General features: G+C 37.8%; 1 protein-coding gene across 1 annotated transcript; it reads left to right on the top strand.

Annotated features, from left to right (window-relative positions):
• The first annotated feature begins 56,016 nt into the window (after window positions 1-56,016).
• pcsk2.S (proprotein convertase subtilisin/kexin type 2 S homeolog) lies at window positions 56,017-134,430 on the top strand. The gene is given in 12 exon segments (NM_001092688.1): window positions 56,017-56,338; window positions 86,106-86,210; window positions 93,004-93,117; window positions 96,515-96,623; window positions 98,582-98,619; window positions 114,133-114,209; window positions 123,039-123,127; window positions 125,132-125,307; window positions 127,400-127,615; window positions 128,751-128,851; window positions 130,509-130,736; window positions 132,647-134,430. Coding segments are annotated over 12 exon segments (1,920 nt in total). The 5' UTR covers window positions 56,017-56,158; the 3' UTR covers window positions 133,134-134,430.
• Window positions 134,431-144,179: the final 9,749 nt, after the last annotated feature.

The following is a 144,179-nucleotide window of genomic DNA, read 5'->3' as shown; positions in this document are numbered from 1 at the left end:
TATCTTAAAAATTATCATTTGGTTGAAATGAAAGGATCCCTTCTTTGCAAGGTTCTTATAAAGTAACTGTAGGGACCCTGAGATTTGGGTGTAGTTTACTCAGGCAGTTCCCCCTTGGTAATAGTACACCTAATGGTCCTTTAGTTAACTCAGGCAGCTATGTCCCTTTTCCTGAGTCTATATCAGTTCAAAGGGTTGTCCACTAGGTGGCAGCAGTTTAAAGTATAAAGGGGTTTAGCCCCATGTGCTCAAGGTCTTTCCTAAGACCTTGCCTCATGGGGAGGTATTACAGGTCCAGGTCTGCTGGTGGAAAAGTTAGATAGAGGTATTTATTGATAGTGAGTATGGTAATAGTCACTGTAGGAGTGAGAGTCAGCACAGGGTAGCTAGTGAGCTGATGTGGCTCCAACGAGGAGAAGTATTGGGGTTAGGACCCCGTGGTGTGTAAACCACTATAGTAGGGACTACAGTGGGTGAGTTGAGGACCAGATAGGGTACCAAGACCCAAGACCCCAGACTGAATATAGTGGGTGAGGTGAGGACCAAATAAGGTGGCTGAGAAACCCAAGTCTTAGGGGCACATTTACCTAGGGTCGAATATCGAGGGTTAATTAACCCTCGTTATTCGACCGTCGAAGTAAAATCCTTTAACTTCGAATATCGAAGTCGAAGGATTTTGCGATGTTCCTATGATCGAAACGATTAAATCCTTCGAATCGAACGATTAAATCCTTCGAATCGAATGATTCGAAGGATTTTAATCCATCAATCGAAGGATATTCCTTCGATCAGGAAATTGTTAGGAAGCCTATGGGGACCTTCCCCATAGGCTAACATTGGCCTTGGTAGGTTTTAGGTGGCAAACTAGGGGTCGAAGAGACAGTACTTCGATTATCGAATGGTCGAATAGTCAAACGATTTTTAGTTCAAATCGTTCCATTCGAAGTCGATGGTCGAAGTAGCCCATTTGATGGTCGAAGTAGCCATATTCGACCATTCGTAATTCTAACTAATTTTCCTCTATTCCTTCACTCGAACTAAGTAAATGGGCCCCTTAGTGTTCATCAGAAGGGATATTGCCTAGTGATAGTGGCAATTATCCTTTGAGTCTGTTATGCTGCTGCTCTGACCAAGTTACCTGGCTTGTGTATTAGCTCACCTGGAGCTCCTCCCGTCAAATAAACAAGTTAAAATTTGCTGCAAAAAAACTTGTCTGGCTGTATCTCCTGCTGCACTGAACTACACCAGCTACCGGGAGTTGCCTGCCAACGCTAAAATCGTTTGCAATGCAAATAAAGGTTTGCAAAATGAAACACTTTGCCCCTCACACGACAGTAGGAAAGTGTTTCCACATTTTATAGTTTCCGATAGTTCGCAGTGTATATACTAAAATCAAAAAGTTGTTACGTTTGCTCCAAAAGTTTACACCACCTTCAAGCAGGTGTTGAAGGTTCGCAATGTGCAATTAAGATTCAAAATACAATAAAAAGTCTAATGAAGAATATTACATTGCGACAAGCACATTTTTATTCTTATTTGTGTGCAAATTTGTTCTCTTTGCAAATTTTATTACATTTCCCCCAAAGGCTTGTATGTTCCAGATCTCCATCAAGTCTAGAAGTCAGATTACTGGATCGACACTAAGGGGCCCATTCATTAAGTTCGAGTGAAGGAAAAGAAGAAAATAAACTTCGAATTTCGAAGTGTTTTTTTGGCTACTTCGACCATCAAATGGGCTACTTCTAACTTCGACTTCGAATCGAATGATTCGAACTAAAAATCGTTTGACTATTCGACCATTCAATAGTCGAAGTACTGTCTCTTTAAGAAATAACTTCGACCCCCCTAGTTCGCCACCTAAAAGCTACCGAAGTCAATGTTAGCCTATGGGGAAGGTCCCCATAGGCTTGGCTATCTTTTTTTGGTCGAAGGATAATCCTTCAAACGATGGATTAAAATCCTTCGAATCGTTCGATTCAAAGGATTTAATCGTTCGATCGAACGATTATTCCTTCGATCATTCGATCGAACTATTTGCGCAAAATCCTTCGACTTTGATATTCGAAGTCGAAGGATTTTAATTCCCCAGTCGAATATCGAGGGTTAATTAACCCTCGATATTCGACCCTTGATACATTTGCCCCTAACACTGTTGGACTAATCTCAGTAGTAACCACTATGGATCATAGCATTTTGTTCCATACCGTTTGGATTTAGATCCCAATATTTCTGGTCTTTGGGTCAACAGCCAATTAATGCAAATTGATCCTCTGATGAAAGTCCCTTTCTGAAAAATCCGTGCACTCCGGTAAAGTGGTGATACCAGGGTATAACATACATATCTTGTTGTAACTAGAACTTGGACCTCGAGGACAAGAAGTAGATGAAGCTTCTAGACAATTAGGAGGTAACATTGACAAAAATTAGAGTCATAGGTATTTAAACGTTGAAACCAGCACAGGCAGCAAATAAGTAGGTTTAAAAAAAGAGAGAAGGGAACAGGGACAGCAGCAATCAGGATAAGTTCTAGAAAATGGCAAGAGTCAGAACCAGAATGTTGGGTTCGGCCACCAGTGAGTGACCCATAGGTAGGAGACAGTGGGCTAAGTAACCCTAAGAACACCTGTTAAAGGAGAACTAAATTATAACTAAAGAAGTTGGTAGAAATGTTGTACATGATGTTTTGTGCTTCTGTACCAGCCCAAGGCAACCACAGCCCTTTAGCAGTAAAGATCTGTGTCTCCAAAGATGCCCCAGTAGCTCCCCATCTTCTTTTCTGCTGATTCACTGCACATGCTCTGTGCTGCTGTCACTTACTGAGCTTAGGGAGCCACTCACAATATACAGTACACATAGAATAGAAATGTCACAATATAAGGCTGATTAGTAATTAATACACATAATTACTACATGGCAGCACAGAAACCAGTGCAATTAGCATCAGAATTGAATAATCAGCAAACCTGTAACATCAGCTTATATTACAGCCAGGGAATCTCATTTTCTGATGGATAATTAGTGACGAGCCCTAAGCTTAGCTTCTCAACAGCCAATCAGAGCCCACTGAGCATGTGAGTGTCACAGACACTTTCCAAGTTGGTGACCCCCTGTGACAAGTTTGAAGTCCTGGATCATTGCTGCTATTGACAAGCTCAAACTTTAGCCTCGTGCAAGAACCCAAACCCACTCCCCCAAACAGACTGTGACAGGAGAGAGGTAATTGCAAGATACAACAACGTTTATACAGAAAACAATTTGAAATGCTTCTGGAGAGTGAACGACCTGAATGACAGCTGATTCATGATAAGATGTTACCAAGAGATTGTAAAAAGGTTGGGGAACAAAACAAGCATGACATGAATGCCTGGGGAAGTCAAATAAAGGCTATGATTGGCTATTTGGTTGCCCCTATGTGGACAGACAGGTGCTTGTTTCATTATGAGATAATGCAGCGCAACCTACATCATTACCGCTAGATCAGCACCTGTTGCATATGAAGGCAGAAAGCATAAAAGAGGCTTTAAAGGAGAACTAAACCCCCTATTTAGGCAAAAGTCCCCACTGGCCCTCCTCCCTGCACATTGGTACAACAGATTATGTTTCACCTGTAGGAATACTGACTTGCACCTGCAGAAGAGCGCAACGGAGCTCACGGGCACCATATTTGTCACTTCGATATTTTTCGTGGCTTCTTCCTTCCCCTCAGCAATTTCCATTACTTTCAGCACATGCACAGTTGTAATGAACCAGAAGAATGCTCCAACTGAGTATGTGCCGATACGCCACTCACTTCCCGAAAAATACCGAAGCGTCAAAGATGGCGCCTGTGAGCTTCGATACTCTCTTCTGCAGTTGCAAGTGGGGAGCCAGTGGGGACTTTTGCCTAAAGGGCGGTTTAGTTCCCCTTTCTATCCTATTATACCTAGCTTAATTACCATCAAACACAAAGTTTATTATTATTATTATTATTATTATTAATAATAATAATAATAATAATAATCATATTTAAAAATTTGAATTGTTTGCTCAAAAGAGATTCTGTGGGAGATGACTTTCCAGAGGTTCAAAGCTTTCTAGATAATGGGTTTTTGTATAAGGGATCCCATACCTGTACAAAAAGCCATCACAAAATACAGGAGAGAGAGGGTTTAACATCTGAACCAGGGATGAAAAATTTCTGTTTTTTTAATATTAGTTGCCAAGTTCCTTGTCTGTATTTTTCAAGTGCTATGATAATTTATAACTATAGTAACTGGTAATATCAAAGAACTGGCACAAGAAAGATGGCTCGTCTACAACCCAACTCTAGAATAATTCTCTGTTCTTCTATGGGATTACTGGATAACCACCATTAAAGGAGAAGCAAAGTTTAAAACTAAGTAAGCTTTATCAGAAAAGTCAATATAAATACACTGTTAAACCCTCAAAGTAATTTTGCTCTGAGTCCTCTGTCAAAAGAAACAGCACATTTCTTTCCTTCTATTGTGTACTCATGGGCTTCTGTATCAGACTTCCTGTTTTCATCTTAAACCTCTATTGCTAGGGCTTGAGCATGCTCAGTTTGCTCCTCCTCCCCACCCTGCTGTAATCTGAGCCCAGAGCTATGAAAGAGCAGGGAGAGACTCCGGCAGGAAGTGATGTCACACCAAGCCAATATGGCAGTTGCTATCCTAAACAAATAGGAGCTGTATAGTGTTATCGCTTGCACTATTGTGGCTAATCTATTGGAAATAAACTGAATTATGGGAAGACCATTTCCTATAGACTCCATTCAAGTAATTAAAGTTTTGAATAATGATTTCCTTTTTCTTTGTAATAGTAACAAAACAGTACTTTCTACTAGATAGAGCTAATTAATTCTTATTGGAGGTAAAACAATCCTAATATATTTTTTTTCAATGTTTACATGATTTTTAGCAGACTTAAGGTATGGTGATCCAAATTAGGGAAAGCCCCAGGTCCCGAGCATTCTGTATAACAGGTCCCATACCTGTACACTTATTATCCTAGGAGTTATTCATGGGCAGATCCTGGATTATGTGCAATATGGAGATTACTGTCGGCAAACATGCAAACTCAATGACAATCTCACAAAGACTAAGCCCCGGGGAATATTGTTCAGTAGACTGTAAAATGCTAAAATCGGTTTGATTTTCTATAAATCTTATATTTCTCTGTTTGCGGAATAATTCTTTATGTATTCTGTATTGTTTAGCTTTTATCTTTCTATAAAGAACAGACAAAACAATCCACAGGGGAAAGTTCTTCCTTCTTTTACAGGGAAACATTTTCCGAAGCCGAACTGGGCATTTTAAGCAAAAATTGGAATGCGACTCGAAAGAAAGGGTAAAAATGCAATAAATAACGTCAAATGTTCAAAAAAAAAAAAAAAGAGAGTCCCATCTGTGCTTGACAAATGTAATTGAACTAGTGCAAAGCAGTGTTCCAGCTAATTTAAAAATAGCATCATTTCAAGAAGGCTGTGCGCTTTCTAAAGCAAAATTTTCCGATTTTCAATCCTTTATCCTCAGTTTGACATCAGGGAGCATGACTTTGCCATATTATCTCCATGGCAACATATTAATCTTTATGGTTACTTAAGTGAGTCGAGAGAATGACACTATACCTGTGCATACCAAGCTTTCATTTAAACGCCTGTCCATCAGCTCTTAATGTCTCACCTTCTGCAGCAAAGCATCGCATTAAATTGAAAAATTGCGACCTTCAGACTTAAGAGGAGGACATTTGCAAGTGGTGACTATGATTTTTACTTTTTAGCTCTTGCAATGCTCATTTGGGTGAATTATGGGTTTTTATTTCAGCCAGGAATATAATGTACAGATATCTAGATTATTTAGGGATATGGTTTATAGGGATGCACTATTTTAGATTCAGCCGAACCCCCGAATCCTTTGCGGAAGATCCTGCTGAAAAAGGCCGAATCCCGAACCGAATCCTGGATTCGGTGCATCCCTAATGGCTTACGCTTTATAGCACAGTAATAATAGGTTGTTGTTTGCCTAATTTATTATCTTATCCCCAGATATTCTAACATTTGAATTGTGTTGCCCTTCAGTGTATTATGCAAGTATTATAATATCCACATTTCAGCCATTATTACAGATAACTGGGGCCATGTTGCTGCAGTCAAAGTTGACTTTATGACCAGGAGGCATCGTAACTCTTGGACCTGGGCTGACTGAATAAAAAGTGTGAACATAAAGTATACGTTTTCTCAGCTTACTCCTCTCGACATTCCACTAGAGTCAGTAGATATTATATTGCATCCTACCTCCTCTGCTTACCCACTTACCCTCTGTATAGTTCTGTTCCTTGTGTCAGGCCCCTCTACTAGTGATAGGTGAATCTGACCCATTTCGCTTCACCGAAAATCTGTGAAACGGCAGAAATTGGCCGAATTGCATTAAAGAAGAATTCAACCGTTTTCAAAAATACCCCCTACCCCACTCCCCACTTAGACCCCCCTCCCTCCTCCCCCCCAGCATAGCTGTCCCCGGGGAAATGCCCCTGACTTTATACTTACTCCTCTGTGCAGATTCAGGCATCGAGTTCCATGCAGCCATCTATTGAGTCTTCATGTCTTCTTCTGGCATTTCGGCAATTTCCGTCCATTTTGGCACATGCGCAGTTGTCGCAAAACGGCAAATTGCTCCAACTGTGCATGCGCCGCTTCGACTGTCTCCCACTCAGCTTACCGAAGACCCAGAAGATGCCTGCATGACATTCCAATGCCTGAATCTACGCCGAGGGGTAAGTATAAAGTTAGGGGCATTTCCCCGGGGGCAGCTATGTTGGGGGAGGGGGGTCTACGTGGGGTGGGAGGGAGGGTTTTTTTGAAAATGGGTGAATTCTCCTTTAAAGTCTATGGGCGTCAAAAAGTTTTTGACGCGCAACAGATTTTTTTTGACTCACAATGTTTTTTTTTCTCCCATGGGAGTCTATGGCCCAAATTCACTAAAGTTCGAAGTGACTAGTGCTGGCGTAATTTCGGAGCGTGACGTCATTTCGGAGATTCGCACATTCACTAATGTGCGCAGCAGTACTAATGCTAGCTAAAGAAAGAACGCTAGCGAAGATTCGCACGCTTATGCCAGGCGAAGTTGCGCACTGGCGAATGGGACGTAACTACGCTAATTCACTAACTTGCGCATTTTACTGAACGTTACCTCTTACGCCAGACTTGCCTTCGCCACCTCAGACCAGGCGAAGTGCAATAGAGTAGATAGGGATTGCTTCAAAAAATGTCCCAAAAAACGCTGGCGTTTTTTCATTTTTTATGGGTGATAGGCTGAAAAAGATCGAACATTTTTTTGGGGCTCCCCTCCTTCCCCCCTACATTTCCTAACTCATGACAACTTAACTATACAGTGGGCACATGTGTAGGGCAAAATAAACATTTTATTTGCTGTTTTTAAGGTTTCCCAGGCATTTGTAGTGATTCTACATATACCTCCTTTGTAATTTGAATTTGGCGCCGTATGCAAATTAACCGTCGCTAGCGTAACTTCGCCAATTAACGCTAGCGCAACTTCGCAACCTTTTGCTACCCCTGAGCGCAACTTCCGATTTTAGTGAATTTGCGTAGCGCTGGCGACAATACGCCTGGCGAAGTGCGGCGAAGGCGTCGCTGGCGCATTTTCGCTGCTTAGTGAATCACCCCCTATGGGTGTCATTTTTGCGGCAAAACTTGGCGAAACATTTCACTCATCACCACCATCTACTAGTGATCTACTGGTGATGTGTGGGGAAGTCAAAACCCGTGGAACCAGTGGGTTCATCTGGGGGTTTGGCAGGTTCAGGGCAACATTCGCACAGTGTTTGCAGAACCTTACTCTCCCCGGCTTTTGCCTCCGGCAACCTCTATTTATGGGCTTGTGCCTGCCCTGCACAATGTCAGACATGGGTGGATCAGCCATGAGTCTATAAATAGAGGTGCCTTGCTGGGTTTAGGTTGGGAGTGGGTTGGTTAGGCTTGGGTGACAGTCAACTTTTTGTCGACCTGCACATTACTAACATCTACCTCTATGTGGCTGCAAATATGTGTTAAGTGCTACATTATAGGTTAAAATACCTGGTCACTTGTGCCTGGGGTATAACCCGTGCCATGGGGTATTCCATTGACTGTAGCATTTGGTTCACACCTCTGGGAGACAATGTTGGCTTGGGCAAGGTTACAAATACAAACTGAGCCTGGGACACTGTTATTGAAGCCAGAGAGGAAAAACAGGATGAAAACAGTAATGCTTAACATTTCCATAATACGCATGAAAAAGAAAAATGAAAATGACAGTATGTTGACCCTTTAACTATGGACATAAGGATTTTTTTGCTAACCACTTACACAGTAGAGCAAACAGGAGGCTAAATGAAAAGAATATGATTTGCTCATTTATCAAGTGAGGATATGAGGAGTTTGAATAACATGTTCTTATCACCTATTTGTTTAAATCCTGTGTTTATTTTACTAATGGATGTAGGTGGCAAAATGAGTAGAAACAAAAAAGGCTCTCTCCATCACGAGACAGACGTATGTAGTATGTACACAATGTGCTACTCATGGCTGAGCTCTTTGATAATGAAGTGCATCATGCACAGATTCAAAAGGAATGTAGTCATCAAGTTATCACATTCAATTGTTCAAGGAAAACTTTAGTGCAGTCTTGTTCATCCATACTTATCTCACCCACAGTTAAGGTGGCCATACACAAGCCTGATATGCACATGTAGAGACCTTGAGGTTTAAGTATGTTTTAACTTTAGCAGTTTCCCTGTATTTGGACACCTAAGTGGCCCTTTGATTCACCAAGGCAGCTATGTCCCTCTTCCTGGGTCCATTGTAGTTCAAGGTTTTGCCCAGTAGGTGGCAGTGTGTAAAAGTATAAAAGGGAAAGCACACATGTGCTCAGGGCTATTTTCCTGGATCTCACCTTGCAGGATGTGGCTACAGGAGTGGTCTGAATGTTGTCAGGCTCAAAAGCAGGGACAGTTTTATTTAGTACCAGAAGTTTATTTAAAAGTCACTCTAGGAGCAAGAGATAGTAGCAGGGTAATTTAGGGAGCAGCTTTCTGGCCCCAACAAGGAGAGTAGTTGGGTTACCACCCTTGCTGTGATCAAGCCACTAGACAGGGACACGAGTGGGTGAGCTCAGCAGCAGGGACAGTGAGTAGGAGCAAGTTTCCTCGTGGGATCCCTAGTGCTGGGGAAAATCACCAAGACAGGTTGTATCACCCCTGAGAGGGATCAACTTGCAATATCCTAAAGTGTGAAGGTTTTCCACTGATTGCTGTGAATGTACTAGAAGATACTATTGCCTGAAAGCTATGATCAAGATTACTGCCTGTTCAACAAAGTTCTTGGTTTGAAGCAACCCCGGAGCGCTGTTACTTTCAGCCTGATTGATCTGTGCACCAGGAGACACCTAGGACCAACCTGAGGGTAAGGTGCTTAAAGGGGCCACTACACACTGCTGGGAGTTGCAGGGAGTTGCCTATAGCATCATGGTGCTGGGATACACTGACAGCAAATCACATTATTTAAACACATCTTAGGCCCACCCACATGTGTGCTACACTTAGGGACCGATTCACAAAGGGTCGAATATCGAGGGTTAATTAACCCTCGATATTCGACTGGGAATTAAAATCCTTCGACATCGAATATCGAAGTTGAAGTATTTTAGCTCAAATAGTGCGATCGAACGATCGAAGGATTATTCCTTCGATCGAACGATAAAATCCTTCGAATGATAAAATACTTTGAATCGAACGATTCGAAGGATTTAAATCCAACGATTGAAGGAATATCCTTCGATCAAAAAAACTTAGGCAAGCCTATGGGGACCTTCCTCATAGGCTAACATTGAGTTCGGTAGCTTTTAGATGGCGAACTAGGGGGTCGAAGTTTTTCCTTAAAGAGACAGTACTTCGACTATCGAATGGTCGAATAGTCGAACGATTTTTAGTTCGAATCCTTCGATTCGAAGTCGTAGTCGAAGGTCATAGTAGCCCATTCGATGGTCGAAGTAGCCAAAAAAACACTTCTAAATTCAAAGTTTTTTTACTTTGAATCCTTCACTTGAAGTTAGTGAATCGGCCCCAAACAGATAGATACCTTGCAAGCGGTCTTACATATGTATGGTCTCCATCAGTGATGTATTTAGGTTTGGTGCAGCTCTAAGCATTGTATCTCAGCCCAACCCAAACAGGTACCACCCTCCCACCTCAGCTCAAGTATCCTGTGGCACATTGGGGGAATTTTTATTTTTGTGGTACTATTTACCATGTAGGTTCCCCTCCCCCTAAAGCTGTTGCCCTTGGCATGGGTCCATGGATGCTTTTATAGTAGATTCAACCATGGCCCCCTTTGCATTTTTCCATTTATTTGGGCTGAGCACCTGAACAGCAGGAAGTGGAAGAGGAAACACAGAATTTGACTATTTCTTCTCTCACCAATTCACAGAGATTTTCTGTCAAAGCCAAAACTTCTTGATTGACCAGGCTGCTTGGCCGGGAGGCATGATTGACTTGCATTCCCAGATGTTTGGGCAGTTTGTTCAAAATCAGCCAAATATGATGATCAAATCTGACCATACATGCCCAGATCTGGTGGAGTTCAACCATAATGCCTGACCATTTGGGCATGTATGTTTAGTTGTTGGACTGTTCAGCCTAATAATCCTACGGATAAAGGGTGTTTGATATGTTGAGCCTTTTGCTGTGATTTTCATTTTAAATCCAGGGCTATAGTTATAGAAAAGAGGGTTATTGGCAATGCAGAAAGTCTGGGGCTCTTTTTTAGAAATTAATTATATAATCAGGGATATTGAATCTGCCATCAAAATCCTTTTGAATGATAGTTCCCGGCACATAGACACAGATAAACTGTAGTGAACTGTTGATATAAGCATATCTTGTGGTCTAGTGGGGCGACAGGGACATCCCTGTGGGGTCGCCTGCAGCTGTCATCCTATTCTTTGGTTTGATACATGTGTTCTCTTTATTAGCTGGCAGCGAAACGCGGAAATTTGCCGAAATTCGTGCATGCCGAATTTATTTGCCCATCACTAGTGCCTGTTATATGCAGAAGCGTGAGCTGTGACCAGAACTTTGCCATTTGTTCTGGGTTTTGGGATATCAAACGAGACAGTTAGTTATAGAAGTTGAGTTCAACAACAGCTGGAGGGCTGCAGCCTGGATAGCCATGATGTATTTTGGGGGGCTCTGTGTCAAAATAAAGTCTGGATTCTTTCGGTACAATGTGCTGTGCCTACTGACGCTGGCCACTATGGGAAATCTTTGGGGGTTGGTAGCTCTAGGGTTTGTGTGCGTCAGTAGGCGAATTTATGTGCAATTCAGAACAGGAAGGGGAAGAGATACACCGAAGCTGAACACAACAGAAGTGCAAAGAGTGACTTTGGGTCTTTCATGAATGCCATCAAGTCATACAATTACTGCATCTATTCTAGCACAACTGCAAGTGCAAACATATATGAACCCTATCATATTATGAACAAAAATATATACCTCCCATGCCGATAGATGTAGTCAAACAACAGCTCAGGGGGCTACAGGTTGGATATCCTTATACATGTAGTTTCCTTCCCTGCTCAAACGGGGGCCCCAGGCCTCCTGGTCCATTTCCATTGACTCCCTGGTCTCCACTCCAGGCCAAACCTGATGTTGATACAAAAATGTTGATATTATTGTATCCTACAGTAGCAATACGTTTTAATGTAGATATCACTTATAGTTATATTGGGCAACATTTACTAGATTTCAGTACCCATAGCAACAATCAGCAGTTTTTTTTCTGGCCGACTGCAATTAGAATAATGAAGGCGAACATCTGATCGTATTACTACATAATCGTTTATTAAATTACAGTCTATTTCAGTACAATCCCATAGAATGATTCAGTAACCTCATCACTTTAACAGACAGATACGATCATGTATATTGAGAACAGAATACGGGGCTATCCGGTGTAGTACAATGAATACATAGGGGCACACTGGCGGAACTACCGGGGGAGCAGGGGGTGCGAGCGGGCCAGGGCCCGCACCCCCTCAGGGTCCCCCGGCAGTCCGTTCGCCACTGAAAATGCGGCCAAATGCGGCGGTACGGAGGGGGCGGGGCCCAGCTGCGCGTCATGCACCAGGGCCCGCCCCCCTCAACGAACGCTACTGTAGCTACTGTAGGGGCAGATTCACTTACCGGCGAAAAGTCGCCAGCGACCACTTCGCGCCCATCACTACACTTCGCCAAGTGAAAATTTGCTCAGACAACGCTTATTCACTGAAACGCTGAGTTTTGTTATGGGTGGCGAACGCTGGCGACTTTTCGCTTTCCATTTCTGCCTAGTGCAAATTCAATAGCCGTCAGGTTAGTTACACAAGTCCAGGGAACCTTAATAAAGACAATAGAGTTGTATAATGCCCTACACATGAGCCCACTGTAAAATGAATGTTCCATATGTTAGAAAATGTATGGGGGAAACTGGTTACCCAAAAACATTTTTTAAGGACTTTTGTAGTCTATCGCTCTGAAAAAAGGAAAAGACGTCAGCGTTAGATGCTTTTTCCACGCACAGAATATGATGTAAGTAACAGAGGATTGAGGAAGATCTACGCACTCCAATGCACTTCTCCTGGTCTGAGCTGGCAAAGGCAAGTTTGGCAAAAGAGCTGACGTTCAGTAAAATCCGCATTTTAGTGAATTTGCCAGGGGTTCGGACTAAGGTTAAAAAAAAAACTGATTTAATAAACAGATGCATTTTCGTAAGCCTGTACACTATAGGATTACTCAAATGTATTGCAAAACAGATCCAGCCGGTCTTATGGGAAGGTGTCGTTGGTCAAACCATTTCATTCTCATTTGTAGGGATGTAGCGAACGGCGGAAAAAATGTTCGCGAGCGAACTTGCGTCAAAAATGTGAACGGTTCGCGAACGTCGCGAACCCCATAGTCTTCAATGGGAAGGCGAATTTTAAAAGCTAGAAAAGACATTTCTGGCCAGAAAAATGATTTTAAAGTTGTTTAAAGGGTGCAACGACCTGGACAGTGGCATGCCAGAGGGGGCTCAAGGGCAAAAATGTATCTGAAAAATACATTGTTGACACAGCGCTGCGTTTTGTGCTGTAAAGGGCAGAAATCACACTACGTCACTCAGGTGATGTTTCTGGACACGGAATGTGAAAAAGCTCACACAGCTAGGTGGCACTTGCATACCTCCCAACTGTCCCTCTTTTGACCACTCAACCCCCTGTCCCTCTTTTGTACTGGAAAGTCCCTCTTTTCTCTGCACTGAACAGCCAGAAAAAAAACAGTTTCTAACTTAATTGGCTTTTGGCAGAGAGCTCAGAACAGCTAACAGGTGCAAATAAGATACTTTGTAACAATTTTGACTCTGGTTGGTGCTGGTAGTGGTGAACTACTAGGAGGAGCAGCACACCAGTCCCTCTTTTCTCTGAACTGAACAGCCAGAAAAAAAACAGTTTCTAACTTAATTAGCTTTTGGCAGAGAGCTCAGAACAGCTAACAGGTGCAAATAAGATACTTTGTAACAATTTTGACTCTGGTTGGTGCTGGTGGTGGTGAACTACTAGGAGGAGCAGCACACCAGTCCCACTCCCCAACACAGCTAGATTAATAGCACTGGGCTCTTATAGTAGCAAAGTAAAAAAAACAAAAAAGAAAATAAAAGCAGTCCTTACAAGGACTATTGGGTTACAGGCAGCAGTCAGCAGATGAGATCAGAAGAGATCAGTGCCCACAGCAGCTACATACAGAGCACTGCAGTAGAAGGTAGATTACTAGCCAGCAAAGCTACCTAACCTAAAATGTCCCTCAAATCCCTGCAGACTTCTGTCCCTCCAATACAGAGCAGTATCAAGTAGATTACTAGCCAGCAAACTTACTATCAACTGTCCCTCAAATCACTAACAGCTCTCTCCCTACACTAGCTCTTCCAAGCACACACAGGCAGAATGAAAAAACGCTGCAGGGCTTCAGTTTATATATGGAAGGGGAGTGGTCCAGGGGGTGTGGGGGTGGTCCAGGAGGGAGAGCTTCCTGATTGGCTGCCATGTATCTGCTGGTCTGGGGTGAGAGGTCAAAAATAAGCACCAGCTAAGGCGAACCCAAATTGGCGAACGTCGCGCGACGTTCGCGAACATTCGGCGGACGCGAACAGCCGATGTTCGCGCGAATTAGTTCGCGGGCGAACAGTCCGCGACATCCCTACTCATTTGTTCATTTTTAACGACTAAGGGTAAATTTATCAAAGAGTGAAGTTCCGCCACTAGAGTGAAATTCCGCAGCTCTCAATTCATTTCTATGGGATTTTGAAAGAGTATTTATCAATGGGTGAAAGGGAAAGTTCACCCTTTGATAAATACGCCTTTAAAAATCCCATAGAAATGAATGGGGAGTGGCGGCATTTCACTCTAGTGGCGGAACTTCACTATTAACTTCACTCTTTGATAAATATACCCCATAGATGGACCATCATTCTGCCGGGTACATTCAGTAACACTGGATTTTTATTCTTGTGTATTTGCCCTAAAGCACCTTGCTCGGAGCTAAAAAAAAAAAAGCATGAAATGAATTAACATAGTATATAACCGTATTCATTGCCTGCAACAGACGCTGTTCTAATTTCCAATCCAAATAACAGAATTACATCACTGGTTAATATCATTAAAGTCAGCCAATACACGTCATTATAGCAATTCGCTGTTGGCTCTGTTTACCACCTATAATTCTCTAACGGCATCAAACAAAAGAGTTTTTTGGGTCTCATGGGGGGGGGGATGAAATATAATGATGAGATATAACTGGGTTTTATTATTTGCAGTTTGAATCGGACACGACAAATTGCTTGAAAACCCAACTGTGAATGTCAACTGTAGAGCTATAGAGAAAACCACAGAGCTGTCATCTTTTTTTTCCCCCCCTCTGTTCTGTGTAGGTGTTAAAAAGCAATTGAAAGTGATGTGGGCTGGTTGTTTTGAAACATCTTTCCCGTGTCTTTCTAACAAAAGAATGGGGCTGAGCTTCTGCTATGCTTTGTATTACAGAGCTCGGCGGTATCCTGCCATAGCAACCAATAAGATGTTTGCATTTAAATAGGTGACCAGTAAATGCCTCCTGCTGATTGGTTGCACGTAGTGCATTTTATTACATAACCCCCATTGACTGTAATAAACTGGAGGTCCACACAATCTTTAGATGTACACAGTAACTAGTGCAATTTTTACAGTTTCAACTTTACATCATTTCCACTAATAATAATAATAATATCATTAAAGCTGAAAAAAATTGCTTGGCTGATTGACCCCATCTTCCTGCCTCTTCTCTTCAGTCAGGTGACTCTGTGACTCATAGGTATCTGGCATAGGAGACAACTTGCATTAGGGGTGTCCTTTCTTGGCAACACAAACTATCTAATCCTTGCTCCCTAAACACTAAGCCCCTGACTGTGAGGTACTACCAGGGTGTTGACCCTAACTTACTCCTCATTGGAGCCTCAGCTGTTCAGCTAGCTGGCCTGTTACTATCCCCACCTATAGTGAGCCTACACATCTGTCCTAATACTCTCTAACCTAACTACTTGGCTTGTCTTGGTTCTTTTTTGAGGTGGCCGATCTCATACTCCCTATCGTCAACCAATCTTATCTTCTTCTCAACCAAAGAGGAGGTGGCCCATGGCTTTCTCCTTATACAGTATAAGCTAGCTAGTTGCTTTGCACCAGTGCAGTTCTTGGTGTTTGCTCAAGTCCTGAATGTTTAAAGCTGTATAATGTAAATGTTCTGTATTAAGCCAGTGACAGTGACTCACACAAGATTAAAATGTGAAGTCAAAGGCATGCTTTAGTACTGATGGCAGAAGATCTAGGTTAGTGAATTCACTGTGACCTCTTTACCAACCAATAAGCTCCTACTTATGCTTCTCTTGTGAAGATAAATGTAACCCTAACTGCTAAACATGATCTTTATATAAGGAAAAATAGACATTTTCCTTCTCTCTTCTTCAACAGTTAAAATGTGGGGAGATATACCCCTGGTTTTTCCTTGTTCTCGTTATTGTCGTCGTAAAAGCCATAGAAGGAGCAGGCTGTGAGTTGTATGTGTGTATATAATAAAGATGCCTGAATTTTTCAAAGAATTTGAAGTCATGGGCACAAACCTTTTGTCTTTGAGTGCATTCTTATATGTCCAATCTCAAAAGTGGCATACTAGGCGAGATTTCATCATATGGGTGTTCTAAAGTCTACTGTATACAATGAAAGGGAAAAATTGCAATAGACCTTTACTATGACCATGGATCACAAGTTAAAATTACAGATGTTGCCAATGACATAGAGGGTAGAGGGATTAAATGAGGCCTAACCTCCACAAAATACAGAATAGTGCCAGCCTTGCCGAGAGTCAATAATGATGCATTTATAATTTATTATACAAAACCACATGATGTCTGAGGGGCAGGGGGGAGAGAACAAATGCTGGAGCATTAAAGCATTTAGGATCCCCCTATGTTGATGTAAAAAAGAATGCGGCATCCCTGCAGGGTGATATGGACAAACTAACAATCTGGGCGGCTAAGAAGCAGATGAAATTAGTTGTTCATAAATGTAAAGTTGTGCATTCGGCATGTTTATCTAGAACATGCAGTAAATGTTTGGTCTTCAAACATCCTTAAAAAGGATATTTATGAAACAGGGAATATCCAAAGAAGAACAACAGGCTCCCAGAGTCACGACCGGCACCCAATACCAGAACAAGTGCCAAGTACCCTGGTCTCGGCTTCACAAGGAGTGTGATCAACCTTTGGGCTTCGGGAGGAGCCCTCAGCTTACTTGGGTGCCACCTGGACTTAACGAGGGGTACAAGGCGAAATGTTCTGGCTGGCAAAGGGGCACGGCTGTTAGCAGAGTCTTTTAGGCCGAAGGTCACGGTACAAAAAGGAATAAGCAAGCGGATGGTCAGACAGGCTGGATCGAGGCAGGCGGATATCAGAATCGTCAGGCAGATAAGACTCAAAACCGGGTATCAATCAGACAGATGGGACAGGCAAGAGAGTGGTCAAAGTTCAGGCTGGGTCAATATTCAAAGTTCAGAGTAGTCAGTATACAGGCAGGGTCAAACATGGGTTATCAACAAGAATCAAGGTCAGGATCAGCAAGCACAAGCAAAAGAAGCACCAGGATATCAATCCTATCACGGGCAATGCATAAAGTAAAACTGTACCTTTAAATACATTTGAAATTCGCGCCTTCGCACGCTGACGTCATATGTTTGCGCGCCTGCACCTTTAAGACGCAACGAGACGCGGTGCGTGCGCCCTAGGCGCCGAAGAACCCTGCGGGCATCCCCGCTTGGAGTGCGGCGGGCATCCCCGCCGACCCCCAACACCCCTACCGGGTGCGCAGGAGGGGTAGCGGGGTGGCCAGCCTGGGTTGCCTAGGGTGCCTGGCTGTCTTGGACCGGCCATGCAGGCTCCTCTGTGTTTTTGGGGTGATCAGTGCATGTGCTAAGTGTATGTGAATTCACTTTTAACTAGCATTTTCCTTTACTATATACTGAACTAAACTAATAAAAGACTGTTGGTGAAGAGTCTTATTCTTCCAGGTGACGGTATATCTGTAGAAATGAGTCAAATCAACTGGACCTGCTGTTTTTTTCTTAAAGACAATTGAGAAAGCCAGATGGATCACTGGTGAAACATCTTAAATGAAAAACACAAGTCCAGTTGATTGGACTTATTTCTACAGATATACAAATAAAAGACAGATTTTTATGCATTCGAAGAGAAGTGGTCTCCAAAAAACATTTCTTTTTAATGCATAAAAGTCCGTCTCTTCCCCATGGTGTGTTGGCAATTAGATCCATTATATGGGGTACATCATTTGGTAAGTGTATTTTCTTTTTCCATTTATTATTGAATTGGATAATATTAGAACATAAGTTGATTAACTGTAATTTATAAATGAATTGAAGGAAACAAAATGCAAACCCAGGAACATTCACGCCTTAAAAGAACTTTTTAATGATCGGAAAACTGGCTTGTAGCCTTTCAGTCTTAATTTAGGATTTACCCTGGGACTTCAATACTTAATGAGTTTACAGCTAATCTCCACTTTTTAAACCTAATACCTTAATGGGACTAATCTTTCCAAATATTCATTTCACGCCACTAATATAGTATTCTTACCTTGGATAAAAAACATATTTAATTTCTGTTTTTTTAATATAGAAGAGCAACTAAACCACTGATGGCTTTTCTTAGTGCCACCAGCCATGGTCAGAAATCCTGTGACACACACCAACTTGCTTTAAGGTTTACACTAGTGTGCCCCATCATCTTCAAGCCCCCCAGTATAGTAGATGAGCTTTACACCATATTTGTGTTCAGGGTATATACCATGACCCTTGGGGCATCTTACCAGGCTTAAGTTTTGCCCCAGAAGAACCAGATGCAAAAAGCTTTGCAAATGGGACCTGAAACCTGAGTTAGCTCTATGCTGGGGTCTCTATTATATGTAATAAAGAGCTGCTGATTCACGTGAGTAGCATATGAGCCCTATACATTAGACTACACCCATGGCAAGCATAGTGTTTTCAACGTTTTTTGAAAATACTACTAATGCTAAGGAAATAAAAAACATTATAAAAAATGGAAATTTGAAAAAATAGCCTAAATTGATTCTTACATGAACTCAGCAGCTTTTAGATGGCAAATGTTGACATTCAAGGTTTTTTTCTGCTTAATGAATCTCTTAAATTCGAGTTTCTGAAATGCATTCAAATTTGTGAGGTTTAGCACAAAAAAAATGTAATTGTTGTAAAAATTTGAATGGTGATCTATCTGCCCACTAGCGTGAATCATAATCAAAGTGTGCAATTACAAGTTTATTTCTTGACTTTGAAGTTGACTGTTAACACTAAAGCTGGCCATAGATGTTGAGATTTTTAAAAGATCAGATCCTGATCGTGAGACCACGATCTTCTCAGAACGATTGTACGATCCTACGAATTTACCATCAACTAAAAAGACCAATTTGCCAGGAAAACAAAGGGGAGTTGCCTGCTTGGCCCTGCAAACATAAATACATTGCACTGGGACCCACAAAGATTTTTTAACCTGGCCGATCAATTTCCTGACAGATGTCGGGCGAAAAATCGTAAGATGTACGATCGTTCGAATCCCACTAACCGCACGATAATTTCGAAGGATTGGTCGGACCTCCCTAAAATCGAAAAGTCGTTCGGCAAGAAGAATTGTCGCGTATATGGGGAGCTTTACACCCCCCCAATTAAACTGCACAACTAGGGGCCGATTCACCAAGGGTCAAATATCGAGGGTTAATTAACCCTCGATATTCGACTGGGGAATTAAAATCCTGCGACTTCGAATATCGAAGTCGAAGGATTTTAGAGCAAATAGTTTGATCGAAGGAATAATCCTTCGATCGAACGATTAAATCCTTTGAATGGAACAATTCGAAGGATTTTAATCCAACGATCGAAGGATTATCCTTCGACCAAAAAAACTCCCATTTCGGGAATATATCCCTTAGTCATAGGTTAACCAACACACTTGGGGGCAAATGTATCAAGGGTTTATTAACCCTCGATATTCGACTGGGGAATTAAAATCCTTCGATTTAGAATATCGAAGTCGAAGGATTTTGCGCAAATAGTTTGATCGAACGATCGAAGGAATAATCGTTTGATCGAACGATTAAATCCTTCGAATAGAACGATTCGAAGGATTTTAATCCATCGATCGAAGGATTATCCTTCAACCAAAAAAAAGTTAGCCAAGCCTATGGGGACCTTCCCCATAGGCTAACATTGACTTCTGTAGCTTTTAGGTGGCGAACTAGGGGGTCGAAGTTTTTTCTTAAAGAGACAGTACTTCGAATATCGAATGGTCGAATAGTCGAACAATTTTTAGTTAGAATCCTTCTATTCGAAGTCGTAGTCGAAGGTCGAAGTAGCCCATTCGATGGTCGAAGTAGCCCAAAAAACGCTTCGAAATTCGAAGTTTTTTTTACTTCGAATCCTTCACTCGAAGTTAGTGAATCGGCCCCCTAGAGACCCCAGATTATTAGTGTCTTGTGTCGCCCACTTTATAAAACAGTGATAGTAGGAATGAAAAGATTTTCTTTTTAACTGACTAGACAAGTTTGCTGAAACTTATTCAGTGCTTTGTCTGAGTAGAAACCTAGTTCAGCAGTTTAAAATTGTGCACCAGCGCAGTATAATGTAAGTAATGCCATTAGCTGGGTACCAGGAAAAATTAATGATGCGTCAAATTGTAAAACTTCCATTATTAATCATCATTAGTAGCCCTCAAACTGGGAAACATCTGCTAGTTAGACAACTTGTTGTATGGGGTGAATTCACATTGCTTAGCACAAATAATAATTTATTCCTCTTACCCTGTGCTTTTCCTGGAAATTAAGTAACAATTCTAAATTAAAAATACTCAGAGCTTGACATGCAGACAAGACATCCAGTCAAAAAGCTGCCTAAAGTCTAAATGACTTTAGTCATTTACTGTGCCTTGGTGCTCATTTTTGGATCTGGGTCTATTGTGGCCTGTGCTCACCCTCATTCCCTAACTTGCAAGTTTGAACTACGATCAATTTAGGTGCCAAGTAGGGGAGGTGGAGGGGATGCATATCTGTCCTCCCACCTGTTCCCCAGGAATACAGAGCTGTTGAAGGAAGTTGTTTAAAAAGCTGGGAAATTTGGGAATGTAGAGCTCAATAAAGCTCTTCAGTCTAAAAATTTGCATAGTGGCTATAGAAATGTATTTATTCAGTGATGCTAATTGAGTACTGAGAGATGCTATTCAAAGACCTTTCTTTGCACCATATATCCTACTGTACTTCTTTTAGAAAAGCCGGCTAGAAAAAGACCTTAATAGCTTGGACAGAGAGAGAGAGCTGATGGCAATCCATGCACATATATATGGGTGTAAAGGTAAAAGTAGAAGTAGAAAAGTCTGATGATGACTAATACTTGCACATGTGATGGAGGGGGTCCATATGAACATCTCATTTTGCATGATTCACCCCATGTAAAGCCTGTAATGGTCCTGTTCAGGATTTATTGTAATGTTGGTAAGTATACCAAGGGGCCCATTCATTAAGTTCGAGTGAAGGAATAGAAGAAAAAATACTTCGAATTTCGAAGTGTTTTTTGGCTACTTCGACCATCGAATGGGCTACTTCGACTACGACTTCGACTTCGAATCGAACGATTCGAACTAAAATCGTTCAACTATTCGACCATTCGATAGTCGAAGTACTGTCTCTTTAAGAAAAAACTTTTTTTGGTCGAAGGATAATCCTTCGATCGATGGATTAAAATCCTTCGAATCATTCGATTCAAAGGATTTAATCGTTCGATCAAACGATTATTCCTTCAATCGTTCGATCGAACTATTTGCGCAAAATCCTTCGACTTCGATATTCTAAATTGAAGGATTTTAATTCCCCAGTCGAATATCGAGGGTTAATTAACCCTTGATACATTTGCCCCCAAGTGTGTTGGTTAACCTATGACTAAGGGGCCGATTCACTAAGGGTCGAATATCGAGGGTTAATTAACCCTCGATATTCGACTAGGAATTAAAATCCTTCGAACGATAATTCCTTCGATCGAACGATTAAATCCTTCGAATCGAACGATTAAATCCTTCGAATCGAACGATTCAAAGGATTTAAATCCAACGATAGAAGGACTATCCTTCGATCAAAAAAAGTTAGCCAAGCCTATGGGGACCTTCCCCATAGGCTAACATTGACTTCGGTAGCTTTTAGGTGGCGAACTAGGGGTCAAAGTTTTTTTTAAAGAGACAGTACTTTGACTATCGAATGGTCGAATAGTCGAACGATTTTTACTTCGAATCCTTTGATTCTAAATTGTAGTCGTAGTCGAAGGTCGAAGTAGCCCATTCGATGGTCGAAGTAGCCCAAAAAAAACTTCGAAATTCGAAGTTTTTTAACTTCGAATCCTTCACTCAAAGTTAGTGAATCGGCCCCTAAGGGATATACTCCCGAAACGCGTTAGGTTTCCACAGCAGTAACTCCAATAAACCTTATTCCAGAAGTGCCGTCTGCCTGTTGAGTTTTATATTTTAATAAAGTTGTTAGAGGTTTGGAGAGGGAAGAAAGGAAGAGGAAGTCAAGGGTGGAGTTGAGTAGAGTGTGAGACGGGGAAAGAAGCAGAGTGAGTAGGGTCACCACCTGTCCGGATTTCCGCCATACGGCCCAGTTTTTGGAAAGGCTGTCCAGGTGAAAATTGACTATAAAGGACAGGACATTGAAGTTAATGACATGGCCCTGGCCCCACCTCCTGATATCACCAGTCCACCCCCCCTGATGTCACCAGCCCACTCCAAACTGCCTTCCCGCTGGATAGAATTAATTGTTGGCAGGATGGCGCTCTGAGCGCTTCGTTTTCTGAAGTCGCCCGAAGTTGCCTCACGAAGCGATCCGAGTACCATCGCACCGGCGTTTTAGATTCTAGCCGGTGGGAAGGCTTTTTGGAGAGATGATTTGCCATCGGGCAACTAAATCTCTCCGAATTTTCACATGTGTCTCTAAGAGTGAAATATAGATTTATGACTTGGATTGCCATCAATGATGAAAAATTGGATGGGCGCTGGCACCAGGAACTAGATAGAGCACAGCCTGATTTATTTTAAAGTAATATTAAAGAGTACATTGAAGAATAAAACATATTTTATCCATTCACAGTATATAAATGAATAAGAGGAAATGTTCCTTCCTTTTCAGGCTTGATTATGTAGACCGTTCTGGTAGACTGCGCAGCAACATGTATTTGCTCTACAGTCAGTTTAATCTTTATTACTCTAAAGCTATATTTTTCCTTTGCACTCAGTTGAGCTCAAATCCATTAGGAGGTACAATGACGGGTTTGCTTTTAAAAGCTTCTCAACAAGGGGCAACAATACCTAAATATTTAGCTCCACGGAGCTGATTCATGCTGGAAAGATGTCTTTAATAAACACTTGAATAAATTGCCGTAAAATGCATCAGGAATAATAACAATGTATAAAACATTAGTAACAGAACTCTAGATATCACTTTTAGTATTTATTCTCATTGTGAAGTTTAAAACGACACATTCCCCTCCTTGTCTGTGCAGTTGGATCACCTTTATTGTTGGAATAAAGTATTGTTTTCAAATCAAAACTACGCAGCCCATGGCAATAAATTCAAGGACATAACTGTCTGTAAAAAGCCCCAGAGATGTTTTTTTCTCTCCCTATCTCCTTTGCTTCCTACACACAGTAATTTCAGCATTAAATGAAAAGAAATGAAAAGAAGAAAGGGGAATCAGGTTTCCTTTCATGAACGAGAACGCGAAATAATACAGATGTGCTTCATAAAATAAAGCACCTTTTAACTACGGAGACATTCTGCCTCATTTATGAACCCATTGCACTGTGAAAACGCGCTGTTTTTGGATGGAAAATTCCATGTTTTTCTCTTCACTGCAGGATTCTTGTTATAAGAAGCCATGAAACGATCAAGGACATTGAAGACAGTAAGGGGCTGATTCACTAAATTCGAGTGAAGGATTCCAAGTAAAAAAACTTCGAATTTCGAAGGTTTTTTGGGCTACTTCGACCATCGAATGGGCTACTTCGACCTTCGACTTCGAATCGAAGGATTCGAAGTAAAAATCGTTTGACTCTTCGACCATTCGATAGTCGAAGTACTGTCTCTTTAAAAAAAACTTCGACCCCCTAGTTCGCCATCTAAAAGCTACCGAAGTCAATGTTAGCCTATGGGGAAGGTCCCCATAGGCTTGGCTAAGTTTTTTTGATCGAAGGATATTCCTTCGATCGTTGGATTAAAATCCTTCGAATCGTTCGATTCGAAGGATTTAATCGTTCGATCGAAGGAATAATCCTTCGATCGTTCGATCGAATTTTCTGCGCTAAATCGAATATCGAAGTCGAAGGATTTCAATTCCATAGTGAATCAGCCCCTTAATGAAAACATTATTATTATAAGTCTGCAATTTCTTTGGTTTTTTTTTAAAATTTCTTTTAGGCACTGAGATAATGTCTGTATAAAAAAACACCAATGAGAAATAAGCAATAATTAAATATGTGTACGTATGTGTATGTGTTCTAACCAATGGAATGGAATCAAATATGTTACCTAATCAAAAATGTTGATGGTGTTTTGATTAGGGATGCACCGAATCCACTATTTTGGATTCGGCCGAATCCCCGAATCCATCTTGGAAGATTCGGCCGAATACCGAACCGAATCCGAACCCTACTTTGCATATGCAAATTAGGGGCGGGAAAGGAAAAAGTGGAATTTAATTGGTTTGCTTTCTTGTTTTGTAACACAAAGTCGCATGAAATCCCGCCCACCCCACAATTTGCATATGCAAATTAGGATTCGGATTCGGTTCGGCCAGGCACAAGGATTTGGCTGAATACGAATCCTGCTGAAAAAGGCCGAATCTTGGCCGAATCCCAAACCGAATCCTGGATTCGGTGCATCCCTAGTTTTGATCTTGGTATAAAAATGTATAACACGGTGTAAAGAGCCGAGCCCGGACCTGTAGCTTTTTTGCTAATCTGCAGTTTGATGCACCTTTCAATAAATCTTATCCTCTGAGTTTGATCATTATCCGTGTGTCCAGATGTGATAATTACCCGGGAGTTTAACTGCTAAACTCTTCAGCTTTGTTCCTCCTTCCTCCTGCCCATGACTAAGTGCCTATAGGGCATGAAGCGCGTTGGGCCATTGGAAATGCTTATGTTTTTTTTAAATTTAATTGAAATAAAAAATGTTTTTTACTTCATACTTGTGGCCCTGTGGATCCCCTAGAGTCCCTGGAGACCCCCATTGATTGTATTGCTGATGGTTTTCTGCTCCTTTTGCTGAGAGTCTGGGGCTGGTGCACCTTGACCACTGCTACATTTTAGGGAGTTATATTTAGTAGTTACTTGTGGAAACTTCTCAGTTGTTATTAGGATTGGAATACACCAATACTAACAGCAGGCAGTGCCAAATTCATCAGGGTGACCGGAAACAAAGTGCAAAGACTTGCAACATTTTTCAAAGCAGGAAGGGTCACCTTACTCCTACTAGCCTCCTACTACCTAAATTAGAGGGCTTGTAGAGGGTGCGATAGAGGGCGCTTACACACCTCCTCTGCCTCGTGAATACAGGGCTGCTGTAAAAGGGGATGTAGTTAATAACAGGTACAGAATTAAAATGGTTATATACATATTTTTAGCGATGGGCGAATTTATTCGCCCGGTGCGAATTCGAGGCGAATTTGCGCGATTCGCTGCCAGCGAATAAATTCGCGAAACGCCGGCGAAAATTCGTGGAAAAAATTCACCGGCGTCAAATTTTTTTTTTCGAAAAAACGGACGCTGGCGTCAAAAACGGGCGCCGGCGTCAAAAACGAGACGCCGGCGCCGTTTCGTGAATTTTTTGCAGTTTCGCGAATTTCGCTAATTTTTCGGCGGAGCGAAACAGCGCAAATTCGCCCATCACTACATATTTTTGCATAGTTATGAAGACAGGCAAAAAACACAATGGGGGTCATTGTTATCAAATCTCTTCCTGCAACTCCCTTTACAGAGCACAGATATGAGGGCAGCCTGTACTTTGTACCATTTAGGCACGAAACACATATGACCAAAGATTAGGGGCAAATTTACTTACCTCTGTAGATCCGCCAGCGTTGTCTTCGCCGCACTTCGCCAGGCGTAGATTCGTCAGGACATCGCAAATTCACGAAGACACGAAGTTCCGCACAAGTTACCGATCGTTTCCGAAGGTGCACTAGCGAAGTTATGATGAGCGGTCCGAAGTTGCACTAGCGAAGGGTAATTTGCATAGCCAGCGGTTTTTGGGACTTAGAAAAAATTTCAACTATTTTGGGACTTAGAAAATTTTTCAACTTTTTTTTTTAAAACTCCTATCTACTCTATTGCACTTCGCCTGCTCTAACCTGGCAAAGTAAACTCTGGTGAAGGAGGTCACGTTCAGAAAAAGACCAATGTTAGTAAATTCGTGTATTTTCGCCCCCCTTCGCCAGCGTTAGGGTGCGAAGTTGCGCTAGGCTATCAGCATCGCTGGCGAATTTTCGCCAGGGTGACTGATAGTAAATTTGCGAAGTTGAGAAATGACTTCACGCTGGCGAATTTTCACCAGCGTTAGTCACTTCGCCCTTTAGTAAATTTGCCCCTGTGGGTTTTGCATATTTTAAAATATGTTATAAAACATTTTTGATTCATGTGCTTATTTACTATAGCACATAATATTCCTCATGTATTTGTAGCATTTTGTGGGGACAGCCCTGTCGTTAATATCTCTAAATAATGTGCAAGTTAGGGATGGACCTAATCATGAATACAGCTCTGCCAAACACAGGCACTTTTAGGTGCTTAGTGTGAGGCATATTGCAAAGTACAAAAAAAACATGGTTGGTTTGCTCCTTTGCACCCTGCCCAACACATTGTAAATGACCCTGAATTGCTTGTTAACAAATACTAACATTTGCACCATTGAAATAGTACCTTGGACTCAATCTGCAATTTGCTTTAAAGGGATACTGTCATGGGAAAACATGTTTTTTTTCAAAACACATCAGTTACTAGTGCTGCTCCAGCAGAATTCTGCACTGAAATCCATTTCTCAAAAGAGCAAACAGATGTTTTTTATATTTAATTTTGAAATCTGACACAGGGCTAGATATATTATCAGTTTCCCAGGTGCCCCCAGTCATGTGACATGTGCTCTGATAAATTTCAGTAAATTGGGGTGATGTCAACCCCTCCCTCCCCTCCCAGCAGCCTAACAATAGAACAATGGGAAGGTAACCAGATAACAGCTCCCTAACACAAGATAGCTCTTTGGTACACATGAGAATAGCACTGCAACGCCTTCAGTTACAATGAGTGAAAAATAATAGCCTGTCTGAAAGCAGTTCCATCCTAAAGTGCTGGCTCTTTCTGAAATCACATGACCAGGCAAAATGACCTGAGATGCACCTACACACCAATATTACAACTAAATACACTTGCTGCTTCAGGAATGACATTTTATATTGTACAGTGAATTATTTGCAGTGTAAACAGTGTCATTTAGAAATAAAAACGACACCATAAAAATCATGACAGAATCCATTTAAACCAGTCTTTTTGGATGTGAATTTAAATATTTTTTCCTTCAGTCTGGTAACTCAGAATGACAACAAGCAGGCACAAGCCATTTTGTAGACATTGTTACTAAGGTGAGTTTTGTAACACTCTGAAATCTCTTGTTTGCACAAGAATGGGGAGTAGTGATGGGCGAATTTGCGCTGTTTCGCTTCGCAGAAAAATTCGCGAAACGGCACCGGCGTCTCGTTTTTGACGCCGGCGCCCGTTTTTGACCGCCAAATTTATGCCGCGAATTTTCGCGGGCATTTTGTGAATTTATTCGCTGGCGGCGAATCGCGCAAATTCGCCACGAATTCGCGCCTGGCGAATAAATTCGCCCATCACTAATGGGGAGACCTAGTGCTCAGCCCATGCATAGGCACAACTATAGGCCATGAGTAAGTATGGGTAGGTGAGGAGAGTAATGACATCTAGGAAGTATTGAATGGAAAGTAAAAGTAATTGAGTGAGGCATAGAGGCCGGACAGCCAATATATGATTGACAGCTCAACTTAAAATACATTTATAACAAGTATGGATGTTTTAATAAAAAAAATGAATTTAGTTTTATGTTTCATTTGCAAAGGGCTTTTTATACAGCTATGACAGGTCCCCTTTAAGGCCACCAGCCCAAACAAACAATAACATGTATGGCTGATTGTACAGTATCGGCCATTCAGACGTGCCAGCATGTTGCCCAATGTCCTTAAATATATACAGTGATATATACAGTGTTTGTCAGTTTTTTTCTATTATTCAGTCTAACAAGCAAATATACAGATGAAGCCATCAGCACTTTACATTTTTTTGCACCGTATTTCTTTTTAGTGCTAAGTCATGCCTCAAGATAGTGCTAGAGATCAATGGCCTTAGTCAGAATCAATTCATCACTAAAAGAGTCTACAGATGAAGCCATCAGGACTTCACATTTTGTCGCACCTTGTCCAGACACCATTTATTAGTGCTAAATCCTGCCTCTAGATGGTGCTAGACTGCAGTTTTTTCAGAACATTGCTCCTAATGGAATAAGGCCATTGCACTCTAGCACCATCTAGAGGCAGGATTTAGCACTAAAAAATGGAATCTGGACAAAGTGCAACAAAATGTGAAATTCCGATGTCTTAATGTGTAGCCCCTTTTATAGAGATGACTTAATTCTGTCATAGGAACAATGTGCACCACAATGTGCACCCCAATGTGTACTAGCAATGAATAAACAAAGCCTAGATGTCCGAGCTTCTTGTATACATATTCCCCAGGTATCCAGAATAACATCAAGGCCACATTCTATGTCATCTTTAAAGTTCTGTTTAAATTAACTTGATTTCTATTTGTTTAGAAGATATGATTATGTTTTTTTATTCTTATATATATAAATACAATACACTGAACCTAGCCTAAGGAACTCCTTATGTTGGATCACTATATTTGGAAATGATCAATTAAACCAAGAAAATATTCACATTTAGAAGAATCCAATAAATTTGCTCCAACACCCACAGAAGCTTCTCTTTTTATAACTTGGCTATACCTAGAGCCTTCTTCTCCCATGTGTAGTAAAATCTAAGGTTCTCAGCCAATCTGTTCCTTGTAATTAATGGCTGAGTACTTTTACACAAGAAAACATTTATCACCATTAACTAGATATTACTCAGGGATTATTTTTAACATATTTTTTTTTTTGCTTCCGTTTGTAATGTTCTTTTATGCAGAAAAAAGGGCGATTTTCCTGCCAGTTTTTAAAACTGCAGCCTTAATGATCATTGTTTTTTTTTTGTTAGCAATTCAAAATTTTTATCACCAGCTGGATTTATTGTTGTTTTGTGTAGCTTGCATTAAAGCGTAACTGCTATAGCTCAAGAGATGAAAACCATCAGACTTTAGAGGATCTTAATTACACGTTAATTGCACAAATTGTCTTTTTTGTATCTTTTTTTGTGTTGACGTTTGAAAGAAGTAGACAGACAGAAGTAAAATGAATATTTGCCTCTTTTATTTGCTTTGAATGCAATAAAAAATGTATTTGATTAGAATTCATGAATGAAAAGATAAATGTGATTTGAAGATTATTCTCCCAGCGATGGAAGATATGAGGACAACCTTATTTCAGAAGCCACCAATGCATCGCACACTCATATATTGCTGTAGTTTTCAGCCGTTTTTGATTCAAACTTCTGTTGGAGGTCCAAAATGTGATAACAGCCCCCATAGCTCTTCAAATTCAATTGTTCACCCCAGCTGAGCCCTACACTTTGATTCCCTACAGTGTGATGGGTGTCTTGGGAATTGACCCACCTTGGAAGATCATAAAGTTCACACAGTCTATCCCTCAACACCATCAACGACACCAGTGATGGCCGAATTTGTCCCATTTCGCTTTGCCATGAAATCCGCGAAATGGGTGAAAAATTCACAAAACACTAATTTTTTTTTTTAATAGTAACTTTTTATTGAGTTTTCATTAACAACAAGAAGGAAGGAAGTAAAGAAGGAAGGAAGAAGAAGGTAGACATGATAGGATATAAAGACAGTTCGCAATAGACTTATTTAGTCATTGTTGCAGGAGAATCCAACCAAGGAGACCATATTTTATCAAATTTCTGTGGACAACCCCTGGCAATATATGTTAACTTATAAAGTTCCAGCTGGGAATTAATAAGATTAATCCATTGTTTAATCGTAGGAGGAGTTGGTCCCATCCAGTGTAGGGCTACCGTTTTCCTGGCATAGAACAAAAGCGCTCTCATCAATAATCTTGAGTGTATTCTGGGAACCAGAGCATCCGTTATGCCGAGTAGGCAGGTAGCTGGGTTTAGAACTTGTGGTAGAGTAAATTCTTCGGCTAAAAACTGCATTATTTTTTTCCAAAATTGCTGTAACACTGGACAATACCATATAAGGTGTATGAAATCAGCATCCGGGGAGTTGCAGCGGGGGCATCTGGAATGCTCCAAGCGGCCCATAAGTTGTAGTTTTTTTGGTGTCAAGTATGTTTGATGTATAATTTTAAATTGAATGAGCCTGTCTCTTGTACTGATAAGAGGAAGGTAGAGGCTTTCTTCTAATTCTTCCCAATCATCAGAATCTAAGTGAACACCACTACTTTCCCACTTAAGTTTGACCCTGGGTCTGGGGTCATATTTGTGAGAAGCAATGTGCGTGTACGTTTTGGATACCAGTTTCTGTTTCTCTGGTGACAAAACACTAATTTTGATGCTGGTGTCAATTGCGACGCCGACAACTTTTGATGCTCATTAAAGTCAATGGGCGTCCATTTAATTGTCGCCAGAGTCTAAATTGACGCCAGCATCTGAATTGTCACTGGCGTCAAAAAACTTTGACGCGGGCAAATTTTCGCAGCAATTTCACTAATTTATTCGCCGGCGTCGAAACACGGAAATTCGCAGCGATAAATTCGCCCATCACTACTCAACACCTAAAGCATTCTAATATAGAAGCTCTGCAGAAGAACTTCCAATGTCTGATCATAGTAATACCTCTTCTTGAGTAGTTCCATCTGGGCCTTGTTTGTTTTCTAGGAAACAACCTGGTCAATACGTTTTAGTTTAGAAGCACTTCTAGTTACAATAACTAAAACGAAGGCATCTTAATTTCTGCTGGCTGTTACTGCTGAGGATGCTCCAAATATTAATAAACAAAAATATGTACATATATTGCACATTTGCTGCTCAAATATTCCCGCATCCCATCAAAATTGTAAAACTGTACTCCAATTGCAAAGAAAAAGAGACTGCTTTATCCTCAAAATGTATAGCTAATTGTATGAAGTTAAGGAAGGTCCATTTTTTTGTGTCATTTTATTTATGCTTAATTCCACTCACAGGAGACAGGCCATGTCTCTATATATTACATTTCTTTTCTTGAGTTAAAAAAAAACTGGAGAAGTGGAGAAGTAAAACCTCGGAGCATTTACACACCCTATTTGTGACATGTGAATTATTAGAGTTAAGGATAAGCCTCTTTGGATAATCCATTTTGGCTTTAAAGTTAAATCTGTTTTCATTTAGAGTAATATTAAACCAAAGGATTCAATTAATTAAACCAGAGCTTTTTCTAGGAAGAGTGTCATGATCACTTGGTTTCTGAATTTCAAGAGCAGTGTATATGGAAGTAGATGATATTCTTACAACACTAAAGAACAGGAATACCAACATTGCTGTGAATAAATAGGATAGTTTTTAGGATGATTGTGAATTATACATATTATTTAAGTACAACAGTGGTGGTTTAGGGTTGATTCATTGGATGTCATTCAATGCTGATAATTACCAACTGCTTTAATTTAGAATATGAACAATATTAGGTGTTGCCAAAGGTAAAATTCCCTGGAAACCAGAGTGTTAACACTGGGATGACTGCAAAGAAAATCCAATGTAAAAATCCAATGTAATATTCTAAAAGCTAAAGCTCACCCAGTAGTTTGTACAGCATAACTAGGGCAATATACCAATCTGATCCCAAGTACAGACCCGTTTTATCCTTATTGGGGCTAATAGATGCCCTGGGGTTGAGCTTAAGCTGATGGGGAATTCCATAATAATTGAAATGTTAGGAGCAATTCTACTTCCCACAATTCCTTCTGTTCAGTGTTGGACTGGCCCATAGGGATACCAGGAAAACTCCCGGTGGGCCCAGGTGTCAGTGGGCCCTCCTGCTTCTAAACATTTGGCCTATTTCATGGTTATTAACTATTTCTATGAGAACAAAGAGGCTAAATAGATGCAATGATAGATTATAGTATGTAAAGAAAAGAGACTAGAAGAATAGAGGTTGAGTGAGGGGAGGAAGAAAATAGTACTGAGAGTGGGCCCCTGGTTGAACGTTTTTTGGTGGGCCCCTGGTCTAAGGTTTTTTGGTGCCACACAGAATTAGAGTGCTCACCTGAACGTAATTACCCTCTCGGGTGCCGGGTGCTAGACAGTCCACAGGACCTCCTGCTCAAGGTCCAAACATCTCGAACATCCAAAGAAAACTGTAGCACACCGATCAAACTTGTCTTGTGAAAAAAAGTGTTTTTATTGGCTCACGGCAGACATAAAGTTTGGCAACGTTTCGGGCCACGCAGGGCCCTTTATCAAGCCTAAACTTACATTCAAAGTACTGTGTTAAATACCAAAGAAAAAGAGGGAGGAGTGGTGAAACAATGGTAGTGATCCTTCACGGATTGGTTAAGATTCAATGCTAATATACATAATTAATTGATAAATGTGAATAATAGAGTGACACATGTGAATAATTTAGTGAATCCTCAGAGATAGGTTAAAATTCAAACCCTGCATACATAATTAGTGCAATAATCACAGACCGTTATGTTTGATTGGAAATTTTTTGTGCACCCATGTAATAAAATATCCATAAAAAGTCCATAAATAGCAAACACATAAAAACAGTATGAACATTATGACACAAGTGTAAAATGGTTACATATGAAAATACTGTCACCTTAAGGTGCATATATGTATAAAAATTAATTTGTAATTCCCAATCAGGCCCGAAACGTTGCCAAACTTTATGTCTGCCGTGAGCCAATAAAAACACTTTTTTTCACAAGACAAGTTTGATCGGTGTGCTACAGTTTTCTTTGGATGTTTAAGGTTTTTTGGTGGGCCCCTGGTGTCCCAGTCCGACACTGCTTCTGTTTTACATACAAATGAGGAGAGTCTGTCCTCAAAATGCATTTCTTATGGATCCACTTTCCTGGCTTCACATTTGCTGACCATTGAACCCTAGACTTCACTGAAAAGCTCCAACAAGGGTGAAACTGGTCTGCAGTTGAGATCTGATCCGCGACTGCCCTGGCTGTGCTTTAAAACCCAAATGGTTGAGCTTTAGCCTCTATGGCGGGGGGTCCCTAACCTTTTTGTTAACCGATGAGCCAAATTTCAATGTAAAAAGAGTTGGGGAGTAACAAAAGGGCTGTGATAAGCTGTTTGGCAGCACCACATGGACTGGCAGCTGCAAGAGACTCTGTTTGGTAATGAATGGCTTTTATGCCTCAAAATCATGCCCCCAATCCAGGAATTAAAAATGACCTCCTGCTATGAGGCCTCTGAGAGCAACATCAAATGGATCAGTGAGCAACAAGTTGCTTGCAAGCCACCGGTTTGAAATCCCTATTTAAGGTGTCCCATGAAAATAGACATTTAAGTAGTGATGACATGTTTCCTCGCCAAAATTCTTCCTGTTTAACCAGGAATTCTTAAATCTAAGGCATGATGTAAGAAATCACATTTCTTCTCTACAAAGAAGGTTTGTTTCAGCTCATTTTTTCCCTTCTCGTCTACCCAAAATGGTTTATCTGCTTTTCTGCTTTCCCCATCAGAAACTATCGATGTTCCAGTATCTTCCACAGATGAGATCTAACATGGTTGGATCTGTTGGATGCTTAGTTGGCATGAATCCACGTCGTCACCAGGGCACTTGAGACTTAGAAAAGAATCTTAATTTCAATTTGTTAGACTTTTAGAAAAGTCCTTTTCTCAAAACCTATTTGGCCACATGGGCATTAATGAGTGATTTGCTTGTCTCCATCCATGAATCTTTGAGTCAGAGTCAAAACTTCTCATGTTTGTTTTAAGACAGTTCTGTGTGTGCAGCCCGACATTTATGAATACCTTCTGATTTCTGAAGGCTTTACACGCATGTCTTTCAATATAAAGGGCTCTTTGGCTCCTTATACCCTTGTCACCCTAACCAAAATGGTTTCTCTGCTTAAGAGGATAAGGATCTGATGTGAATAATAAGTAAGCTCTGTGAAGCTCCGCAGAATACGTCATTGCTATACTGTATTAATAAATATGATTGTGTTATAACATTTAACCTGAAACCCAGTTAATCTGTTTTTCATTGTCATAATAAACTCATCCAATACTGGAGCACAACGAAAAAACGAGGCTGCAATTTACAATTGAATTGTCTTTGTGGTTTAAGAATGATTTAGTAACTTGTTCCTGGGTTAGAGAATAGAACTATAAACTGTAATTATATCATTTATTTTACTTATTTATCTGCCTGTGAGAATACTTTACGTTTAACTCTTCTTTTCACCCTAACAATATTCCATATATATTTTATCCTAGTGACCCAAATTGGATAATATATTTTTATGACCATGCCAACATGAAGCAATATTCCACATTGTCACAAACGTGTTCTTTTAAAGGGCATGTAAAGTCTGAAATAGAATAAGGCTAGAAATGCTGTATTTTGTATACTAAACATACACATGAACTTACTGCACCACAAGCCTAATCAAACAAATAATTTCTGTTTTCAAAGTTGGCCACAGGGGGTCACCATCTTGTAACTTTGTTATACATCTTTGCAAGACTAAGACTGTGCACATGCTCAGTGTGGTCTGGGCTGCTTAGGGATCGTCATAAACAAAGCTGCTTGAGTTCTGCATGGCTGGGAAGTAAGGCGGGGGCTCCCCCTGCTGTTCATAAGTATGATTGTTTCCCTGCAGAGCAGTTAGGGATCATCTGACAATTCCTATCCACAGCAGTAAATGAAGGAAGAATTTCACTGCATACAGTCAGGTTTCTTATAAAAAGGGTACACATTTTTTAATTAAAGTATATTGGAGATAGGTTTCTTTTTCATTAAAGAAAGTACAAATGGGATTTTATGTGTTTGCCTTTACATGCCCTTTAAATGCAATTCATTTGCTGATATATTTCATTATGTGTTGAAATACTGCATGGTAGAAAAGTAAATGTAGAAGAGGTAAAAACTTGTAGATATAAACTTCATATTACCTGGGTAAAAAATAAAATAAATATACAGTTCTCTATTTCAACTGATCATGCCATTATTCTTGTGTCATACTCTATTTAGTGTTACCTGTCCGTGGTTTTGATTATTAGGATATTGCTTTTTATTGTTCGTATAACTCAGAAAGACAGTGTTTATTAATATAGTATATATATGTTTTCTCCCTGGAGAGTGGAGGGATAAATAAAATGGCCTATGCCATAGTGTTTATGCCTGTCTGAAAAGCAAAGAAACATTATAAGCCTTCAGTGCTGACGTTTCTTCTCCAGGGAAAGGTTGGAAATGGCTCTGGAATGGCAGGTTATTTTTATGCAGAATTCTCAACTGCATTGTTTTTACAGTGCAGCAAGTAATGCGTCATTCAGGGTAATAAATTATAAATAAGAGCCCAAATGGAATGTGAACAAAGGCAGTAGATTGGGATGGATTATTAGGAACAAAACATGAAAAGTCTGTTAATGCCTTTGATCATGTTGCAATTGGAGGACTATCTTTCATACTTTGTTAACTCAATGCCCCTCCAAGCCGCAATGCTTCTATTTTTGTCCTTTGTTAATACATAATTCTTGCAGTATCTAAGATATGTGCTTCCTATTTGTCCATTAAATGTGGCCATAGATTTGAGTGCTACTGTCCAATCATTTGCAACAGCTTTTGGCAGACACTTCTGTGATCATGTTGGAACAAAGGTTATCTGTCTGGATAGTAATACAGTCTGTAAATGCAATCTATTTACACTGGTTTTGGCTTTATATGACTATACTCAATATACCATCCCATCTTGGCTAGACTAGACCTTGTCTGGCTAAGAATCAGCCTATGAGTAAGTGCCACAACAGGCCGAAACGTGTCAGGCCAAGTCCTAATATGCTTCAATAAATTTTTGTATTATTTTACTCGCTGCTTGAACACTTTTTTGGAGGAACTCACATTTTTGGTATTGGCTAAGAAACAGGCAGAACACCACTTACATTTGACCCTGTCTGCACAAGATCGGCCTTTGCTACTTGAAATGGTGAAGGAAGGGTGTTGTGCAACTACACCTCCCTTGTGCTGCGTGACTAAATAATGGAATTGAACGCCAGAAAGTTCTCGAACAAAACAAACAGCAAAAGGCTTTATTCTCATAAAGCACAAAACAGTGTTTTGATGCTCACAATCCACTAAGGTATTCACATACAGGTCAGGTAACAACATAACATTTCAGAGCCTTGTGACATCCCTGTGGATATATGGTACCACATGGATAGATGCACAGTCAGGTTCTCTGTACAGTGAACTTGATTCCCACACGTTGGATCAGGGAAATCACTAAATCTATATTAGTCTGTGATCTCTACACTACAGGCCAGTCTTAACTGAGAGGAGAGCTACCCCCTTGCTATCCCTCCTAGTTGGAGCACAGGCTGCTCTTGCTCATTAGTTCTACTTGCCTCACTTTCCTAGAAAGTGCTGTTACAGAGAGCTACCCTGTTTTGACTTCTGGGCCCCTGTATCCCTGACTTCACCACAGCCTTCCCTTTAACGGGGACTAATCTCCAGACCCCCAGTGCATCTACTCCCTCCTGGAGTGGCAGGGGAAAGAGAAAACCCCACCCTCTGCCCAGCACTTTACTGAATTGTGACAAGAAGTTGTCATCAGCCTCTGGGCCAATGATATACTGTTCACATTATGCTAATAAGCAAAATTAGATACATGGGATTTTGCCCAGCAACCAAAGAAGTGTAGACATTTAAAACCATAAGGTAGTGCTAACCCTATGGGTCCCTACACATCTAAAAAAAAAACTGTCAGAAAAAAATTATCGTTAACATTGTTTCTAGATAGGACAACCATTAATTTTGTATTTGTATCTCAAACTTGTATGACATAGAGGCCACAAACCCAACTGAATTGCTCTTCATTCAAAGATCAGTTGATTGGAAGGTCTTGATGGAAGGGATTAAAAAACCCTAAAAAGAAATATGGCTAGCATTGATTGAAGTGCAGCACCACAAGTCTTTTCTATAAATAAAAATGCCTTTATTGGAACACTGGCAGGACCTGGAAAAGCGACATTTCAGGCTACACAGAGCCTTTTTTCAAGGCTCTGTGTAGTCTGAAACGTTGCTTATGGTGCTGTACTTCAATCAATACTTGTGAGAGAATTGGAAGGTGACCAGTCAGGGTACGTGCACCAGGACCCACAAATTGAAAAAGTTTGGGAGCTGATTCCAAATAAGCAAATAAATATGGCTAGAAATGCCATATTTTAGATACTGAACTTATTGAACCATCTAAAGGTTCAGCATGTCTATAGAAATAATTATCCAGGCCTTCAAAGTTGTCACAAGGGTGCCTCATCTTGGATGTCAGTGTTAGTGAAACGCACATGCTCAGTGGGCTCTGAGCAGCTATTGAGAAGCTAAACTTCGGGTTGTCACATATAATCAAGCAGAAAATAATATAAGCTGATGCTACAGGTTTGCTGATTATTAAACTCCATGCTAATTGTGATGGTTTTTGAGCTGGCAGGTACCAAAAATCTGAATTATTTACTAATCAGCCTTATATCACTACATTTATATTATGCATATTGTCAGTTCCTAAGCTTAGTAAGTGACAGCAGCACAGAGCATGTGCAGTAATTCAGCAGAAAAGAAGATTGGGAGCTACTGGGGCATCTTTGGAGACACAGATCTTTACTGCTTGATGAAGGGGTATGTTCCCAAAATATTAGATTGTTGCACTAAATAACCATGCAGGGATTTCCCCCCACTAGGAAATGCTTTTTTTTTAGTTTACAAAGTCAACATTGGAGGGTGCTGATCCCTCACTGTATGAGCAATGGGCAGAACCTACAAGGATAGGCAACAAGGAGTTTTTTAGATGATAAACAGAAAATAGGCAACAGGAAGGCATGAGAGAAGGGAAACCTCTGTGCCTTCCCCCTCATGAACATGTCTTTGTACTTTGTTAAAAAATAGGGCCATAACTATAATTCAGAGTGTGTTTTTTAATTTTATTCTCACTCGTATTTCTATGTTTGTATACCATTAATTATTTTTGACTTTTATTACAGTGAACCTACACAATGTGCTCTGTCTTTAAAGGGCATGTAAAGTCAAAACAATAAAATCCCATTTTTGCTTTCTTTAATGAAAAATAAATCAATCATACAATCATACTTATGAACAGCAGGGGGGCCCGCCTTACTTCCCAGCCATGCAGAACTCAAGCAGCTTTGTTTATGACGATTCCTAAGCAGCCCAGACCACACTGAGCATGTGCGCAGTCTTGGTCTTGCAAAGATGTATAACAAAGTTACAAGATGGTGACCCCCTGTAGCCAACTTTGAAAGCATAAATTATTTGTGGTGCAGCAAGTTCATGTTTATGTTTAGTATCCAAAATACAGCATTTCTAGCCTTATTCTATTTTAGACTTGCCCTTTAAGATAAAAAAATGCTACTCAACAAGCCATCCAGGTAGTAATAGTTTAGGGTATTTATAAGAATTCATAATGGCACTGAATTGTTCTTCAGAGGTTATTAATAATTGTTTCCACATAACTACTTTTCCCCAATCAATTAATCCCTGTTTCCTAATGATATTCTGTTCCCTTATATATTTATAGTCTTTACTGAGAATAAATAGTTTCGTATATTAATGATAAGCAGAGAGAAATACAAACACCAAACAAGAACTAATTGCCTACTCAAGCCATATAGTGTGTTGACTTATGATGAACCCAGATAAAGTCTTAAATGTCAAACTGAATTTAGATTTCACTGCACAGAACACGGTGGACACAATTAACTCAAATGTTTATGTATATGCCTGGCAAATGCATACTGGCATCAGTTTATATTATATGATATCTCATTTATATTTTATCATTTGGAGGGTGAATTCTTTAGACTTTCATGTAATTGCATGAATATTTCGAAAAATATAAATTGCTGCAAAAAGCATTTTATATACAAGGAGTATAAGTATAGTGTAAGGACAATAGACAGATTGTTGATATTTGCTGGGGCTACTTCCAACACTTGTGGGTTTTTTTTTGTTTTTTTTTAAAGGTATTCCTTATTGAGTTTTAACTTTGTAAGGGAAGAGAGGAAATAAGAAGAACAAGAGAAGAGGTGATAGAAAAGACATTGATGGGCATTCCCCTTCTACCAGTACTTCTATCATACATAGACAATATACTTTTGTGAGTTATTGTAACCTTTTCATGCTGCCGTGCCCCCCACTAAAATGGATAGTCTTGATGGGATTTTCAGTTTAATGGCAGCTGGAGAGTGCAACACCACTACCAGACGCTGGTAACATATGGGACATACCAGTAGTGATGGGCGAATCGGTGCCATTTCCCTTTGCCGAAAAATTCACAAATTTACCATGAAACAGTGAAAAATTTGTGAAATGCATTGAAGTCAAGGGCATAAAAATAATTTTGACTTGTGCTCCAATTGTGATGAGCGACATTTTTTTTTTGATGCGGTGGATTTTTTGCTGGCGAATTGTCAACATTGTTTCTTAAATTAATTTGCTTTTGGTGAAACATGGAAATTCGCTACAAATTCGTGTCTGGCGAGTTTATTCACCCATCACTACATAGCGGTTTAACCACAACCCGTATCGTATGTTTTCTGCATGTGAACATTTTATAGACAGCATTATCCTATGTTTCCATTCTGTTTCTTGAATGGGGAAAATGATTGTAGCTTTAAATATATATCATAATTAAGCTAATAAGCTGTAATGACCCTCACACGTTTAATATCCCAGAGTTACCGACATGTTGCTTTTGCTGCCATTGTAATGAATGGCCTTAGTGTGAAATAACAACAATAATTGGCTTTTAACTGCAAAACCTCTTATTATAATGTGTCCTAATTGTGCTATCACTGGAATGCCATTCTGTAGTTTTTCTCTATAGTATTAATCCTCATACCCTTATTGTGTGCTGCAAAGATTGAAAACCTATTATCATTGCCAATGTGCAAAACAATGGTGCAAAGCATCATATTTTCAGATTTGCATGTCTGTCTGTATAAAGCACTGTGTACAGAGGGCAGAGGGGCATAAAGATGTCGCTCTCTTGTAACATCACTTAGCTCATTATAGACACATAAGCTCGGTTGTATCTAGGGTAGTTAAGGGGTTGGAGAGCCCTTTATTTATCACCTGCTTATTGTTCCAGCACTTGGACCAAATATTTAGTCCAATGATACCCAATGATGGATCACAATGTATTCTATAGATCTTGAACTGGAGACAAGTAGACCACAATGGTGTGCCCTATGGATTGAGAAAGCAAGTTGTGAATCAGATGCATTGGAATATCAGTAATAAATTGATCTCAATAAATGCGAGACTATAATTTCATACAAGAGCTTGACTGATGCCAACTCTAATGTTGTTGATGAAAATGTTAAAACAATAAAAAAACTTTTGAATTAAAAAAAAAGGTAAAGGTGGAAAAAAAAAACTTTGAACGATACTATAAAGATCTCTTTGTTGTTTTGGAATATAATACAATCAGTTATTTTGGGCAACCAAATAAACAATCAATTATTATTCTATTTATAAAGCATTTTGATGAAATAGGTTAATAGACAGAAGAGCACTTCTCATGCATCAGGAGGAGCATCAGGAGGAGCATCAGGAGGAGCATCAAGAGGAGCATCAAGAGGAGCATCAGGAGGAGCATCAGGAGGAGCATCAAGAGGAGCATCAAGAGGAACATCAGGAGGAGCATCAAGAGGAGCATCAAGAGGAGCATCAAGAGGAGCATCAGGAGGAGCATCGGGAGGAGCATCAGGAGGAGCATCGGGAGGAGCTGAAGAAACAACATTTCCCAGGAGACAAACTTTAAACCAGTGACCCAGTCCTTCTCCTGATTCTTTTATTCAATACTAACTGGATGAAAAGTTGCAGAAAGCTGATTTAGAAGTTTGATTTCTGCAAACTTATTGCCTAATGCATGAATCATGTGGACTTCACTTTAAAGATGAATTGCTTTTCGATTTCCCCCTGGTGATTGCCCATCCCAAAGATAAAGAAAAATAGCTTCTTGCTGTAATGTTTCCCGGGCAGTGTTCCTCTGTGTCGAGTTCTATCACAGCATAGGCTAGAGGGATCCAGGAATTGCACAATTTATAATACTGTTTCTTTTTTTCCCTATCACAGTCTGATAAATTGGTGCGACATAGCAACTGGTTAATGCTGCCTGGGAAACTGATCCAGAAAATAAAAATTACTCTTAGAATAAAACCTATTGAAATAAAAGCTGGGGCTGATTATATACATGGCTGAATCAGGTCTTTCAAATAAAATTGTCTTTGACTTCTCACAGTTTTCTGGGTACAATCTCATTACATAATCATCATTTTCTAGAAGTGGAGCATAGCAACTTGTAACAATAGTTTCTATATTTATTCAAGGGAGCGCAATTCCCATTAATTGCTATTTCTATTATGGCTACAGATTAATGATTAGTGCCTGAAATAGCTGAGACACTACACATATTGGCACATAAAGTTAATATTTATTTTGTCTCTATTTTTAGTTGAGTATTACACTATTTTCTATAAGTTAACATTCTAAAATGAGTATTCATTTCCAGGAGGTGAAGAAAAATAATTTACCAAAAAATTCTCAAACCAATAGATAGAACAGCCGAACATCAGACAAAGGGCCAGCAGTTTGATTTATCTTCCCAAAAAGTCTTCGGTGTTGTTTACAGGGGATAAAGGAGGAGATAAATATTTTATTATTAAACAAAACCTGGTGTAAAGGACTTAAGGAAGGAGTTCTTGGAACATACAGCACAAGACTCTTTCGAGAAGTCTTATGTGACATTTAAGGCTAATGTTGCACAAATCATATCCCATTGGCTGTGAGTATTCACACACATTTCTGCACATTTTTTGTGCAAAGCTGTTCCCACATTTTCTATAATCCTGTTAAAATGCTACAATGTGAACATTATATGCTTTAGTAAAATGTAATTGTTTTAGAAGTAAATTTTTCTGACTTTTGTTTGTAGCCCCTTACTCTATAAAACATTGCAAGACATCTTGGCACTATATAAATAAGAATCACTCGATTTTCTTCTGCCTTTTTTCCCGAAAAGCCAGAATTTTTCGGATCTTTGGGCTAATTCCAGCGCAAAACACAGAAACTTCCAAATAAAATAGAGACCTCTCCCCTTGATTTATATACAGGTAAAACTTCGGCAGGTCTGAGATGGCGGATTTTCAGGTTCAGACTTTTGGCAACATTGAACTTTAAAAAAAAAAAAGCAGAAAAATCTGAGCTTTGCGCCAAATAGCCAACCTTACTTTAGCAAATAACCCCCTAAGTGCCCAGGAGGGGTGTGAAATGCGTCAGGCTTTTTGTAACACACAAATATATATTTTCACTAATAAAACGTTATCATTTTTGACTGAGGTCCGGTTTGTTTGTTCTACATGGTTGTGTGCTTGCTCTCCTTAAGCTGAAGTCTGGGGAATGTACAACTTTTCTGACTTAACTAGAATCCAAAATTTGACCTTATTTATTATTAAAAAATCACGAATTAATTGGATCGGGGGAAACCTCGATAAATTTGAGTGATAACCCAAATTGTATGATTTTTTGGAGGTTTTTCCAGAATCCCTTGATTTTTCGGACTTTTTCCCAAAAAGACAGAATTTTTCATATTTTAGCCTGAAAAGCCATAGTTTTCATGCTAATTCCAGTGCAGATCACAGAAACTTTCAAATTGAATAGGCACCTCTGCCATTGACTTATATACAACCTCGGCAGGTCTGAGATGCCAGATTTTCATGTTCAGACTTTTTACAGCATTGACTTTTCAAAAGACACTAAAAATTTGAGTTTTGCACCAAAAAGCCCACCTGACTTTAGTAAATAACCCCTAAGTGCCCAGGAGGGGTGTGAAATGTGTCAGGCTTTTTGTAACACAAAAAGATGTATTTTACGTTATAAGCGTCATTTTTGACAGTGGTCCGGTTTGTGCCAGCCCTTGTGTTACATAGTTGTGTAATTAGGTCTGGGGAATGTGCCCCTTGGCCCCCCTATTTTTCATGGTGTGAAATTCTACAGATAGGGGTGTTTTGGTTTTTCATGTTAAATCCTAATCATATATTTATTTGCAGCAAATTCGCTATGTTTATATCAGGTTGTGCAGAGTGGAACAGTGAAAGTGCTATTTTTCTAAACCCTATGTTTATTTCATAAGGAGAAAAAAAAGAGAAAGGCCTAGCACATAATTAAAGTGCTTTTCTAAATTGGCAGATTTTAGATTGATATTGAAACGCCACAATCCATCTATGGTTGTCTTGTATTGCCTTGTTATTTATATCCTACAGAATTATAATTTCCTGTTTTTGCCACTATCATTTTTTTTTCACGTCAAAGCTTTGACTGCAAAATGAAAGCAATTTCTAATTGATTAGAGTTGCTTCACTTTGCAATTTCCTGCTAATCTCTTTCATTGTGCTTTCCATAAAGTAAAAAGGCATGGATACAATCCCATTCAAATCAATGTGCAGAAGTGCTAATCTTTCAGTTTTACTAAAATATAAACACGCCGAGGGTTATGTGATGTCCATAGTCTTCCTATAAACCACCTTCAACTGGAAAAAGGTCATTACGTCCTCTCTCTATTGTGTGCTGGGATTCAAGTGTTCATTTCTTAATCACCATGAATCGACAAACCTGTAATTATAAGTCCTAAATGTCACAGCGCTGCTTTGTCCGGGGAGATTGATGTACAAAAGTGATGGGCGAATTTCTCCGACAAATTTGCGAATTTCCCTCAAGATTCGCAAAACGGCAAACATTTGTGAAAAATCGTGAAATCGGAAAGTTCACAGAAAAATCGTGAAATTCTAACGTTTTCACAAAAAATCGCAAAATTCTAACGTTTTCACGAAAAAATCTTGAAATTCTAAAATTTTTGCGAAAAAAATAGTGAAATTTGAACCGTTTCACAAAAAATAGTGGAATTCGAAAGTTTTCACTAAAAAATTGTGAAATTCGAACATCTTCACAAAAAAAATCATGAAATCCAAATTTTGCCGGAGATTCGCAAATTTATTTGCCGGCATTTAAACGCGGAAATTTGCAGCGAATTCGTGCCAGGAGAATATTTTCGTCCATCACTAACAAAGACTCACTTAATAAACACAGTCACTAATACTTGTGTGCTCTGTACAATAACAAGGCCCCATCATAGTTTATACACTAAAAATCCATTAAGTTTTTGATTATTTTGCATTATATTTGCGAATAAATTGGGCAGCAAATGTCCATGTTTCACCGCTGGTAAATAAATTTGCCAAAATGTGGGGAAAATTTGCCGACATCAAAAAAATTTTGGACACTCGCCGGAAAAGCTTCCGTCAAAGCCATTTCGCGTCAACACTGTTCGGATGCCTATTGACTTTAATGCTGGCGTCAGAAAATAAGAACATCTGTGGATTTCAAGTCAGAGAATTAAAAAACACCAAATTGGCAAAGACAGAGTATTTTATGTACTTTATATGTCATTAATAATGTTCAGATTCTAAAGCAACAAATTCCAACACATTTCCATATTTGCCTCATTTACAGTATATTTTAAAATACATACAGTTATTGGTTCCGTTATCCGGAAACCCATTATCCAGAAAGCTCCAAATTACAGAAAGGCTGTTTCACACCCCATTTTATTGAAATAATTCACATTTTCAAAAATTGTTTCCTTTTTTCTGTGTAATAATAAAACAGTCACTTGTACTTGATCCCAACTAAGATATAATTAATCCTTATTGGAAGCAGAACCAGCCTATTGGGTTTATTTAATATTTACATGATTTTCTAGTAGACTTAAGGCATGAAGATCCAAATTATGGAAAAAACCCTTATCCGGAAAACCCCAGGTCCCAAGCATTCTGTATAACAGGTTCCAATACCTGTCTAGGATACCAGTAACCTTTATATTTTTACTTTGAAAAAATGGCAGAAGGGGATTTACAGCTGAATAAATGTGTCTCTATACTGATCCATACTTAGTAGGGGTTTACTAATGAGTGACTAGTTGGAACCAAGATTCCCCAGATAGTGAATCATCAATATAATATATAACATATAGGTTAACAGCAGTGCTAGCTTGGAAACTGCAGGTTTTGTGTTGGATCGTTAGTCATAAATGCCTGATAGTCACAGTTTTAATCAGCAGATAGGAAGTGGTAACTGATTATGTACTAAAAGGGAGCAGCTGCTAATGGACAATAGTTATTGGTAAGTTTAGCTAATTACAATCTTTGGACATTACCTGGTAAGGGCTCCAGTAAACTGAGCAATTTAATTGTCACAGGGCCTTCACCTGCCATTGCTTCCCATTCATAAGTAACTCATAGAAACCATTAATATGTTTCCAAAAAGAAAATGGACAGCACTTGCCTTCCTGGATGGTCTGAGACAAATATGTCCAATAAGGACAGTTTTACATTTTAGGAAAAAGGACCAGGTTATCCCTATTTATTACAAAAGAACTCAATTTTCGGATGATACGGAGGTGTAATTACTAAGAGTTTGATTCCAAAGAAAAAAGCAGTAAACTCCCACACTACCGACGATCAACTAATTATAGGTTAATCAACTAATAAAGCGCACAAACTCTTAAAAAAAAGATAAGGAAACCAATCAATTCTGTTCCGACCATTAATGATTTCAGTGAGTTATTAAAAAATTGCTTCAACTTACTTCTTGATTAAATATTCCGATAAAGTTTTTTTAACACCAATTACTAGGTCAATTAAAGATTACCAAGATTACATCAAATTATATCCCAATTAATTATTCAGATAAAAGGATTTTTTAATATAAAGTGCTAGTGCTGTAATTGATTGTGTCCACCCACTACTTAAACAACTTAGATTAATTAGTAGCCAAAGATTCCTAGTGAAAGTGCTAATGTGCAATAAATAGTGAATAAAGTACCCCCTATTGTAAAATATAAGGATAAAATAAACATTTAACATTATATTTTATAATTCAAATCCAATTTTGGCCTATTCGATAGTCGACGTATTATTATTTTATTAACATGTATTTATATAGCGCCAACATATTGCGTAGCACTGTACACAAAAGTACACAAAAATAGCTCAAAATTAGATTTTTTTTTACTTCAAATTTTTACTTCGATCCTTGATAAATCTGCCCCTAATGTTCTCTAACCTATTTCTTTTAATTGCCACAAATCTCTGACGTTTGACATTAAAATTACACCAAGGAGTCAAGAATTTCAAGAAATAAATTATATTTTATAATAACCTAGATTTCGGAAAGGCCACTGCCCATTTTAAACATAAGACTATAACTATAAAACATTTACAGAGTTCTGGATGACATTAATAGCCTAATTAAACTTTCTAATGTTAAACGAGGACAAGTATTTTTATTTTCATTGTAGATCATTGTCTCTAATACCGAGAATGCTGGGTAACATTACTTTTGGTCAATTTAGTAGCACTATGATTTTTATTTATTCAACATAGGGCCAATGATGTTTATCATTAAATAGACTTGATCATGGTATAAACCCAGGCCAACGTATATTAAAGGTTATTTGTTTTAATTGAATAATGTGGCAATTTGTATGAGGTTATTGAGTGAAGAGGTTAAATGCAGTCAGTTCCGTGTTTGAGTTCTCTGTTTCTTTCAAGAGGATTCCAGAATCAATTTATATAAATATATCTTTATTTAACTGTGAGCTCAACTCAAATGAAAGTTAAGTAACACTGTTGTTAAAGGAATAATAGTGATGGGGAATATGTCCCATTTTGCTACGAATTTCGTGAATTTCGCCAATTTTGCTGCCAGTCACAATTCGCCGTCTTCAAAATGGGCGGCACCGTCAACGTTGATGCCAGCACCCATTAAAGTCAATGGGCGTCCATTAATCATCTGTGGAGTCTAAATTGTCGAAAAAACTTTGACTCAGACGAATTTTCACAGCGAATTTTTCTGGGAAATTCTCAAATTTATTCTCCGGTGGTGAAACACGCAGCAAATTTATGCCTTCCGTATAAATTCGCCCATCACTAAGGAAGAACTATTGGTCATTTGTGCGGTTTTCACAGGTACAGAACAGTCATTAGTCCATAAATTTCCCCCCGTAATTATTGTCTGATGGGAACTGGCACAAGTGCTTGTCAAACAATTGTAATGTAAGCCTATGAGGGGCTGTTTTAGGGGCTTTTTTTTAAAAAAAAGTTTTTCTTTAATTTTTTGCCTTCTGACTCTTTCCAGCTTTCAAATGGCCCCATTTAAAAAAACTTATGCTCATAAAGACTACAAATTTATAGTTGTTGCTGCAGACCCTCCCCTGTGCATATCCCAGGCTCTTATTCAAATCAATGCATGGTTGCTAGAGTAATTTGGACCTTAGCAACCAGATAACAAGCCAAAATATCAAACTGAGGAGCTGCTGAATAAAAATATAAATAATAAAAAAATATTTTATTATAATATCACTCTCTACATCATACTAAAAGTTAACTTAAAGTTGAACAACCCCTTTAAAAACACAGTACTCAAAACATCCAAAACAATCCTGTATACTATTACATTGGGGAGTACTGTAATCCTCTAGTTTTGCACCAGTTGTAGTTACTCCTACTCAGCAGGTACCATTCACAAGTAACCTGAAAGAGACAAACATCTGGTTGTTCTAGGCTTACCTCGTTAAATTCGCGAAAATGCGAAGTTCTCTTGGGCATATCACCTCCTCACATTGCTTTCCTCATAGTTGCCCCTTTTCTGTATTTCCCAACAAACCATCACTTATCTGGATTCTGCTCTAGAGCAATGAGTAGTCAGATGATTCAGTGATGGTACATCTATAAGCAGGCTGATGGGACAGTCAGGTCGGCAAAACAGTCAGGTTTAGGAACTTCAACTAACAAGTATATACAAAAAAAAACCTCTCAGCAATCTTTCTTCAGAATCCACAAAGTAAAAAGTCAAACCAACAGAAATTGTTATTGGGGTCTATTAGTCTGGATCTGGAAGTAAACAAGGGGTATTATGAAACAAGGGTGTGATGATAGGAACTCACCCTGGTGGTCTAGGGGTGCGGCGGGGACGCCTGCCGAGCCATCAGCGGGGACGCCCACCGCGCCACTCTTCTACCTGCACCGTTGATGCTCCTTAGGCCACGTGCACCCTTATAGATGCGAACGCACTGGCGTGATGACGTCAGCACACAGAGGTGTGCAATGGCGCGCAATTCAAATGGTACAAAAGAGATTTTAGCTTGCAGATCATTGCCCGTTATAGGAGTTTGCTCCTGGTGCTTTCTGAGCTTTTGCTAAACCTGTTTTGAACCTGTTTGATTCCTTTTGTGACCCCTGCCTGGCTTTTGACTATTCTGACCTCTGTATCCTGACCCTTGCCTGAATACCGACTACCTCTTCTGATTAACCCTTCTGATTGACTTCCTGGTTTGACCCTTGCCTGCCTGACTACGTTTATTCTCTGCCTGCCTTGACCCAGCCTGATCTGACTACTCTATTGCCTAACGTCTTGTACCACGACCTTTGGCCTAAAAGACTCTCGCTAACAGTCGTGCCCCTCTGCCTATCCAGAACCTCTAGCCTTGCACCTCTCGTTTAAGTCCAGGTGGCATCCAAGTAAGCCGAGGGCTCCTCCCGAGGCCAAAGTCGGTCACACTACAGGTGAAGCACGAGCCGAGACCAGGGTGCCTGGTGTTTGTTCTGGTGTTGGGTGCCGACCGTGACAAAGGGGAGTAACTTAACTTTGGATTGAAAGGTCCATCTTAAAATCTATTACAACTATGAATACAATTTTTTGACAAATGAGTAGACTGCACTCCTACCAATAATCACATGTTTAAACACCACTCCAAGTATACTCACTGGTGCACTTGGGTAATAATTATTGCTTAAGAGAGGAAAAGAGCCAACAAAGACCCATATAGAGGCACACTTTTTTATTTTATTTTTTTAAATATATGAGGGCCTTCTTTATCAAAATCAGTTTTTTTCTGAGTATTTAAATTAAAAAAGTAGAATCCACAATTTTTTTGTCCCTGTTTACATTTTTCAAATGTTGGGAGGTATTTAATCCCAATAGGATTATTTTAAATATTTGAAATGTTTTCTCCTTTGGGACTGCTCTTCATATGTGTGAAGTGGTTGAACTAAAAGTCCCTTACATTGTAAAGCTTTGGCCCCTACAGAAATGACACTTGGTCCTTAGCAATAAATGATGTTCTCATGTCTTTTAATTGAGTGGATTAAAGTGTGCAATATTTGTATTTATAATAAAATCACCTTAGAAAAGGTCTTTTAATGTTCTAAGAGACAAATGATTTGCAAATATAAATATTTGGAGTGTCTCTATATGGGTCTCTGTTGGCACTTTTCTTCTTGTAAGATATGAAATACTGTATACCTATCATCTAATCATGGTAACGCAATCTTTTAAAATGGCTGGAGGAAGGGCTTCCTACACTGATTTTACACACATTTAGGGGATTATTCATTATTTATGTTTTTTGTACTAAAAAATATGAGTTTGAATAATGGTTTTGAAGACACAAATTTTTGTTCGCCATTACGCGGAAATAATGCAAAAAAACTTGAGTGTGAGTTAATTCGAAGTAAAAAATAAAAGCTCTAAAATTACACAAATCTAAAATTGGGCCAAAAACTTTAAACACAGTTTGTATACTATGGGATACAGTTCTAAAAATTCTAGATTTTTTCATAATTCGAGAAAATTATTAAAAAAAAACTTGCATACAATGTATATTCAAGTTTTAAAATTTACAAGATTTACCAAATGAAAAATTTGTGAAAATATTAATCTAAAACTGTCAAGTTGATGCTTTAGTTTTTTTTTTTTGGGGGCGGGAGGGTTTGAGTTTTTCACAGCCTCCTTGAAATTAATGGAAAAATGGAATTTGTTTTTGCAATTGCATTGAAATGTTTTCGGCGAAAAGGGACAAATTCGCCCATCACTACCCATAAAGATATTTTGCCAGTATGCCTTCTTTGAAGTTGATTGAACCAATTTTTTTGGCCAAATGATTGAATGACAATGATGGAAAAGCAAGTTGTTGGAGAATGGACCACAGCAGTGATCCTCGTCCCATTAGGGTTTTTAAACCTGGCTAATCAATAAATACCCAATTTTCTGCAAAATATCAATGTGGAAGGACTGAATCGGCAGATTTATTAGCCCACCTTTAGGGGATAGATGAGGTGGAAGAGGTGGTATGCCTAGTGCCTCACACTGCCCAACCTTTATGAATACAGCTCATATATTCTCATATATTCTCATATACGTATACTCATATATTATAGTGATTATTTTTTTTTATGATTGCTTTGCTCTGCAGTTAAGCGTTTGGCCAACTTGACCTACCATATCAGCTTCCTCATTCACAGAAGAACTACTTTGTTCCCTGCTTTCATATGAGCTTTAAAAAGCCTCAAGCTATAGTAATGTTTGATTATTGCATTGTGTTCAAAAATGAGTAAGTGCAAATTCAGATGGAAACACGTTCGTATCTAATAGCATTTATGCACTTCACTGTGACTCTCTCAGAGCATGATTGTTTTCAAATACGGGTGCAACTGTAATAAAGACAAGCTCCCTGATGCTTTTATTGTGCTATAAACTCTATTGTCTACATACCATTAAATATTAGCAAGGCTTTTCACACATGTAGCCTTTAATGTTTCAGACTAGGAGACATTCCCTGGGGCAGTGTTTTCATGACAAAGATAAAAAAGCTGAATAGATAAACCAGTTTTCATCTTCATAAAACCCTACCTGTATAGGAGATAGAAAAGAATATACTTTAAAGGAGAAGGAAAGCTACGGAGGCATTTTATTGCCAATAGATTAGCTGCAATAGTGCAAGCTAGAATGCTATATTTATTCTGTAGAATGTTTTACCATACCTGAGTAAAAAGCTCTAGAAACTCTCTGTTTGTTTAGTATAGGAGCTGCAGTATTAACATGGTGTGACATCACTTCCTGCCTGAGTCTCTCCCTGCTCTGGGCTCAGATTACAGTAGAGAAGGGAGGGGGGGGAAGAGGAGCAAACTGAGCATGCTCTTGCCCAGGGCAATGAGGTTTAAGCTGAAGGCAGGAAGTCTGATACAGAAGCCCATGAGTACACAATAGAAGGAAAGAAATGTGTTTTTTCTTTTGACAGGGGACTCAGAGCAGCACTACTTTTGGGGTTTACTGGTGTATTTAGATGGACCTTTCTGATAAAGCTTACTTAGTTTTAACCTTTTCTCCTTTAATTCACTACAGTGGGTGTCAACTGCACTTTAAACGTCATACACAAAATATAAAGCTGACAAAGGATATAAGGAGTATATTGTATGTCAAGCTTTATCTTGTTCTGGCTTCTTTAATATTCAGTGCAGATGTACATGTGAAAGAAACATCCACATTTTGCTGGAAATACAGGACCTATTAATATCAATGTGTTAAATGCCTTTGGTATGTTAATGAAATTCCGTGATGACTTATAGATGATAAGAGACTTCTTCAAAACAGAGAAAACAAAAGCTGTTCTAATCGATGTCACTCGGAATGATCCTATTGATGACCGATATCCTTCAGCTTCCTTTAACAATATTTTCCATTTAGAATTAAAGAACTATCACGAAAAATGAACATTTAATATAAGCTTCCTCATACGGAAATAAGGAACTTTCTAAATACAATTAATTTAAAAATTGGCATTGTTATGAAATAATCAAAAGTGATGGGCGAATTTCTCCTGTTTTGCTTTGCCGAAAACTCAAATTTTGATGTCCACGTCAATTAGCTTATATTTTGGCTCCAGCGTTAAAGTCAACAGGTGTCCAAATAGTGTTGACTCGCGATGGTTTTGACGCAATCGACTTTTCCAACACACATTTATATTTTTTTTATGCCGGCGAATTGCCGCGGGAGTTTTGAAAATGTATTATGAATTAGAGCTCACTCAAATAACTGTTTCCAGTACAAACAAAATAACTGCCTTTTGCACAAATCCTGCATGTAGAGAGACATGATGTCTGGTGAGTTTAATAGAGTGACCTCTAATACATCTTCTAGGCAAAAGGAGCCCCCCTTTAAGATATATTGGATCTAACTGTCAGTGAATATCTGACACCCAACTGCTGCATGAAGACAGAATGAAGAGAAACAGATGCTGAGAGAGGGATAGTGAAGATAAACTTGAATATTTCAGAAATGATGAGAATATATAATTGATTGTATTTAGAACATTTCTTATTTCAGTACAATGAAGCTTATATTACATTTTCTTTTTCATGATAGTTCCCCTTTAAAGTTAAACCAAGGTTATTGCTGAGATAGACAGCAGCAAATCAAATATGTTGTTAATTGGGAAGAAACAGCACTACTAACCCCTCCACTGCCCCCCCCCCCCGGGAGGTTACAGGCAGCCATGCTGAAATCTGCTCATCTCAACTAATTGATTCTTTTAACAAATGTATCACTGCTCTATTCCTTGGAGATGTCTGAGAGATTCATGGAATTGTTTCTCAGCCACTTGACCATATCCATTTCTCTTCTCAGGAGCCTGTTATGGGTCAGGTACCCCGTCTAAATTCAAGCAATTATATCAGGCCACTAAAAGCATTTTAGTATCTGCCCCTTACAATATTTTACTGAAATCAATTTCAAAGTTCAATAAAAGGAAAACCACTGGCAATGTAGGTTTCTAGTAGTGATGGGCGAATTTCTCCTGTTTCACTTTGAAGAAAAATGTGTGAATTTCCCGCGTAATATGCAAAACGGTGAAAAATTTGCGAAATGGCGACAATTTAGCAAAACTGTAAAAAATTTGCGAAACTGCAAAAACTGAGTGAAACGCGAATTTTGACGCCGACTTCAAAAATTTTTCGACACCGTCGACAATTCCGACACCGGCAAATTTTCACGCTAATTTCAGTAATTTATTTACCGAAACGTGGAAATTTGCTTCGAATTCGCACCTGGCGAATAAATTCACCCATCACAATTGTAACTTCCTTTCTTTATCTGTACACATACATTCACAATACCTGCAATTGTTATAGACATCTCTATATATAGCATGTAATTCATGTCATTTACTGTATATGAAACATGTCTTTGTTATGGAAATCTAAAGAGAGGGTTTTTTTCACATATACAGATAATACCAGACAAATGAAGGCTGAACACTGAGTGGAATAATAGCAGTGATTAAATTGCAATATGTACTGTAAATACAGAGCTTATATTAATAGACACATTGGGACAGATTTTCTAAAGGGACAGCGACCGATTCGCACACTTCGCCGGGTGCAAATTCGTTACCACTACACTTATTCACTAAAATTCGAAGCTGCGCCCTGGGCGTCGAACGCCTGCGACTTTTTGCTAACGATACTTCTTCAATGCAAGCATTTCATAGTGAATATTCGCTAGCGTTCATTTATGCCTAGTAAAAAGGTGATCTTACGCGCACCACTTCGCCAGGCGCTAATTCATTACCAATAATTCACTAAAATGCAAAGTTGCGTCCTGGGCACAAAATGCTGGCGACTTTTCACTAGCGATACTTCTTTAGTGTGAGCATTTCATTGCAAAGGTTCGCTAGCGTTCCTTTATGCCTACGCTTAGGTCAATTTAAATAGGGCGGGTACATTACAGTTGTATGGACTTTATTAGAGATATTGGTGCAAATGCTTGAAGTGGCCACTTTTTATTACAAATGTCTAAGGAACCTTAAAGGGATACTGTCATGGAAAAAAAACATTTTTTCAAAATGAATCAGTTAATAGTGCTGCTCCAGTAGAATTCTGCACTGAAATCCATTTCTCAAAAGAGCAAACAGTTTTTTTTATATTCAATTTTGAAATCTGACATGGGGCTAGACATATTGTCAATTTCCCAGCTGCCCCAAGTCATGTGACTTGTGCTCTTATAAAATGCAATCACTCTTTACTGCTGTACTGCAAGTTGGAGTGATATCACCCCCTCCCTTTTCCCCACCAGCAGCCAAATAAAAGAACAATGGGAAGGTAACCAGATAACAGCTCCCTAACACAAGATAACAGCTGCCTGGTAGATCTAAGAACAGGGATCCCCAACCTTTTTAATCCATGAGCAACATTCAGATTTAAAAATAGTAAGAACAACACTCAATAGTAAAAACCCATGTCTCACTGAGATACATTCAGTTACATTGAGAAGGAAAAACAGCAGCCTGCCAGAAAGCATTTCTCTCCTAAAGTGCAGGCACAAGTCACATGACTGGGGGCAGCTGGGAAATTGACAATATGTCTAGCCCCATGTCAGATTTCAAAAGTGAATATAAAAAAATCTGTTTGCTCTTTTGAGAAATGGATTTCAGTGCAGAATTCTGCTGGAGTAGCACTATTAACTGATGTGTTTTAAAAAAAAATATGTTTTCCGATGACAGGATCCCTTTAATAAAGACAAGAGAGTTAATATAATTCCCTAGACATGAGCCCACTGTTAAATGAATGTTCCATGGCCCTCAAATGTCTGGGGGAAAATGTTAGCCCCAAAAAGTTCAAGCAAGGACTTTTGCAGGCAATCCCTCTTACCAAAAGGAAAAGTCTCCAGCGTTTTTTCAACTGTAATGCATTTCCGGCAGACATAATATGATGTAAGTGACAAACGATTGAGGAAGATCTAGCTTCATTTTAGCAGTTCGCCTGGCGAACTCTGGCGAAAGAGGTAACGTTCAGTAAAATCCGCTGAATTTGTGGACAACGACCATTTGTCTGATCGAAAAGTCACCTGGCGATAGAGTGCGAACGAACGCTAGCGACGGTCTCTTTCGCTACAGAATTGTCGTCTGCACCTGTTATTGAATTGCCGATGTCCCTGCAGATGTGATTTCTGGCAAAAAGTCCCTAGCGTTAGCCACTTAGGGGCAGATGTATTAAGGGTCGAATATCGAGGGTTAATTAACCCTCGATATTCGACTGGCGAATTAAAATCCTTCGACTTCGAATATCTAAGTTGAAGGATTTTGCGCAATTCGTTCGATCGAAGGAATAATCGTTCGATCAAACGATTAAATCCTTCGAATCGAACGATTCGAAGGATTTTAATCCATCGATCGAAGGATTATCCTTCGATCAGAAAAAACTTGGAAAGCCTATGGGGACCTTCCTCATAGGCTAACATTGACTTCGGTAGCTTTTAGGTGGCGAACTAGGGGGTCGAAGGTTTTTCCTTAAAGAGACAGTACTTCGACTATCGAATGGTCGAATAGTCGAACGATTTTTAGTTCGAATCATTCGAGTCAAAGTCGAAGGTCGAAGTAGCCCATTCGATGGTCGAAGTCGCCAAAAAAAACCTCGAAATTCGAAGTATTTTTTATTCTATTCCTTCACTCGAACTTAGTGAATGGGCCCCTTAGTATATAGCCATTGCTTTCAGCTTAGCATAATATGTAACGTACGTTATCCTTTTGCATTTAGATTATTGCTTGCCCTTAGCTTGGCAGCATTTGTCCCCTATTAAAAACCCTATCTTTGTGCAACGTTTGACTTACTAGGTGTATAAAATGACATCAGGTTTTGATAACATTTTTTTTTGTCCCCGGTGGGTTTCCCCCGGCTGAACAGCTCAGTTTGACAGTTCTGGAGCGCTGAAGAAATGGAGGAATTCTCCAGGGTGCTGAATCAGGAAGCCAGCAGCGAGACACTAATGAGCAGCACACGGTCAGCCCCCCTCTTATCTTGCAGCAAGACATTGGATGGGAGTCTCTCTACACGTGATCTTGTTTAGTTCTGGCTTTGAGCCTCAAATGAATTATAGATGAGGAGGAGCTGAGTGCAGATTTGGCATCAGAAGTAGGCTCACATACACATTCACAGCAGAACAAACCTCAGGAGCAGGAGTTGAAACTGCTTGGCTTGCTGAAGGGAGAGATGCAGTAGAATAAAATCATCTTGGCTTTCCCTTTTTTTAAAAAAAAATTCATCTCAGCCTTTCTGCACTTCTGCATTTAATGTGTTTGCTTTACACCTTAGAACAGCTCATATCTACCTTCAGCACGAAAATTGCTGAAAGATGAGGGAAGGTGTTGTGACCGTGTGGATTCTCGCTGCTCTTGTTCTGCATCTTGCCAGTCTCTTAGTCTCCGCTGGAAGACCTGTCCTCACCCATCATTTCTTGGTTGACTTACGTGAAGGAGGAGAAGCTGAAGCCAAGCAACTTGCAGCCGAATATGGCTTCAGTGGGACACGAAAGGTACGCTCATGTCATGGATTCCATAGTTTTGTCTTCCATTCTCTGAAAAAAAAAAAATACGATTTTACCATTTTCCTGCCGTAAAGTTACATCCACCAATTTTTATATTTGTAATCCGGGATAGTGAGTTTTTAAACCCATTTGAATTTTTATATATATTTTGTAATCCGGGATAGTGAGTTTTCAAACCCATTTGAATTTTTATATATATTTTGTATTCCGGGATACTGAGTTTTTAAACCCATTTGAATTTTTATACATATTTTGTAATCCGGGATAGTGAGTTTTCAAACCCATTTGAATTTTTATATATATTTTGTAATCCGGGATAGTGAGTTTTCAAACCCATTTGAATTTTTTTTATATATTTTGTAATCCGGGATAGTGAGTTTTCAAACCCATTTGAATTTTTATATATATTTTGTATTCCGGGATAGTGAGTTTTTAAACCCATTTGAATTTTTATATATATTTTGTAATCCGGGATAGTGAGTTTTCAAACCCATTTGAATTTTTATATATATTTTGTAATCCGGGATAGTGAGTTTTCAAACCCATTTAAATTTTTATATATATTCTGTAATCCGGGATAGTGAGTTTTCAAACCCATTTGAATTTTTATATATATTTTGTAATCCGGGATAGTGAGTTTTCAAACCCATTTGAATTTTTTTTATATATTTTGTAATCCGGGATAGTGAGTTTTCAAACCCATTTGAATTTTTATATATATTTTGTAATCCGGGATAGTGAGTTTTCAAACCCATTTGAATTTTTATATATATTTTGTGTTCCGGGATAGTGAGTTTTCAAACCCATTTGAATTTTTATATATATTTTGTAATCCGGGATAGTGAGTTTTTAAACCCATTTGAATTTTTTTTATATATTTTGTTATCCGGGATAGTGAGTTTTTAAACCCATTTAAATTTTTTTATATATTCTGTAATCCGGGATAGTGAGTTTTTAAACCCATTTGAATTTTTATATATATTCTGTAATCCGGGATAGTGAGTTTTTAAAACCATTTGAATTTTTATATTTTGTAATCCGGAATAGTGAGTTTTTAAACCTATTTGAATTTGGGATCCCTGGATCTGCTTACACCCTCCTCATATATTTAACATTATAAAAGATTAAATGTGGAACGTATGATGTATAACAGCTGGGACGGGGTATAATGCTGCTCTAAGCAATAAATTGTTTATTTTTTCTGGATGATGTTAGCAGGTCAACACAAAACTGTACGTGTGTTATACACCGACACACAATTTTAAAATCATCTCCAACCCTTAACTGTTTACATTCTTGGATATTTCTATACTTACATAATAATACACGGGAGGGGGGGGGGGCAGGTCTTGTGATAGCAGAGAAGCAAAGATACGGCTTTAACTGCTTCGTCGCCTGCAAGAACCAATTAAATTGACTTCCCCCAACGCATTATAATTGCAGGCTGTTCATTTAGAAAGGTAGTGTTAGCAGGTCACGCACTTTGCAGTTTCCCATGAATGGAAATAACTGTTACAGCGATGTAGAAAAGATCTGATTATTATTGTATTGCTTTTGACTCCATCTCAATGAGGTGCGTGGGAATCTATTTTCTGGGCAATAAATTCAGTAGACTGTAAATGAAACAGAAACCAGACCTAATTAAAGGCATACTTTACTCATTAGACAGCATTGATGAGTAAAAAGAAATATCAGCTGCAACTAATAAGACTGATCAAGTATGGCAAATATTGCCATAAATATTATTGTCGAGCCTGAGAATGAAACACTTGGGTGCAATGACCTTTAGATCGCACTCATCCGTCGTCCCCTACCAACTTATTATGATCTATTCACTACAATTCCCTGGTGCCTAGTGACTCCTTACAGCTATCAATCTCCTTTCTCTAATTATTGACAGTGAAGTCTATTATGGGTTTTAAAACGCCCCTTTTCAAAGGCAGGATTCAATTTAATTCCAAGCGAGAGAAAGATGTACCTTTGTGTATGTTTTTGTGTTAAATACATCTCCACTTGGCTGAATAAGCCAGGGCCACTGCGAGTAGAGACTAATATAAAACTGCTGCTGCACTGTATTCAGGAACACAACTTTCCAGCAAATAAGTTACAGGTATGGGATCTGTTATCTGGAAACCCGATATCCAATTTAGGAACATCATCTTCCATAGATTCCATTAAAAATGTTTAAAAAGTGTTACCCTTCCTCTTATATAATTAAGCAGTCGCTTGTACTTGATAAGCTGCGTGAATCCATATTGTTCAATTCAGTGGGTTCATCTGTAGCTCACCATTTAGAATAATTGTTGTTCATCCCATGGGGTATCCTGTGCCGATATCCCAAATGATTAGTCAAAGAAAATAGTAGATGTAGGATGACTCCAAGCAGCCATTTAAAGCTGCAAAATTCCTTTATTAAGGAAGTGTATCAGACTTGCTCAACAAAAGTCATCCTACATCTACTATTTTCTTTGATGAATCCATATTGGTAGAAAATCAATCCTTTTGAGTTTTTTTTAATGTTTAAGGGGCCGATTCACTAACTTCGAGTGAAGGATTCGAAGTTAAAAAACTTCGAATTTCGAAGTTTTTTTTGGGCTACTTCGACCATCGAATGGGCTACTTCGACCTTCGACTACGACTTTGAATCGAAGGATTCGAAGTAAAAATCGTTCGACTATTCGACCATTCGATAGTCGAAGTACTGTCTCTTTAAAAAATACTTCGACCCCCTAGTTCGGCATCTAAAAGCTACCGAAGTCAATGTTAGGCTATGGGGAAGGTCCCCATACGCTTGGCTATTCCTTCGATCGTTGGATTTAAATCCTTCAAATCGTTCGATTCAAAGGATTTAATCGTTCGATCGAAGGAATTATCCTTCGATCGTTCAATCGAACTATCTGCGCTAAATCCTTCGACTTCGAAGTCGAAGGATTTTAATTCCTAGTCGAATATCGAGGGTTAATTAACCCTCGATATTCGACCCTTAGTGAATCGGCCCCTAAATGTTTTTTTATTAGACTTAGGATATGTTGAGCCAAACCCCTTCTCCAGAAAACTCCAGGACCCAACTATTTTGGATAAAAGATACCATACCTGCATTATAAATGTATAAATGTGATAATAATATTGACATAATAGTAAACTCCCCCACGTAGAAGAATAAACAAAAAGAAATTTTGTACAGGTATAGGACCCGTTATTCAGAATGCTCAGGACCAGTGGTTTTCTGGATACCAGATCTTTCCTTAATTTGGATCTTCATACCTTTTTAAAAAAAAGGTATACTACAAAAATAATGTAAACTTTAAATAAAACCAAAAGTCAATTTCTGCTTCCAGTAAGGATTAATTATACAGTATCTGAGTTGGGAACAAGGACAGGTATGGGATCTGTTATCTGCAAACCTGTTATCCAGAAAGCTCTGAATTACAGAATGGCCATCTCCTATAGACTCCATTTTATCTAAATGATCTAAATTTTAAAAAAGTAATTCCTTATTCCCTGTAATAATAAAACAGTAGCTTGTACTTGATCCCAAGTAAGATATAATTAATCCTTATTGGGAAAAAAAACCAATCCTATTGGCTTTATTTAATGCTTAAAAATTTTCTAGTAGACTTAAGGTGGCCATACATGGAGAGATCCGCTCATTTGGCTATGTCGCCAAATGAGCGGATCTCTCTCCGAAATGCCCACCTTGAGGTGGGCAATATTGGGCTGATCCGATCGTGGGCCCTAGGGTCCAATGATTGGATCCTAGCGAAAGGGAAGGTCGGATCGCGGGACCGCATCAACGAACAGATGCAGCCGTGATCCGACGGGATTTTTAGTCCCATCCGATAGAGATCTGGCCGACTTTCGGCCAGATCTCGATCTGGGAAGCCCGTCGGGGAACCCCCATACATTGGCCAATAAGCTGCCGACTCGGTCTGTCGGCAGCTTTCATCGGCCCGTGTATGGCCACCTTTAAGGTATGAAGAAACAAATTAAGGAAAGATCTATTATCTGGAAGACCCCAAGTCCCGAGCATTCTGGATAACAGGTCCCATACCTGTACAAGGTACTGTTTTATTATTACAGAGAGAAAGGAAATCATTTCTAAAAATAAATAAAATGGATCCTTTCTGTCATCGGGAGCTTTCCAGATAACGGGTTTGTGGATCATGGATCTCATACTTGTATTTATTTCTTATTAATTCAAATCTAGTTTACGCCTACTGCCATGTATCAAGTCACTAATCTCAGAACATTTTCAATTACAGTAAAAGTCATCCCCCCACCACTTAGTTGGGAAATGTTAGAAAATGGCAAAAAGAATCATATTTAAAGGCATGTTAGGGATATTCTGAGCTGTATACACCAATGCCTGCCAATGGTATTCCAAAGTCGCCCGAAGTTGCCTCACGAGGAAACTACAGGCGACTTCAGAAAATGAAGGGCTCCAAGTGCCATCCCGCCGGCGATTTAGATTCTAGCCGGAGGGAGGCTGGTCAGGGAGATTAGTCTGCCCGAAGAAGAGGCAATTTATCGCCAGTTGACTAAATCTCCCCGAATCTGAGCGTCTGTCTCTGCCCTTACAGATCAACCTGAGAGCAACGTTTATTTAGCAGTTAGGGGTAGTGTTAAAATCAAACCCCCAACATTATGTTGTCATCATCAGCGTGATAAGAGTTTCCTTGAAAAATGCAGTTGTTTTCTATTCTGTGTTTGAGTTGAAAATAATAGAACCACTAAATTGCCTACAAACAGACTATTCATATTTATATGTGCATAAGGTTCATAAGGATTCCAAGGGCACCAACACATTTTGAAAGACGGAGTTGAAGTCTTTCTATACAAGTAATTATGTTTTCACTTTAGTTTCCCTTTGTTTTGTGTGGTTATCTGGAAGGTTAACTGCTTAAAAGAGCACTAAATGCTTTAACCTTTGTTTGCTTAATTGTGCTAAGTACTGAAGAATACATATAATAGACATCATTTTCTGTTATCTCTACAGGCCATAAATAAACTTATCTGTTTTCCTATTGCTCTTTTGCTGGGGTTTGGTGAAATGGCTAGGCTATATCTACAGGCCGTGCCTTCATTCTGGTTTCTTCTTAGAGAAATGGTTAGAGAATTAAAAATTGGGTCTGGGAGGAGATTATGAAAAATAGTTATGACATATGACAATAGAAGCAAAAAAAAAAATGATAATACATTAACCTCTTAGGATTTCAATGGGGAAATTACTATTCCCCAAAAGCCTATAAATAAAAAAAGGAATGTTTAGTGTTAGTAGTTGGGAATCAGAAGCGCTTGAGAATCAGAGAGTGCAGGTAGCAAACTGCAATGAACCAGCAAAGTTGGTTAGCAATGGTTTACTTGACCTCTCTTTTTGTAGAGTCCTGCCTGGATTTGAACCAGCGACCTCTAGTTACTGCACAGCCTGTTATACATCTGCTCAGGCAGCTAAGCTAGGTTCAGTGCTGGCTTATCCTTTAGTTTCCAGTTAGGCTTAATCATTTCAGATGTTATTCATCAGTCCCTCAGGTTGACTATTGAGCTAACTCACTGCCCATTGTAGGTCAAGTTAACTTGTGCCTGATTCCCAATTCGTGCACCCCTGGTCCTGTCACTTGTGTTGATTCCTGGGTTTGACCCCATCTTGTTCATGTTTGGCCTCATAACTTTTACCTGATTCTGACTATGTTTAGGTCTATCCTTAGTGGCTCCTTCTCTGTGGCTTTGTCTCCTTTGATTGCTCCAGTAGGGGTCTCTGGATTCTAGTGCTGTAAGACTGGTGGTACCCAAATAGCTGAGCACACCTAAACCAGAATCCATACTCCTTTTCCATCTTGAAAGTTACATTATTATCTAAAGACCACTTGTTTCAAAGTGCAGTAGCACCTCAGCAATAACAGGACATTTATTATACAATGGCTGCCAGAGACTTGGTAAAGTAAATGCCACTCTAAGCACAGTCTTTAGATTAGACCAACCTGAAAGGTTAACACCTCTGTAAATTGACCAAAGTGACACCAGAACAGCTGAAGTGTTTGTGTCTAAAATACTTAAGAAGAGCTGAACATCACTTATTATGAATTAATTATTATTTCTAGCTTATTGGATAGTGCAGACCTGTACTGGCAGCCAAGATCAATGATTTCTGATCCTCCTCCAACATATCATTTAGTTCCCAGTGGTTGTTCATTACAGTCACTTCCATATATTTATGTCTGACTCTATGAGACTGAGTCTTCCTCAGATAACTACAAATAGTACACTGTCAGACATGGGACCAATTCACTAAAGGGCAAGTTTTCACCACTTTGTCAGGCACAAATTCACCAACGCTATGCAAAATCCCTAAAATACGAAGTTGCGTCTCTGCAGCCGAACGCTAGTGAAGTTTCGCTAGTATTGATTCATCAGTGCAAGTATTTCATAGCGAACTCTCACTAACTTTTGTTTCTGTCTAGCGAAACTTGTTAATACACTTGTGCTTAGCTCAATTAGGACTTATCACACTTGTGAATCATAAAACACTATGATGTCTCCTTTTTTTTAAAAATAATAAGGTTATGAGTAGTAATCTAGAAGTTTTTTCACCAGTTGTTTTGATATTGGCTACTAACTTCATGGGTTTATAAGGTTTGTTAAAAGATTTACCTAGAGACCTCTATTATCCTTATCTTATATGGAAGGGGCTACATCATTCCGTTTTTTTAAAGGTTTTTAATAGGTCTGAATCGCTATAGTATGATGATTGCTAGGTAGTAAAGAGAGATTCATCTATGCTTTATACATTAATGTTAGGAACCAGACAACCTGAAGAACACTACAAATGAATTTTACCCTCAATAACTGCAAATTCAGTGGTTCACATTATTACTGCCTCTCACTAGTGATGGGCGAATTTGTGCCCGTTTTTGGCGCCGGCGTCCGTTTTTTCGAAGAAAAAATTTTTGCCGCCGGCGAATTTTTGCCGCGAATTTTCGCGGGAGTTTCGCTAATTTATTCGCTGGCGGCGAATCGCGCAAATTCGCAGCGAATTCGCGCCTGGCGAATAAATTCGCCCATCACTACCTCTCACGTACATACAAGGTAGACATGCATTACTTATTCATAATTTATTTTCTTTATTGTATTCCTAAACGTGAAATGACTCCCTTATTGGTGTGAATTAAAGATGAGTTCATATGGAGGAAGTGTGATTGGCAGCTATTGTGTCATTTGATTTCAAGGGCTTAAAACATTACTGTACTGGACAAAACTCTGACTACCCTTATTTTCTGAATTCTTTTGTCTAAGCTTCGGCTCTTCTTCTACTGAAACCATTTCATCTCTCTCACTTCAGTCTCAGGTTAGACTTGTATCATCATATAAACATTTCTTTTTAAAGAGACTCACCATGTGGATGAGGAGGCTCAGGTGCTCTGCCCCAGGCCTTCAGCATAAGGGAGTGGACATGACCGTATTGTTTGTAGGGTAGGTACTCAAAGAGCAGTCCTCCAGGCAGTAGTAGTAAAACAGGTCTTTATTGAGGTACAAGTGTCAATAGGTTGTTATCCACTCTTGTACCTCAATACTACTGTTTTTACTACTACTGCCTGGAGGACTGCTCTTTGACTGCCTACCCTACAAACAATATGGTCATATCAAGTTAGACTTGATCCAATAGCTCAGCTGCCTGTTCAAGTAGTCTTTATTTTTTAGGTTTTTACATTTCTGTTTATGTAAAGGTAATACCAAGAAACAAAAATGTGCACAGCTTCAATCTACAACAAAAGAAGTGTAAGTGGCCGCGCTAATGGCCAATAGGAATGTCACTTGGGGTAAATGATTATTTCTTATTGGTAATTACACCTCGGCATCATCCGGAAGTGACTTATTTTTTAATAAATAGGGATAACCTGGTCCTTTTTATAAATTATTATTTCTTGTCATGCATTTCTATAATGGCTTTGTGTGGCTCACTGCTATATACAAGTGGTGACACAGTTCTGGCTAAAAGTCTACTGTTTTGCAGCAAACTTGATATTTTTAATTGATATGCCATATCTTATACTGTAGGGCATACGGGTTTAAGTTAGGTTGTGATTTGGTTGGAAATTTGCTGCAGCCCCTAAAGGCACTGGTTCCATTCTGTCAGGTGAATTTGCCATTTCTCAGTATGGAAACCCCATCCACTGTTGTTGGTATTTACTGTCTTCACATTGTCCATGGTTTCCCACCTACAGACCAGACTGGTACTTAAAACAAAGGGATGAAATAGCATCATTTTTCTAAGGGGAGAAGGGATAGTGGATATGGTACAGGTATGGGGCCTGTTATCTGGAATGCTTAGAAGCTGGGGTTTTCTGAACAATGAATCTTTCCATAATTTGGGTCTTCATGCCTTAAGTCTACTAGAAAATCATATAAATATTAAATAAACCCAATAGGCTGGTTTTGCCTCCAATAAGGATTAATTATATCTTAGTTGGGATCAAGGACAAGCTACCGTTTTATTATTACACAGAAAAAGGGAAATCCTTTTTAAAATTTGATTTATTTGATTATAATGGATTCTATGGGAGGCAGATTTACCGTAATTTGGAGCTTTCTGAATAATGAGTTTCTGGATAATGGATCCCACACCTGTATAATGTTCCAAGAGAGAGTGGGTATTGGTCTGCAGCAGAGGACTTGGAAGCAACTGAGACATTAATCCTGAATCCCATTATGGCAATTTCAATCCCCCTTAAGTCAAAGGAACAATCTTTTACTGATGTACTGGAGAAACCGCAGAAACCTATACTCCCACGTATATTTACAGATATAATTGTCATATCTCCACTAAATCAGTTATAGAAAAACGCAACTGAAATAAAACAAATTTCATTAAAAAAATCATTTCTTAAGAACTTTTTGTGAGTAGCAAAGTTATATAGATGTTATAGAATGGCGTTTTATATCATTCTCTTTATTGGAAAGAAAATTGCTCAATTACATTGTTATTAGAAACATGATTTATTGGTTTAAGTGTTTTTATTTAGATTTCTCATGTCACTGTAATTTATCTTACTGTAAACAGAAAATATACATTTGAGGATCAGGTACAATAATATTTTTACTTCCCTCTCTCTAATTGTCACAAACAAACACCCACCTCTCGCTGCGTTACGCACACACATGGCTGTTCTTCTCTTTCAAAAGGTGGAAACTCAAGAGAATATGATTTTAATGCATCTTGACATGTTGGTGGATATGTCTGTTTATAAAGCACTGAAATGTGTTCTCTTGAGACTGATAAAAGTCAAATACCAATAACAAAAAGTATTATACAGGTATTGGATTCCTTATTCGGAAACTCATTATCCAGAAATCTCCGAATTACAGAAAGGCTTTCTCCCATACACTCCAATAATTTTTTAATTATTCCCCTTTTCTCTCTAATAAAAAAACAGCAGCTTGTACTTGATCCCAACTAAGATATAATTATCCTTATTGGAAGCAAAACCAGCCTATTGGTTTTATTTAATGTTTACATGACTTTCTAGACTTAGGGGCAGATTTATCAAGGGTCGAATTGAAAATTAGAATTTTCAAATTAGAATTTTAGTTTATTTTAGTGTAATTCAACTAGGTTATAGTCCAAATTCGATTTGAGTTTTAAAAAAATTCAAAATCTATTATGTACTGTCCCTTCAAATTCGACTATTTGCCATTTAAAACCTGACGAATTGGTGTTTTAGACTATGGGGGACCTTCTACAATCAATTTGGAGTTGTTTGGTGGAAAATCAAATTTTTTTTTAATTTTAAATTTTTTTTGTTGAAAAAACTTGAATCAAATTCGATTCAAATATGATTCGAATTTGCAGGTCGATCCCATTCACCCGAATTTAACTAATTCTAATTTTTTAATTAATTTCGATTTTATTTATTCCCATAAACTCTACATTCGACCCTTGATAAATATGCCCCTTAAGGTATGAAGATCCAAATTATGGAAAGACCCCTTATCCGGAAACCCCCAGGTCCCAAGCATTCTGGATAACAGGTCCCATACCTGTATTAATTATTATATAATATATGTTAGTATAAGTAATTTGTACTTTTGTGGCATACATATATTTAAATATGTTGAAACGGATTTTCCTAAAGTCAAAAATTAAATGAAAAAATACAGAAAATTGTATTAAAAAACATCTAATGGGGTTAGTTTATTTCTTTAAAAAAATTGTCTGCTTTTTCTTGTATTATTCTATTTGGTGATATATATTATTTCATTAGAAACACTAGTAAAGTAAATTGTATTAACTATTCTCAATGTCTGTTTGTAATTACATTTAGAAGGGAATAAAAACTCAAATTAATTTCATCTGTGCCCAGTACATGTTTTCTCCATTATAGTTGTAATGTGGCTCCTTTATGTGACATGCTAAAATATTTATTTCTGTAAATGGATGTAAGAGAAAACAACCACTACATTCAACAATACATTATCCAGGAAGCCCTTTAGGTTAGACCCAAGGTCCCAAGCATTCCAGATAATAGATCCTATACTTGTACTATAGAACAGTAAGTAACAGTGGGTAGGTACATTTGCTTGAGCTACCTACTGTTCTATAGAACAGTTATAGGATCTATTATCTGGAATGCTCGGGACCTTGGGTTAGCTGGATAAGGGATCTTTCTGTAATTATGATCACAATACCTTAAGTCTGCTAAAAAAAAACATTTAAACATGTAGGGGCAGATTTATCAAGGGTCGAATCTCAAAGTGATGGGAGTTTTTTGTAAAACTCCCATCAACTCGAAATTAGAATAAAAAAAAGACCAACCGAAATATTTCAAAAAATTTTCATTCTTTAACTTCGAGTGAATAGGCTGTATTCGATTGTTTGAATCAAATTCGGATCATATTCAATCGAATTCGATTCAAAGTATTTAAAAAAAACTTAGATCTTTCAATGTCCACCAAATGACTCCAATTAGGTTCTAGGAGGTTCCCTATAGGCTAAAACATCAATTCGGCAGGTTTTAGATGACGAAAAGATGAAGTCAAATTTTTAAAGAGACAGTACATGATAAATTTCGATGTTCAAATTTTTTCAAATTTGAAATGAATTTGGGCTATTCCCTAGTCGAAGTACACTAAAATTAGATCAAAATTTGAATTTAAAAATTCAATTTTTCAATTCGACCCTTGATAAATCTGTTTGCTTAATTATTATCAAGTACAAGGTATTTTTATGACAGGTTAGTTTTTGACAGGTTAGTTGAGCAAAATAAAGTTTACTCACACTATATTTATTATTTAATTTTTGTTTCCTTCAGTCTTGGAATTCACAATCATAGGAAGCAGGCAGGTGCCATTTTGTGACAAGGCAAGTTGTTGATCACCCTAAAATCTTGTGTATGTACCAGAATTGGGGACCTAATGCTCATGCATGGTACTCTACACAATTATAGAGTGTGAGGAGGAAGGGGAAATGCAGTGAAGTGATATCTAGGAAGTACTAAATGGAAAGTGAAAGGAAGTGACTGTCCCGCCTCGATGCATGAGGCACCAATATTCTGTATGACGCTTTCCATGCAAACACTTATATTACAGTATGCTGCATTGAGAACCAGGGTCAGAAATAAATTTTGTAGCAGTTTGACTCTTCTTTTAAAGTAACTTCTACGTTGACAGGCAACACAGGGGTAAACTTGAAAAATATGAACTTCATTGCTCCAGCGATAACCTTTTCAGAAGTCTGTTCTTTCAGCTAAACAGCCCTAAAATCACTATTTAAAGGTTAGCGTTGTTCAAACACTCGGCTTGACAGAAGACGAAAACAATTTAGCGAATGTCGTGATATTTGGTTTTATTATTTTCTGAGTCGGGTTATGCAGGCAAGACCTATCTCTGCTTTATCCTTTAAACCCTCTGCTCACATACGGTCAGTTTAAATGCAAATTTCGACATTTCCATTCAGAAAGGGGCTTCTAAGGAGGTTTAGGGGGTTATTGATCAAAGTCCAAATTTACATAGTAACATAGTAAGTAAGGTTGAAAAAAGACACACGTCCATCGAGTTCAACCATAAGTCTATATATAACCTGCCTAACTTCCAGTTGATCCAGAGGAAGGCGAAAACCCTATTTGAAGTCTCTCCAATTTGCCTTAGAGGGGGAAAAATTAATTCCTGATTTCAAGATGTAATGGGACCAGTCCCTGGATCAACTTGTACTATGAGCTATCTCCCATATCCCTGTATTCCCTCACTTGCTAAACACACATCTAATGTATCAGCCTGTACCCCTGATTCACTTCCCAGCTCTCCCTGTAACACCCCTTTCCCTCCTCTAATCTCATTGGCTCCCTCCTGTCTGCTGGGAGGAGCTACTGGTGAATAAAGCATCCGACCCTTCCTTGTACCTATCTAATGTATCAGCCTGTACCACTGATTCAAGGAGACAATTCCACATCTTCACAGCTCTCACTGTAACAAACCCCTTCCCAATATTTAGCCTGAACCTCTTTTCTTCTAATCGGAATGGGTGACCTTGTGTCAGCTGGAAAGACCTACTGGTAAATAAATCATTAGAGAGATTATTATATGAACCCCTTATATATTTATACATAGTTATCATATCAACCCTTAAGCGCCTCTTCTCCAGAGTGAACATCCCCAATTTGGCCGGTCTTTCCTCATAGCTAAGATTTTCCCTTTACCAGCTTAGTTGCCCTTCTCTGTACCCTCTCTAATACAATAATGTCCTGTTTGAGAGATGGAGACCAAAACTGTAGGGCATATTCTAGATGGGGCCTTACCAGTGCTCTATACAGTGGGACCCCCTCCTCCCGTGACTCTCTGCCCCATTTAATACAACTCAAGACCTTATTTGCCCTTGATGCTGCTGACTGGCATTGCTTGCTACAGACAAGTGTATCATCTACAAGGACTCCAAAGTCATTTTCCATAATGGATTTGCCTAGTGCAGTCACATTAATATGGATATTGTGGATATTTTTACATCCCAGGTGCAGGACTTTACATTTATCAACATTGAATCTCATTTGCCACTTAGCTGCCCAGATTGCCAGTTTGTCAAGATCATGTTGCAAGTGCCACATCCTGGATGGAATTAATTGGGCTGATAGTTTTGTGTCATCTGCAAACACTGATACATTACTTACAATAACCTCCCCTAAGTCATTAAATAAAAATGGACCCAATACCGAGCCCTGAGAGACCCCACTAAGAACCTTACTCCAAGAAGAGAATGTCCCATTAACAACCACCCTCTGTACCCGATCCTGTAGCCAGTTTCCTATCCATGTGCAAACGACTTCATTAAGCCCAACAGACCTTAGTTTAGAAAGCAGTTGTTTGTGGGGCACAGTATCAAACACTTTGGCAAAATCCAAATAGATCACATCTACTGCCCTCTCACTGTCCAGCATCTTACTTACCTCATCATAAAAAGCAATTAAATTTGTCTGACATGACCTATCCTTCATAAAGCCATGCTGATTGTTGCTCATTCACCAGGACAACATTTTGAATGTGATCCCTTAGCAAGCCTTCAAATAATTTGCCCACCATCGATGTCAAACTTACTGTCCTATAATTGTCAGGCTGAGATCGTAATCCCTTTTTAAATATTGGAATGATAGATATCTATAGATACCATACCAGATGAAAGGCGAATCTGAGAAAATCAGAAATAGGGGCTGGTCTAAAACTGAACTAAGCCCTGGAGCCTTGTTTACATAAATTTTTATCAATGCTTTATAGATCATATCCTGAGTCAGCCACTGACCAGATTGAGCTGAGCCCTCAGTGCAGCTATGAAGTGAGCCTGGGAACTCAGACTCCTCTATTGTACTGAAAAAACTCAGACCAAATATTCACGGGTTTTTTTCGGCTTATTTATTAATACACTTTCCTACAAATTTATTCGAAATTTCCACGTAAAAAGTTTTTTTTTTTTTTTTAAATCTTTATTTTTTGTCAAGCAAAAAAGAAACATTACAGCAATTGCACATAGCCATTAAAGACATAGCCAATAAGTCAACATTCCAAAAACACATTACTTTTGTTGCTACTAAAGTTATCAAGACTTGCATAAGAACAAAAAGTCCTAAAAGTAGGCTAAGCAATGTATCGTAAAAAGTTTTTTTTTAGATTTTTGCCTGAAAACTTCAGATTATTGCACGAGACCCATCACAGATTAAAAAATCTTTAGAAATTCTCCCATTGACTTATATGTCTAACCTTGGCAGGTTTGAGATGCCGGATTTTCGAATTCAGGCTTTTTCCATCCTCTGGGTTTAATAATTCCAAAAATTCTAGATTTTATACTACTAAAACATTAATTTTTTTTCAGGTTTTTGGCATTTGGAGTTTAGTAAATTACCCCTTTAATGTATTTGACAACAAATCCATCTGTTTGTTAGTGAATAGTGTTGTGCCATTTTTTTTTTTATTTCATTTCTTTCCTCTCGACATCTAATTTTTTTATATTTGTTCTACTTCATTCAAGCAAAAACAGGCTGCACTCCTTAAAAAGAATGGTGGTATATTAAAACAGTGTGTAAGACAACCATCAGGCCTGTGATTAAGGGAATCATTCCCAAAATGCGTAAGGTGTGGCAAACATCTTTACAAACGTTAGCGACCAGGTTTGCATCCTTTTTGAGTGATTACAGACCTCAACGCCATTTTAAATAACACTTTAGATTTTTAATTACATTCTCATTTAAGCCTTATTTTTATAGTTAATAAATAATAGAACCGTGCACAAATTTATACCCTACAAGGGTCATTTCCTATTAGTCTTAATCTTACTTTAAATAAAATAGGCACCATCTCTCTTTGGCCAGATGAGTCAGGTTCTATCGTGCACATTAGTTCTTGGCACCAAATCTTTCTTCTATAGCAATGTTTACATATTAATTCATAATTAAAAATGATATATTGATTTACTCTGTTGTTTTAGTTCCGACACGTAGGCCTATTAAAATGTCCCTCTGCTAGATAAATTCAAAAGAATTGTGTTTGCTTAATTATCATCAAATACAAGGTATGTTTTTGACAGGTTGAAGGTGGAGTATTTTTGGATTCAGACTTTTTGCAGACTCGGGTATAATAAATATGGAAAAAGTAGAGTTATTTTTCCGCTAAAAATTCTCATTTTATAGTGAAAAAAAACTGACATTAAGGGGCAAATTTATCAAGGGTCGAATTTCGAGTTAATGGGAGTTTCTAAAAACAGCAGATTTATCAAGGGTTGAATTTCAAATTTCAAAAACTTCGAAATTCTAATAAAAAAGACCAATCGAAATTTATTAAAAAAAAATCTAATTTTGTTTTGGCCGAATAGGTCCTTTTTCAATAGAACAGGCCCATTTTTTTGATCTAATTAGAATCTTACGAATCAAACTAATAGCACATTCAATCGAATTCAATTCAATGTTTTTCCAAAAAAAACCCTTAGATTTTTCAAAGTCCACCAATTGACTCTAGGAGGTCCCCCATAGGCTAAAACAGCAATTCGGCAGGTTTTAGATAGTGAATGGTCGAAGTCGAATTTTTAAAGAGACAGTATATGATAAATTTTAAAATTCAAATTTTCTAATTTTTTTCAAATTCGAATCGAATTTGAACTGTTCCCTAGTCAAAGTACACAAAAATTAGCTTGAAATTAGAATTTTTTAAATTCAAATTTTCACTCAAAAATCGGTGTTTGCTTGTAATAGGCAAAAACATTCATTTGTATTTTTAAAGCATATGGAAACGACTCTCCTTGGGGCAGTTATGAGATGTAGAGATACAATCTGTTGAAATGTACCATTAGTATAAATGATATACTAATACTGATACCATTAGTTGTTTAATCCAATTACATTTGTTTTACCAAAAACATGTGGACTCTATAGACAAGGGGCTGTTTGTTATTGGTAGATGTTTCATTAATATATTATTGATTTCAAACGTTGTTTTATCTGAGGAACAAACAGAAAGAACAAAACGTCACTGCTACAACTACAATCATTTTTTATTGAGTAACTCTCAGAAATAGCAGGAACCTTATTTATTTTTTCAGTGTTTCTATTTATGAAAATATAAACATTTTTAGTGCAGGTGACACAAGTGCTTTCATATGGTTGAGATGACTCAATAGGGTGACTCAAACAGTAGGTCTGAAATAATTTCCAAAGTAATTAGAACAATTCACACAACACATTTCCCAGGCCTTTAACCTGTTTTCTCAAGAGGTTTAGGAAACCCTTGAGAAAGTAGGCTGGAGTTCTGGGAAATGTGACACGGGAGAGAACCCTTGAGAAGTGAAGTTCTATGAAACTCATTGGGTGAATTGTGCTGATTTCCCAATTAGGAGGTTGTACATTTTTTTCTATGCATTTGTAGTGAGTAGGATGTATTGTTTTATATTCTATGCACTAAATAAATAAAAGGACACTTCTATGAAGATTTTCATTCATCCAGGTCATGATATAGAGTAGCTGAAGAAGCTACTCAGATGAGTAGTGAAACATTTTAGATTTACTAAAGAGCTTTAAAACGCTCACACTGCCGAAGTGATGCTAGTGAAAAGTTGCCAGTGTTTGGCACCCATGACGCAACTTTGCATTTTAGTGAATTAGCTCAGTGTTAACGAATTGTCGCCTGTCGAAGAGTGCACAGCGTTCGCTGGCAACAATTCGCTCTTTTGTGAATCTGCCCCATAGAGTCTAGCTGCTTTAGACTCTACTAGATATTGTAAATAAAACTACACTATTATGCTGAGTTTTCCTGGTGACCATGCATTCATTGCCCTTCTGTAAGATGCCACCTATGAATTTGTCTGGGTGCCTTTGTACCATTTGGGAGCTGTAGCTCATTCTTTGGTTATATGAGGGACGCACTAGTGGTGTGGGCTGCAACTTGTGAAGTGGGTTGCACTGACTTTCAGATCACTGAACTGTGTCATATGTGTAACTGAGAAGTCAGGTTCTTTTCCTATTGGAAATCACCGCATCTGGACACATGGATAATGCTCAAACTCAGAAGATAAGGTTTATTGAAGAAGTGGACCAACAGTGCAGTGTAACGTACTGGTCAGTTAGGAACCTTAGAAGCGGTGGGTAGACTCAGATGCACAGGGCACCCCTGTGGATTCTGGTGTTCACAGACGCCCTTTTGGGGCCCCGGGCTTTCTGCTGCGGAACCTACAAGGAGTAGTGCAAAAATAGTAACAAGTCTAAAAAATGAGGTACCAGCAAGGATTAGGCAAAAACGTAGTCAAAGATCAGGCGAAAGGGTCAAGGCAGGCGGCAGGAATCAAAGTCAATAATCAGGCAGAAGTCAAAAACTAGGAGTTCAAAAACAGTATAAATGCTTCTGCAGGATCTGAAAACAGAAGCCAGCTTGGGCACTGTCAAAATGGAGAATTCCCCTTTTAAAGGGAATTTGGTGACAAAATTTAAAATTTTGCTCTGAATGATGAGATGACTTCATGACGCTCGTCGTCAAAACCCGAGCGTCATTACGCTCAGAGTCTACTCCGATGAACGAAAGCCAACATCAATTCCCTCCTGACATCAGCACTGGTGCGCGCCTATGCCCTCAGATGTGAGGAGAGACACACCGGGAGGTAAAAAGACCCAGGGATTTCCCAGCGCGTCTTACATTCAGATTAGCAAAAGCAGCAATCAACAGGTCCAGACAAAGGCGTGGGATCCCCTTTTCATTAATACATCCATTTTTAAAACCTCCTACAAACATTATTAGCATTATGCTATTATGCATTTTACTTAAATCAGCCCCCCCCCCTATTAAGACACAAGACGAACAGCATGATTGTTTTTCAATGTCCTTGGTACTTTCCATCTCCAAGGATGAAACAAGTTATCAACCAATTCCAGAAAAAGTGCGCAATATTATTTCTTATAAGCAAAAAAATAAATATAAATCATTGTCAGCTTGACCTGACTGCTTTAGGCCTGTTGTTCTATTCTTGATTTTAACATAACTATTTGCTGTATTGCCTAAATCCAGCTGATCTGAGGCCAAACACCATTACATTTATGACTCACTTTCTCTTAGATGAGCAGTAGGTGGAAGAAGGGTCAGAGATTAAACTGTAAAACTTGCACAGGTTGCCTGTGGTTCTTGAACCAAATAAACAATTTATTAAAAGATAGCAGCAGGATGTTGTTACAGGATTTTGCAATCCACTCTCTATATGTCATTCATGGGGTCCTTTTCTCTGACTTCAGTAACGGTTTTCACCCCTATTAGGTCCTAGGCTCCTTAATGGTGTCCCTAGCACATCCACCCCCTAGCAACAGGTGGAATCCAAAGAAGAAGAGCCATATGCTCCAAACCTTAAAAATACTATGAGCAGGAACAACTAACTCTACTCAATGACATATAGGCCATATGACACACCAGGGACATTTTCATTAGGATCCAGTTAACCTACAGATATATTTTGGGACTGTTGGAGGAAACCCATTTAAGCACAAGAACATGCAACTCAACCAATATACAGTAGATTCCTGGTTGAAATTGTGGTTGAAGTCAGGCTTAGCAATGCTAATCATTTTTAGATTACATTATTAACCTATTTGAGACTGTCTAGATGAAAACTGTGAAACAGGAGGTTTGATCTGGGTAAGGCACACGGAGCTGCCCCAAGACTTTTGACCCATTTACAATCAGTCTCTCTCTTAGCAGGGGACAAAACAGTTGTATTCCAATCAGCTGCACATTTGAGCAGATTGTTGTTCAAAATCATGGAAGTCAGCATTTCCGAGGGATAATCAGCTGACAAGCTAATGCACCAGAGCTTGCAGTCTATTGCCAATGGGGACAAATCAAAGAGATTTGTCCTCCACTCATGGAACTACTGATCTCTGTGTGGGTAAAGGATTCAACAGACGGCCAGTGTGACTGGAAGGACAGGTGGCAAGTGTCTTATTTAAATAAACGATTAATATTGTTTGTTTCAGGTTCAATGTTTAGTCTCTGAGAATTATTCTCTGTCAAAGAAAAAAAAGCAGCGAAAATCAACAGTATTTTAATGTTGGCATGTTTCAATAGAAAACGCTCGATTTGAATGATGGGAATGATTTTTATTGTACTTTTTGATGCAAAGAATACATTGGTTTTCAATTGCATTCAATGTTATTTATTTATGCTCCAGATTCTGCATTAACCATGTGACTACTTTAACATCTATTACCTGTATAGCTTTGCTTTGGATGTAGCGAGATGTTTAAATGCACAATTATTCTCTCTACAGGCAATGAATAGCAATCAACAGAAACAAAAACAAAAATGCAAACTCAAAGCCAATTAAAAAGCCAGTAACATAAAGGGTGTATTTTTTGCAGTCTTACACCACCACAGTTGAGTAACATATCTGCAAGCAGGTGCTAAAAGCCGCGAGTATAACTGCCTGCACTAGGTAACATCCTGAATATATTATTCTTATAAAGCAATGTAATGTTTAATTTTTTTTAATTATTATTTTGAAAGCCCCTCTTTGCCTGTAAATGCTGAGGAACTGAGCTAAAAATGAGCAAAAGGAAATTTGGCAAAGAAAATAAAAAAATTAGAAGGGGAAATGAAAGGTTACAGGAATATACAAGGATCTACATACTGTACATTCTGTGTGTGCTTACAAGTCTTTCATGCGTCCACACAATCATAGCATTCTTCTCCAACTAGAACAGTGGTTGTCAACGTTTCTCACTTCAAGCTAACCATTAATCTGTCCCCCTTTGAGCTACTTTCAGCTCATGAAATAAGTTCAGCTATAGAAAAATTGCACTATCACTTGTAGTTTTATGAATATCTAGGAAAGCAAATACATATTCACCCCAAGCTGGGCTTTCCAAAATATCTAATCAAGCAAATGGCCATTCTCCCCAATTCTCATTATTACTGGCCTTGGGGCTGAGCCCCCCTTCCACTAATTCAAGCTCTACCTTTTGGGAACCACTGAACTCAAGGATACAACCACAAAAAGCAAATGATCTAGTCTATAAAAGTATAAATACTAAAAATAAATACATTTTGAAAATAAGATTTCAAAAAATTGTCTATTTACTATAAAAAGAAGAAATCTGAGCATTTAGCAGCTTTACATGCTTGTTTTAAAAATGTGTTTCCCCACTGCATTTAAAATTAGCTTTAGAGAACATACAACAGTTTAACTGAAGTTAGAAAATGAGAAAACCTTTTTGACCCTTTAACTGGTTTAACCATTGGCCTCATTTTATACGTATTTGAACAAAAAGTTGGCATGACAAAAGAAAAAAACATCCATTCGCTTTGATCTATTTTGGGAGCATAATTTTTTTGTGCATATTGACTTCAAAGGTATTGTCAAAGGTAAGAATACAGTCACCCTGATTTTATCTTTTCCAAAAATCCAGGAAAACATAAACTAGGGGTAAAAATATTTAAAATGGAAGAAAAGTCACATTCACAGGGCAACACAGGTTTTTAAGGAAAATGGGGCAAAATGATAACATACAATGAGGAAGAACATAAAATGTGCTCCCATGGATATTCATTACAACATAAAGGGACTGTAAAAACCCCATAAAAGTGGAGGTACATAAAATCAGGGGTTTGACCACAAATAAATAGCCTTGAACCCTATATATACTGTATTTCAATAATACTGTCTCCAAAAAGCACTACAGTTTGCATCTAACTAGAAGAGACATGGGCTTTTCTCTGCCTTCATCTTGTGCCTGTGAGCATTTCTGAGTGAAAATCTCATGTCAAGTTAACACTTTAAATTGTAAGTAAAACAATAGTAAAAGCTAAACACCTCAAACTATCTAGTCTTTTCTGAAATAGCATGCAGCATAAACCTTCCCTCCCTGATTAGACCTTCTTAAAGGGATTCTGTCATGATTTTTATGGTTTATTTTTTTATTTCTAAATTACACTGTTTACTTTGCAAGTAATTCACTCTACTATTTAAAATGTTATTCTAACCAACAAATGCATTCTTTAGCTGTAATATTTGTGTGTAGGCAGCCATTTCAGTGCTTTGTGCCTTCTTCTGAGCTATGAGAAGGAGCCAGAACTTCAGGATGAAACATGTCTACTACTAGGAGCTAGGGAGCACCTTTAACAATGCAAACAAATCCTTCAGCCGAGGTGTCAGGGAGCTGCTTATCTGGTTACCTTCCCATTGTTCATGTTGATAGGCTGCTGATGGGCTGCTAGGGAGGGGGGGTTGATATAATTTCAACTTGCAGTGTAGCCGTAAAGAATGACTGAATTTTATCAGAACACAACTCACATGACCTGAAGGCACCTTGGAAACTGACAATATGTCTAGCCTCATGCCAAACTTTAAAAATATATATAGAAAAAATCAGTTTGCGCTTTAAAAAAATGGATTTCAGTCCAGAATTCTGCTGGAGCAGCACTTCTGAAAAAAAAAAAGAAAACATTTTTTTCCCGTGACAATATCCCTTTAAAACACTAGAAGGAAGTGTGGCCTGATGTTATCATGCCCTTGTTCAGAGGAAACCAGATTGTATTGGAAAGCAACAGGCAAAGCAGAAGGAAACTAGGGGCACATTTACTAAGCTCGAGTGAAGGATTCGAAGTAAAAAAAACTTTGATTTTCGAAGTATGTTTTTGGGTACTTCGACCATCGAATAGGCTACTACAACCTTCGACTACGAATGATTCAAACTAAAAATCGTTCGACTAATCGACCATTCGATAGTGGAAGTACTATCTCTTTAAAAAAAACTTCGACTACATACTTCGGCAGTTTAAACCTACCGAGGTACAATGTTAGCCTATGGGGACCTTCCCCAGCACTTTTCTAAGGTTTATTTTGATCGAAGAAAAATCCTTCAATCGATCGATTAAAATCCTTCGAATCGTTCGATCAATTTTTCCTTCAATCGATCAATCGTAGGATTTGCGGTAAATCCTTCAAATTCGATATTTGAATTCGTAGGATTTTACTGCGAGGGTTGAATTCAAGGGTTTATTAACCCTTGATATTAGACCCTTAGTAAATGTGCCCTTTAGTGTGCTTATTGTTTTTACAGATAAGTCAGTGTAAATATTCCCCTGTAGTAGGCAAAATGTAACAAAAATGTTAATGTGACCCTATATAGTTAGATGGTTGTAACTATGGTTTTGCTATAACATTATTATTATTAACATTTATTTATAGAGTGCCAACATATTGCGCAGTGCTGTACATACTTGAGTTTGACGTTTTTACAGGAAAGCCAATGTCAAACATCCTTTTCTTTATATAATAGTTACATTACAGCTGGAAACTGAGTGTTTCAAAAAGTTTGGGTTTTCAAAACTCAAATTTTCAGATCCTAAACTGAATGTACTGGTTAAAGGAATAGAGGGGTTGACTCATCTCTTCTGAGTCTTAAAGGAACAGTAACGTCAAAAAAAAAGTGTTTTAAAGTAATGAAAATATAATGCAGTGTTGCCCTGCACTGGTAAAACTGCTGTGTTTGCTTAAGAAACACTACTATAGTTTATATAAATTATCTGCTGTGTAACAATGGGGGCAGCCATTCAAAGGAGAAACGGCTCAGATTACACAGCAGATAGAAGATAAGCTCTGTCTGTCTAATGGAGTTATCGGTTATTCATTCGTTATCCTGTGCCATATAGCCGTTTTTCAATTTCCGCCATTGCTCCACAGCAGCTTGTTTATTTGAACTATAGTAGTGTTTCTGAAGCAAACAGATCAGTTTTACCAGTGCAGGGCAACAGTACATGATATTTTCATTACTTTAAAACACTTACTTTTTTTGGTGTTACTGTTCCTTTAAACACATTAGCACTTTCTTCTACTGATACTCTTGATGTATTTAATTCCAATATAATGTCATGCACTTCCCCATTTCTTCCCTTCTGTTTGCCGATATTTACTATTCTAAGCTTTCCTCTTCCGTTGGCCATTTGCACTGTAATATAAATCGATATTTTTATCCAAACAACTGCAAAAAGTTGCATTTTTCATTTTTTTATGTATTTCTGAAAGGATGGCTATTGGAAATGCAGTCAATATAAAATGAGACTTGTTTCTGGATTTCTCGGGCTAAAGATCTTGTGTAGACTGTAATGAGGTTTTTCTTGCAAATGAACTGGCAGTATCCATTACTACTAGGTTAAATGACTGGCACAGTCACGGTGCACTAAGGGATGTCGGCATTTAGTTAATGACTCACATTGTGTTCCATTTTGGCCATTTAGAAAAACAAAGAAAACAATGGTAACCTGATTCTGCACACAATAATGTGTGTCTTTCTATACAATACAGTGATATTATATACATCCATAAAGCTTTTAAAGGTCCATCTAGAAGTAACATACTGTATGGACATGGCATAATATGCAAATAATGCTAATAGTTGGGGTAATCCAAGATCATTCAAAGGACCGAAGTTAACGGGAAATCTACTGGTTCCCAAGGTACACTTCACAAGTATTTAAAAAAAAATCCCATAACTCAAAATTCAAAATTATAAAAATTCCAATGTATTCAAAAATGTATATTAAAAACATTTCAGCATACTGACCCCATGCTTCTCCACCTTACATGTTTCATACCCGCCGGCACTTACTCATAGGTGATTTTTTTTTAAAATACTTATAATATGCCAATATAACCGCCATAATATGGGGCTGAACTAAGTTGGTGCCCGGTACATTATTGGATGCAGAGATGGCCTATTGCTAATTAGTCCTTTTTATTCACTGTTAATGTTCTAAAATGTTTATTTTAGTTTTTATTATTTACACTTTGTATTGCAACAACAAAAAGTTGCATATCCTGATTCTTGATTGGACAATCAATTCTTTCATCATTTGTTCTCATCATCTTCATACTTTTTGCTTAAAGTAATTCCGTCACAGCTATTATCCTGTAGTCTCCTGTAGTATAAAACTTTTTCAGTGGATGCCATTAAATGCTGAGACAGGTATGGGATCCATTATCAGGAAACCTAGAAAGCGCTGAACTATGCAGATCAAATAATCCAAATTTTGAAGTAGTATCATTTTCTCTGTAATAAAAAAACAGTACCTTGTATTTACCTAAATAAGATATAATTAACCTTTCTCTTCTTTTTCAAGGCTTTGCTATGCAAAAATTTGGGAAAATTCACATAACTGTTGTAAAAATGTGTTGAATTGCCTTATATTTTTAGAGAACCTACTACCTACATAATTTTTATGGTGTAGTTTTATTTCTAAATTACGCTGTTTACACTGCAAATAATTCACATACCATGTAAAATTTCATTCCTAACCCAACAAAAGTGTATTTAGTTGTAATATTGGTGTGTAGGTGCATCTCAGGTCATTTTGCCTGGTCATGTGCTTTCAGAAAGAGCCAGCACTTTAGGATGGAACTGCTTTCTGGCAGGCTGTTGTTTCTCCTACTCAGTGTAACTGTGGGAGTTGCAGTGGGACCTGGATTTTTTACTATTGAATTCTGTTTTAATATGTACCAGGGAGCATTTATTTGGTTACCATTATTCTGCTGATGGGCTGCTGGGGAGAGGGAGTGATATCACTCCAGCTTGCAGTGCAGCTGTAAAGAGTGACTGAAGTTTATCAGAGCACAAGTCACATGACTGGGGGCACCTGGGAAACCGACAGTTTGTCTAGCTCCATTTAAGATTTCAAAATTAAATATTAAAAAAAATTTAGTTTACTCTTTTGAAAAATGGATTTCAGTGCAGAAGTCTGCTGGAGCAGCACTATTAACTGATACAATTTGAAAAAATGACAGTATCCCTTTAAAAACACATTTGTGATTTTAGACATTGCCTCTTCTAATAGTATCTACTACTTCACTTAGGGGCTTATTTATCAAACCTTGAATTTTTCTGGTCGAGTTTTTAAAAGGGAAAAACTTGAATTTTTAGAGGAAACAAAAACAATTTTTTTTAAGGTTTATTATGCTCTAATGCTACTAACAATCCAAATATCCTCCAGCTGAGGGGTTTAGGCTAGTTTTCATTCAATAATCCAAAAAAGTTGAGTTTTTTGGGCTACAACTTGAAAAAGTTGCACGATTCGAGTGTTAAATCGAAAAAGTCATATGTTTTTGTCACAACATTTTTCAGAATCAACTTTTTAGATCAGATGTATTGGTAAATTGATGTGATTTGGGGGAACTTGGCTAAATATATTATTATAGTGAGAAGTGAATGTTGAGTTTTAATAAATACTCCCCTTAGTAACTACGTTGCTGTTTAACCAAAAAGTACCATCTCTAGTTTCCATCTTAGAAGCCTACAAACAGAGGCACAATTAATAAATCTGACCACCAGATGTCTAGGTGCAAAAATCCCAATGGTTAATGTGGAAGGAAAGGGGAGGATAATATTACATATGCAATTTATTTTCATCTGCCACGTGTCATTCTTGTGTACCTCGTGAAACTCACGGCATGGTGAATTTTTTAATCCGTTTCCCAAAACTCCTCCTATTTCTAGCAGTAAATAGACTGCCAGTGAAGGTAATGTAGGGCTCACAAAAAGTTCTTTGCAAGACAAAGAAGAGATAGCAACATGAGATGTTTCATTAGTCAGATAGAAAGGCACAGTTTAAATCTTGTCTTCACAAGAAAGTGATAAATAATACAAACTTGCCAAAAGCTACCACCAGAAAATTAAAGGGCAGCATCAATGTCTGCTGCTTGGCGACAATTGAGCTCAGCAAAATATAATGAGGACTGGATCTTTTCTACACAATATAGTATAAATTGCCATAATTAAAGACAGGTACAGAGAAATATTACAAAATATATATATATATTCGATAAATTTGAGTGTTTTCAGAGTGAGAATTTGACACAGCAGCATGATTCGAACTGACGCTCAATTTTGTTGTGACTTTTTGTCGCACCGATTTTTTTGAGAAGTTTTATTGATAAATTAAAGTGGATTCGGGTTTGGGAGGTTGGTCGAATTTTTTTATTGAGAAAAAGTTGCGTTTTAGTAAATAACCCCCAAATAAACCCAATAGAATTGTTTTGCTTCAATATTGATTTCTGCAGCTTAGTTTCCATCAACTAAAGGTACTGTTTTATTATTACAGAGAAAAGGGAAATCATTAAAGGGATACTGTCATGGAAAAAAAGTTTTTTCAAAATGAATCAGTTAATAGTGCTGCTCCAGCAGAATTCTGCACTGAAATCCATTTCTCAAAAGAGCAAACAGATTTTTTTATATTTAATTTTGAAATCTGACATGGGGCTAGACATTTTCGAATTCCCAGCTGCCCCCAGTCATGTGAATTGTGCCTGCACTTTAGGAGAGAAATGCTTTCTGGCAGGCTGCTGTTTTTCCTTCTCAATGTAACTGAATGTGTCTCAGTGGGACATGGGTTTTTACTATTGAGTGTTGTTCTTAGATCTACCAGGCAGCTGTTATCTTGTGTTAGGGAGCTGCTATCTGGTTACCTTCCCATTGTTCTGTTGTTTGGCTGCTGGGGGGGGGGGAAGGAGTGGGGTGATATCACTCCAACTTGCAGTACAGCAGTAAAGAGTGATTGAAGTTTATCAGAGCACAAGTCACATGAGGCAGCTGGGAAATTGACAAAATGTCTAGCCCCATGTCAGATTTCAAAACTGAATATAAAAAAATCTGTTTGCTCTTTTGAGAAATGGATTTCAGTGCAGAATTCTGCTGGAGCAGCACTATTAACTGATTCATTTTGAAAAAAATGGTTTTCCCCATGACAGTATCCCTTTAAGAAAATGTAATTATTTACTTAAAATGGGCTCAGTTGGAGAAGCATTCAGAGTTTCTGGAAATTCGGTTTCTTGTACAGTGACAGTAAGGGGTGTATTTACTAAAACTCTCAATAAATTAATTTTTTTTTACCAAACTCCCAAATCTGAATCCCCTCCATTTACCAATAATTCTGATCAAAACGTCAGTGCGAGATAAAATCGTGTGTCGTACAGTGCAACTTTTATTTTTTGCAACTTGTTAAAATTGCTCATCAATTATGGCCTCATAGGGCCCCCTATACCCCCTGGGTCCCCTGCAGCCGCAGGATCTTCATCCTCTGTAGTTATGTCCCTGTCTAAGTGAAAGCAATTTGAAATAATATTTAGCCAAAGAGGTGACTTACAATAAAAGAAGAAATGGGATTTGCAGAAGGAAACAGGAGGAGTCTGACAAAATAGCCTCATCGTATGGACACTATCTCACTGCTCTAGAATTTTTGTTTCAGAAAAAAAATTCACATTTGAAAAAACATCAAAAAAATACTTATTGACTTCAATGCAAAAAAATTCCCACTGACTTCTATGCATTTGGCATGAGCAAAAAACACAATAAAAAAAATGGCCATTGACTCCAACGTGTTTGGTGTGAGAATAGAAAAGTCACCCATTGACCCAATGCAGTTCACAAATATTATGGTGTTGGTGTTAGACTTTTCTCATTGATCATAGTTTGCCTTCCATGTCCTCAACTTCACTTCCTCCACCTCTTTAGGCCCCTCTACTAAATAAGTTACCCCCTCCAAAAAATCAAGTTACAAGTTACATTAATTCATAACTATGTTTAATAAATGGTCATTTTACCACTTTCGGGTGGGTACAGTCACACGGTTACTTGTTATTTTTAATCTGAGCTAGAAGCAAATTCAAAAACCCAGCAAGAGCAGGAGAAGCAAAAGAAAATGATTTTTCTACTGCAAATTGCATCTGAGGGCAGGATAATGTGTGTTCTTGATGCTGAAGGCAGATCTGAACAAGGATCTGAACTGTTTTACAGAACATTAATCTAAAATCTGAAGAGGCTTTGCTGGCGGTATAGCAGCAGCTATTTCTCTTGTTCATTGTTCTTGTTCTTTCCACCTCAGTAACAATATCCAATGCCCCTCTAAACCAAGCTCTGTGATTGCAGTTGAACTGAGATAATGCAATGCCACAATAATTCCATGCGGTTATTAAATGCCACGGGCCAGTGTCACTTCATTCATTCTATTTAATATGACGGGAAGCAGTGTGATGGCAACAAATAAGTCATACACATTATAGACACACTAAAAAGTCATGTATCCTGACAGGTTTAATGATTCGTGATCAATTAATAACAGAATTTCCATAATTATTACTTTTTTTCCCCAGGGGTGAATACATTCACATTTTTAAGTTCCAGGCCTAGTTACAAATATAAATATAATGACTGTAAAGGAAAATAGCTGCGGTGTTGTGTGGAAGGAATCTGCAGATATTACTGGGCTCAGTAGCTAAGCTCAGTTTAGGGCCCTAAAACATTGCTGAATTGATTAGGGATGCACCAAATTTACTATTTGGGATGCGGCCAAATCCCTGAATCCTTGGTGAAAGATTTGTCCGAATACCGAACCGAATCTGATTCCGAATTTGTGTATGCAAAATAGGGGCAGGAAAGGTAAAAGTGGAAACAATTCTTCTTTTGTGACAAAAAGTCACATGATTTCCCTATCTGCCCCAAATTTACATATGCAAATTAGGATTCTGATTCGGTTCGGCCAGGCACAAGGATTCTGCCGAATCTGATTCCTGCTGAAAAAGGCTGAATCCTGGCCGAATCCCGAACTGAATCCTGGATTTGGTGCATCCCTAGAATTGACCAATTCTAATGAACATATACTGAAATTGCTCAATAATTCTAGATTCCTGGGCCTCCCTTCAACTGCAGGGTCTGCTTAATCTGTTGTTCTACCCCTGCTTATTGGCCCAATATATTATCCACCCTTTAGATCTCCTTAAGGAAAATGCTGATTGAGCTGTAAAACTAAGCACTTTTAGACAGTTGTGAGACCTTTAGGCCAATGAGCCATAAGACAATCTTGGTCATTTTTCACCCACTGTGTTTTTTTTTCTCACTAAAATACAATATTAAGGTGCCAAATTCAAGTATGCCATTGCCCTTCAGTTGTGTGGGTGTAAATCAAAATTTTGGGGGTTATTTATTAAAGGGCATGTAAAGGCAAAAAAATAAAATCCCATTTTTACTTTCTTTAATGAAAAAGAAACCTATCTCCAATATACTTTAATTAAAAAATGTGTACCATTTTTATAAGAAACCTGACTGTATGCAGTGAAATTCTCCCTTCATTTACTGCTGTGGATAGGAATTGTCAGATGGTCCCTAACTGCTCTGCAGGGAAATAATCATACTTATGAACAGCAGGGGGAGCCCCCGCCTTACTTCCCAGCCATGCAGAACTCAAGCAGCTTTGTTTATGATGATCCCTAAGCAGCCCAGACCACACTGAGCATGTGCACAGTCTTAGTCTTGCAAAGATGTATAACAAAGTTACAAGATGGTGACCCTCTATGGCCAACTTTGAAAGCATAAATTATTTGTTTGATTAGGCTTGTGGTGCAGTAAGTTCATGTTTATATTTAATATACAAAATACAACATTTCTAGCATTATTCTTTTTTAGACTTTACATGCCCTTTAAGCTCCGAATTGTTCTGGTTGGACTTTTAAAGGGGAAAATAAATTTTTTTTAGGATTTATTAAAGTCCGATGGTGTTAAAAGTCTACCAACTCAGACCTGCCAAGAACATGTAAAAGTCAATGGCAGATGTCCCGTTAACATTTGGAAGATTTTCACTGCGCTGGGTTTACAAAAAAATCATAGGTTTCAAGAGCAAAATGAAATTAGGTTCAAAAAATATATTAAAGTCAATTTTATATGTATATGTTTACTTGAAATTATTTTTATTTATCATTGTATTTCTTTTTTCTCAGCTACCTTTTACCCAAAGTTCATACCATTTTTATGGAAATGGAATCACCAAGTCCCGTCATCGGCGCAGTGTCAATAAAAAGAAACATCTAGCCGTGGATCCCAAGGTAAGAGATTTCCATTTGGTTTTTCTGTCATTTGAGATACTTGATACTTTTGTTTAAAATGCTTCCAGAGTGCAACGAATGGCCAGATGAATACAGAGCTGCCAGCGATCGCCAGGGTTGTATTCAAGAGGGGCGAGCTGGGAGAGGCATTAATGGGGGGGGGGGGTCGCGTATTGTACTGAATCTGCACAAAAGTATTAAAATCAAGGACAGCAAAAATAATATAAAAGTCGCAAAGAGAAAAACAATTTGCACAGGTAAGAATAAAAAAATGTAATATTCTTCCTTAAACTATTATTGCATTGTGAATTTTAATTGCACACTTTTAAAGGAGAACTAAACCCTTCAATAAGAAAATCCCCTACCATACTACCCTAGGTAGTACCCCTACCTGATTCCCCCCTGCATAGTTACCTTTTTGGTGCATCCACTGTTGGAGCAGTCTTCCGGTTTGTAGCAACTGCTCATGCACCAAAAGTGCCGGAAATTACAGAAAGGAAAGAAGAGGACCCGAAGAATATCAGAAATCTGGAAGATGGCGCCCAGGAGCTCTGATGCACTTACTGTGCAAACTCTTGGGGAGCAATTTCAGGGGTAACTAACAATGCAAGGGGAAGCAGGGAGGGGGGGGCTACCTAGGGTAGTAGGTAAGGGATTTTCTTATTGGAGGGGTGTATTTCTCCTTTAAGCAGTGCATAATCTTTTGGAGCAAGCATAACTTTCAGTAAGAACATTTAATACATTCACTGCGCACTGGTGCAAATGCTAAAATTCACAAACCTTCCACTGCCGGAAGAGGTCGCTAAACCGTTTCCTGGTTCGCAAAGCCATGATTTTTAAATATGAGAGATATTTTCTTTTTTTTTCTTTTTTTTTATTTGTTTGTGTTTGTGGGTTACTAAAGGTAATTATCTCCATGTCAAATGTTTTCTGATGACAATACTTTTACTTTTTTACATGCTCTTTATAAAGGAAACTTACAATAAAACCATTGTTTGAGTGGGTTCCCCTTTTTTATTGTCCACTGGGGTTTAACATGTAAGCTATAAGAGAAAAAAGGCAGGGTGCAAAGTGTAGAAAATGGGCACACTTTGCCACGTTTATGCACTTGGCACTCTGTCCTACTCATTTAATGCATTGGCACAGATCTCTACCCTCCATTGTGGAGCACAGTGAGCCTGCAGCAAGACCATTGAATAGAGTCCTGTATCATGTGATCATGAGGATTGAGTGGGGGAATGCATCCCTCCTTCTGCAACCTACCCATCTCCTTATTTATGCATTATTCAGACATGCAAGTTAGGGAGCACCTGGTGCACAAAGTGCAGAGTATAACACTGCCCCTGCCGTAAGCTACAGTAAGTATAAATGAACAATCATTTCTGCCCATTAGCACTCCGTGGAAGTTGTAACCAAGCCCCTTAGAGACCTTCAGCAAGCATGACAATAAGGGTACGACTTGGGCATTTGGAATACGGTTACTGGTTACTACATAGAAATTTGCGTTTCACGCTCTCTAGTAGAAACAGTGTGGCTTTGTTTATTACATGTTGTCTGATAGATACAAAAGTGGTGCTGTTAAAACAATTATTATAGCATGTTACACTGCTATGTAAAATAAATGCATGCATTATTGCACAAGAGAGTGGTCAGATTATTGCCATTCCCACCATCACCAGAGACCATGCTTCTCATCTCTTCTCATTATTCTTTCATATGGTTTTATTTGAATTATTCTGTTATTTTGCTTAATAAATAATATGCAACCAAAAGATCATTAAAATAATTTGCTTTCTGCATAAATGTAAAAGATTTATGACAATGAAGGATTACCTGTCCAATCTAATGTCATTCTGATGTCATTCTGATGTCACTCTAAAGGATTTTGTCCAATAGATATTGTGTCAGTTCAACTACTGCCTGGAGCTCTTGTCTTTCCTACATATATTGATAGCTAATCCACTGGAGGTCAGCACAGAGCACTCCAAGAAGGAGACAACACTCAATTTAAGAAGTTCTACAGCCATTACCTCTTGGGCTCTGGTTGACCAACACCAATTGGTCAACCAGAGCCAGATATTTCTTTTTATGGATTTGCAAGGATTTCTGGCCCAAAATTTCACTGATTAGAAATGCCATCTGAACATCATAATGACCATTTGATGAACTCACCATCTGAATGAAGCTACTCATTACATCTTGAAAACCTTGAGAAGTTTTCTTAGGAACACTTAGCTCTGAAAATGTGTCATTAGGAAAACTGTTCTGGCATTTTTACACAAAGAACCCATGGCATTTGAATTGGTTACTGAGCAAACAATTGCCTGACCAATGTAGATACTCCCTAGTTGTATGGACAAAATGCACCAAGATTGAGGCAAATTCTTGTTTGGATGTATTGGTATCAAATAATGTCACAAAGGTTATTCCTTGAGCTGAATCCTAATTTATTTATGTTTTATCCATATTGATCCCATCTCTGATTAGATTCCCTAACATTCAGCGTTGTGCACAAGAATGAATTTGTAATTGGAACAGGGCATCTCTGATCTTGCTTATGACTGTTCTCTGCTATCAGATTTTCTGTCATAAACTCTTCCTTTATGCAAAGAAACATGAGTTCAGTACTTAGAAATGTGCAGTACAAGACCTGTATGTGTAAATATAACACTACAGAAAACTTCTAGGCAACAAAATTATTATTTTGCCTGCCTTCTAATAAGAACTCAGAAATTCCACATATTTCTTAGCTTCAAGTGTAAGTCTTACATGTTTTTAAATATATTTTAGGTGATGAAAGCATATTTCTACATAGCGATCATTTTGACATTCAGATCTTAGTTGCTTGTTTCATTGTCAAAATATCGCCAAGTAGAAATGTTATACAATGCATGAAGTATATAATTTATGCTACTAGTCATGCTATACAGTACATAGGAAATGTCACTGAAATCTAAATAGTAGTTAAGCATCTGAATTATTTGGCTGTATCTGTGCTAATAAACCAGTGGCTTTGGGTGGCCAAAGAGTTTCTAATTTTTGGTTTTGAGGCAGCATGAGGCATGTGAATAACTTCTGTTTTAAGAAAGCATAAAAGTATAAATAATAAAGTCAAAGTATACAGTATAAATTATATATATTAAAGTATAAATAATAAAGTATATTGTCACTAAACCAGCCATGTTTTTCACAATAATACATTGCACATGTGGAAAAGAAGACTGAAATATACGACTTGTTCAAGAGATGGATCATATTTTTGAATAAGAAATTGAAGCATTTGTCCTGCTCCTTTCTCTGTAGCAGAGAAGTGCAAATATCTGAACCCGAATTTGGAAAAATACTGAGCACTGGATTATTAGACGAATACTTTTAGAACGTCCTTAGTATACAGGTCAACAAGGTCCACAGTCTAATTTAATTTCAAGGTACTAAAAGGACATATATGTTGTTGCTTTTACTAATGCAGGTTGCTCTTGTACATTTTGGGCTGGAGATCTTTCATATGCCCATAACGTCTCTCACAGGCTTCTTAGCAGCGACTGATTTCTAATCATGTTTTGTTTTGTTTTTCATTTTAATTAATACAAAAGAGACTTGAACATGTTAAGCTAAACAAAGGTCCGGGGCCAGATGGTATTCATCCCAGGGTTCTTAGTGAGCTTAGCTCGGTGATTGCCAAACATCTTTTAATTTTTTTTAGGATTCATTGAGGTCTGGCATGGAGACAAGATACTGGCAAATAGCTAATGTGGTGCCTCTCTTCAAAAAGGGGATCCCGTTCTCAGCCTCAAAACTATAGGCCAGTTAGTCTGACTTCAGTGGTAGGAAAGTTTTTCGAAGGGTTAATAAAGGACAAGATACTGTACTTCATAGCAAATCATAATACTATGAGTGTGTGCCGGCATGGTTTTATGTGTAATAGATCTTGCCAGAATAACTTAATTTCTATTTCTGAGAAGGTGAGCAGGGACTTGATTCTGGGATGGCAGTGGATGTGATTTACTTAGACTTTGCTAAAGCATTTGATACAGTGCCACACAAAAGGTTACTGGTTAAATGAAGGAATGTTGGCCTGGAACATAGTATTTGTACCTGGATAGAGAACTGGCTAAAAGATAGACTACAAAGAGTGGTGGTAAATGGAACATTTTCTAATTGGACCAGTGTTGTTAGTGGAGTACCGCAGGGCTCTGTACTAGGTCCCTTGCTTTTCAACTTGTTTATTAATGACCTGGAGGTGGCCATTGAAAGTACTGTTTCTATTTTTGCAGATGATCCTAAATTGTGCAGAACTATTGTTTCCATGCAGGATGCTGCTGAGTGATTTGTCTAAGTTGGGAAACAGAGCAGCAAACTTGTCTAGTCATCTGATGCGTTTCAGGCCTCATTGTGACACCTGATGAAGTGCCACAATGAGGCATGAAATGTGTCAGGTGACTAGACACGTCATGGTTTACTTAAAGGTCTCAAGAAAGATACCTGTTCATGTTTTTAATGTTAACTTGGCAATACATACTTTTTTCATTGAATTTCACACGTAGTTGAAGGCTCCTGTTTTTCCACTATTCTCTTGAACACCATGTGGATAACTACAGAATTACTTACATGTAAGTGTCCCAAAATATACTCATCTGGAGTATGGGGGGCAGTTTTGGACTCCAGTTCATAAGAGGGATATAAATGAGCAGGAGAGAGTGCAGAGACTAAACGTAAAATAAAGGTAGTTTCTTTATCGATATCTTTCATTATATTCAGCTCTGTGTATTGCCAAACATACATTAAGGGAACAGTAACACCAAAAAATTTAAGTATTTTAGAAGGATGACAATATAATGGGTTATTTTCAGATTTTTATAGTTGAGGGGAAAAAAACTCGTATTTTTTTTTTTTTGAAGATTTATTGTATTGGATTATTTGGTTAAATTGGAGACAAACTTCCCATAGTCCGGGTTTCCAAATAATGGATCCAATACCTGTATTTACTTTTTTGTACTTGTGTTGATACCAGCAACCCAAAGATAGCAAATAAAACAAAGGACTTTTTTGTAAAAATAGATGATAACAGCTATAAAGATAATGAAATAGAAGGCATTTTAATGAAGGTAAAAGCAAAGCAGTAATGTATGCAACCATCTTGAACCACTGACACATGGTTCCCATTTGATTATAATCCATGATCTGAAAACTCATTATCCAAAAAGCTCTGAATTATAGGAAGAACCATCTCCACTCCATTTTGATCACATAATTCAAATTTTTCAAAATGATTTAATTTCTCTCTCTAACAATAAAACCGTACCTTGTACTTGATCTCAACTAAGATACAATAAAGTACTGTAAACTTTCCTGAATGTGGCAGATACGATTATTAGTACCACCATAATAATGTAATGTTTTATACCAAACTGTGCAATACATCCAAACACTCTCCTCTGATGTTTTTGTTCTTAATTTCATTTTCAATTTTCCGCTGTGTCTCATTGTGCATACTTTAATTTAGAAGAATGATGAACAAAATATTTATATATATATATATATATATTTATTATATACGGAAGCCCCAGGATATCCTGTGCAATATGGTACCATTGAATGCATTGTCACTCTAATGAAATATTATTTTTTAGTAGCTTTACATATCTGAAGTCATAAAGCATAAAGCATTTAATATATTCTATGTTTAAAGTTCATATATCTAGATGGCTTCCACCAACAGACTATTAACAAAGAAATAGTTTCCATTTTTACCCGCGGGATCTGTCGATGCCATTAGCCACAAGTCTATGTAATGAAGAGCAAATGTTCTTTAGATTTTCACAAATAAGGAATTACTGATGTTTTGTACTATGCTTGAGTACTTTTTGGAAAGCCAATTGATTATTCAGTTAATTTGTTTTTCTGTGATGTCCTGCTGGTATAACATCAGGCCAGGCACTTCAAAATCCATCTTTAAGTGGAAGCGTATTACAAATCAATATATTTTGTGTGTCTCTGGTTTGGTCTAAACATATTTTATACTATGTTGTTTTTATCTTGAACTTATCTTTAATTAATTAACTGAAAGCTCTAGGTTGATCCTTGTCAACTGACAATACGTCAATTTATGATTAGCTTTTTATCCTTACAGCTAATTGCTCTGAGCTTAACCGGAACTTCCGTAGTTGTGCCTTGAGGGTTGTTTGCAGCCTATTGCAGGTTATTGGAACACAATCGATCACAAGAAAAATAAATGACTCAAGCAGAATTCAGAATTTTTCAAACTGAAATGATCTCAATCCATGCACATGTTTTGGTTCTGAGCTTACAATGTATAAATATAGAAGCTAGAGATGGTGGTTGGCAAGTTGGTGGTAACTTATTTATAATATGCATGACAAATCCTTATTTAAATGCATACCATAACTGAGATGGTGGCTGAAACCATGAGTCATTTTAAGGATGGAATTGCCATGGAAAAGAAATGGAATTCCTGGGGTAGACTGGAAATGAAATAACGAAGAATGATCCAGAGAGAATCATAGGCTTAAATATAAGGCTCAGTGCCGATTTCCTTGATCTGCGATAATTATACTTTGCATTTTCTGAAAGACAGGTCCTTGCACTTATTATAACAGAGAATAATATACAGCTGGAAATATATAAAAGTTGAAGCACCAGCACATTATATAATATGATCAGAAAGGTACATTTTAGTGGGCGAAACATTTCTGACGCTTATAAATACACAGCTATTCAATTAAAGGATGTGTCAAGGTATCTTAAAGGAACAATTCATTTCTATTTATTTCAGGTAAATAAAGTGGTGCAACAAGAAGGTTTCCACAGGAAAAAACGAGGATACAGAGACATCAATGATATTGACATCAACGTGAATGATCCATTATTCACAAAACAGTGGTACTTGGTAAGCACAATACGTACAACAGAACCAAAAACTAGATAAAAATGGTGTAAAAGCAATGGTGGCAATCTATTCTTAAATTACGCATAGAAGCCCAGGTATCTGTTTTTATTGTTGAAATACAGCACTGTATAATCAGCGCTAGTGATGGGCGAATTTATTCGTGAGGCGCGAATTCGCGGCGAATTTGCGCGATTCGCCGCCAGCAAATAAATTCGCTAAACGCCCGCGAAAATTCTTGCCAATAATTCGCCGGCGTCAAAAAAAAATTCCGAAAAAATGGACGCCGGCGTCAAAAACGAGACGCCGGCGCCGTTTCGCGAATTTTTCGCCGTTTCGCGAATTTCACGCTAAATTCGCAAATTTTTCGGCGAAGCGATACGGAGCAAATTCGCCCATCACTAATCAGCACAGCCTTAAAGGATAATATTTGCAAGACTACTCTGAGAGGCTTTTTTTTATCAACATTCTCATTTCAGAAAACTCACTTTTTCCACGAATGTCATGGAATTTATAAAAAGATCCAAACATAAAAATTAAGAATGATTTAAAAAAAAAAACGAACAATGCTCTAAAAAATAGTAATACCTCTAAAGTCTATGGAAAATTTTAGTTTTTTGGACAATTCCTAATGGAAAAAAATCCAAAAACCTCTAAAAGTCCGAATTGATTAAAGCCATCCAATAAGAATAGCACAGACCGCTATAGGACCTGTACATCTGTTACAAGGCAAATTTTTGCATTAGAAGTTTTTATGGTTTTAACACTTAATAAATCTAAAATTTTTGGAGCTTTTAAGAAATATGGGAAAACCACACATTTTTCAAGATTTGTAGAAAAAGTAAATATTCTATTGTTAGTACAAACTAACACTAGGGGGCCTATTTATTAAACCTTACATTTTTCTGGCTGAGTTTTTAAAGGGGGGAAAATTTTTTGATGAAAACTTTAGATTTATTATGCTCTGAAGCTGGTAAAAACCCGAATCTGAAAATACTGTTGAAATCATTTAGAAGTTAATGCAAAATGGTCCCTTTAACAATTGTTTTATATCTTCAGGATTCAATAGTTTTGGGCTGTTTGATGCTGGTATTTGATCGATAATCTAATAATTTTTGCTGCAATTTTTTACCACGCAGATTTTTCAATATATATTAATTTTACTTCTATATTTGTAGCCCTGTGGGCTCCCTTGAGTGTCTGGTGGCCCATTCCTGCCTGTCTGCATACATATTGGTTTATTGCTCCATGAGCTGAGGGTCTGGAGCGGGTGCACCCAATCCACTAATTACACTTGGGGGCCGATTCATCAAGGGTCGAATATCGAGGGTTAATTAACCCTCGATATTCGACTAGGAACTAAAATCCTTCGACTTCGAATATCAAAGTCGAAGGATTTAGCGCAATTGCTACAATCGTACGATCGAAGGATTATTCCTTCGATCGAACGATTAAATCCTTCGAATCGAACGATTCGAAGGATTTGAATCCAACGATCGAAGGAATATCCTTCGATCAAAAAAACTCAGGCAAGCCTATGGGGACCTTCGGTAGCTTTTATCTGCCGAAGTAGGGGGTCGAAGTTTTTTTTAAAGAGGCAGTACTTCGACTATCGAATGGTCGAATAGTCGAACGATTTTTAGTTCGAATCCTTCGATTCGAAGTCGTAGTCGAAGGTCGAAGTAGCCCATTCGATGGTCGAAGTAGCCCAAAAAACACTTCGAAATTCAAAGTTTTTTTACTTCGAATCCTTCACTCGAGCTTGATGAATCGGCCCCTCGGTGATTTAGCCACTTTGATTATCTGTAGCACCTCTTCCTTCTCTTTGCAGTTAGTTGCTTTAATCAATGAGAGTTTAAATGTACCGAAAAAGTATTTATCTGGTAGAGATTTGTCTTGATGTTTTGTCTTCTAAAGAAGGTTGTTATCCTGAGTCACATACAATATTAGGCGGAATAGTGATGGAGTGGTTAGCCTTGCATCTTTGGTGTCTAGCATTAGTGTCCTCAATTAAGAATTTTTTTTTTTGCAGGGTTTACAAACCATACCAAGTAAGACAGTAACTCAGGTTGTGGAACTGAACTGCAGTTTTATTGACAGGATTAATAGCCAATACGTTTTATTTTTCATCTTAACACAGTCAAAAAGTTCGCTTGAAAACATACCATGTGTTATTGTCCCAGTATAGAAATGTGTGTTCTTTGTTTCCTTTCTGTGGCCAGAGCACTTAGGGATCACTTATGATAAGTAATAAACATTTACCTTGTATTGAGAAGGGCTCTTGTTCAGTCTGTAGAGTGATTCAACTGACACACACAAGTAAAACAAACATAAGAGATTTATTGATACTTAGCTGAGGGACCCCTTGTCAGGCCTCACCTGTCCAGAGTCCAGATGTGAGGAGACGAGGTCCAGCAGGAGTGACACAAGATATAGCAGACAACAGTAATCAGATGGAGTAGGCAGAAGAATAGTCGAGGGGCAGGCCGGGGTCGGTGCAGGCGGAGTTCAGTCGTAATCGGGAAGCAGGCCGAGGTTGAATGCAGGCAGAGTCGTAACGGATAAACAGGCTGGGGTCAAATGCAGGCGGAGTTCAGTCGAAAGTCGAGTCAAAACCAGAATCAAGAGTCAAAGGGGCAAATTCACTAAGATTCGAGGTTGCGCCAGGCGTAACTTCGCCGCACTTTGCCGCACTTCGCCAGGCGTAGTTTCGCCAGCGCTTCGCAAATTCACTAAAATCCGAAGTTGCGCACAGGGGTAACGTAAGGTTGCGAAGTTGCGCTAGCGTTGATTCGCTATGTAAAGCGAAGTTACGCTAGCGAAGGCTAATTTGCATACGGCGCCAAATTGAAATTTCAATGGAGGAACACGTATCAGCACTACAAATGCCTATAAAACCTTCAAATCATCAAATAAAAATTTTATTTTGCCCTACACATGTGCCCACTGTCTAGGTAAGTTGCCATGAGTCAGGAAATGTAGGGGGGAAGGAGGGGAGCCCCAAAAAAAATTTCGATCTTTTTCAGCCTATCAGCCATAATGTAGAAAACACGCCAGCGTTTTTTGGGACTTAGAAAAATTTTTGACTTTTTTTGAAACAATCCCTATCTACTCTATTGCGCTTCGCCAGGTCTGAGGTGGCGAAGGAAGTCTAGCGTAAAAGGTAGCGTTCAGTACACTGCGCGCGTTAGTGAATTTGCATAGTTACGTCGCTAGCGAAACTTCGCCAGGCGTAAGGGTGCGAAGTAACACTAGCGAAACTACGCCAGCGTTCGTTAGTGAATTTGCGCAGTAACGAAAATGACAAACGCTAGCGAAGTAACGCTAGCGTTCGGCGCTTCGGCAATAGAATAGAATGAAGAATCATATAATACACATCTTTCTTTGCTTGATTTATTAGGTCAATACAGGCCAAGCTGATGGGACACCTGGACTCGATCTAAATGTTGCTGAAGCCTGGGAGCTGGGATACACAGGAAGAGGAGTTACCATAGCAATTATGGATGATGGTAAGCACTTCTTGTGACATTTAGGTTAGCAGGGACCATAGAGCTACTGGGCATTTTCAGAGGTACAGATCTTTCCTGCTAAATAGTCGATATTCGACTGCCGAATGTAAATCCTTCGACTTCGAATATGGAAGTCGAAGGATTTAGCGCAAATAGTTCAATCGATTTTAATCCATCGATCGAACGATTTTTCTTCAACCTAAAAATTGATAGAAAGCCTATGGGGACCTTCCCCATAGGCTAACATGGCACCTCGGTAGGTTTTAGGTGGCGAAGTAGGGGGTCGAAGTTTTTTTTAAAGAGACAGTACTTCGACTATCGAATGGTCGAATAGTCAAACGATTTTTAGTTCGAATCGTTAGATTCGAAGTCGAAGTCGTAGTCGAAGGTCGAAGTAGGCAATGCTATGGTCGAAGTAGCCAAAAAATCATTCGAAATTCGAAGGTTTTTTTTATTCTATTCCTTCACTCGAACTAAGTAAATGGGCCATGTACAGCATTTCTAGCTACTTCTAGTTAAGCTTTAGTTCTCCTTTAAAGGAGAGTTATCTGTGTTTTATGGGGAAAACGTACTGTAGCCTTTTTCCACGTATTGTATCTTAAACATATCTAAAGCTCAGCTCAATTTCTCGGACTGTTCTGACCACTTGATACATTTGGCTAGATTGGGCAAATAATATTTTATACATTTCTCAATACATTTTATCTTCAATAAATTCTGAACAAAGCATGTCCTAGAAATGGCAGAAGACATAGATACATAATAATTTACTCCTTACGATACGCCACAATTAGTTTATGTGAACTTGGGACAGGGCCACCACTACATCAATGGAGATATGTGTGTAACAAACTAAGCTCTAGACCAGTGTTTGGTTTCTAGATGATACTGGATTAAGGATTTTTTCCCACAATACATCATTAAGTAAAGTCTAAAATAGAATAAGGTTAGAAATGCTGTATTTTGTATACTAAACATAAACATGAACTTACTGCACCACAAGCCTAATCAAACAAATGATTTATGCTTTCAAAGTTGGCTACAGGGGGTCACCATCTTGTAACTTTGTTATACATCTTTGCAAGACTAAGACTGTGCACATGCTCAGTGTGGTCTGGGCTGCTTAGGGATCGTCATAAATGATCAAAACAGCACAAGTCAAATAATATCTGTCAGAAGCCAATACAACAAGACTGATTAATAATTAGAATATACAGACTGCACTGGGTCCTGTGTTGTCATGTAATCTAATGTGGATTTTATAGTTTTTGTATTGTTTAATACAAACTTTCTCCAAGTCTGCAGAACCAGTGGCTGCAGCAAAATAATCCTCCAAATAGAATCCCAGTTTATCTGTTTAAATCTGGCTCCATAATCTCTGTCCCTGCAGCTGGAGTTGGAAAGAGTAAACAGAATGTAAAAGCAAAAATAAAATCCAATACAAATCTCTACACAGTCGCTGACTGCTCTACAGGGAAACAAACAAAGCTGCTTGAGTTCTGCATGGCTGGGAAGTAAGGCGGTTGCTCCCCCTGCTGTTCATAAGTATGATTGTTTCCCTGCTCAGCAGTTAGGGACCGTCTGACAATTCCTATCCACAGCAGTAAATGAAGGGAGAATTTCACTGCATACAGTCAGGTTTCTTATAAAAACAGTACACATTTTTTAATTAAAGTATATTGGAGATAGGTTTCTTTTTCATTAAAGAAAGTAAAAATAGGATTTTATTTTTTTGTACTACTCACATCCCTTCTCATTCATCATCAATCACTCCACAGGTGCACCTGTAGCTTGGGAAAAGCAAGCGACAACAAAGTAAATAAACTACATGTAAAAATATATTTGGTACATGCTTTCTCCATATCCTCTGACTAGCTCTGATTTTAAGCTTAAAACTATTTTCTTGTAGAAACATTGTGCACAGTTAGATGTATCTCATTTTCCTGTTTCCCTTCTAGGAATTGATTATCTGCATCCAGATCTTGCCTCAAACTACGTGAGTACAATATACAGCTTCTTATAACATTTAAATCGCTTGGAATCTGACAGGAGCTTTAGCATGCCTGGGCTGATTGAGTGAAAAAAATGAATAATTAGGTCCCCTCCAATTAAGTATGAAACTCATGAACTGCAGAATTTACATATAACAGACTATAGTAAATGAAGTGAACAAAGTAAAACTATTTTAACTGGTGACAAAATTATAGTCCTATCTCAACATGTACCCACCTTCATATTACACCTATTATTAGTTGTCCATTGGAATCTTCTCCACTGGGGAACTATTTCACCATTTTCTGCTACATAAAGGTCCAACCACTTTTTAACACTTTCACCATGGCCAAGGGAAAATGGATGAATGTAGATTATGCTCCAGTGCCATATCTTGGGTCGAGGGTACACACTGGGCCCAAGATATCTAGAACTCTGAGGGACAGATGTATCAAGGATTAAACTGGGGAATCCAGAAGGATTTATCAAAACTTGCTACCAGGAATATTTTCCTGACCAAAAATGTTTAATACATTGGCACATTTATATAAGAGACTATAGTACAGAAGTAAAACTATGTTTGCTGGTGACCTGTAGTCCTATGTCAACATGTACCCACATTCATATTCCACCTATAATGGTCGAATGGGGTGCTATATCCCTATTTTCTCCTAACTGAAGATCCAACTACTACTTTTTAGCATCTGCACCATGGCCAGAGTGGAAGTGACAGAATTGAGATTATGCCCCAGTGCCATATGTGGGTTCCAGTGTACACACAGCTCTACTCTTGAAGGACAGATGTATCAAGGGTTAAACTGGGGAATCCGGAAGAATTTATCAAAGCCTTCTTGACTATCAGGAATATTTTCCTGACCAGAAAGTTTGAATGAATAGGCACATTTCTATAATTTGGAAGGTTTTGGTTCAGGAGGATGTCTTCAATTACTTTGAGCACCACCATTCTTGATCTATGGGGATATTCCCTGTTGTGTATCGCGTGTGGCGAGAATGAATTCAGGCAATTATTGAAAATTAATTTTTACATTTTAAACAATCTTTTATGAGAGAATGCACCAGTACTGCTTGTAAAAATGTATTTATATTTATAGTTAATTTGTGTGTAGAAACACCGAGAAACATCCTGTAGTCTACAGGTCATTAGCAAAGATAGGGAATTGTGTCTGCTGTGCAAGGGATGTTACATAACTTTTTCAAGAAGTGGTAATGCTCCCCATAACATCAAATAGATAACAGATGGACACTTGGCTACAGCACGTCCTAGCATCCCCTAGCTGCAGCCGTTGTTAGGTTTGTGATAAGGATAAAGTAGTTCATTAAACAAAGGGCTTCTCATTGGATTGCTGATTTGTTCCAGTTCATGTTTGTTCCATGTTCTGTGCAAGAAATTACAAAAACCATAGATATTTGCTGAATAAAACTGCAAATATTATCTTCAGCACAACACCTCTTCATTATACCAGTGTTGAGAAAGGAGGAACGCTGCCCCTTTCAGTAAATATGCAACAATCGATATAAAGAAAGGCAGACATTTTTTCTTCTCTCTTAGAAATAAAATCATTCATGACTAGAAATTATATTTTGGGGTAATTTGTATACAAACTGAACTAAGCATTGACTCTAGATCAGATGCTTTGGTTTGCAAACAACTGAGGAAAATAATAATCCTTCATCTCATTATATATAGGATGATCCTTTGAAGGTCGAACTGCTTGTTCTTTTGTTAGTGGTATGAAAACTTCCTGTGTTATTAGGTCTGGAAATAAAAAACAAATTAATTTTGAAGTGCAGAAGTGAGGGGTGCTTCACCCTCATGATTTATTAAATCAGAGAACTGGTGAAGTAATATATAAAGGAATAAATTGGTTTATCGGCTTTGCTGAAACTTTTCTTATACCTCATGCTGAATCTGAGAATACTATAAAGCTGCAATAGTCTGAGTTATAAGATAAATGTTCCTCACGTTTACACTTTGATGCCGTAGCTGTTTGGAACTAATTCAAAGTGCTGTGGTACTTTTATTTTACAAAGACATGAACTTGTAGAAAGTATAGTCTTGAGGCACTCTGTCTTCCAGAACGAGCCCCTTTTATTATTCTTCACATCCACTATATAAAAACATGAATTGTTGTTGTCTTTGTCTGAAGGCTTTCTGTATTTTCTTTCATATCATTTTTAAATATGAAACTCATGTTCTTGTTTTGGCTGACTGGAACCCTTCCATCACTGACCTCGATATACTCTGTACAAGGGGACTTCAACCTCTTTTACATATGTAAAAACTTTTGAGGAACAACAAAAGCAAGAAAAGAGTTCATTGGTGATGCCATAGAAGGGATGTGATAGTCTAATTGGTAGTCTCACATGGACTGCTAGCCTACAGGAAGCTCTGTTTGCAGGCCCGGGTTTGTGGGAAGGCCATCTAGGCCCGGGCCTAGGGTGGCAGGATTTTAGGGGGGCGGCATGCTGCCCAACCACACCCACATTGGTTCAAAAACACTGGGGATGCACAGGAGATACAATCTCAATGAAAATTTGCACGAATAAAGGGGAGGGGACAGGGGCGACAAATTGCAGTGGGCCTAGGGGCATCCGCTATGTAAATCCGGCCCTGTCTGTTTGGAGTAAACCAATCTTCATGCCTCCAGAACTTTCCTTCAAGCCAGGAATTTAAAAATACGCACCTATTTGAGGCCACTATGAGCAACATCCATGGGGGTGGTGAGCAACATGTTGCTCATTAGCCACTGCATGGGGATTGCTGCTACAGTATATATGATTTTGGTATTGATCATCTAGTGAGGCCCATGTACACATTAGAAAAGGGTATTTGACATGATCACAGTTTCCAGATATTGCCATTGTTTTGTGACTTTAAGGGGTATATTTATCAAAGAGTGAAGTTAGAGATCACCACAGTCCAGTAAAATTCCACCACTCTCCATTCAATTCTATGGGATTTTTAAAGGCGTATTTATCAAAGGGTGAAAGTGAAAGTTCACCCATTGATGAATAAGCATTTAAAAATCCCATAGAAATGAATGGAGAGTGGCAGAATTTCACTCTAGCAGACTGTGGTGATCTCTAACTTCACTCTTTGATAAATATACCCTTAAGTAATAGCATTGCAGTCAATTAACACCAGTTAATTATCTGTAGTTGGAGCTTAGGTTTGGATCTCTGCAACCAACTGCTAGATAACCTCTTAAAGTTTATCCAGTCCCATTATAAAAATACCCTCTGCTAACTTAGTTGACATTAAGCACAATATTGTCTCTTTTTTATAAAAATGAAAAAAAAAATGTATATATGTATTATGGCAAATGGACCTTCCATATCAGTATAATGACTTTCCTCCATTTTCTTTTGTGGAAGTGTCACCAACACATCCTGCCAACAACTTAAATTGTGACCTCCTGCAACTCCACTAGTATTCTACACTGTCATATTATCATTACACAAAGTTACTTAGGGTTATTGTTTAGTGGTTTAGGTGAGATGGTCTGACAGAGCACAGACAGCTGAATGGGACCATCCATAGAAGCCTTAATTGAGGTGGCCATACAAAGGGAGATCCGCTCATTTGGCGATGTCGGCGATTTCTCCCCAATAAATTTAGGTGGGGATATCAGGCTGATCCGACAGGATTTTTTTACCCTGCCCGATCGAAATCTGGCACGCGACATCACGCGCTGATGTTGGGTGTTTTGACGCATTGGCATCAGAACATGCCATGTGTTAACCTGGGTTCCGCCATCTTGCCAATGGCACCGGAGCGGATATGAGCGCCGACTGGCATTGGGGGCCTTTACTTTGAAATAACTTGAACAGAGAGATACCATAAAGTTCTAAAAGTATATGTTTTCTTCTATAGTCTGTAGACTTGACACCATCAGCCCTGAGGGCTCACTATTTTTATGCATATGTAAAAAAAATACTCTTTGCTTTATTAAAGTTTGGCTCACAAAATACAATTTTTTTTTTTTTTACAAATTAGTTTTCCTTTGCATACTGGCAGGGCATGTTTAAGGAATATCAAGGTACAGCAGATGACAAGCTTTGCGGCATCCCATCATTCTAAATCATTTCCTAATATTTTTTGAATTTATCAAAAGTATAATGATGGCATTAATAACAACTGCAATCATAGTAGTTAACAAAAAAATAGCTTGTTAAATGTAAAATATTTCAGTCTCAATTTATCAGTGTGGCTTTATATCATGTTGGGCAACTATCAGGTCGCAATCTAACTTAATTATCCATACAATTATGAAAGGAATTCTCATTATTGCTCAAGTAATTAATTTTTCCTGTTGAATACATCATGTTTAATGAATCTGAGGCATTTAAATCTGGTCTGGTAATCTGTTATTTCGGTGTCTGTTTATGTATGAAATTAGATTTTATATGTTGGTAAAATTTACACTAAAGCCACAGCTGTTTTCTTTCAGAATATATTACCCAAGTGTAATATTGTAATTTAGATATATAATACCATTTGGGGTTGTGTAGCATATCTAATTAAAGCAGATGCCAATTAAAAAAAACTGTAAAAGGAAACGGCATTAACAGCCACACACATAAATTCACTATTATACAGGCAAATATGCAATCAATAATCAATCAGCAATAAAGAATCAAGGGAATAAGGAAGATGTCAAAGAGTGTGAACCTGATGGACAAAAATGTTATATGCAGTCCTGTTTAGTGATGGGCGAATTTGCGCCGTTTCGCTTCGCCGAAAAATTCGCGAAATTCGCGAAACGGCGAAAAATTCACGAAACGTTTTTGACACCCGCGTCAGTTTTTTCACAAAAAAACGCGCAAATTCGCCGCAAATTCGCGCCTGGCGAATAAATTCGCCCATCACTAGTCCTGTTAACATGGGGTTTGTTATTGAATCCTTGGATCTCAAATCATAGTCGTGAAAAAGAGTTAAGGTTGAAAGAAGACTTATCAAATTCATCCTTCTTAAAGGGATACTGTCATGAGACAACATGTTTTATTCAAAATGCATCAGTCAATAGTCCTGCTCCAGCAGAATTTTGCAATGAAATCCATTTCTCAAAAGAGCAAACCGATTTTTTTATATTCAATTTTGAAATCTGACATGGGGCTAGACATTTTGTCAATTTCCCAGCTGCCCCTGGTCATGTGACTTGTGCCTGCACTTTAGGAGAGAAATGCTTTCTGGCAGGCTGCTATTTTCCCTTCTCAATGTAACTGAATGTGTCTCAGTGGGACATGGGTTTTACTATTGAGTGTTGTTTTTAGATCTACCAGGCAGCTGTTATCTAGTTTTAGGGATCTGCTATCTGGTTACCTTCCCATTGTTCTGTTGTTTGGCTGCTGGGGGGAAAAAGGGAGGGGGTGATATCACTCCAACTTGCAGTACAGCAGTAAAGAGTGATTGAAGTTTATCAGAGTACAAGTCACATGACTTTGGGCAGCTGGAAAATTGACAATATGTCTAGCCCCATGTCAGATTTCAAAATTAAAAATTTGCATATGCAAATTAGGGGTAGAAAGGGGAAAAAATTGTTACTTCCTTGTTTTCTGACAAAAAGTCAAGCAATTTCCCTCCCTGCCCCTAATTTGCTTATGCAAATTAGGATTCGTATTCGGTTCAGCCGGGCAGAAGGATTCAGACGAATCCAAATCCTTCTGAAAAAGACTAAATCCTCGCCGAATCTCGAACTGAATCCTGGATTCGGTGCCTCCCTAATTTTAATGCTGTTTATGATCCATTACGGTTTATCATTTTTTTATCTCTATAACTCTGAAAATTGCCTATTGTTAAAAGTGGTTCATAATTTTGTTTGGAATTCTTTTTTCTATGCAGGTTCCCATTCATTATGGTATATTATTTTTCATTGCCATATACAGTTCTTTTCCAATGGTACTATTCGCCAAGAGGAATTGAACAGACAGATCACTGTAGAAATGTTCTCTTCATAAATAAAAATTGATTTTCAAAGATCATATTAGAAAAGCTCAGTGGGGAATGCTTGATGGGTTTATTTTATTCCCATACTGATTTAACAACTGGAAGATATTTATGAGCTCCAGATTCCTGTCTTTGTACCTCAATGCATAAGAATATTTTGAAAGCACAGAAAAACATGAAGGATTTTATATGCCTGTAAACAACAAAGAAGCCAGGAGTGTTCAGGCTAATGAACTCCAATACAGTTGCACATTCATCACTTTGATGTGACATATTGTTTGGAAACGATTTCTTAGGACTGCAGTTAAAGGGGCCATAAATAATTCATACCAAAAAAGCAATACATTTCTTTATTCACGTAAAGCATGTTAGTGACAAATGTAAAATACATTTTAGAATAATATTAGTAAATGGAGAAATGGTGTTTGTGCCTCAAGGACATTGGGAAGAGGATATACCCTTTGAATGGTTCCTTCCTCCCCGTGTTGGCTGGAGACGCTTGGGAGAGTTTTCGCTCGAGGTTGTCAAGATTTAACAGCCTGTCAAGTCCCTTAAGGACATGATCAGATCTAGATCTTCCTTTCCTGCTTGCAAGCTGACTTCCTTGACTGCTCCTTGTATAGAATCATGTGCATTTCAGGTATTAGTGATGTGAAGTGCACATTATTTTATGAATGGAGTGATCAAGGAAGGCAGTGACAACTCTCCTTGTGGGCCATCACCTTAAAGGGATCCTCTCATTAGAAAACTTGTTTTTTTCAAAACGCATTAGTTAATAGTGCTACTCCAGCAGAATTCTGCTCTGAAATCCATTTCTCAAAAGAGCAAACAGATTTTTTTATATTCAATTTTGAAATCTGACATGGGGCTAGACATTTTGTCAATTTCCCAGCTGCCCCTGGTCATGTGACTTGTGCCTGCACTTTAGGAGAGAAATGCTTTCTGGCAGGCTGCTGTTTTTCCTTCTCAATGTAACTGAATGTGTCTCAGTGGGACCTGGATTTTACTATTGAGTGCTGTTCTTAGATCTACCAGGCAGCTGTTATCTTGTGTTAGGGAGCTGCTATCTGGTTACCTTCCCATTGTTCTTTTGTTTGGCTGCTGGGGGGAAAGGGAGGGGGTGATATCACTCCAACTTGCAGTACAGTAGTAAAGAGTGACTTAAGTTTATCAGAGCACAAGTCACATGACTTGGGGCAGCTGGGAAATTGACAATATGTCTAGCCCCATGTCAGATTTCAAAATTGAATATAAAAAAATCTGTTTGCTCTTTTGAGAAATGGATTTCAGTGCAGAATTCTGCTGGAGCAGCACTATTAACTGATTCATTTTGAAAAACAATGTTTTTTCCCATGACAGTATCCCTTTAAGAGCATGATCAGATCGATATCTTCCTTTCCTGCTTGTAGGTTGACTTCCTTGACTGCTCCTTGTATAGATTTATGTGCATCTCAGGTATTATGTAAAAGTATGATGTGCACATTATCCTATGAAGAAAGTGATCAAGGAAAGCCGCTAGCAAACAAAATAGGATGATGTCTGTCTGATTCTGGCAATAAAACATCTAAATTATCATTAGCTTCAACCAGTGAAAATGGTGAAAGGCAGTGCGTTTAAAAAACATTAAAAAACCCCTAGATGTTCACCCTTCCTTCCTCCCCCAGCCTAAGTGTTACCCCGGGCAAATGCCCCTAACATTTTACATACCCCTTAGTGCAGTTCAGGCATCAGAGTTCATGGGTGCCATCTTCTTCTCTTCTGAAATCTTCGGAATGGCGGCGCAACGCATGCAATCTTCTGTTTTGCGACAACTGCGCATGCGTCTGTTAGGGTCATCCATAAGTACAAGAAGGGATGTCAGCTGCAGGATGATTGCATGCAAGAGAACAGACGCAGACCAGGAGTCTTATTTGTTCTGTTCTACCATATTGGTGGACAGACCGTTTATTTATAGGTGGAGTACATACAGAATTAGTTAATGATTATGCTTTAAGGTGGGTTAGGGTGGTTTCCCACCATAACCAATTAGAGAAGAGTATTTACTCACGAAAATTATTGAAGCACTGGTTTCAATCGTAAGATTACCAAAACGGCTGAAGATGGCGCCCGTGAACTCCGATTCCTGAATCTGCACCGAGGAGTAAGTAAAACGTTACCGGCATTTGCCAGTCTATGTAGGGTGGGGGGTAGGGTTTTTTTAACGTTATATTTGAATTCTCCTTTAAGATGTGTTTCTTTCTTTCTTTTTTTTTTGAAGATTGTTTTTAAATTCATTTTACAGTTTTTCCACAAAATAATAAAATATGTTTCTTTTAAAATAAATAAATAATTTAAAGTTGAATTGAAATGTTTCTATATTAGGTATATTCTATTTTTGCACATGCTAGTTAATTAACTACACTATAGATATTCTTTTAATTTTTCTATAATGGGTACAGATTAAAGGCATATTTTCATCCCATAATATTTTCAAACTTTGTCAGTCACTTTATACACATGATAAATTATGTGTACTTATTCATCAACATTAAGGAAATCCGTTTTAGTAAAATTCTGCAGTTCTGATTTATTTTTCGTTGATAGCTTTGCAGGTTAAATCCTCTTAGGGCTAAAATCCCAGGAGGTGTTTGAAGTTGTTGCCACTAATCAGTGGCAAATAAAATGTAAAATGTAGTGCACGGTTGCCAAAAATAGCCCTTGAGCAGTGATTGTTAAATAACACATTTTATGTTAAGCATATCAAGCTGAAGGCTTGTTGTTGTCAGTGGGATGTGACCTTCAGCAATTTACTTGCATTTTAAGTGATGCTACTGAAATCCTTTGGTGCCCTAGTGCATTCTATGTTTTACATCACTGTAAGTTGAGAGCACTTCACCCAGTTCTTTACACCTCAAGACTACAAGAGACCAGTGAATGCCAACTGTTGGTCTGAATTTATCTCAATATTATCTGAAAAAACTCAGACCTCCGTATTTATCAATACACTTTCCTGAAAATCGTAGAATTCTGATTCTTTTCCAAAAAATTTTCAGGAAAGTGTATTGAGAAATACACTTTCCTGAAAATTTTGTTGGAAAAGAATCAGAATTCTATAATTTTTTTTTTAAATGTGCACCTGAAAACTCAATTTTTTTCGGATTTTTGCCTGAAAACCCCAAAAATTTTTGCATGAACCAAAAAGATCCAAAAATCCAGATCCAAAAATCTTTTGGGACTTATATGCAACCTCGGCAGGTCTGAGATGCCGTATTTCTGCATTCTGACTTTTTACATCCTTGGGGTATAATAAATTCCGAGAAATGTGTGTTTTTTTTAGGATTCAGATTTTATACTAAAAAAACACTCGTTTTTCAGATTTTCTTCATTCGTAGTTTAGTAAATAACCCCCTTAATGTCACTGACATTTTATTTTTTTAATAAGGTGACCATAGAATAAGGTTAAAAGGTAGAGAGGCCCGTTAAATATTCTTTGCCCTTCCTATGATAGCTGCCATTGTTCATGTACTCTTATTAATGTGCAGGCTATTCCCTCCCACCCTTGTCCTCCATTAAGAGCAGGTACAACGATTGTACAATTGACAGAATTGAAGGTATGGGACCTGTTCTCCAGAATGATCAGGACCTGGGGTTTTCCGGATAACGGATCTTTCTGTAATTTGGGTCTTCATGCCTTAAGTCTACTAGAAATTAATTTAAACATTAAATAAACCCAATAGGCTGGTTTTGCTTCCAATAAGGATTAATTATATCTTAGTTGGGATCAGGTACAAGCTACTGTTTTATTATTACACTGAAAAAGGAAATTAATTTTAAAATTTTGGATTATTTGGATTCAATGGAGTCTATGCGAGACAGCCATTCCGTAATTCGGAGCTTTCTGGATATCAGGTTTCCGGATAAGGGATCCTATACCTGTATATAAATAGAAAGGCCTAAAGTTGCAAAACAAAGTGCCAGATTCAATTTAGAGAAAAATAATGGACGAGATTCAATTTGAGATGCAATTCAATTCAGAAAAAAACATATCTCATGTTTTATCACGTGAAAAAAAACTGGAGCTGAGTTTGGAGAAAAGTTTTTTTCTCCTCTAATTGAATCTCATTTGTGAGTTTTTACATGATAAACCATGAGGACTTTTTCTCACTGAATTGAATTGTATCTCAAATTGAATTTTCAGGAAATTAAGAAATTAGGATATTAAATATTAAGAAAACCGGGGCAGAACTCGCCATGTCCTAGCCCCACCCACGATAGCATGAACCCCACTCTGTGACATCATGAACCCTGCCTCATGATGTCATGTACACATCCCCCTGACCGAGCAGTTACTACACATCTCTTAATATGATTCTGTATGCATTTATTTTAATAGAAGACAAGGCACTTTCAAAACTACCTTTCCTCTATATTAAGCACATTATATATGGAATTATATTTTCAAGTGCCAATCTTTTTTTTTTTTAAATCCCTCTCTAACAATCTTCACATTTCTCTCTGATTGCTATTCCCCATACATTTGAGTCATATGGCAACAAACAGAAGATGATAAAAACATTCATTTACTAAACAGCAACTTGGCCGATATACCAATTAAATATTTGTATGTGTTTTATTCCTAAAATACTGATTCATAGTTTTGTAGCAGATATATATAAAATCAGCATTAGTTTTGCAGCCAAATTACCAATTTTTGTAACAATGCACCACACTTCCTTAAAGGGGAACTATAGTGAAAATGAAAATTGTATATAAGCTTCATTGTACTGAAATAAGAAATGTTCTAGGCATAATAAACATCTGATCCATGTCATTCAATTTACTCTTCACTCCCTCTCTCATTATTTCAGAAACACTACAGAATTTTTATTTGATTCTAAGCACAAAACAAAAATGGTGGTACCGTGTTAGCCAGTAGCAAAAATAACAAATTAAAAAACAAACAAATTTTACTTCGAAAATTCCCTGAAATTCACTTTGACCCTTGATTAATCTGCCCCATAGTGTGACGTAAAACCTGACCCTAAATTAAAGCTCTGTCTTAATGTGTTAAATGACTCCATACATTTGAATTCATAAATCTTTCTTTCCCATTCAGTTTTAAAGTTCCCTTTCAGAATTAAGACCTGCATGTGTTGCCCCACTGGTGTATCACATGATTTGCTGTTGATTTTTTCTGTAGAGCACCAAGTAACAAAAGTTTTCCGTGAGGAATGGAGATGTTTATTTCTGTGTATGTATGTCATCTATATACCGAAAATAGGTTAAGTATATAGGTATATAGATGACATACTTATCATATGAACAGCATCAGAAAAAGAACTATTGACATTCCACCAAAGATTTAACCAATTCCACCCCACCATCAACCTTAACCACTCTTATTCACACATCAACTTCTTGGATACAACCATCTACATAAAAAATGGAACCATACAAACATTCCTATACCAAAAACCAACAGGCCGTCCTGCATATCTTATGTGGGACAGTTTTAATCCTCATCACATTAAAAAATCAATTGTGTTTAGCCAGGCTCTGAGATACAACCGGATTTGCTCAAACCTTGATGACAGAAATAAACATCTCCATTCCTTACGGAAAACTTTTATTAATCAGGGATCCCATCCGCAGGTTATTGATGATCAAATCCACAGATCAACTCAAATACCCAGAGACACACTCTTGGATTACAAAGAAAAGACAACAGGGTACCTATAGTAGTTAACTACAACCCACAACTGAACATTATTAGAAAAATAGCCAGAGACCTGCAACCCATGCTCCATACAGATACCCGACTAAAACAAATATTCCCGGATCTACCTCTCTTGTCTTATAGACAACCGCCTAGTCTGAGGAAAATGATTGTCAGAATCTCTTTCTAAAACAACTAAAGCAGGTACATTTCCTTGCAACAGATTGCATTTCCGAAGACACAAAAAGTTTACACCATCCTGGACCACTATTCGTGTGCTTCATCCAATGTGTTATATATGATTACATGTACTAGGAGCTCTTCAGGAGGCAGATACATTGGTGAAACAGGACAAAAATTACGCACAAGGATGAACCATCACAGACATAAAATCAGCACCAAATCATGTGATACACCAGTGGGGCAACACTTCTACAGTCAAAATCACAGTCTTCAGGACATGCAGGTCTTAATTCTAAAAGGGAACATTAAAACTGAATGGGAAAGGAAGATTTATGAATTCAAATGTATGGAGTTATTTAACACAATAAGACAGGGCCTTAATGTAGGGTCAGGTTTCATGTGACACTATGTGACCTGACTGAATCCAGACTCCTGGACTATTTACACCCCACCCTAATTCATTGTATTATCTCTACATTTGATCTCTATCTATCTGTAACGTCCTCATTTATTGCCCATGAATACCTGTCACTGATCTAACAGAATATATGCTGTGCCTTTCAGCTTTCATTTATATTTTGCCTGACGAAGGGGCCTTGGTGCTCCAAAAGCTTGCAATCTATTTTTATTCTTAGCCAATATAGGTATCACTTCTACAATACTTTTTGGATTTGTTTTTTTTTATTTGTTCTAATTGATTCTAATTAATTTTCATTTCTGCAATAGTTCCCCTTTAAGCAGTTTGATGAACATAAAATATTGTCAGACTGATTTCTATTGTTCCATGTTCAGCCTTTCATTACTTCTTAATACCTGCTTTTTGCTTAATAATGGCCTATGTAGTATTCTGTGATCATCAATATATATATAATCTACAGTCTGGTAATTTCCCTATGGGACCAGACTGCAAATTATATCCTTATAAACGGCGCGTTCTGACGTCAGAGCGCGTTGTTTATAACAGGGGCTCCAGGCCGCCGAATTTGATACAGCGCGTTCGAATTTGACGCCACGCGGCCAAAACGGACGCCAGCGACCAGAATTGGATTCTGGCGACCAGAATTTGACACTGGCGACCAGAATTTCGACTCCGACCCCCCCACAAAATGTCGATAATAATGCATAATGTACCCCCTACTAGAAATTTATAAAGATATCAGAAGTCACCTCGGAGTTATGTGACCTGTATAAAAGCACTCGGCCTATACATACTTTATAATTTATTTTATACAGTCCCCAAACATTTTATCTTGGACTGGATAGTTGGCAAAAGTTGGAAAGTACTGTACCAGGCCCATATCCATGAGGGGGCAGATTTATTAAGGGTCGAATTTGAGATCTTGGGACTTATTTAAAACTCCCATAAACTCAAAATCGACCAATCGAAATTTATTTAAAAAAAAAACGAATTTTTCAAAGTCGGGTAAATAGGATCTACCAGCAAACTCGAATCAAATTCAATTTGAATTTAAAAACTCGATTCTCTGAAAGAAAAAAAAAAAACTTGATTGTCAGGAAGGCTGTAAACAACTCCAAATTGATCCCGGTACTTCTTCCATAGGCTAAAACAGCAATTCAGCAGGTTTAAGGTGGCGAATAGTCAAATTCAAGTTCTTAAAGGGCCAGTATATGATAAATTTCGAAAATGTAATTCTATTTTTTTTTTACAAAACTCAAATCAAATTTTAATAATTCTGTAGTTGAATTTGACATTTTAGACATAAAAAAGAATTTTTACTTTGAACCTTAATAAATTTGCCCCAAAGGTCTTTGGTCAGAATGTATTTCGATGTAATGTTGAAAAAACTCTGAGCAGATTTCTTCAGAAACCATGAGTGCTACTTATAAATATCTTTCTTTCTTTGCAACTAATTAATAAATATATTTCATATATTTAATTCTTAAACTGAGAATAATCAGTGAGCGCACCACTAAATATACATGGCTCATGGCATTTGATATGTGCATAGTTATTAACTACAGACATTTGTTTTGTAGATTAGAGGAACAGAACTTTTAATTAAGGCAGCGTTGGTGGTTCTTCACCGTGAGGTTGTGGAATGGACTGCCGAGGAATGTTGTGATGGCAGATTCTATTGGTACATTTAAAGAGTAGTTTGATTTCTTGGACAAGCATAATATGGAAGGCTATTGTGATACTAAGCTACAATTAATATAGATATTGGTATATAAAGTTTTGATATGTCTAGTGTATTAATAGATTCGTTTGAGTGTGTGTATCTATGTGCACTGGGGTTCGTTTGGGTGGGTTGGGTTAGACTTCATGGACTTTGGTCTTTTTTAAGCCCAATTTAACTGTGTAACTATGTACCGTATATACTCGAGTATAAGCCGAGTTTTTCAGCCCCCAAAATATGCTGAAAAACTCTACCTCGGCTTATACTCGGGTCAAGCGCAAAAACGGTCGCCGGTGTCTAAGAATAGTCGCCGGAGCCTAAGAATAGTTGCCGGCGTCCAAGAATAGCCCCTGGTGTCCAAGAATAGTCTCCAAGAATGGTCACCGGCATCCAAAAACGAGACGCTGGCACCTCCAATGGGAGCAGAAACCCTCAATTTTTTGATTGAAACTTACCAGAAGCTGCTGCATTTCTCACCATAGGCTTATACTCGAGTATATACGGTAACTATGTATTTCAACCGATGCAGGGAAATCCTCTTGTGCACTTGTTTTATATATTTGTTCTTTGCCAAAATTATTGCTAAAATAGTGAAAAATGCTGAGTTTGGGTTGGAACTTAGGGGCAGATTTATCAAGGGTCAAAGTGAAAATTCCAATTAAAAAAATTCAAATTTCAAGCTATCGTTTGTGTACTTCGACTAGGGAATATTCCAAATTCGATTCAAATGTGAAAAAAAATTTGAAAATCTGAATATTGAAATTTACTGTAGGGGTATCCAAACTTTTTGCAACAAGGGCCAAATTTGGTGAGGGAAAAATGTGTGGGGGGGACCATTCAGCCTGACATCCTTTACGAGTTTCACCCGAAACCCCCTCGTTGGTCTTTTTTTATTAGAATTTAAACATTTTTTTTTTTATTCGAAATTCAACCCTTGAAAATCTGCCCCTTAGTTTTAAATTGCTGTTGGGCCTGTGTTATAAATCAGCATCAAATGCATGGAAATTGACATCATGCATTATTTATCATGAGCTTTATATCTCCTTATTAATACAGATTCATATCTTGCATGGTAACCATGGAGACATAAGTAAAATCCACAGGGATTCACAGATTTAAAGTAGGTTAATTCCAAAAGGGCTTAATCATTTTCCATTAAAAAGGTTTCAGCAGCTTGTTATTATATTCTATGATTCGAGAGTGCAAAATGTGTGTCCCTGCTTCGATCGACGATTCTGAATACATTTGAAATAGTGACAGAGGGTTGTACCATGTCAGCCATCAAAATGCAAGAAAATTGGGATTTAAGTGATTGCAAGTTTTTGTTACATCGTTATCATATTGCACCTACACCTATGCAGTTGGCAAATAAAATACATTTAGCTTACTTTTTCCTGCATTTATTGTATTTTTATTTTAAATTAAATGAGTAATGAATTTGTTACTAACTCAACCCCTTCATATTAATATGCTTATCTCATAAAATCTCTGTTAATATAAATTAAATGTTTATTTTAGCTTTCTATATTCCAGAATGCAGAAGCAAGCTATGACTTCAGCAGCAATGATCCCTACCCATACCCTCGTTATACAGATGACTGGTTCAACAGGTAAAGTCATTATATTTTGCACTTCAAAAACAACACTTAGGGGCACATTTACTTAGCTTGAGTGAAGGAATAGAATAAAAAATACTTCGAATTTCAAAGTATTTTTTTGGCTACTTCGACAAACGAATTGGCTACTTTGACCTTCGGCTACAACTTCGACTTCGAATCATACAATTCGAACTAAAAATTGTTCGACTATTCGACCATTCGATAGTCGAAGTACTGTCTCTTAAAAAAAAACTTCGACCTCCTACTTCGCCACCTAATCTAGCACCAATGTTAGCCTATGGGGAAGGTCCCCATAGGCTTTCTAGCCAATTTCTGATCGAAGGAAAATTGTTCGATCGATGGATTAAAATCCTTCGAATCGTTCGATATTTGAAGTCGAAAAATTTAACTTCGAGGGTCGAATATCGAAGGTTAATTAACCCTCGATATTCGACCATTAGTAAATGTGCCCCTAAGTACTGCCACTGGTATAATTACATTGAGAATTTGGAAAAGCCTTTAACACTTGCTGAATATTCATCTTGGCCAAATTCACACTGCAAACTGTACGGAGGTTATTTATTAAAGTCCAGTTTTTTTTCTCTGACTTGTAAAGGGAAAAACACAATTTATTTATGAGAAAAAAAACTTAAATTTTTCTTCATTTATTAAACTCCGATGGTCTTAGAAGTCTGAATAAAAAAGTCCTCCAACTCAGACCTGCCCAGTTCATGTAGAAGTCAATGGCAGATGTCCCATTGATATCCTGATCTGCCCTGGGTTTCGTTCAATCATCTGAAGATTTCATGGTTTGGGGCATCAGATCCAAAAAAGTCAGAGGTTTCTAGCGTCAAATTAGAAAAAGCCTCAGTTTTCGGCGATAAATCCAAAAAAAATCATAGGATTCAGATTTTTTTCACTATTTTATCGAATTTCTTCCTGCACAAGAAATTTTCAAAAAGATTTATTGATAATGGGGGGAAAAGGTCAGAGTGTTCGGAGTGATTTTCATAAAATAGTGAGAAAATTTTGGATTTTGATAAATAACCCCCTAAAAGTCTATTTTTTTATTTATAAAAGAACTGCTGATTTATCTTCCAATTTGGAAAAGCCATGGGAATGTTTGCATGGTATCCAGTAACATAAATAGGTAATTTTATGTAGGTTTCTTTCCCCTCTCTACAGCAGGGTTTCTTATATCACAAGTCAATTTCATTTATGGATTATATCACCCTGAATATCCCATTACAATCCTAAAAGTACCTCACAAGTACCAGTACCTGACAGAGTGTAAAATTGGAAAAACGTTCTTTACTGTTCATAATCAAGCCCAAGCCAGTCATACCTGGGAACATGGAAAGATGATGTGCAGCCGCTGAGCTGTGAAAAACTTTGCTATTTACTGTAATTGACGGAAATGCACCTAAAATGTTGGCACCGCCCTCATGAATGAACCTTTCCTTGCCCTTTAATAAATGGTAGGTCTTATTGTACCTACCTTTTCTACTAGGTTAACGCCAGGGTCTCTTCCATTCTTCTCCTATCTTGATACCTGGGTCATGCAAAGTTGCTCCAAGTTCTGAATAATCTCGAATGAATTCACCAGCTAAAAACTGAAACAAATCCTATATTGTTTTCTCCTGGCATTGTAGTGGCTACATTCTACCAGCCAGCTGTGATTAAACACTTCTTACATTTGGTACCACTGACATTTGTTTGTCTCAAAAAAGCACACTATCATGAGAGTGGCTCTGGAAACTCTCTTGCTCAGTTATATGGTGTGAAATTATAAGCAAATTATTAGCAGCTATTACAGTTTAGGTTTGTGTCGTGTCCCGTTTCTAATTAAATAATAAAGACCATCTTTCAAACAATTTGGAAAAGAGGCTGAAGCTCATATTCAAAAGTTGTTAAAGTCAAAAGCTATTTATAAAGGATGCCTTTCAAATTAGTATACTCATCAATTATATTATAAGTAATGCAGTACACACAGGTAGTGATGGGGGAATTTCTCCAGTTTCGCTGAAAAATTAGCCGAAACAATGAAAATTTTGCGAAACTCTAATTTTGACGCCTGCGTCATTTCTGACGATTGCATCAATTTTGATGCCGGTATATGGGTGTCCAAATAATGTTGACGCACACTGGTTTTGACACTAGCGACTTGCGTGTCCAACTTTTTTTGACACTGGTAAATTTTCGCGGGAGTTTCACAAATTTATTCACCAGCGGCAAAACTCAGAAATTTGCTGCAAATTTCGGCCTGGTGAATTTATTCTCCCATCACTACATGCAGGATTTACTAAGATATTTTACATGACAGTTATATTCCTGCCATCCTGACAAAATAAATGCAACTTCCGTACAAATACAGAAGAATAAGCAGATCTGCAGTCATCTTTAAAAACCTTTTAAGTATTCAAATACTGTATTTCCTTGGAGTTACAAACATGTCTTTCTGTAAAATGAAAACTATCAACACAAATATAATTTTAGTTCTATCTCATGTATATAAAAATATTGTACAGTTTCTCTCAAGTTAGTCTTTATTATTCTCTTTTCAGCAATCTTTCTTATACATGCAGGCTTTTTATATGTCATTTTGTAACAGACAGTTAAGTATAAAGGGTCGAATTTTGTGTTTATTTTAGTGTAATTTGACTAGGGAATAGTCCAAATTTGAGAGTTTAAAAAAAAATTTAAATTTATCATGTACTCTCAAATTTAACTATTCACCATCTAAAAACTGCCTAATTTGTGTTTTAACCCATGGGGGACCCCCTACAATGAATTTGGGGTGGTTTGGTTTTTGAAAAAAAAGAAAAAAAATTTTGTTGAAAAAAATCAAATCGATTTTGATTTAAATTAGATTTGAGTTTGCAGATCGATATTATATACCCAAATTTTAAAAATTCTATTTCGATTGGCCATTTTGTTTTTGAGTTTATGGGAGTTTCTCCCATAAACTCTAAATTTGACCCTTGATAAATATGCCCCTTATTGTACAATTGTTGCAATTCTATAAAATGTGAAATGTCAACACAAAAATCAAATCTGCATTAAAAAACTTCCAAAAGTATAGCTTTGCCTACATGATGTATTACTGCTTACTGTCTTTATATGAACCCAAGAAACCAGAAAGATTGCTGAGAAGGAGGTATTAAAAAAATAATTATTTTGGAAACCGCTCTTATTTCCATGAGACAAAACTTAAATTAAGGGGCAGATTTATAAAGGGTCAAATTTCGAAGTAATTGGAGTCTTTTTGAACTCACATAGCTTTGAAATTTGAATCAAAAACAACCAATCAAAATTTATCAAAAAATGTAAGGTTGTTTTTGAGGGATTAGGTAAGTTTTTGATCGAATTTGAATTGTACGAATCGAAGTAACAGCGAATTCGATCGAATTCGATTTGAAGTTTTTCCAAAAAAATATAGATTTTTCAAAGTCCACCAATTGACTCCAAATGGGTTCTAGGAGATCCCCCATAGGCTAAAACAGCAATTCGGCAGGTTTTTGATGGCGAATGGTCTAATCAAATTTTTCAGACATTTTGAGACAGTACATGATAAATTTTGATATTAGAATTTTCAATTTTTTTCAAATTTTTTCAAATTCGAATTGAATTTAGACTATTCCTTAGACTATAATTGAATTTAGACTATTCACAAAAAATAGCTTGAAATTTGAATTTTTTTCATTTGAAAATTCACCTTGACCTTTGATTAGTGATGGGCGAATTTGTGCCGTTTCGCTTCGCCGAAAAATTTGCGAATTTCGGACGAAATCCGCAAAACGGCGAAAAATTCGCAATACGGCGCCGGCGTCTGGTTTTTGAGGCCGGCACCCGTTTTTTGACGCCAGCACCCGTTTTTGACGACCGGCGCCCGTTTTTTATGCCGGCGCCCGTTTTTCCGGAAAAAAAATTTTTTTGACGCCGGCGAATTTTTGCCGCGAATTTTCGCGGACGTTTTGCGAATTTATTCGCTGGCGGCGAATCGCGCAAATTCGCCGCGAATTCGTGCCTGGCGAATAAATTCGCCCATCACTACCTTTGATAAATCTGCCCCTTTGTGTCAGTTATTTTTTATAATGGAGAGTTAGCTCAAATTCATGGTTGTTCTGTGCTCCCTTTGCCTACACGATGTATTACTGCTTACTGTCTTTATATCAAACCAGGAAGATTTCTGAGAAGGAGATAGTAAAAAAAATAACTTGATTATTTTGGAAACTGCTCAATCTTTCTAATTGGTTATCTTTAGAAAGTTTCTTATTCCCATGAGACGAAACTTAAATTAAGTAATAGTTCCCCCTTAAAGACAGTTCAGCTGCTCTTTCACTACTATACCATTTTCATATCATGGTAGTCATTAAATTAGTATTTGCCATATGTTTTATGGTAGCCACAGGCATCTTATACATAGAATAATAATCCTACTTTAGGAGCTTTCCGCTACCATTTAATGAACTGGGAATTTAATGTTTTGTTCATTTTTATCTGCTCTCACGGCAGTTCACACAACCTAAGGTAGAGCGTTGTACAATGCCTTCAGACAATGGTGTTTTGTGTAGAGCGAAGCTTATACAGTAAGTCAATATCCCTAAGGCTCCATGCTGAGCTCTTCATTATTTCTATTTATCATAGAGAGCTCTGCATGAAAGCTTTATTTAGAAAGGATCAAACATTTAGGAAAACATATTTATAAATATATATGCATTTATTTTGTGATATACAGTATGTGTATCTTTTCCACAATTAGTTATATTTTGCCTGACTCTCTTCTTTAAACCCCAACCCCCCATAGGAACATTCTACGCCCACACAATCTGACACAGTCCTCTCTTTTTCTCACTGTCTCTCTACTCCTGCTGTTATCATTAATGGACTTTTTGCCAATTAAGGGGACATATATTCTGCAAGAATTATCATTACCCTTTAGACTGCCAGAAAGGATACACTGGCTACTGTGCCTCCCGTAAATCGATGAATCATAATAAGGCATAGAAACATAATAGTTTTCATTTTGCCGTCAGCATTCCCCATAATATGACAAGGCTGATCTTATTGTTATCCTGATGTATATGTATTCCGACACACACCGTCTGTAAATACGTAGGCTGAGTAGATGCAGAAAACGGCGCCAAACTGTCAGGGTGCCACGAAACGCGTGAAGTGGGCAGCCAAGTTCTGTGATATGCTGCAGTAATTTTGAAGATTTTAATGTTTTAAAAATTTGACCTTTTTACAAATTTAAACCGGCTTCTTCGGTGCTCCATTTCTTGCATCTACTCAGCATATCTGCATGGGATGGGGGTGGACGTTTAGCATGCTGAAGCCGAGGAATGTCCGGTAAGTGCTCCCACTAAAATATTTGTGCTGGACTGTAAATACACAGGGGCAGATTTACTAAAGGGTGAATTGTCGCCAGCGACCACTTCACACACATTGCACCACTTCACCAAGTGCAAATTCACTACCACTACAGTAATTCACTTATATGCAAAGTTGCACCCTGGGTGCCAAACTCTGGTCGACTTTTCTCTAGCGTTACTTCAGCTCTGTGAGCATTTCATAGCGAAGATGCGCTAGCGTTCATTTGTGGCTAAGCGAAAATTCGCTAGTGATCTTGCGCTTAGGTCAATTTGCATACGGTGGATAATTTAAAGTTGTATGGACGTCTTTATTATCACGTGCGCACTGTGTTTTTGCTGTGATCGGCCCGATAGAGGGAGATAGTGGCAGGAAGAAGAAGTGCAGGGAGCAGGTCTGGGTCGGCAGAGCCACAAGAGTTTGGAGCCCACCTGTTTTTTTCCCGGTGTTCCGCCGGCCCAGTCTGACCCAGCCAACACCTACCATACACTCAACTCTCAATGTCATATTTTTTCAGTCCCCACACTTCTGTTGCCTTTTCCATCAGCCCCCAGCACTAACTGCAGCACACTTATATCTCACATTCCCTAGCAATTTTAACCTATATAGCCCCAAAAGATCCTGACCCAAGACTTTTCACTCCGTACCTCCATGGCTTAAAAATGGTCAAAAACGGACGCCGGCGTGAAAAACGAGACGCCGGTGCAGTTTCACGATTTTTCTGCCGTTTCGCGGGAAATTCTCAAATTTTTCTTCAAAGTGAAACACCCCAAATTCGCCCATGGCTAACTATGGGACATATTTATCTACATATATTGGTTACAATTTGCCAGAGGAAAACTCTGAAAATCTTTGGAGATCCCCTCCCACAAACGGTCAAGAACTGACCCAGGAGTTACAAATGGAAATCTGCGTGGCTCATTCTGTTTTCTAATAAATGGTGGAGATTCATTTTTCTGTTTACCTTGAGAACAAAGTGCGCATTTGTGAATCCAATGGAAAAAAAATACCTGGTTACTGTATGTAATTATTATTTTCATTAATACCCCAGTCATATAAAAAGAATGTGCTTTCCAAGACTCGGATTAGACAGACTTGTTTATCATTCACAAATGAAAGAGCAGTTTAAGTTATTCCCTAATTAGATGTTTGTAATGCAGAGTGTGGCAATTAATTGTGTAAGGGGTTATATGTATCCATTGCTTGGCATTGTAGGTAATTAATACTGCCAACGTTTAGAAAAACAATACAGTGGCTTTTTCACTGACTGCAGATCAAAATACAATTTAGAAATGCCCAAGAAACAGACAGTGTTCTGCAATGGACACCATCAGATGTCTTTACTTTACAGCTTGGATTTGTTCAACTGACGCACTGATAGATAGTGATGGACGAATTTATTCGCCAGGCGCGAGTTCGCGGCGAATTTGCGCGATTCGTCGCCAGCGAGTAAATTTGCGAAACGCCCGTGAAAATTTGCCCGAAAAAATTCGCCGGCGTCAAAAAAACGAGCACTGGCCCCGTTTAGTGAATTTTTCGCCATTTCGGCAAAGCGAAACGGCGCAAATTCGCCCATCACTACTGATAGATCATGGGAGCAATTAGTTAGCGTTCATTTTGTCCTGACTTCCATAGTGATACATTATAGGACTTGTTTAAACCACTAATGTATTGTGCAAAATGCAATCTCAGATGTCATTTTCTATGGAGGTCACATATCTCCCCTCTATTCCAGCATCATTGCTCCCAATAGGGGCACCCAATTGGGTCTCATCCATATTTCTTGTGTTCTAGTGTAAATTGGATGCAGCGGGTTCTGAATATTGTGGGATTGTGTCATTTCTGGCACCCTGATTCAAAGTGGTGTATGTGTGAATTGTGGGGTGCAAGTCCTGAGCACATATTGATGCAGGTCTTAACGGTTCCCTTGGAATAACTGCCAAAATTAAATATTTCTATGGGACCCAGCATCAATAGGTGCTAAACAGAAGGTGGGATGAGTCAGTGGTGCTGAATGCAAATACAAGAGAACTGGACGCAAGCACAGGCATGGGATCTATTAACCCAAAACCCGTCATCCAGAAAACTCCAAATTAATGGAAGGTCATCTCCCATAGACTCCATATTAATGTAATAATTTTAAATTTTAAAGTAGAATGAAAGGCTAAAATTAAGTAAGCTTTTTCAGAAAGGACTATATAAATACACCAGTAACCCCTCAAAGTAATGTTGCTCTGAGTCCTCTGTCAAACAGCACATTTCTTTCCTTCTATTGTGTACTCATGGGCTTCTGTATCAGACTAACTGTTTTCAGCTTAAACCTCCAGGGCTATGGCTTGAGCATGCTCAGTTTGCTCCTCTCTCTCCCTCCCTGCTGTAATCTGAGCCCAGAGCTATGAGTGAGCAGGAAGTGATGTCACACCAAGCTAATATGGCAGCTGCTATCCTAAACAAACAGAGAGAGCTTCTAGAGCTGTTTACTCAGGAATGGTAAAGCATTCTACAGAATACATATAGCGTTCTTTCTTAGTGTTATTTATCCAGAAAACCCAAGGTCCTGAGCATTCTGCATAACATGTCCCATATCCATGAATGGTGTTGATACATGCAACTGAATCCATTTTTGCATCCCCACAGTTGAGGCTAATGTGGTAAATGAACCCTTACTTGTAATCAGTTATCATTGCCCAATCTGTTATTTAAGCCTCTGGTTTCCTAATTAATTGAGCCCCAAGTACATATACTGTATAGTCTCTGCTTAGCTGGCTGTCAACTGGCTGCTGTATTTCTCATCTCCAATTTTTGCTCAGCAGACAATGCCATGGTAGGTTTATTTTGTTTTGTTTTTGTGGGGGGTCATCAGTTGAAGTGCAGTAGGGCCTCTTTTATCTCATGGAAAATAGAACAGGAATAAACAGGAGAACAACTGTAATATCAGCAATTATTACCAGGTATTTGATTAGGTATGAGGAAGCTCACAATAGCTACTATGAAATACTACTATATACTATATATACTACTATATATACTACTATATATACTACTATATACTATAGTCACCTGCTTCTTGCCAGGGATAGTGTGACTATGTTTATTATTTCATTGCCTATCAATGTAGGTCTTAGTCTATTAAGTCTACGGATTACCTATTGTGTATGAGAATTGATTGAAATATTTCTTCAATATATTCTTATAGACATATTTTTAAAAATCATTCGGGTTTTTTTTTTGGATATATGCTGAACTCTATTTGATCCTTTCTGTGAACATTGTAATTTAGGGAACAAGCTAAAACAAAAAGAAAACAGATAAAGTGTTTTTTTTTTTACAACAAACTGGGAAACGTTGTGGGATATCACAAATGAAACCATGAATGAGCAGTAACTATATATATATATATATATACATATACATGTATTTTATTTGAAGGTACCAGAATGACTAAAGTTTTCTTCTTTTTTATTTCAGCCACGGGACCCGATGTGCAGGAGAAGTATCAGCTGCTGCCAATAATAATATATGTGGTGTTGGAGTGGCTTATAATTCCAAAGTGGCAGGTACACAATATAGATACTGTATATACAACATATGGCATAATATAGATTAAAGGTAGTTAAGCCTGTATTGCCATCTAGTGTCTATGGAAGGGAAATGCCGAGCTCCAAAGAAAAATAAAAGACACTTGGGGGCAGATTTATCAAGGGTCGAATTTCGAGGGTTAAAAAACCCTCGATTTCGACCCTCAAAGTAAAATCCTTCGAATTTGAATTCAAAGGATTTAGCGCAAATACTTAGATCGAACGATCGAATAAAAATCAAACGATTTTAAGCGGTCAATCGAAGGATTTTTAATCGATCAAAAAAAGGTTTCGAAAAGTGCTGGGGAAGGTCCCCATAGGCTAACATTACAGCTCTGTAGGTTTAAAGTGGCGAAGTATGAAGTCGAAGTATTTTTTAAAGAGACAGTACTTCGACTATCGAATGGTCAAATAGTCAAACTATTTTTACTTCAAATCGTTCGAATCATTCGATTCGATCGAATTCGATTGAATTTGACCAATTCGATGGTCGAAGTACCCAAAAAAATACTTTGAAATTCGAATTCTTTTTTCATTTCGAGCTTTGTAAATCTGCCCCTTGGGGTAATTTATAAGGTTCACAGAGCGCATATTTATTCGCAAATGGTTGCACTGCACATGCTTTTTCCTGAACGCTAATATATTGCACTGCTCTGCCTGTCTTTCCATTTTTTATGAATTCGCATTGTGAATACATTTTCGAAAAATGGCTCGCAAATGAGACAGGTGTTTGCGTGAGTGCACCCACTGGGGCTCATTTATAAACTTCGAGCACGGCAGGGTTATGAATCTATTTCTGACAAAGCAGAACTGTGAGATGAACTTATACCTACAAGTCATGTTTTCTGGGTAGACATATTTTTTTTGTTGGGCACTAGAGTTCATCAAGCCCTAAGATTGTGCACTAGTTACGAGGTTTCCCAGCGAGGGGGAGGCCACATGGCTTAGAACCTGTATAAGGAAGTTGGGCATGTGAAAGGCCTCTTTGACCTGATTAACATTATAGAAAAACACTAAGGGGGTTATTTATCAAAGTCCGATTTTATCTCAACATTTTATGCTGCAAACTCCGATCAAATCTGCTTGGGTTTTTTACACTTATTTATTAAAAAATCAGATTTTCACGTTTTTTTTTCGAATCTTTCCACCGAAAACTCAGATTTTTTTCAGATTTCTCACCCGACAACTCAGCATTCTTATGTTTTTTGCCCTGAAAACTCTGAAAACTTCGGGGTATTGCACGAAACCCAGCGCACATCAAAAAATCATTGGGACTTCTCCATTTGACTTATATGCAACCTCGACAGGCCTGAGACGATGGATTTTCTGATTCAGACTTTTCCATCCCCGGGGGTTTAATAAATTCAGAAAAATTCATGATTTTATAAAAAAATTCACAAATTTGTCATGCTTTTTACATTCGGAGTTTAGTAAATAACCCCCTAAGAGTTAGTTAGGCTAATTAGCAATCTCAGCTGTATCTCCAGCATGACCGTAGTGTGTGTTGTAGTGACCTTGGTGAACATGCTGCCAGGTAGAGTGTAGGCTTTGGTTTGGTCCCGGGAACCTAAGGAACTGCTAGTGTGGACAGGTTGAATAGCTTGAACACACCAGAGAAGGGAAATAAGAACCTTTGTCAGGTGGTAGGGGAACCCCCACTTTGTATTTTTGGCCAACCCTGCTGAGAAGCTGCATTATATTAGTGCAAGTTGTATTGAGCAAACAAGCATTGTGTGATGTAACTGATACTGAGAGAGAATGATGGACCAAATCAGTCTGATCCAATCCAATAAATCAGTTCTGGGGCAAACAAATTGATCACAGTGTGAGGTCTGTGCAACCGTTCCCCCAGCCATGGGTAATGTCCATAGAGAAATGCTCTGCTCACACTACCTAATTTTCTCTACTTGATTGAGCCCCCAATAGGATAATGAAGGGAAAAGTTTTACTGAATATGTCGGTTTTTCATATAACCACCTATAGGCATTCGAATGCTGGACCAGCCCTTCATGACTGATATAATAGAAGCTTCATCCATCAGCCACATGCCCCAGGTTATAGACATATACAGTGCAAGCTGGGGTCCAACTGATGATGGCAAGACGGTTGATGGACCAAGAGAACTAACATTACAGGCAATGGCAGATGGAGTGAATAAGGTAATTTTGTTCAAGATTCTCTGGCATCAACAAGAAAGTCTCTGAGGAGATGCTGTGAAAAAATGCAGTCATTAGAGCTATTCTCTCCTGTTCTGAGGTCAACTAAGGACTCCATTCTTCATCAAAAAATGAATTCTGAACTGTGACTATAATCTGCATTATATGAAAAAGATGGAAAAATCAACAGACCATTCTTTAATATACTTTGATTCCTAGGGAGTTTAATGATCATCTTCAAAGCTATTTTATTAGTCTTGGATTTGTACATATTTGAGTTTAATTTAACTAAAGTAATTACTCTTGTTAGAAGTTTGTTATAGCAAGAATTCACAAAATCTTCTTTGCCGTTACTGAAAGCCCTCATTGCCAATGTGGAAAATATGGACACTAATTAACTATTACTCTGGGGCAAAGATCCCCAACCAGTTGCTCATGTTGCTCTCCAACCCCTTGGATGTTGCTCCCAGTGGCCTCAAAGCAGGAGCTTATTTTTTATTTACAGGCTTGGAGGCAAGTTTTGGTTTCATAAAAACCAGGTGAACTGCCAAACAGAGCCTTAACATAGATTGACACATAGGGGCTACCAAATGGCCAATCACAGCACTTATTTGGCACCCCAAGAACATTTTTCATGCTTGCATTGCTCCCCAACTCCTTTTACTTCTGAATGTTGATCGCGGGTTCTAAAGGATGGGGATCCCTGCTCTAAAGCAACAACATGCTCTACACTTTATATACATGGATATTGTGTTTTGTACTGGATTAATCTGTCTATCACTATCCTTTTGTGGGGCAAATTCACTAACCTCTGTAAATTCGCCAGCAACGGCTTCGCTCACATTGGCGTAGATTCGCCAGGACAATTCTAATTCCCTAAAATCCAAAGTTGCATCCAGGGTGCCGAACTCTGGCGAAGTTGCACTAGCGTAGGCTAATTTGCATATGGCGGGAAGTTAAAGTTGAATGGACGTATATGTTGCAGCAAATACACAAGCCCAGGAAAGTAGCGCTAGAGTTTATGGGGTATATTTATCAAAGAGTGAAGTTAATAGTGAAGTTCCGCCACTAGAGAGAAATTCCACCACTCTCCATTCATTTCTATGGGATTTTTATAGGCGTATTTATCAAAAGGTGAACTTTCACTTTCACCCATTGATACATACGCCTTTCAAAATCCCATAGAAATGAATTGTGAGCTGCGGAATTTCACTGTAGTGGCGGAACTTCACTCTTTGATAAATTTACCCCTATCTCCTTTGCTAGCGAAGTTACGCCATTTTTCGCTAACGTTAGTCACTTTGCCCTTTAGTAAATTTGCCCCTCTGTCTGATTTACCTTTATATCTCAATCACTGGCTAAACATCCTAAAATTAAGGTGTAATTTCCTTTTAAACCATTTTAACCATTAGTAGTTATAGAATGTTCTTAATATGGTCTTTGTTATTTTTTTTAAGTGCTTTAATTATTTGCCTTCTTCTGCTGCTTTCTTACAGCTGTCAAATTGGGGTCACTGGCCCTGGAAGCCAAAAAATTATTTCTATATGAAGTTACACATTTTGTTATTGTTATGACTATTTTCCTACTTAGGCCCTCACCTACCCATTGTCTAATTGGTAAATACGATCCTAACAACCAGATAGCTGAAGAAATACCAAACTGGAAAGCTGCTGAGCAAAAAGCTTAATAACTGAATACCACAAAAAGTAAAAAAAATCAACACCAACTGTAAATTGTCTGAGAATATCAATGTCTACATCATGCTAAAAGTTTGTTTAAAGGTGAACTATCCCTTTAAGTCATGTCTATAAAGCAAGCATTGTTTTTTAAGTAAAGTAAATCCTTAGCACAGAATTATTTTCGCAAACTATACTATTTAATCCTAACTTATTAAGTGCAATAAGATTCACTAGATGAGTATATCATTATATAATGCTTTTATTTTTAATTAGACATCATATTGATATGCTATAGACCAGCTGAGTGATAATCTCCACACCTTATGAGGATCAATGCTGGAGGGAAAGCCTTTATATACTGATAGCTCCATGATATTAACCCTAATGTAACAAATGGTTGCTTCATTTTTATTAAGGGTCGTGGTGGGAAGGGAAGCATCTACGTCTGGGCTTCTGGAGATGGGGGGAGTTATGATGACTGCAACTGTGATGGTTATGCATCAAGCATGTGGACTATTTCCATAAACTCCGCCATTAATGATGGACGCACTGCCCTGTATGATGAAAGCTGCTCCTCAACTCTGGCCTCCACTTTCAGCAATGGTAGAAAAAGAAATCCAGAGGCTGGCGTGGTAAGTACAAAGCAATTCAAGTAAACTTACGTTCAAGTTTCCACAGGGCCAGAACTAGAAGTACGTGCCTAGGACACAATGACGTGGGGGCAGCAAGTACCTATCCCCTCCTAGTCTGGAGCCTTGTTCCCCTACTGACACTTGTCCCTTGTGCATGCTCCTCCTCCTGCGTACCGTACCGTCAGATGCACATGCATGTTCTTCCATTCGCTAGGGAAGGGTGAAGTGGCCACCCGGGTTGCCTAGGGTGCCCAGCTGGCTTGGCCTGGGCCTGATTTTCCAACTCATGCTTTTCAAATTATCACATATAAAAGTTTTAATAGCCTATAGTTAAAGGGGAAGCATAACATGAGCACATTAAATAGTACTTGTGTTGAAAATACATTCTGCTTCTTCTTTTAATTAAAAAAAATCCACATTTTCATATTTTTGTTTCTAAAGCATGGATAATTGTTTTTGCTTTTAACTTTGCTACCTCCTCTTCTCTCCCCCTGTAATTGTGAGAACACAACCATAGTGGTTTGAGGTATCCAAAATGGTATCAAGGGGATGCACATAATCCAAGCTGGAAATGACAATGTCAAGAGTAAACACTTTGATGTGTCCAATTACCCAAGTTGGACATATTGGTGATGACATGTTGTTTGAAGAACTTGTTTTGTAAAAGGGAACATAAACCGAATCAGGAAGAAAGAAACTCTTTGCATGGCTACTTGGGGTGACCTTTAAAAGATAAATACCAAAATGGTACAACATTGCTGCAGTGGCTGCTATAGAAATATTGTATTTTAAAATGTCACCATTTCAAAAACAACAGGGCCGTGCCATATAATTCTGTTTATTAACTTGAGGCTTGCAAGAAAGTGTTTTCTTTGTTCAGATCATATATCTATTTCAAATAAACATGTTATACATGTGGAAAGTTGATATTGAACAGCTTGATTAAAAGAGTTGACTTGAAGAGATGTATAGAGGCCTAAAGAAAGTAAGTAGCCCAGTAGCTGATTTTTACATTAATAACGTGCAATGAAGGTTAAATTGAGGTTTTACAAAGAAATGAGTCGCATGTGATTTCAACTCGCTGCTGAATAATTTCGCTGCTTAATTAGACCACATCTTTAATGTGTGTTTTCAGGCTACAACAGACTTGTATGGAAACTGCACTTTGCGTCATTCGGGAACATCTGCAGCCGCACCAGAAGCAGCTGGAGTATTTGCATTGACCCTGGAGGCTAAGTATGTTAATCTGACCTTCTTTACTTAACTTTGTTTGTGTAAAAATGGGGATAATTAATGGAAAGGATGCAATTGACAGACTAAAGTTTTTTTTCCCAGGTAATAAGTAGTGTAATAAAGAAATAATTAGTGATGGGCGAATTTGCTCCGTTTCGCTTCGTCAAAAAATTCGCGAATTTCACGCGTAATTCGCGAAACGGCGAAAAATTTGCGAAACGGTGCCGGCATCTCGTTTTTGACGCCGGCGTCAAAAACGGGCACCGGCATCAAAAACGAGATGCCGGCACCGTTTCGCAAATTTTTCGCCATTTCGCAAATTACGCGCAAATTATGCCCGTTTTTGACGAATTTTTGCCGCAAATTTTCGTGGGCGTTTCGCGAATTTATTTGCTGGCAGCGAATCACGCAAATTCGCCACAAATTCACGCCTGGCGAATAAATTCGCCCATCACTAGAAATAATAAAATAACATGCAGATACTGATCAGATTCAAGCCCACAACTCCAGCACTGTGAGAGATCAGTATTATCAAGTGAGCTATTGTGAAGTCTAAAATATTTGATATCTAGAATGCATAAACCCCTTTCACCTAAACCAGTATGCCATTTATATGCTTATAAGGAAATTCACCCCTATTGGTTTTAACCCTGAAACTCCTGGATAGTCCCCCGCTGCCTCCCCAACCAGACTTCTAAAAAGTTGCCCGAAATGCAGAGGTGCACAGCGGCCTTGCAAGCACACTGAAAGCCAACCTGGCAGTTACTTCGGACTTCTGGTTTTCTAAAACAACACAGCTTCATTAATCTTCCCCAAGAGGTATGGAATCCACTATCCAGAAAGTTCCAAATTCCTGGATGCCCCCCCCACCCATAGACTCCATCTTGATCAAATCATTCAACATTTTAAAACATATTACCTGAACAACCCCAGAAAACCCCAGTCCTGAGAATTCTGGGTAACAGGTCCCATACTTGACTATAAAACTATGTTATTGAAAATAATGTTATTTGAGTTTTTTTTAAATGGTTAAAACCATAATGCTCATGGTGCTCGAGTATAAAAACTCTGCTCAAACTCTTTAGATTACATGCTTTGTACATAATAGGTCCCATACTGGAATGCTTTGCCCAAGTATAAGAAAAGAAAAAGTATATTAGATTTTCTTGCCTAAAGGGTTTTTCACCTTGAAATTAATTTATAGTACAGATATCATGTATTGGTCTACATTGTTTATGCTTTTTCAGTTATTTAGCAAGACAGAAACACATATGAATGGGTAACGGCCTGCATAGAAAGATAAGTAATAAAAAATATCAATAGCAAGCCAGAATGGGTCAGAAGAGGAAGGCAAATAATTAAAAAATTTAAAAAAAGAAAACCAATTGCAAAGTTGTTAGGACTATTCCATTTTATAACAAACTGAAAGCTAACTTAAAGGTGAACCAACCCATTAATTCTGTTATTATGAGCTTTAATAATTATATCTGATGGTCTAATTTAAAGTTGGACTCTACATGTCACAACAGTGTTCATTCAACCTCTTTCACCAAATAATAAACAGAAAATAAATAAGTGTAACACACCAATAACAAGTTGTCTTGTACTACCTGTTCATGTTGTGTAGTGCACAGTGTAACATATTTTGGTATTGCAATAGCCCAGGTCTGACATGGAGGGACTTGCAGCATCTGACAGTGTTAACATCGAAAAGGAATAAGCTTCATGATGAAGTGCACAAATGGCGTAGAAACGGAGTCGGCTTGGAGTTCAATCATTTGTTCGGCTATGGCGTTCTTGATGCTGGAGCCATGGTGAAAATGGCCAAGGAATGGAAAACGGTTCCAGAGAGGTTTCATTGCATTGGGGGAGCCATACAAGAGCCAAGGTAATTCCAACTGATAAATTGCCATATTTGACTGACATTTCCTCCTAAAGAGAGATCACTGAGCCCTTACAAAGTGTTAAATAGTGGTTAAAAGGCCAGTTTTACAAGTTTTAACATTCCCATTCCCACAAAAATATACATGAGATACAGCATATCATATGTGTTATTATTTATTAATGATGTCCAAGTGTAAACAGTGTATTATGCTTTTTTGGGTTTTTACATTTGTTTTCAGTTTTCAGAAAACTGAGATGTAGGAGGTGCAGTAGATGACCATTAAATATATTTCATATGGTTTAGGCAGTAATAGTTTGTAGATTTGAATATGGAATGTTCTTTCTGGTTGCTAGGCAGACATTTGGAAATCAGAATGGAAGTAAATGGAGTAAAACTTAAACCTTACAATCCATAATGTGTGGTCACCGGGGAAGGGAGAGAACTTGATAACATTATGTAGTTTAGGTTAAAAAGTAGGGATGCACCGAATACAGGATTCTGCTTTTTAAGCAGGATTCGGATTTGGCCGAATCCTTCTGCTAGTCCGAACCGAATCCTAATTTGCATATGTAAATTAGGGGCAGGGAAGGAAATCACGTGACTTTTTGTCACTTTTTGCATATTCAAATTAGGGTTCAGATTCGGTTTGGTATTTGGCCGAATCTTTCACAAAGGATTCGGGGGTTCGGCCGAATCCAAAAAAGTGAATTTGGTGCATCCCTTTTAAAAAGAGGCACAATAAGAAGTAATTAAAAAAACGCATAGATGCATATGAAGACGAGCTAATGACATAGGAAAGATCTATGTGTACCATAATACAAGATAAAACTGGCCAACACACACATAGCAGGTGAGCTGGGAACATAACCATAACTACACTGATTTAAAAATGTAAGGGTGAAGCCAATGTTCACTGGCTTTGGTTTTTGGTATTACCGCTACTGGAATCTAAGTACCCAGGCTACTTTACATTTCACATTTTCTCCCATATGTTTGTGGTACAGTATTCTAGAAATACAGAACTGCTGATATAATTCCAATTCTCAAATCATTCACATTATCATCTATTAAACCTACTATCTTTCCAAATGAAGAATCCAACAATCACCCCCAGCCATTAGCATGTTATTTAGTAACAGGTTCTTGTTTTCTTGGCTCTTAATAAGCTTTCAGAATTCTAAGTCTATATTTAGTTGTGCGAGCATTTTCCACGGTTCACTATAGCAACCTTGCCAATTAGTGGGAACAACCTGGGAAGAATTTGCCATCTACAACAATAGTTGTTAGGAAACTGCATTAATATGTCAATAGTTAAAGGAACCCTTTTGGCATTAGAAGGAGAACAGGAATTGTTTGTTTTAATTATGTACAATTTCAGATGTAGATCCCAGGACAACTCAAACTGATTCAAAAAACTTATAATAAGACAAATTGTACTCAATTTAATAAGAGGACATTGGCTTAACTCATTATGAGGAGCAAAGAAAATATATAGCTAATATTGTATGACTAGTAATGAGCACAATTGCCCAATTTTTCCCTCACTGAAAAATTTGTGAATCCGTGGAAATATTGCAAAATGGCAAAGGTTCACAAAAATGATGCCAAATGCATTGGAGTCAGTTGGGTGTTTTTGCCAAGTTTTTCTTTCCCCAAATGCATTGGAGTCAATGGGTTTTTTCATAGTATTAAAAGTTTGAAGTCAATTGGGCGTTTCCTTGTGTGAAAAAAATCGTTTTTTTTTTCTGGCAAAACAAAATGCAAGGTGAAATTCTATCACAGAATTATGGAAATTCTAGCCATTTGCGAAACCAGAAACGTTCTCAATTTGGATAAATGTGTCCCTATTTGTTAGCTATGTTTAAATACAGAAATTATGTATAATTACATCATTTGTATCTCTTAACTTATAGAAAAATACCTTCTGATGGGAAGCTGATCCTTACTCTTTCAACTGATGCCTGTGAAGGAAAGGAAAACTTTGTTCGCTACTTGGAGCATGTTCAAGCAGTTATAACTGTCAATTCCACACGGCGAGGCGACTTGAACATCAACATGACATCACCGATGGGAACTAAGTCCATTTTATTAAGTCGTCGTCCTAGGGATGACGACTCAAAGGTTGGTTTTGATAAATGGCCGTTCATGACAACACACACGTGGGGGGAAGATCCAAGAGGGACTTGGGTTCTAGAAGTTGGGTTTGTTGGGAGCATGCCAGAGAAAGGTGTTTTGAAAGAATGGACACTGATGTTACATGGCACGCAAAGTGCTCCCTATATAGACCAAATAGTTAGAGATTATCAGTCTAAATTAGCAATGTCCAAGAAAGAAGAGCTGGAGGAGGAACTAGATGAAGCAGTACAAAGAAGTCTCAAGAGCCTGTTAAGCAAGAACTAGCACTATTCTGCATGTCTGTATTATGTTTCTATTCTCCATTGCTTTCTGTTAATCTTTTCAACACCTACATTTCTTTACTAAGTATAATTTCCTCACTGTGTTACAGTAATGGAATCTTCTAGGTGTTTGCTTTTGTGATGAATAAAATTAATACATAGATATTTTTACAATTTGACCCCTAATAACAATTTCAAATTATAATATGCAATCTGTGCCAGTGTATTAATTTTTTGATTGTTTCATTATACTTTTGATCGTTGCTGAGCCACAGAAACCAAGACAACATTTATCATAGGCTTTTTCGAAAAATGCTCTACACAATTTTGAAGTTATACCGGATACTACTTTGAAATTGTGCATACAAATGTATTTTGATACTAAAAAGAAGAATACGATTAGAAATTAAAATATATTGGAACATTCAGTTTGAATGTAATTCTTAAAAACTACCAGTTACCATTTATTTTCATCCTAGCACAATAATTGCTAACAGGGTTGGATCTATTGTTTAGGGGATCCCATCCATTACAGTAGATGTTACGGCCCAAACCTGAGAAAACATACTGTAAATCATGTAGCTTAGTGATGGCCCAACCTACAACCCTCCAGCTATTCAACTAGAGCCACTTTAGCTGTCGGGGGGATGCTGGGTATTGTAATCAGCTAAATAGAAACCAGTAGGTTGATTCTCCCTGGAACTCAGCTGTGTTTTTTCGTAATATAAAAATTTGAACTAGTGACATCACAAGTGACATCACTAAGCACTGATTATAAATGATAACATCACTAAGCACTGTTCGCAAAAATATATTTTACAGGTTTACTTTTTTTTGTATTATACAAAAATAGCTAAAATTTTTTATAAATTTGCTCACTACTTTGTGCTTATATCAACATTTTTTACCCAACAAAAAAATGCCGCCCCCTCTACCGTACCCTAATTCAGTTTTGCTTATATCTTGGTTATGATACAAGGAATATTCTCCACCGTGTACTGTAAGGATTCCCTTCATGTCTACTGTAATAACGTATATTTATAAAGGTGTGTTGAATTCAAAATTTTATATGTGGACATGTGGATATGTGGTTTTATTTGTTGATATAATAATAACCAAAGTAATATTATTATGTTGTGTCTAAAAACAAAAACAATGGCCACATGCATGTGTACTTGCAAAATAACAGAATATTTGTTTTCGGTTTTAAAAAGAAAATTCTGTGAAAATATGAGATGATCCTGTAGAGCTGATTTGCATTCTTGTTTTGTCAGAATATTAAATGTCTTATGTAGCAAGAATCATCAAAATGTTGGTTTATATTATATTTCATAGAGATTATCAACATCTGTATGGAATTCCAATATACAAAATTGTATCATCTACTTATACTTGCCCTTAGCCTTATGGTGAATTTAGAATATGTACTGAAAGATAGAATTTTTTTATCATTTGTTACACTAAAGCAGGGGTCCCCAACCTTTTTCCACCTGTGAGCAACATTTAGATGTAAAATGAGTTGGGGAGCAACACAAACATGAAAAATGTTCCTGGGTGGTGCAAAATAAGGGTTGTGATTGACTATTATTAACCCCTACATGGACTGGCAGCCTACAGGAGCCTCTGTTTGGTAGAACACCTGGTTTTTTAGACAACTAAAACTTGCCTCCAAGCCTGGAATTCAAAAATAAGCACCTGCTTTGAGGCCACTGAGAGCAACATCCAAGGGGTTGGGGAGCAACATGTTACTCACGAGCTACTGGTTGGGGATCACTGCACTAAAGGAATATTTCAGTAAAGCACTACAGTATTACTTCTTGATTATTTAAATACACAAATTCAATTAGGTTTTATATGTACAGTAAAACATGATGTATCCACATGAAGAATATACAGAGAATGTCGTTTTGAGGAGTCATAAACAAATGAATGTGAAGTTATTATTGGTAATATTACCAGTGAAACATATATTTTTTATTTTTTTGCCAGTTGCCTTTTTACACAGACGGAGCAGACTTTAATGAAGTCTATTAGATAGTTTGGCATGATGTGCTCCATGATCTGTAAATACTTCTTTTTGATACAATCTTAAAGTCTGCCAGAGGCACCAGTAAACAAGATTATAGCAATAAACAAGTGATAGATATATTAAAAAGTTATATTAAAGTTTAATGGAAGAGGTTTGACTACTAAAAGCTTTATTTTTCAGTATTGCTTTATAATCATACTGTATATACATTGTACATGGTAAAGACAATATGCATCCTGAAGAAGGCTCATTATAGAGCCAAAACGTTGAATAATATATATATATATATATATATATATATATATATATATATATATATATATATATATTTATATATATATATAAATTTTCACCAAGACATGTTGGATTATATGACCTATTGGTTTTCCTAGTCATCTGTGAACACTTCTTGGACAAATATATATTTGTCAAATACTGAGGGATACAAATAACTCCGAACCCCAAAATCTATTGACTTTAAAATTGCTTTCTGGCATTTGCAACATATATATAATTAGGATTAGACAATATATGCCTCACTGTATTTAAAAAAAATAGTACCCTCTGTCAGTGTAAAGTTCTATGTACTAAAAGAGAATGTGATAAGCAAATTCTCCAAAAAGGAAAATAAGCAATAAATAACCCTTTTAAAAATAACCAGATAATTGCATCCGCCAATAAAGGATGCAGCTGGGAAAATACAAAGCACCCAATGGCTGAAAATGTTGTAGCATTAATATTTTATATAGATATTTAAATATTTATTCCTCTAATTATGTTGTGGAATTGTTTTTAAAACCATATCATGCTTATTTATAGACCAACCAGTTTGCAAATTAAAGGACTATAAGGTCTTGGGTCAAGCTTGCAATGTATCTGGTACACTTTTATTTACAGTATCTCTCCAAACATATATATTTCATTACAGTAATGCTTATTGCTAGTTTTACCACCGAAAACATGGGTATGAGGGTTACAGTGTAAAGGTATGAGGAGTGTGCATCTAAATGGTTCTTTTTTGTCATGCTCATTTGTGAAATGTTTATGAGTTGATGTTTTCATATATTTTTATGACCTAAATGATGAAATGCTGGATTATGGCAGCCTGATTCCAAAAAGTCTGAATTCCACTGCATTGGAATGCCTGGATCTCAAGAGAGAATTGCTAATCCTTCTTTTTTAGGATCAATGTGTTGTATACCCCAGGTTAAATTACTGAATGGAGAGAAATAAATGTCACTTGAAGGATTATCCATTTGCTTACGGCAGAATAAAAACTTGCAAAAAACTAGATAGAAAAAAGTAGATACACTGATTTTAGTATCCTTTTGAAACTGTACAGTGAATTTTATCAGCAGGGGCAATCACTGTAAATGTATCACAATAGAGGAGGATCTGCTTTCATCTACAATTATTCCTAGTTGCCTGGTTTTCATGTCTTCACTCCTTTATGTGCTTTTCCTCATTAAACACCAGCAAACTGAGGGATCTTGATCAATGTAGATGGAGCCAAACTTGCAATTACAGGTATGGGACCTATTATCCAAAAGGCTTGGGATCTGAGGTTTTCCAGAAAAGGGTTCTCTCCATAATTTGGATCTCCATACATTTAGGGGCACATTTACTAATGGTCAAATATCGAGGGTTAACCCTCAATATTCGACCCTCGAAGTTAAATCCTTTCGACTTCGAATATTGAAGTTGAAGGATTTAGCGCTATTCGTTAGATCAAAGGAATAATCGCTCGATTAAATCCTTAGAATCGAAAGATTTGAAGGATTTTAATCCATCGATCGAATTATTTTCCATCGATCAGAAAGTGGCTAGAAAGCCTATGGGGACCTTCCCCATAGGCTAACATTGATGTTTCACTCGAGCTAAGTAAATGTGCCCCTAAATGTACTAAAAATAATTTAAATAGTAAATAGGATTGTTTTGCCTCTAATAAGGATTAAATATATCTTAGTTGGGATCAAGAACAATGTATTGTTTTATTATTACATATAAAAAGGAAATATGTTTAGGTTAAAGGGATACTGTCATGGGAAAATTTTTTTTTTTTTCAAAATGAATCAGTTAATAGTGCTGCTCCAGCAGAATTCTGCACTGAAATCCATTTCTCAATAGAGCAAACAGATTTTTGTATATTCAATTTTGAAATCTGACATGGGGCTAGACATTTTGTCAATTTCCCAGCTGCCACTAGTCATGTGACTTGTGCCTGCACTTTAGGAGAGGAATGCTTTCTGGCAGGCTGCGGTTTTTCCTTCTCAATGTAACTGAATGTGTCTCAGTGGGACATGGGTTTTTACTATTGAGTGCTGTTCTTAGATCTACCAGGCAGCTGTTATCTTGTGTTAGGGAGCTGCTATCTGGATACCTTTCCATTGTTATTTTGTTTGGCTGCTGGGGGGGAAAAGGGAGGGGGGTGATATCACTCCAACTTGCAGTACAGCAGTAAAGAGTGATTGAAGTTTATCAGAGCACAAGTCACATGACTTGGGGCAGCTGGGAAATTGTCAAAATGTCTAGCCCCATGTCAGATTTCAAAACTGAATATAAAAAAATCTGTTTGCTCTTTTGAGAAATGGATTTCAGTGCAGAATTCTGCTGGAGCAGCACTATTAACTGATTCATTTTGAAAAAAAAAATTTTCCCCATGACAGTATCCCTTTAAGTCTATGGGAGATGACCTTCCCGTAATTTGAAGCTTTCTTGTTAACAGGTTTCCTGATAATGAATCCCATACATGTAATAAAAACTTTGACCTTTAGCAGCACATTGGCAAATGCTTAAGTGACTTGTACGTCAAACACCCCTACAAGATGTACACATAAGCTTGGTTAATAAAGAAAGGAACTGAAACTGTAGGCATCAATAATAATTAATTCTAGGTACAACATCTCTTGTTATTGTAGCCAAAATATTGGGTAGTTGGCTATGGTCGCAACTGTATATGGAAATTTTGCACGGTGTGCAAAGAACTGCTTTATATAAACTGTGCAGACCTAATTCACTCATGCCAGTCATTATATTGACTCCATTTACTTGTAATGTACCTTTAAAATTTTAACTCTTTGTTTGTGTAGATGTAAAATACAGTAATGAAATCTACTTATCAAGAAATTTAGGCAATAGAACCAAAAATGCCATGGAATTTTATATTTATCTATCAATTAAAAAATATCAGTGTAAATAAAACCATTTTTCCCATTATAACATATTGAGAATTATAATAAATGTTTAATAGCAACTATTGTGCTACTATTTTACTCTGAATTCTTTATTTTTAAATTTTTCTAAAGTTTGCCATTAAGATTGTTACTTCAAAGACAATTCCGTTTCTCACCAAATATAGCACAAGTTTAGGAAGTTTAAGAATTGTTAGAATAGAAGAATTTACCTGAAATTAAAATAAACACCAAAAATATCTTCAAGGCAGTCTTTTTCGATCTTGAAGGATTTTGCTTGATGGAGCCATAAAGGGGGAAAAAACTCCTCATAGATATGTAATTCAGTTATATTCTCTCTTTTTCCTGTGAAAATGTGCCTCGATATTTTATAGTACAGAAAGAAAATTGTATGACCAATGATGAACCATGTGGTCTTGCTTCCCTTTATCTCAAAACTGTAGTCAACAAACCAGTATTGATTATGATTAGATGTTGGTTTTTTTTAGTTGTTTGGTTGAATTTTGTGGCCTAAGGATGGGTACACTTGAAAATTTTAGTGGTTCCTTGCTGACTAAAACCATCACAGAAAATATTGTTATATCAAATATTTTGGTTGATGTTATGTATCAAGGCACCAGCAACTTGAGTACTGAAATTTTCAATTATCTTATGTTGATTTTTTTTTTTATGTAAAAAAAAAGTTATTGGTAGCACTGTACAATGGTGTTATTCTAATATTTCTTAATAGGTTCCTATTAGGCGAAGCACCTTTCTCTTTCAAATATTTCAGTTATGTATACTGGATGCTGGTATAGATGTCTGCACAAGGAGAGCCTAGTGTAAACAGGAACAGCGAAATTCTATATTTTGAAGAAAATATCTGTCTGTGATTCTTCTGCTTTCTTGTCAATAAAATTTTAAAAATTACTTTTTGTCGCCTTTTGTCTCCGATTTCTGTGTGTGCTATTAAAAGACAGATATTGGCACTGTGTAGAGAGTTAATAATTATTACACAAACACTAATGTTGATGCTGTGAGGCAGGTAGACGAATGACAACACATTTGCAATGCGTGTTCAAGGAATTACATTTTTATTTGGATGCAAATTAACCAGATGTCACAAGTATTTACATCAGTTTACTGAGCTACTGAAATAGAATCTGCATAATTGTCTAGAGAAATGTTTACATTAATACAATAAATAAAATGAAAATGGGTAAAGTAGAACAATTACCATACAGAGTAATTCATTCCATTCTGATTGACCTATAAGGGTATATCGTTATCATCTAAATATAATGTCCTTGATAAGCCATGTTCTTTGGAAATGAAATAATTCTCCCTAAAATAGCTGAAATAAATCAATCAATGAGCTTATTTATCCAAAACCAAATTTCGAGGTTTGTGGGGGTTTTCTAATCAAAATAAACTAATTTATAGTCATAACAATTTAGAAAAACTTGAATGTTTGCTTATTTATGAAAAAAAATCAGAATGTAAAAAACAAACTGTGAAAAAACCTTAACTTTACAAACTCGAAAATTCAAAAATCTTGAATTAACAATGGCTTGAATTTTGCCCAGGACAACTCCCATGGACTTCTAAATTACCTCGCCAGTTTTTAAACGCTGATTTTTAACATTCAAGTTTTTTTGCTTAATAAATACCAGAGATTTGAATTTTTAAATATATAATTTGAATTTGTGAGTTTTTGTGCAAGAAAATTTAAACTATGGCAAAAATTCAAATTGATATTTGTCATGCTGTGTAAAACGAAGAAAAAAAGAAAAAAAACGGTGTAAAAATCTATGTAAATTAAATGACGAAGGTGTGTGTAATTTTCATCATGTAAATGCCAGATTTCACACCGGTATTTTACATTGCTTCCAGCAGAAATCACATGAATGAAAAAAATGTGTTATTATATAAGCTTTTGATTCCATATCAGTCATTATTTGTGCAGTACCATATATCTGAGGCTGCCCATGATCATGCTCGGTGCCTCCATCTGGTATAATAACAATTGGCAGAGCTTTAGCTTTATCCAGTGCCGTAACTAGAGGGGGCGGGCCCTGGTGCGTGACGCGCAGCCGGGCCCCGCCCCCCCTCCGCACATTTCAGTGGTGAGCGGGCTGCCGGGGGGCCCTGAAGGGGTATGGGCCCTGGTCCGCTCGCACCCCCTGCTCCCCTGGTAGTTCCGCCACTGGCTTTATCTTTACCCTTCGTTTGCTTTCCTTTCTTATGTTTTCTTTCTTCTTCATCATCAAACTTTGTTACATCTTCTGATTTATCAGGATTTTTATCTTTCATCTTCTCTGCTGTCTGAAGGTTGAGAAGGGCAACTCAGGAATGGGTAAAATGTCATTACCTGGCATCACACATTGGATGATGCTAACATTGATCCTACCACCTGTCGGAGTGGTAGATGAATAGAAACAAGGGTCCTCTTAACTGGATTCATCTGTTACAAGAACATAACGACTCTTTGCAAATAATTCTGCTGTGACTTCTGGTTTTGTATAGGTTATCATTCTTCCCCTTACCAAATCATACAGTTTATTAAATGTTTTGCTTATGTGTGTCCCATCAGGTACATCTTCTTCACTTGCACCAGGTTTAAAAGAATCCAAAACGTTATCTGCTTCGCCAAGTGTAGAGTTGTCATGTTTACTTTCTGTTGGGCTCTTCTCTATACTTCTTTGGGTTTTCTCAAAAATGTTATGTTTGTTGTCAATATCACTAATATCTATGGATGGTATTTCTTTTCTTCTTAACATTTTTCTTTGAAACCTTTTTTGTGCATAACCACAGTAATGATATGATATCTATCTACTGTATTTCTCATACTATCTTTTTACCAAAACCATTATATGGATAAGTACTGTACATAGATAAACTATGAACCTGAGATAAAACAGGCTAGTTATCTGCCAAACTATGTTTCTTTCAAAATTAGTAAATGGGGCTAAACAGCAGACCAGGACAGTATCAACTAAAGAATATCACATTTTATTTCTTCAAACATTTCGACTTTTAGAAAATTTCAATTAGTCAATGCTCCCCTTGGAGGGTGAAGAATAAAAAAATTGGTATCATTTCCAATATGCAAGACTGCTCTGTTTCTTATATTCTATTAAAACTGTTCTGAAAATATATCAGTGTATACAAGGAATTCCTATTAGTAAATGTTAAGTAAATTCAGAATAGTAGTGACTCAGACTCTTCCCCTTAGTAAACCGATTCACCAACACCATCTCAATTTTAATAGTACTGTAAAGGTGTAACGGTCGGCACCCAACACCAGAACAAATGCCAAGCACCCTGGTCTCGGCTCATGCTTCACCTGTAGTGTGACCGACTTTGGCCTCGGGAGGAGCCCTCAGCTACTTGGATGCCACCAGGACTTAAACGAGAGGTGCAAGGCAAGAGGTTCTGGATAGACAGAGGGGCATGACTGTTTAGCGAGTCTTTGGGCGGAAGGTCGTAGTAAAAGGCGTTAGGCAATAGAGTAGTCAGATCAGGCTGGGTCGAGGCAGGCAGAGAATAAACGTAGTCAGGCAGGCAAGGGTCAAACCAGGAAGTCATTCAGGGGGTTAAGCAGAATCGGAGTCGGTAAACAGGCAAGGGTCAGGATACAGAGAGTAGAATCGTCAAAGCCAAGAAGAAGTCAAATGGGTATCAGAATCAGAATCAAAATACAAAAGCTTCAAAAGTACAAAGCACCAGAAACAAGATCCTATAACGGGCAAGGTCTGGAAGCCCTTTCAGGCTATTTATACTTTTGAATTTCGCGTCCTTGTGCGCTGACGTCATCACGTCAGCGTGCCTGCGCCTTGAAATGAATCAGCAGTGCGCGCACGCGCCCTAGAGAGCAGGCACCTGCCGCCTACTGACTGAGACCGCACGGCGTCCCCGCCGAGGGGGCGGCAGGCGTCCACTAGACCACCAGGTAAGTTCCTCAGAAAAGGGCTATGAGTTTTGTTATTTTTGTTCAGTCTAAGGGGTGTGAATTATGTCATGAATTACTGCAAGAACATATACTATTTAGTAAAAACTTCTCAACTCATGTTAACACTAGACTTCATGTTTCCAAAATGTTATTCTTTTTGTTTTTCTATATAGTAGTTATTTTTCCTATTTTTTTTTTGTATCTATTGCTTGTTTTGTATTTTAATATTGATAAGATTGTAGCCAGTATTCAGCCCATGATTAAGTGCCAGCAGGCATGAAATGTCTAAATCTTTTCTTCTGGACATGTTTTTGGAATTAACTACTTTTGCTTTACTTGGCCTGCTTAAGTGCCATGATCACAAAACACATAAGGCTTTCCTTCTGGACATGTTTTTGGAATAGATTATTTCTACTTTATTTGGCCTCTCAGGGGATTGTCTATGAGGTGCCAGCCTTTGTGTGTTTATATGGTGAACTGCTCCCCTAACTGAAGTTTGAAAGCTTGGCCCTCAGATCCCAGGGATCTACTGATGAGCATTCTACTTTATAATCTTTGATTGGGGATTCCTTTTCCTTTTTTACTGTAAAGAAGAATGGCCCAAAAAACAAAGCAAGTTTGACTCAAATGTTACTGGTTTACAAGTAAAAAAGAATAAAAAGTAAAAAAAACTTGCCTATAAATGGATTTGATTTTTATACCCTCCATCCATTGGCTGTTCTCAAGTTTTGTAGCAAGACAGAGCTACCATTTATTTCTGGTGTAGTTTTTTAGTGGAAAACCATTTTTTGAGATGTATTACGCTCCGAAGTTTCTAAAAATACGAATAGGAATATATTCCAGCCAAAATCTGTTGAAATCATGTAAAAGTCAATGGTAGATTTGAACAAATTGGAGATGTTTCTTGCCTCCATGATCATTGAGAGTTTCGGGCTGGTTTATGTTTAATAATAGTTTTTCCTGCATCAAATGTGGGAAATTGCGTTTATCAGACGTCAAATTGAAAAAGTCGCACAAATCCATTTGACACACAATTTTGTCGCAACTTTTCCTGGCACATGCCTTTATCAATCGGATTTGTTGCTAAATTAAGGGGATTCACGTTTGGGAGTTTGGTCTCTACTTTTTTTAATATAGCGAGAAAAAGTAGAGCTCTACTAAATACCCCCTTAAATCTCAAAGAATTTAGAGGTCTACTTATCAAAATTCAAATTTTTGTAATTTTAGAGGGTTTTTTTTGCTTCAGATTAACTCACATTTTAAAATGTTTTAATTTTTTAAAACTGGAAATGAAAAAACTGCTTACATTTTGCCTAGGACAATGCCCATTGGATGCTGAATTTTTAAAAAATTTTTGTGCTTAATAAATCTATAAAAGACCAGTTTTTGTGATTTTTAATGCAAAAAAGCTTGAATGGAGCCTAAAAATAACACCATTTCCAACTCTTCCAAGTAATACAAAGTCAAGTAGACCAGCCATTTAAAAATCCATCCCTAAGTAATTTAACCTCTCCTCGAAGTCTGTATATTGATGCACAACAATTTTGACACGAGCAACAATTTTTATACGAGCGACTCTTTTGTCCAAATGCATTAAAGTCCATGGGCATCCGAATAATTTTGACATGTGACAATTTTAACGAGCAACAATTTTTTTTTTTGCAGTGATTTTTCCCACTGTGAATTTTCGCAGCAGTTTCGCGAAAGCATTTGCCATCGGTGAATCTGGAAATTCGCAGCAAATCCATGCCTGGTAAATAAATTTGACCATCACTAGGCATGCCACATTGGGACTCACAGCACTACAGTCTCAGCTTGCTCATTTACAGTATGTTAACTGTGCTTTAATTAAACACTGGTTATTGAAGATCTGCTCAGTGAGTGTGAAGCCAGTGTGAA

Source organism: Xenopus laevis, chromosome 5S, assembly GCF_017654675.1.
Source record: "Xenopus laevis strain J_2021 chromosome 5S, Xenopus_laevis_v10.1, whole genome shotgun sequence".
Classification (NCBI taxonomy): Eukaryota; Metazoa; Chordata; class Amphibia; order Anura; family Pipidae; genus Xenopus; species Xenopus laevis.
This window is presented reverse-complemented; position numbering and strand designations above follow the sequence as displayed.